At 36.2% G+C, this 144,179-nt stretch overlaps 5 protein-coding genes and 1 long non-coding RNA gene across 8 annotated transcripts; 3 read left to right on the forward strand and 3 right to left on the reverse strand.

The window, feature by feature from the left end:
• Nucleotides 1-10,074: 10,074 nt before the first annotated feature.
• LOC127565726 (uncharacterized) lies at nucleotides 10,075-11,959 on the reverse strand. 2 transcript variants are annotated; one of them, XR_007955075.1, is made up of 3 exons: nucleotides 11,831-11,959; nucleotides 11,047-11,217; nucleotides 10,075-10,295 (listed from the first exon to the last, which is right to left on the reverse strand). It is a non-coding gene; the product is annotated as an uncharacterized LOC127565726 (long non-coding RNA). The 2 variants fall into 2 exon arrangements; XR_007955076.1 differs by lacking the exon at nucleotides 10,075-10,295 and adding an exon at nucleotides 10,948-10,970 and having other exon boundaries at nucleotides 11,831-11,958.
• A 68-nt stretch (nucleotides 11,960-12,027) lies between these two features.
• Nucleotides 12,028-79,371, reverse strand: LOC117578017 (uncharacterized). The gene is made up of 10 exons (XM_052005739.1): nucleotides 79,005-79,371; nucleotides 70,082-70,103; nucleotides 45,665-45,748; nucleotides 40,396-40,444; nucleotides 14,216-14,726; nucleotides 13,939-14,154; nucleotides 13,625-13,813; nucleotides 13,218-13,559; nucleotides 12,966-13,148; nucleotides 12,028-12,893 (listed from the first exon to the last, which is right to left on the reverse strand). The coding sequence occupies exons 5-10, from the start codon at nucleotides 14,577-14,579 to the stop codon at nucleotides 12,178-12,180; spliced, it is 2,010 nt and encodes a 669-aa protein (XP_051861699.1). The 5' UTR covers nucleotides 14,580-14,726; nucleotides 40,396-40,444; nucleotides 45,665-45,748; nucleotides 70,082-70,103; nucleotides 79,005-79,371; the 3' UTR covers nucleotides 12,028-12,177.
• Nucleotides 79,372-100,867: 21,496 nt separating this feature from the next.
• On the forward strand, nucleotides 100,868-101,732 carry LOC117572733 (uncharacterized). The gene is made up of 2 exons (XM_034255810.2): nucleotides 100,868-101,341; nucleotides 101,401-101,732. Exons 1-2 carry the CDS (start codon nucleotides 100,931-100,933, stop codon nucleotides 101,683-101,685), a joined length of 696 nt encoding a protein of 231 aa, XP_034111701.1. The 5' UTR covers nucleotides 100,868-100,930; the 3' UTR covers nucleotides 101,686-101,732.
• Nucleotides 101,733-107,798: 6,066 nt separating this feature from the next.
• Nucleotides 107,799-110,147, forward strand: LOC117570608 (uncharacterized). Of its 2 annotated transcripts, XM_034252376.2 has the most exons (4): nucleotides 107,799-107,991; nucleotides 108,050-108,319; nucleotides 108,744-109,019; nucleotides 109,080-110,147. In XM_034252376.2, the coding sequence occupies exons 1-4, from the start codon at nucleotides 107,842-107,844 to the stop codon at nucleotides 110,124-110,126; spliced, it is 1,743 nt and encodes a 580-aa protein (XP_034108267.1). In that variant the 5' UTR covers nucleotides 107,799-107,841; the 3' UTR covers nucleotides 110,127-110,147. The 2 variants fall into 2 exon arrangements, with proteins under 2 accessions (XP_034108267.1, XP_034108258.1); XM_034252367.2 differs by having other exon boundaries at nucleotides 108,744-110,147.
• A 727-nt stretch (nucleotides 110,148-110,874) lies between these two features.
• On the reverse strand, nucleotides 110,875-111,663 carry LOC117577722 (probable ATP-dependent RNA helicase DDX47). The gene has a single exon (XM_034262626.2). It carries the CDS (start codon nucleotides 111,661-111,663, stop codon nucleotides 110,875-110,877), a length of 789 nt encoding a protein of 262 aa, XP_034118517.1.
• A 13,456-nt stretch (nucleotides 111,664-125,119) lies between these two features.
• Nucleotides 125,120-127,232, forward strand: LOC117577763 (uncharacterized). The gene has a single exon (XM_034262674.2). The coding sequence runs from the start codon at nucleotides 125,317-125,319 to the stop codon at nucleotides 127,093-127,095; it is 1,779 nt and encodes a 592-aa protein (XP_034118565.1). The 5' UTR covers nucleotides 125,120-125,316; the 3' UTR covers nucleotides 127,096-127,232.
• The last annotated feature ends 16,947 nt before the right edge of the window (nucleotides 127,233-144,179 follow it).

Genomic DNA, 144,179 nt, shown 5'->3' on the forward strand with positions numbered 1-144,179 from the left:
ATTTAGTATTATATGCAAACGGTATTCTTATATGTTGAGCTGTCTAAAAGAAGTCATTTTTATTTTCAAGACCTTATAAAAAGCATAATGAATACATTAAGCTGATTAGGTTTATCAGCAAGTAAAAGTCGAATAATGTTTTATTAAAAGATACAAATTATCCTCTCGAATTTACTTTTATTTTAAATTCAACAACTGCAACTATTAGTTTAGATATAAAGTTTTAACTGACTCTATTTTTATTTAATTATAGTTTTCATTATCTAACTTCCAACGCTTATCTCAAACACTTATCTTTGAAATTGTGAGAAGAGATATATTTTATATGTTATTTAGCTGTTCAAATCCCAATAAAGAGCAGCATGAATATGTGAAGCTATTTAAATTTATCAGAAAAAAAAACCATTTCAAGAAGTCCAATAATATTTTATTTTATCTCGTTTTTAGTTTTATTTTAAATTACCCGACATAAATATAAAGTTTTATGTTACTCCATTTTGATTAAGATAGTGTAACTGCTGATCTGATCTCATATATTGAATATTATTTAGTATTATATGTTGAGCTGTTCAAATGAAATCGCTTCTTCTTTAAATACTGTATGAAAACTCGCTATCAAACGCATAATAAAAATATTTTACTTATTAAACTTATCAGAAACAAAAACCATTTGAAAGTCAAAGTTGAATAATATTTTATTTACAGATCCAAAAATATCATATCGTATTTACTTTTATTTGTATTGATTGATTGTATTTGTGCTGATCTGATCTCATATATTATATATTATTTAGGATTATATACAAAAGAAATCTCCCCTAATTCCCAGTATTATATAAAAAATAATAGGCAAAAAAGTATCATAATGTTTATTGGCTGGATCAGCAGAAATAAGGTGTGCACAAAGTAACCAACTAAAAAAAGAGCGTATTAAATGTTATGGGGGCGGCGACTAACTGACAGACAGACTGACTGACTGACTGACTGACTGACGTATGCAACATGCCACACACAACACAACAAAACACAACAGTGCTGAGCTGAGGAGTCAGTCGATGGGGGAAGCAATAACAAGGGCAGATAACATTTAAGCGAAATCGCTTTAAAATCAATTAACCGTAAAATCACTTGGCTATTTGCAACAACAATTGAGTCGAGTCGCGATTGTCCTGCCTCGCGGACATCAATGCTCCACGTCTGTGGCAGCAACAACAGCCGCGGCAGCTGTGGCCAAACAATCAAATGTGGTGGCAATAACATTAGCTGCCCCACTGCGTGCATGTGTGTGTGTGGGTGTGCAACATGCAGACGGACAAACAATCCAGCAGGCATATCCTTAACACCCCCTCCTCCCATCCATACAGGATGTGGCAGCAGCCCTTTGCTGCTGCTGCTGCTGCTGCTGCACTTGACCGCGTCTCGCGCCTCATCGCAATTGTGAACGTGCTGCCAGGTATTAACCTCCATTTAATGTTCAACAAAGCCGCGTTACATGTGCAAGGGAACAGGGAAAAAAACAGCATGAACGGGGGCTATGCCACGCCCACGCCCAGGCCCACGCCAAACATTTCGATTAACATACGCAAACACACTCGCCTGAGAAAGCAATGGGTGTGGCTGCAAAAAATACAACAAAATGAATGGAAAAAATGATGAGAACATAACGTGCATGGCAGCAAAGCAGCAAATTGAATTGCTGGCAAACAAGGCAGGTTGCCAACAACGACCTGCAGGAAGTGCCACACAAAAAATGGCATCGCTGTGACGAGAGGGCATGCGGCATGGGGGAAGGGGCAACTCGAGTGCTCTGCTAGGGGTAGAGATTGGAGCTCGACTCGCAGTAGAGGTCAGCTTCATCATCATCATCATCATCATCGTCGTCGTCGTCGTCGTCGTCGTCGTCATCAAAATCATTTTAAACAAAACGGACTAATTAAGCGCACGTTGGCCGCGTCGGTTCCTGCCCCTCTCCCCTTCCACAGGTTGCAAGTATCAGTGTCATTTGCTGGGTGTGAACAGGACTGATTGCGCCACATTTCGTTGAAAACTCTGCGCCACAACTGCAACTCCAAAATTTTTCAAAGGTCACAAAGGAAAAGCATTACTTACCTGTGTATGTAACAAAGGTGGAGGTTAGTCGATAGACCTTATAGGTATCGATAGGCAGTAAACTATCAATATCATAAGTCGTCAGAAGCAATGCTGCCGTGAAAGAAACAAGTAAGAAAGCTACAGTCGAGAGTGCTCGACTGTGAGATACCCGCTACCCATTTGAGTAAAAGCCAAATATTGCGGTATTATCCTCAAAATAAACCAAAACAATATACCACAAATAACTAAAAAACATGTCGAGTTGCATATTTGGTATATTGATGTGGTACATTCAAGATATACTATAGAGTGCAAAATATACAAGATTGTCAGTCAAAGCATAAACATAGACAATTTTTATCTGATCGCAATTATTATAGTTATTATTGTATATACAAAATTCGACTCTAGCTCTAAAATTACGCTTGTTATTCCACTTTTGTTGATTTGCTAGGGCGGAAGTGGGCGTGGCTAAAATTTGAAACAAACTTTATCTGCGTGCAAACATAACAAATGCTGTCAACAAAAAATTATAGCTCTATCTTTTATAGTCTCTAAGATATACATAGGTGTTCATACGGACGGACGGACAGACGGACATGGCTAGATCGTCTCGGCTGTTGACGCTGATCAAGAATATATGTATATACTTTATAGGGTCGGAGATGTCTCCTACACTCTGTAACATACATTTCCTGTCAGCACAAAGTTATAATACCCTTCTACCCTATGGGTAGCAGGTATAAAAATAGGCTTATTCAATCAAATTTTGCAATCTAAAGAAAAACAAAGTTATATTAATTCTATTATAAACTGCATGCAAATTTATCTTCTTTTTTTGGAATAATTGAAATTTAACTTTTTTTCTAAAGTAAAGCCTAAATATAAATCAGACACAAATCCAAATCCCTTTTAATATATTGGCATTACAATAAAGTGGTCATACTTTGGAATTTTGGCAATTAATCGCAACTAATACAACTGAAAGCAATCCGATTGGATTTCCATTTCCATTTCGCGTTTGAAAACTTTGGTTTTTGGCATTTCGAAACATAAATCACAACTTGAATTACACAAGGTAAACAGTGATTAAACACTCTCAAATTGTTTACATAATCAACCCAAAGATTAAAATATGTAACTATAATGTACAGTGTACATACATCGATATTCTTGTTAACTGTTATTAATCGGGATTAGCTCAATTGGTAGCTCATAAATGTTCAAAATTCTAAATGCTATGCTAAATAAAACTAAAAAATCATCTAAAATTTCTAATAAAAATATTCAAAATTGGTAGATTTGGGGCTGACGGCAATAAAAAAAAGAACAAAATTGCACACTTTTAAAAAAGTTACTGGAGATAGTAACTAAATTGCTAAAGTGGCAGCTCTGCTCAGAAATAAACCAACAGCCTTGCAAAGTAGATCATCAGTCGTAAAATGTAGAATACTAACAGCAGCAGAAGTCATTTGTTACGAAGTCAGTCGTCAGCAGAAAGCAGTTAAATCACACAAAATTACACATATCAAATATCCCACATATTAAAAAAACAAAGGTTATCTATATATCCATCATTACATGTATACTAAAGAAAATAAAATAAAATAGCGACTATTGAACACGATGTCAATAATAGAGTATAGTATAGTTGTTAAACTGTCTTATCATATTTATATACATATAATTTCTATAGTTAATATAGAAATAAATATATATTTATTTTAATAATATTATAATAAATATTCTAAAAACTAGTTTGTTGTACATAATTTAGTAATTTCGTAATGTAATAGAAGTTAAATTGTTATGTTAGACGGCTTTTTTTTTAGTTTTTGTTAGTGGAAGAATTGTTGAATGGGTTTTATTAAGAGTTAAGCAGGTGTACTTACTTAGAATTATATTTGTATATATCTAATTTATACAATTATATTAATAAAGATCTAAGCATATTCTAATCCGCAGACAGTAATTCGGTTCGGTTCAACCTGCATACGGAGGAGGGAGATGAGCACAAAAAATCGCTTTTTGAGTAGTCCGTCACATCGGTCGGGGAGTTAAGGCGCTTTGATGTATGTGAGTCAGTTGCCCACACCACCACACCACCACACCACAGCACACCCACCACACACACACACACTTTTAGAGGAGAGTTTCGGTGTATCGTCGCGTAAATCCGTCTTTGAATAATGATGCCGTTGATAGCTGGGATTATAACCCAGGCGCAGGCATCGCAATCGTTTCTCATATGTAACTCTCGCTCTCTGTCTGTGTGTGTGTGTGTGTGTGTGTGTTTGAGCCAGGCCATTTATTTATTATGCCACAATATTCAATGACCCTTAATGGCATTTCGTAATAAAAATATTGGATTAGTTTGTTAGTTTTTGCCGGCATACGAGCTCGAGTTCGAGTTCGGTCTGAGTTTGGTGTATCAACCACCGAATTCCACCGAAGAGCCACCCATCGACCCACTGGGCACTTTATCAACTGGACTCTAGCATTACGTATTCCATTAAACGCCTAATGAGCCCATTGTGCGAGCCTGGTGTCATCAGGGGCCGATGCCGAGCGGCCAAGCGGAATTGGGCGTGGTCTGTTCGCCAGGTACTTAGACTTAGTTAGTGATCAAAGAGCAACAGACACACAGCCAACATATTGCCACACCCCTACCCCAAAACCCAACCCCACCCCCACCCACGCGCCCTTAGACATTAGGTATTGCATATGGCATGCTTCATATTTATTACAATTATCATTTCGCTGCGAGTAATAGATCAAACATTCGATTCGTCGACGACTTGGCCAATGTCCTGCCTCAAGGATGTGTTAGTATAGCCACTTGCACTCGTATGTCATTTACCAATGCAAACTCTATCTACTTACTAGCTCCGTCTTTTTAGCAGTTAAATCCAAAGGATTATTGGAATTCAGTCATAGAAATAGTTAGCATAAAATGTAGATGAAAATAAGAGATTTTCAAATATATTTTGGTTTGAAATTAATGATTCATGTTTGAAAGTAGTTGAATGCTACCTAACTTAAAAATGTTTTGTTATTAAAAATATTGATTTTAGAAAGTGGAAAATGCAAATAGATGAAATTAAAGAAGTACACAAAAAAAAGTACATTGGAGTGTACTTGACTGTGAGATAAAAGCAATAAGGAATGGTAATGCATCTTTGTGAAATATACCAAATAATACTAAATTATACCGAAAGCTATATTTGATTATACTACATTAATATATTTAAAAAAAAATACTGCATTGTACCGAAAACAATATTTGGTATATTTTTATGTCTGAAATATACGAGATTCTTATGTCAAAAATACTAAATTACGTTTTATGTTACGTTTGAAATATACCGAATTTATATACTAGAATATTAAATTATACCAAAAAGTATATATGGTATATATATATTTATGGTTTCTTAATATATTTCACGTTTTAATTATATTGGGTTAATATACCAAAAAAATACTTGATTTTATTGTAAACTGTGTTTGGTATGCAAATAATAATAAATTATATCAACAACTATATTCTATATATTGATATTTACATTAAAAATATACCAAATTAATATACCAAAATGCAAAATAATGCCGAAAAAAATTATTTAGTATATTGACATAATTTTACTCTCGAAATATTCCAAATTTGTGTTCCAAAATATTAAAAAAAATAATCCGCAATATATATGATATATTTTACGTTTTAAATATGTATACCAGCTTAATATAAGAAATACTAAATAATAACGAAAACTGTATTTGGTATATACAAAAATAACAAAACTATACTTGGTATATATGTAGATGCATTTCATGAGTTTCAAATATACCACGTTGCTAACCGAAGCAACGAAAGCCCGTCAGCAGCAGCCTTTATTCCATATCAAGTACAATATTTCATTAATAACTTCTACTTAGACTGCAGGTGTCAAAAATACTGTAATTATTATACTGAATGCAAGTTGATGAAAATAGGAAATTTAGATATAAGATTTCTTATTTATAGTACAACATTTAAAATGTAGAAGTAAAAACTAGTGTATTCAGTAGGTGAAAATTATAATTACTGATATATTTAAGCATTCTCTAACTGTTTTCGTTTGTTAATTTCCTTCAGTGCTTTGCGTAATAAATGAAAAATTCAATTGAATCATTATAGTTGTCAGTCGGACGTGTTGAGCGCTCTTCACTTTGATGGTGTCCAGAGAGACCTTTGGCAATTATATTTATTAGACGACAAAAGCAATACACTGTCAATACGTTGTGATGCCATAAGAGAATGACAGAATGGAATGTGCACTTAGCAAATGTGTCGATTTTGGGGCAAAGGGGCTTATTGAACAATAAATGATTATTGTAATTTATTTGCGTTGAGTTGAGTGCCAGCTCGGTCATTAGTATCATTGGCGAACTGAAAACTATTAAGGGCATGGGCACGGGCAAAGGTCCTTCTTCGATGGTAAGCTTGACTGCCATTAGTCGTGGACTACACACATATGTCACACAGCCGCCCCCGCCACCGCCACCGCACGCAAAAGGGAAAACAAACAAGGAGAAGCGAGCTGAGCCAATGGCGAAAAGAATGAGAGAAGACAATGAATGAAATGAAAATGAAAAATGATCTCATAGCCAAAGCAAAATTGCATGATGTTGGAAAGAGGTGTGGCGGCATTCATCCAATTGCCATAATTTATCTGTCACATGTCGAATGTGTGTCAACGTCAACGTATACGTATACGTGAACGTGAACGTCAACCCACCACCACCTACCACTAAGGCAATCCATCTATCCACCTCCTCTCACTCCTCTCTTGGGCTCTCTCTCTCTCTCTTCATTTGGCATACATGCCGCCCACCCACTGGGCGCGGGGATCTATGGCAATGCTGTCGGTCAGTTGTCATTAATATTTATTATGTCACATGCATGCAGTCGCAAAACATTTCGAGTTAAGGGTCCCGGAACCCGACTTCTGTATCCTGCATCCTGAATCCTCAATCCTCAATCCTGGGTCGACAGGTCCCGCCGAGCAACGACTCCAACTCCAACTCCATATCTGGTTTCAGCTTCAGCACCGGTTCCGACTACGTGCCGGGGCAGCAGGCGTTTGCTATTTTAATATGCTGCATGAATATGAAAGTAGCAAAGGATAAACATCCTCATACAGCTAAGCATGTACCTTCATCTAAAACAACAACAACAACAGAAACAACAGCAACCGGATGTTCGTTTTTAAACCAAAATCAAACTCGATCTATCACAGCTCAACCTGCTGACTGCTGCTTAACACTCGTATGCAAATGAAAATAATGCAGTTTATTCTTATTTTCTTGGTTCATAAAATTATATTGACGATTTCTCATAATTTGGTTGCGATCAGCTCAAAATTATATAAGTTATGGAAGAAAAACTTTTGTGTGGCAAAAAACGTTTGCTGCAAAGTCCCTACAATCTCTATCTCTATTCTGATAATGCATATCATTTAATTGTTTTTAAGTATTTTTATTAAACATTATTATTCATATATTCCTGTTTTTGACATATATTTAAAATCACAGGACAAGGCTTACAACGAGTACGAACTTTCTATCCATAAAATTTGAAAAGAAACTGAAAGACACAGTAAAACTTTTACCCAGTTTTATTCGAAATAAAGAAAACCCTGAGAAAAACTACAAAGCTATAATAAGACAAGCAACAAAAAAATTAAAAATGGAAAAAAAACAAGTACACAGCGTGATAAGAAAAGCTAGTTATATAATTATTATTTAATCATGGCAATTAGAAGATATTTCTAAATACTTAAGAGATGGAAATATATTTTTATGAATTTGTGGTAGTTTCTAATTTCAACATTAAGCTTGAACTCTTTCAAATTATACATAAAATTATAAAAAAGTTTACAATTTCATTACTACATATTTATTGAATTGAAATGAATTAACAGATAAGTTCAAACAAAAGTACTTTATATATATTTAATTTGTATGATTTAAAATGAATGCGAAATTTTTTTCAAATTGTTATTTTCGTAATATACCAAAAAATACTACAATATACCATAAACAATATTTGATATATTTTCACGTTTTGAAATATACTAAAAAATACTAAGTTTGTATTGATATATTTTTAAGCTTTAAATATACCAAGTTAAGATACCAAAAACTATTGGTATATTGATGCATTCAGTATTATTTTGAGGGCTGTGGCAACCGTTTGATTAATGCGCATTCCCCAATATGCGATGACTGGGCAAATCTTATCACCAGGTAGCAACGGGATTGATTCAATTTCTTTATTTATTTATGGAGGTTGCCGTGTTGCTATTGCTGTTGCTGTTGATGCCTTTAAGTTGGACGCAGCGCATTGAAAGGCAGGATTACTGAAGAGACAACAACAAGCTTAAAGTCAAGCCGAAAACCGTATTCAAAAGAATGAAAGAAGCCAAACAAACAAACAAGGAATAAACCAACAAACGATAGCAACAACAACAACAAGTCTGCCCCCTGACCATGCCCCTGCCCCTGCCCCCAAATGCGGTGGTCGTTGTGGTAAGGGTGGAGGCATTAATACACGCGCGTATATAAAGGAATCAAAAATCTAGATTTTGATTTCAGATACTCTTCGGACTGGCAGTTTTCTCTGGGGTCGGAGGAGCTGGAGGTCAAATATTCGAGTGGTGGGTGAAAATACAAATACAATTTTGTTTTTCTTCTTTTTTTTCGTAGCCAATTGGTTGCCCCCAGCTCCCAGCTGCCAGCGTGGATGGATCTCTATCTTTGGTGAGCTGTAAGCGAGTCGAGGGCCGTAAGTCAAGTGGCGCTTAGTTTATTGCACGCGTTTCGCTCGCGACTAAAACCGCTCGAATTTCCAGACGCGTTTTTGCCTGTTGTTGTTGTTGTTGGTTTTTTCGTTATTCTTGATTCTTGTGTGCTATGGATTCCACTTCAATGAATTGAAAAATTGCCTTGAACAAATTTGACGTCGCGCTGCTGCTTTGCATTTTCTTGTCGCTTGTTTTGTTTTCTGTTTTTTTTTTTTCGGTTTGCAGAGGGTTCCGTTGGAGACGTGATGAGGAGTGGAGAGAGGAGGGGGAAGAGGGAGTGCTCCAACAGCATTTTCCTAAACATGACATTTGACATTTGATAATGTCATTTGCCGCGTAATTGTTTTTTGATTTGATGCTCCGCTTTTGCCATTGCCGCATATCAATCTTGTCATTGTTGTTTTTTATCTGCCACTTTGGCATTTCCCTTGGCGGTGGCATCTCCCTCCCTCCACCTAAATTGATTTGACTTGCAATGCGATGCGATGCGTCAAGTAAACGTCTTTGCAATTTAATTGGTAAATTGGTGAATGCGAATATTCCACACAGTTGTCCTCAGTTTCTCGATTCTAGATGAGCTTCCCATCGAAAAACTATTCATTTATTTAGTTATTTATACTCTATACAACACTAAACTGTGAGGCACTAATCAACATTTGGAAAATAGAAGAGCTTTAAAATCAATTATGAAGCGTCTTCAATTTGTCGTTTCTGGCTGTACTTCTAATCCAAAGTTCTTATGGAATACTCCAAGCAACGTTGCTTCATTTCAAATGTTAATATTTATACACTACACAACACTTAATCCTGATGCACTACTCAACACTTAAGAAATTAAAATATAGATAAAAAAAGGGACTAGAAATCGATTATAAAGCGTACTCAATTTGTCATTTCTAGATGATATTCTAATTGAAAAACTATTAATTTATAGTTGCTTCAATTATTATACGATAATATTTATAGTCTACACAACACTTAATCATGACGTACTATCAACACTTCAGAAATATAAATATCGTTAAAAATGGGGTTCCATAATCGATTATAAGGAGCCACTTAAAATAGGAGCATTGATTAAACTGTAACACATTGTGAAACATGGAAATCAAATAAATTCTCATATTCAGCAACTTAAAATTTTAATTTTATTAACATACAAGGTTATGATGAGGTTTTTTTTCTGCATTTTTCATTTCATTCATACAATGCTTTTTTAAAGAGTTACATAAGAGTTAATGTTTGTATATGACTTAATTAATAGAATGATTTTTAATAGAAAATATAAAGAAATGCTGCAAATTTTGATTTCCTTAAAATGTATGGGGAATTTCCGTCTATCCCTTATCTAACGATAGTCTGAAAGAAAAAGAGTGTAAGGGGTTATTAAATGAAGTATAGAAATTTGCAGATTTATAGAATCACTTAATGACCTTAACTAACTTATTTTCAAAATGCTGCTTTTAAACTTAACTTTAATCTATTTTAATTATTTTTTATTCAATGCTAAACAAAATACAGTACAAAATAATAATATAGCATTTATAATACAACAATATTTTCAGACTAAGCTTATTTAATTATTTTTTGTAATCAATGAATATCTAAAATACCTCAATCACTAGAAGTATAAGTTAACATGAACTGAGAATTCAAAAATTAGAAAAGACACTTCAAGTAAATAGTAATAAATATCAATATAATATTCCATTGGAGATATACCATAAATAACAAAACAATTAAGAAACAATTGAGAAAGACCCGATATCCATTTTGAATAAATAAATAATAATAAAAAATTCTTTTCATATAAACTTATTTCTTAAATACCATGTACATTTTTTATCTGAACGGAACAAATGGTAAATTGTAATCGAATTCAAAAGATTATATAATTTCATTGCGAGTAACTTAATAAGATAAGACTATTTATAAATGAAAAACACAATTTAAATTACACTCACTTGAAGATCCAACAACTGAGAAGTCATCGAACAAATTAAACTGAATGAATATGATGAGATGGTGATGTGTCTGCATATTGGCAAAGTTTAGTTTATGAATTTAGTAGACTATAGATTGATTAGTGAACTATTGATTGAATACTTACCAACCAAATGCTTTAATAATGGCAGCGAAAAAACAATCAAAATCCCTTAAACTAGTCAAAATAACTTTGACGATGTAACCATTATACTATCAAAATATATAGAAGTGCTGCAAATGTTGTTTGTATTAAAATGTATGGGGAATTTTCATCGATCCCTTATCTAACGATAGTCTGAAAGAAAAAGAGTGTATATATTATTAAATGAATTATAGGAACTGCAGATTTATCGAATCACTTAATGTCCTTGACTGACTTATTTGCAAAATGCCGTCTCTAAATTTTTATTCATGCATACTTCAAATGCTCAACAAAATACAGTACAAAATAATATATAATTTATAATACAACAATATTTTCAGACTAAGCTAATTAAATTATTTTTTTTGTTGTAATCAATGTATGTAATCAAGTATGAATTAACATGAACTGAGAATTCAAAAATCAACTAAAAATCATAAAAATCAAAACAAGTAAGAAATATACCCGATACCCATTTTGAGAAAAAAGGAAAACAGTGCGGTATTATTCTAAACTATACCGAATATGCCACAAAAATGCTCAAATATACCGAAACCGTTATTTGGTATATCGATATACTACATTAAAAATATACCATACAGTACATAATAAATCATTTGTTCTTTTTGCATAAACTTTTTCTTAAATAACTTCTACAATTTAAAATTCGTAAATTGTAACTGAATTAACAAGACTATATAATTTCATAGCTTAATAAAATAAGACAATTTATAAATAATAAAACACAAATTGAAATTACACTCACTTGAAGATCCAACAACTGAGAAGTCATCGAACAAATTAAACTGAATGTTCTTTTCAGGCGAACAGGCGACAAATGATTCAGCGAATTGTCATTGGGAAAATAGTTGATCAAAGTAAGATGAGATATTGATGTGTCTGCATATTGGAAAAGTTTAGTTTGTGAATTTAGTGGACTATTGATTGAACACTTACCAAGTGCGTTCAAAATGACAAATACCAAAAATAAACAGAAAATATTGAAATCAAAAATATATGGATGTTGCAATGGCAGCGAGAAAACAAAAATCAAAATCCATTAAACTAGTCAAAGTTACTTTGACGATGTAACCATTATACTATCAAATTTCGTTAATCCCAATAAAAGCGACCGACTGGGTTTTTATCGAGAATCTTCTCGATAATGATATTATGCTCTGGGATGCTCGACGACAGCAAATCGAGCCTCCCATCGTCGACGACGACAGGCGGAGACAGCCAACCGCCTTGGCCTTCCTCTGGCTGCAACTTAGCGGGAGTGCGGGGAGTGCAGGGAGGTGCCTTACACTGCGGATAGCGGGGTGAGTGCTCGAATTGGGGATCGCCTTCAACTGGCTGGAACACAAAGGGAGTGCCGGGACGTGTCTCACACTGCGGATAGCCGGGTGACTGCTCGTCTTGGGGATCGCCTTCAACTGGCTGCAACTCAAAGGGAGTGCCGGGACGTGTCTCACACTGCGGATAGCCGGGTGACTGCTCGTCTTGGGGATCGCCTTCAATTGGCTGCAACTCAAAGGGAGTGCAGGGACGTGTCTCACACTGCAGATAGCCGGGTGACTGCTCGTCTTGGGGATCGCCTTCAACTGGCTGCAACTCAAAGGGAGTGCAGGGACGTGTCTCACACTGCGGATAGCCGGGTGACTGCTCGTCTTGGGGATCGCCTTCAACTGGCTGCAACTCAAAGGGAGTGCCGGGACGTGTCTCACACTGCGGATAGCCGGGTGACTGCACGACTTGGGGATCACGCTCGTCATCGATCTTAAGCGTAGGCACCGATCCGCTTTTCTTAAGGCCCAATGCATAGGCAACTGTTATAGATAGATGAAGATTAGGAATTAGGAAACTTTGACTAGTTTTGATTGTTTTTTTTTTTGACTTGCCCATAGGCAGCGCCTTCTCGCCTTGGCCTTTCTCTGGCTGCCACTTAGCGGGAGTGCGGGGAGTGCAGGGAGGTGCCTTGCACTGCGGATAGCGGGGTGACTGCTCGACTTGGGGTTCATGATCGTCATTGATCTTAAGCGTAGTCACCGATCCGCTTTTCTTAAGGCCCAATGCATAGGCAACTGTAAAAGATGAAGATTAGGAATTAGGCAACTTTAACTAGTTTTGATTGTTTTTTTTTTTTGACTTACCTATCGGCAGCGCCTTCTCGCCTTCGCCTTCAACTGGCTGCAACTCAAAGGGAGTGCAGGGACGTGTCTCACACTGCGGATAGCCGGGTGACTGCTCGTCTTGGGGATCGCCTTCAACTGGCTGCAACTCAAAGGGAGTGCAGGGACGTGTCTCACACTGCGGATAGCCGGGTGACTGCTCGTCTTGGGGATCGCCTTCAATTGGCTGCAACTCAAAGGGAGTGCCGGGACGTGTCTCACACTGCGGATAGCCGGGTGACTGCTCGTCTTGGGGATCAATATTGTCATCAATCTTGAGCGTAGTCATCGCTTCGCTTTTCTTAATGTCCAATGCATTGGCAACTGTAAAGGATGAAGATTAGGAATTTGGCAACTTTAACTAGTTTCGATTGCCCTATTTGACTTGCCCATCGGCAGCGGCTTCGCAAAGTGAAATTGGTTTGTGAACATTATTTGATTGGTCAAGCAAATGCCTGAGGGCAATGGATCCTCACGCACGGTATTTGAGCGAAACTTTTGAATGTTCTCCATGCCAAATTCACAGTCGAGATCAATTTCCGGCTCCGGCTCCTCCAAGTGTTCTTTCTTCACTTTCTCTGCAATTGGGAGGGAGTAAATTAAATATTTGTTTTCATTTTAAAATGATATTATATATTGTTGTATTTTTTTGAGTATATAATATTTGAAAGCTTTTTAGTTTCTTTCTCTCGCTGTCTCTTACTTTTCAAAGGCTGCGATGAACAGCCGTCCTGTTTGTTGATCCGCTTGACAGGTAACTCACTTCGATTGATTGTTGTTTTGGGCACAGCACCAGTTGACTTGATCGTAGTTGCCTCCTCTTTGGTAATCGACTCATTGCTCTTACGCTTCCTTGGAGGCTCCGGCAAATGATATTTATACATGCTTTCGTGGAGTAAGTCATCCAGCGTATGTGGAGCTAGCAGATTGAAAACAAAAACGTGATTGATTACCGAGAGATATTCTAGAAATGTACTTACGAGAAACTTCGGGACTCTCCGAGTCGGGTTTGGGGGGATCGGGGACGCCAAAGTCGAGGCCCGCTGCCTTTGCTGCTGGTACACAGCACATGTACCCGTCCTTCTTTAACATCTCTTGAAACTCTGGACTACAATCGCAATGATCAGGCACCAGTTTAGGTAGCAGTTTTTGAAATTTTTTACAAATTTTCTCTAACTCCATATCGTGGAGTTCGCTTTCCGAAGGTGGCTTCGGTTTAGCATCTGGATTCAACTTGGCGGCTGCCTCCTTCTGCTCCTTTTCACGTAATTCTTTTTCCCGAGCGTCCCATCGCGCTTGCATTTTCTCGATCTCCGCAAAGAGTTTAGCCTCAAAGGCATACATGATGTATAGTCCCAATGTAGTTTGCAGTATATAACCAAATTCAGTTCAGTTGAGTTCAGTTGTAGCTGCAGTTAAAGGTGTGCGTTTCGATTTGATTTCTATCTCCAGCTTTATATCCGTCTTCATGTGCCAGCTCGTCAGCTACCCCTACAAGACAAGAAATGGGGAACGCCCAATTAATTAAAGGTCACCTATTGGTTATTGGTTATTGGTTATTCGATTTCGGCTATTGGCCATCGATAGACGCCACGAGCAGGCGCAGTAGCCAAGGCAGAAAGCTTTTTCAATCAGCTCGGGCTGAGAGGGAGCTACTACAGCCAGACAGGGGCAGCAAATACCAAAAAAAAAAACCCTGAAAGAGAAGCAAATAGAGAGCGAAACGCAGATGGAGAGTAAGAGGTGCAGACAGAAAGGAAATAAGAAGTGCAAAGCGTACCATGAAATTGGCAGTCGTTGTTGGCTGCGGAAAATTGGGAAACTGCAAAAATAGGGAGAAGCGTGAAAGGGGATAATTGGGAGACTCGAGGAACATTCAGCATACAGCAAACAGCATTCAGTGTTCAGTGTTCAGTGTTCAGTCTGGTGGTCAGTCACTTCCGGGAGCTGCCCCAAAAATGAACAATGCCAACCGTAAATTGCTCTCAATTTTTATATAGTTTTCACTCTTCCACACTCTTTCCCCCAAGGGGCGGCAAAAAGTGGTGTCAATTTTGCATGGGAAAACACCGATGGGGTTGCCTAACTAATAGTTACTCTTTGTGCTCCACTTCCAAATGTTTTGATCTGTTTGGTCGAACCTTTGCATAACTTTGTTTTATTTTAAGTATTTTTGTTAATTTAAATTAGAACTTTATTTTAAGAATAATAAATAGTTTATTAATGCGTTGTTTATAAAGTTCTTGTGATATGCATACAGAATTTTTTTTACAAATATTGATGGCAACCGGGACTTTTGATTAACTAATGAGAAAAATATCGAAAATGAGCAAGAATAGATAGATTAACAAAATGGCAATAACAATTGAAATTGTAATTAAACTAAGAACTCTTAAAATATTCACATGTTTATAAAGAAATCGATGAATTAAGGAGAAGATCTTTTAAAAAAAAACAATTTCAAACACCGAAACACATTTTTGCTAGTATTAATAAATCGATGGAAAAACAAACGTTGATTTATCCATGTATTGGATTGACGCAAAAGTATATTACTTTAGGTTGGGTCTTTAAAGCGACTTAACTTAACTATCTAAGCCTCAAAATTATTCTTTTAAAGGATAGCTAATTTGTAAGAAAGTTAAGAAAGCTACATTCAAAAAATTGTGCCATATTATTCTTACAATATACTAAATTAATATAGTGAAAAAATACTAAGCTATAGCGATGGCTCTTTTGGGTAAAACAATATACTATACCATTTAAAATATACCATAGAGTACAAAACTAGCTATTCATTAAAGGACTAATATGTAAAAATAGTAAAAAAGCTGCAGTCGAATGTGATCAAAAAACATCAGTAATATTCTTGCAATATACCGATGACTTTTTGTTGGTATATCAATATACCATTACATTCAAAATATACCAAAGAATACAAAAATAATAAAAAAAAATTTATTTCTATCTTCTGAAAGTTTTCTCTGATGGAAACCAAATAAATAGACTTAAATTGCAGTTTTGTCTAGCTCTTTACATTTTTTTTTTGCTGAAATTAGTTTAAATTACTGTCGATTTCAATTGTGATTTTAGCTTTCACAATGATTGGAGTTTCCTCTGCAAACGTTTTTGCTCTTCTTCATAATGAAAGTCATTCCTTATATATTAGTTCGAAAAACCTTGATAAATTATCGAGCTGGGCTATTCTTCAGAGTTGCCGCAAATATTTAATATGGTTAGCTCTAGGGAGCAGCATTTCATTTGTAGCTTCAACTGAATTCGGTTCGGTTTAAGAGTTGAGCTAGCGTTTTTTTCCCCTCCTCCTCTGCGTGCTCACTCACCCTTGTTGCAGACCCGACTAATAACTAACTCCCTACCCAAGCGCTTTCTTTCTCCATCTCTCTCTCACGCTTATTCGCTGTCTCTATCTATGGAGCTGTTGCCCCTCTGGCTCTATCAAATTCTACAAAGTTAGTTTACGGCCAAAGTTCAGCTTGAAAAAATAGTACATAAAACTCATAAAAAATTGGCCAAAAAGCTAGTCACAAAAAAGTCACAACGTGTGAGAATCGTGAAAATGTTCTACAAAAAAAAAAAAAAACCAGACGAAAAAAATTGGTTTGTAACGCAATTTTTTTTACATATATATTTTTTACCATTCTGTTCTTTTTTTTTGTGCCGTGTGCTTCGCTTTTCATTTGGCGTTGGCAGCCATTAGAGCAAAAATCAGCAGCATCAGCGGCTAAAGTGCAGGGACACGTTAAAGGGGAGGGGGAGAGAAGGAGGACGTTGACCAGGGGCAGCTGCAGCCGCTGAGAGGTTATGTGTAGTAGTTCCTACTGTTGTTGTTGTTGTTGTTGTTGCAGTTTCAGTTGTTGCCACACATGTGGAAATTGTGCGCGTTTTGCAGTTTTTTAATTGACCAACAAATTTATTTGATTCGTTAGCGACACGGCATTTTTCGCCGTTTCGCCGCGACTTTTATTTATTTTATTTTATACTATATGCATATAGTATACCGATTTTTTTGTTAGTTCTTCAAAAACCCATCTAACACAAGAGTGCAATAAAATTATATAGAAAATAGAATTTATACAAGTTTAAAGCTAGTCAAAGTCAATTAAGTTGGCAATTCAAATTAAAAGCGTTCCCACATTAATTTATATTATTTTATACCATATTTAGTATACCGAATATACTACTATACTAAATATACGGTATAAACTATACAAGTTTTTTGTTAGTTGTTCAAAAACCTTTCTAACACATTAAAAATAAAAGAAAATTATATTATTATTATATTATTTTATACTATATTCAGTATACAAAATAATACTATACTAAATATAGTCTATAGTATTTTTTGTCAGTTATTCAAAAATCCAAATAACGTCTTACAAAAAAGAATAAAAGAAAAATATGTAAAATAGTATTTATAGAAGCTCAGAGTTAGTCCATAAAAATAAAGTTGGCAATTAAAATTTAAAGCGTTCCAACAGTTATTTATATTATATTATACTACATATAGTATATGGTATACAGATTATACTACTACTATACAGAATGTACAACTGAACTAAATGTAGTATATAGAATACTGAATACACTACTATACCAAATATACCATATATATATATATATATATATATATATATATTATTCCGATTTTTTGTAAGCTGTTTGCAAGTTCAACTGAGAACTAAAAAAAGGAAAAATATAGGAAATAGTTTTTACATAAATTTAAAACTAGTTGATATCGATTAAGTTCACAGTCGAAATTCAAAGCGATTCGAGACATATTTAAATTATTTTATACTATATATAGTATATGGTATACAGAATAGACTACTGTACTAAATATACTACATGTATTATGCCGATCTTTAGTTAGTTGTTCAAAAAACAAAGAATAATATAGAAAATAGTATTTATACAAGCTTTAAGTTAGACCAAGTCCAAGTCAATTCCCCCTTTTTTGGACTCTGTCTGACAATAAGTTGGCAATTGAAATTCAAAGCGAGCAACGCTCGGAGGGGTGCGTGGCGTAGTTGTTGTTTCGTGTCTTGTTGTTTCTAAGGATTACATATTGGTAAACAACAGCAGCAGCAGCAGCAGCAGCAACAACAACAACAACTACAACTCATTGTGCTACAAATTTGTTTGCCCAATTCCAGAAGGGAGCTCTTGCCCAGGCTCAATTTGAGAACTCTCTCAGGAGGGGGGCTGTTTGATTTGGATTGTTGACTTTATTGGTCAAGCGGCCCTTTGGTGTTTGTTGCTTCTGTTGTAATCACACTGTTGTTCTTTGAGCTTCGTCTTGCTTACCAGCTCCTTTTCCCCCTCTCCCCCTTTGTGAGTGTGTGTGTGTTGTTTTAACGATATTTAATCTATGATTAGAATCGTTTCTGTTCTCTTTTTTTTTTTTTTGGTTTGTTGTTGTGGTTTGAGACCAGTAAAATCAATTAAACGCTACACTTGACTTAATTTATTGTCGCGCTCGCTGAACACAAAAGACAAGTAGCCGCCAGTCAACTGCTAGCATACCCTGTAATTTTAACATCATTGCAAAAAAGGTATGATTAAGCAAAAGTCTTTTAGTTCCTTAACCAAACAAGTAAAAAAGCTACAGTCGAGTGTGCTCCCTAAAAGTGCAGTATTATTTCGCGAATATACCAAATTAACATACTGCAATTTACATACTGAATTATACTAAAGGCTATGCTAATGGTATATTGTTATCGTATTATTCACAATTTTACTATAGAAAGCAAATTATACTAGATGCGGTATTATTCCTAAAATTTAGACCAAATTACATTTGCCGCAAAAATACTGATATATACAAAAGACTATGTTTGTGGTATATTGATACCATTCAAAATATACCATAGAGCAAAATATACCAGGTGTTGTACTAACAACAAATTAAAATACCACAAAAATATTGAAATATTTGTATTCTTTAATCTTTTATTCTTATTATTTTGGAATTTCGATTGAGTGCCACTAAAAATATACTATTTATATATAAAATATACCAGAATGGTTTGGCCTTCAATGTGAGCTGATAATAGCTTCAAATATGTGGAACCTCTTCTTTTAAAACATTTTAATAACTCGATGATTTAATAAAAAACAAAAAATGTTTACAATGTGTGCTATTCGTGTACAAAATTATGAAATATTTGTACCAGCCCTTTACTGGGTATGTTGTAGTCGAGCACTGATTTAGTGCAAACATTCTTAGCAAAGAATTTGAGTGTGTTTGTTATCTGCATCTGTATTTCGGGTATTTGAGCAACCGAATACAAAATCCGATGCAAAATGATATCATATGAACTGAAATGGTCGTAAAATCAAATTGGCCTCTCGCCGCTCCAAGTCGAATGCCAATAAAAATCCGCCAAAAACAACAAAATCTAAATCTGAGCAGCAGCGAGAACAACAAACAGAAACAGAAACAGAATCACTTTGTCGGTGGCTCCGCTCGCTTGTTTCGTATTTATCTTTATAGCTCGATCTCTCGTTTTAGTCGTCGTTCCCTGAGCGATACCGATGACGATGACGATGACAACGACGATGCCGATGCCGATGACAGCGCAAACGGCAACGACAAATTGTTAATGGCAAATATATAATTTGAGTGCTTTAAGGGCGTAGACGACAAAAAAACATATTAGAAAAAGTTAAATTGAATAATAAAGCACTTAAGTTCTAGCAATTCCAATTTGGTCTCTGATTTTCTCAGATTATCGCTCCAACCAATTATCCGCAATTCGCTATAAACTATGCGAACTATGCACACAAACACACAACACACAAAAAAAACAAACAGGTTCAATTTGATTCGTCGAAATTTATGACAAAACAAAATGCCAACAATTTTGATGAAGGCAATTTGGCAAGCGGCAAAGCGACTTTGACCTGCGCGCTTTTGAAAAAAAAAAATAAAAAAAAAAATCAAATCAGCGCGTTTTGAAATCGATCTATGTCTCGTACTAGGCGAAACACATTTGTATGTGATGATTATTTCGCCATCAATTTTCGGAGAGGCAAATGCAAATTGAACGGATAAAAAGTGAGTGATTAAAAATTCCGTTTAATGATGCAATTGGAATTTGATGAGACTGGAGACTGGATGCAAATCTGACAATCTGACGGAGGCTGAATCTGATGCTGTCGCTGATGCTGATGATGTTGGTGATGGCACGCAATCAATGCGTTGCCACTTTTGAATATCCCAGAGTGCTGCGAAGGGCAGCCAAAAGAGCAGGCGAACGAACAGCAACAGCAGGTAAGGTAAATTGCAACCAATAATAATGAATAATTGAAAATCCAATCAAACACCAAATGAAAACGGAGGCGCACACAACGTGGCCATTGCCATTGCCATATCCATATCCCATAACACACACACACACACAGTGGGGGAAAAGACACACACACACAGACAAACATACCCCGTTAGGCAGATTTCACAAGGCCGTGTGGACAGGCAGGCTGGTGTTGATTTTGCCGGCTTTATCGAAGGACATTAGCAAACGGTCGTTGGATTCGGTGAGAATGCAATCAAAAGTGTGGGCCAACAACCAACAGACAACACAGCAGCAGCAGCAGCAACAACAACGAGAGCAAAGCGACCTGCATAGATGACACCCCAGGGACATGACCAAAGTCAATGAATGGTAATAGGTGTCGACATGGCGACAGGGCGTCAGGGCGTGGCAGTCTCATCTCACGTGTGTTGCCATTGTTGTTGTTGTTGCGGCTTTATTGGTGTTGTTCTTGCTGATTGCCACTTTCGGCCACGGATCGAATGTGCCACAGTCAACAGTCCACTTCCACTTCCATCTCCACTCTGGCCTTTGCTCTTTGCTTGGGGGCGTACGTTGGACACGGACTCAGGCTCAGACTCAGAATCAGAATCAGGTTGAGGTTCACAGCGAACATGCATTAATTGCCAGTTAAATTGACTTTGACTATGGCCAAGAGAGATGCTGCTTCTGTGCATTGATTCTATTTGATAGATGAAACAAAACACACACACACACACACACGCACACCTCTCACAGCTCACAGCTGACAAATCCTTACACATGTTATGAGCTTGTAAGTCGCAGCTCAGAAACCAATTACAGCTCACTCAATTTCACACATTTTTGCAGACAATTATGCCCAGGAAATGCACGAAACGGAGAGTAAATAAAATAAAAAAGACTTTGAAACGCAAACTAGAAATATTTATTTAACATTAAGAAAGAATTCGAATGAAATGCATTGATTTCAAGTAATAGTTACGATAATAAGATAAATAAAATTAAGACAGTGCGGTATTATTTTGACAATATACGGAACCAATAAACAAACAAAAAAAAAAGAAATACAGAAGAAAGTCACCCGCTGCCAAATTTTCAATAAAAACAAAACAGTGCGGTATTATAAAAAAATATACCAAATAAATATACCGAAAACACTTAAATGTACCAAAAAGAACTGTCAATTTTTAATGAAAGCAAAATGATGTTTCTGAAAATGTACCAAATAAATATACCGAAAATACTGAAGAAAGCTACCTGCTGTCCATTTTAATAAAATCAAAACAGTGCGGTATTATTCTGAAAATACACCAGACTATATAAACCAAACAAATACTGAAATGTAGAATTACCATTCTTCAATAAAAACAAAAGAGTGCGGTATTATTCTAATAACATTCTCTACCAATTTTATAATACTAACATATACTGAATATACTGAGTATATGTTAGTATATTTGTTGTATCATTAATATACATAATGGATTTATATAGGAAGCTCTATTGAAATTAAAGTATTTTTAAGAAAATTCATTAGAAAACATTATTTTTAGCAATTGATAGAACCAAATGATGTTGCCAACAACAAATGCTTAAACAATTTGTGTGTATTTCGCACAAAGCCACAAACCAATTTGTTGTTTGTTTAACAACTTTCGAGCCATCAATTTTGTTGATTTTGTAAATTGGCGAAATTGCGGCGAAATTGAATCGTCAATTGTTGTGGCGCGTGTTGATTCTCGTCCTTTGTTGTTTGTGTGTGTGTGTGTGTGGAAAATATGTTTCATATTTTTATGCGCAAAAACAAACACAAATATTGTGTATTGAAAGTGCCGTCGGGCGATCGACGACGACGCATCTTTTCCCCTCGCTCGTGGTAAAATGTTAGCCCTGGTATTGCAGTGCGGCAACCCTCGCAACGAGAGCCGCAAAACGCATTGCAAATTGTCGCCTGCGGGCGTGGCAAGACAAAAGTTTGTGTTTATGCCGCTGATGTGTGTGTGTGTGTGTATTAATTTTTGATATAATTACACGCAAATATGCCGCTAACGTTGAAATTGAAATTGAGTTGAGCCAGAATCAGAAACAGAGACAGAGAAACAGAGCTGCGATTCTCAGTCTCCTTTTGGGCCCGTGTGTGTCTGCCGAATGTTGTTCAATTAACGTTGCGCCGTGCGGTGGCGTGTTTTTGTTTTTGTTATCTGTTTGGTGAGTTTGCAGAACCCACAACATGAACATGAACATGAACACGAACACGTACACCGAATGCCAACGAAATGACACCGCGAGCGCTTTGCCTTGGCCCAATATTGAGTTGAGTTTTCGCTGAGTTGCATCGCGTCGCGTTGCGGCTCGAACGTGCGGCACCAACATGTTGCACAAATATAAACATAAATCAATTAACAATTTTTGCCAGCGAGCTCTCTCTCTCTCTCTCTCTCTTCAGTCGCTTGCGCTTGCCTAAGGGCCATAAATTCAAAATCGACAATTTGCGACAGCTGCTGCCGCTTGGCTGTCTGTCAAAATTGCGCGTTGCCTACTTTTAGGCGCTGCCTGAAAGTGCCAGCAAAACGCTGCATGTGTGTCTGTGTGTGTGGGTGTTTGTGTTTGTATGCAAGAGGAAGTGGAAGTGTGTGGGTGTGTTTCTCTAAAGCAGTTACATTGAAGCTGCGGCAAATTCGAATAGATTCGTAGTTGTAGCTAAAAGCGACAGGAATTCAATGCATGAATCAAAGGATTCATATTTAGTTCGAGAACATAAACGAACGAATGATAAAATACCTAGATAATCTTTTTTTAAAGAGACACCCTTTGAACTTATTATTCCACTACTTTAATTATTATTTCTTTGCGCTTTACCGCGCGACTAACCATTGCCAGAAGTGAAAGAAACAATATAAAAAGTGTGACCATGCAACATCATCTAATATTTCTTAATAAGGTTGTTATGATAATTGTGATGCATGTAATATGGAAACATCTAAAACATATCAGATAAGAGACAGACAGCAAAATGCATTTAGTATACAATATTAAATTTTCGAAGATAATGTTTGAGAGTTGCTTAGAGTGTAAGATAATGAGGTAACATACGCAATTCATATTAATGTCATAGTTAATCGATAACAACATGAATATTCTAATGTATAAATCAAATTTGTTTAATACTAATGGTCACGTTGGTACATCAATAAATATAGTTTAATACTCATAGAGGATAAGCTGGTAGCATGTTTTATAAGCGATTGACTATATATAGAATATAAGTAAATAAATAAATATTTTTAATTTATACTAGCCAATATACTGATACATTCAAAACATACTAACATTTTAGTATATTTTTCACACATCAGTATATTTCAAATATGTATATTAGTGTTTAACTAACATACTATATTAGTAGTATCGGTAGTAGTAGTAGTCGTATATTTTGTACACATTCGAATATTATTTAGTATATTTTAAATATTAAAATTTATACTGTTTTACTTTTAGTATATTTTGTATACATTAGTGATGTTTTAAATACATTTATATTTAAAATATACTAACTAATATACCAAATATACTAAAATATATACTAAACATAACTATATAAATTGTTGATAATACAATATTCATTCAAGTTGTTAGCTAAGGCAGCTGCTACTTACATATAACTGAACTCTATCTCTCTCGTTTTATCTCTATCTATCTCTCTCACGCGTGATAGGCAAAAACAGTTTGGTTTGCTTGTCAATTATTCAGTTGAATGCCATTGTGTCCCGTTCACATATTTTATGTGTGGTCTGATTCACATAACGTCAATGTACGTCGTGTCCCAGCCATTATGGCCAAAAAACAGACGCAACAATAAAAGGGGGCAGAGAAGGAGCAGGATGAGCATCACAAGAGGGAGAGAGAGAGAGATATATGGAGGGAGGTAGACAGTTGGGCGATAGAACACACATGGCCACAATGGGGCATAGCGTAACAAACTCTAACCGAACCGAACCGAACCGAACCGAACTAAACTGAACTGAAAATAGAACAGAACCGAACTCTCGAACCAAACTGTAAGCTGAACAGAACAGAAACCGAAAAACTTGTTTCATAAATTTTCTATTCAAAATGTAATTAAACCCTTTCGCTGCCGCCGCTGTTGCTGCTCATCTAATTACAACAAAAAGGCATCCTCGAGCACCCCAGGAGGACACACACACACAAACACACACAGTGACAATTTGAGTACCAGCTCGAAGCAAATGGCCACATTCGAGGGGGACAGAGGCAGAGGGCAGAGTGTGGGGCAATATACTCGATAATTGCAAACGAAATGACGCAACAACAACAACAACAACAAGAGCAGGATAATGCTGAAAATAAAGGGTAAAATGGGTAGAGCGAGGGGAGAAGGGGAAGTGGAAGGGGGAAGAGCAGTATTTCCATAAATATCTTCAAAGTCATTAAATTTCACACATGTTGGAGGCAAAACGCCGAATGCTTTTAATTTTAAAATTATTGTCATTAATTGATTTTTGATTCAGAAGAAGTCGACTCATAAATCTGCATACATGTGTGCGCCCAGAGGGGGGGATTGGGGAGGAAAGGTGGTTACGGAGTAGGCGAACTTCTTCTTCAGCTGTGAAAAAGCAACAAAAACACTTACAACTCCATGTTTGGAACTTAATGAACTACGAGTTACTCCTCTATTTTATAGAATAAACATTTACTTTTAAAAAACAAAATATTTAAACTAACAATGGAATGCAAAAATCAATAATTTATTTATCTAACGCTCATATTTAACAGTAGGAAAAAAAAGAAATGATTTACTTGAAAATAAAATACGTAATATGATTTGTTTAGCTGTTGTAATAATATAAGTTATATTTGTGATACAGATTCTTTAATTGAGTAAAATAAAATAATAATTTATATCTTTTTTAATAAGCTGTTGTTAAAAAAAAAAACTTAGGCCGACGCTGACCTCTAATTTATGTAAAATAAAATTAAAATTAATAATTAATTAACAAAAATCTTAATGCAGTTGATGCTCATATTTATTTTGATTAAAATTAAGAACAAATACATTATTTATGTGCAACGAAACAAATCAATATGATTTGTCTTATATGCTGTTATTAAAAACAAATTCTTAGTTTAATATTAGATAAAAACTAAATAAATTATTTATTTTAAAATAAAAAAATGCATTTAATTTGTTAAATAAGTTGAAATTCTCTTTCACTCAAGTGAAATAAAATAGAAATGAATAATGAATTTTGAAAACGAAAACTTGATGCTTTTTTTTGACCCCAGCATATTTGATGAATTTATGCAACATATCTTTTATCCCGAAAAAGAAATCCTCATCGAAATCGAAGTAAATGCCATTTAAAGGAATAATATGCTATTGCTAAAAAGTAACTCTTATGTTTTTTATCTTCAAATTCAATGCTGCCAGCTTCCACTTTGACTTCATTCAACCCTTCCTCTGTCAATTCCTGTTAAATAGTTACAGGGTATGCAAATAATTAGTGACTCCTCCGAAAACGAAAACGGAATCGAAAGAAAAAAAAACCAAAGGGTTAGACGCCTAGGCAATTGGTGCTTCTGTTTTGCTTGGGTTACGGGCGGATGGCCATGAAATGGAATGGGAAAGGGGAGGGGAAAGGGAAGGGGAGGTGAAAAGTGGAACTGGAACTGAAGCTGCTAGAGATTCTCAACTGAGCTATGACTCTGAGATGTGACTCGAAATAGAAAGAGTTGGGGGTTGTTGTTTGGCCTTTTGGTCTCTCTGTCTGTCTGTCTGTCTGTCTGTTGGTCGTTTCGTTTCGTTTGGTTGTCTGTGTGCTGCACTTTACGGTTTTTGTGTGATTATTGAGACCATTATTTTTGTTTAATTACGTTACGGGCGTTAATGTGCGGAGACCAGAAGCAGAAGCCGAAGTAACTCTCTCTCTCTCTGTGTATGTGTGTGTGTGTGTGTGCGGCAACTCCCCAAACTCAACCTGTTCGCATTAAATTCATTTTATATTTATATTCAACAACAACAGCAACAAGAACAGAAGGACTGCGTAAACATTTTTGTTAAAAACCATTTTTTGGAATTTTCAATATATGGTTTTATTCGAATCCCTTTGGTAGTTATGCGCTCAGGGGTGCACTGTCAGCTACCGACTAGGGGTTGACTCATAGATTTATTATCCAGAAAGCAAATGACACTTTGCTATAATATTGCTAATTCGAAATTTCATATTTCATAAGTTAGCTTTTTGTAAATATATTGAACTACAATAATATTTTAGCATTGATCACTGATCGATAAATATAAGCAAGAATAATAATAATTTAATCTAATGCAAGCTATTCAATTAAATTACATTCCAGTGATCGATAAATAAGTGAATCTTTCAAACAAAAACTTTCATTCCAATCGACTCTTTTCGAACGATCAGTGATCAAAATATAATAAAGATTTTCCAAACAATAAATTTCTACTTGCATTTGTTGTTAAATAAAATATGTCGTCATCACATCAACTCGATTAACGTACCTGCAATGAAAGGAGACAGAAATATGCAAAGATTAGTTATCGATTCTAGTCACTTACTAATTTGTGGACTTCCGACACTTGGCAACTAAGAAATATGAAAATCACTTAGTAGGCGTTTAATGCCAGACAAAATCATTCCTCAAATAACTCCTACAACAGAATATTGTTAATACAATTTTTTACTAGACTTATTTATAAACTAAACAAAACAGAAAGGGAAAAGTGATCGTGATTCTGAGATCCACGCTACTTAAGGAAAATGTATTCTTAAAATATACTAAATTTACGTATCGCAAGAATATTAAAATGTACCGAAAGAATTATTTCGTTTATAAATATAATACTACATTCCCAACATATTATAGAGCACAAAATATACCAGATTGTCAGACAAAGCAACTAAGACCCATACATGATTATTCCTAAAATATTTATCTAAGCGTAACCAAATTTTCAGTAACCATAAAGAAGGTAGTTAAGACTGTATGTACCAAAAAATCTAGCTTTATAACTTTTCTTGCTATTCTATTTTTTTTTTTTAATTTCTTCTGTTTGAAATTAACGAATTAACGTAAGAAACAAAATGATAATCTGGTAACTCTAAGTTAAGCATAAATTGATATGGTATCCTTGTCGAATTTCATCACATACATAGAATATTGCGAAATGAAGTAGTTCGCTTTGAGTCGTTAAGTAGATTAAAACACAGCAAATGAATTGACTGTCAAATAAACGTTTAATATAATTTCCACGAAATCAACTCGTGTCTTTTCACTTGTACTACTGCGATCTGATCGTTGGACCAAATTCCAACATCTTCACTAGGGATACGAGTATCGGGTATAAAAAGGATGACTGATATGGACGCAGCCTCAAAGTATGCTACAAATCTATATACTTCCACACTCTTTTCCTTAGTCCATTGACAATATTTTCTTTTGAAATTAGTCCATTTTTGAAAATGTACTTGAACTATTTGCCATTTGACTTTTTATTAATCATTACTTGAACTATTTTCCATTTCACTGCCAATGCTTTTGCTAAGATGAATAGATTGACAACACATTGTCAATCTCAAGAAATGAGCTGTGATTAAAGTTGTGTTGAAGAGTAACAAAACCAGAAAGAGATATAGATCTGGTGTAACTGTGACCTACCGCATATGGGTGGCAAATAAGTTGGAATCAAAAGCTAATCCAGGCACACACACAATACGACGAGGTCCATTTGCCTGCCTTGGCATGCGCCTGACTGGCTTAGCTTTTTTGGGGTAATCCCAAAAAGTGGGCAACATTTTTGTTTTGTTCTTTTTTTTTTTCTTCGTTTCTTTTGGCTTGTTTTATTCCAACGCAATGGCGACAAATTTGTGACACGTTTCCGCCACGTTCGCTATGTCGATTTTTCTTAAGCAAAGCGTTTGTCGTTCGCCCAGCTCATATATATTTTATAACTGTAGACAACAGGGAACAGGGAAGAGATATGAGGACAGCCGTTGTGTGTGGGGGGGGGAGGGGTACATCAAATACCTGGGACAGAGGATAGAGAGTGGTGGCAATGCTCTAGCTCCTGATCCTGGAGGTGGTTGAAAGATAACCGTCAGTTGTTGTATATGTTGACTCATACGCAAATTTTTACTCATATGCCACAGCCTGTTCCTGGCCAGAAGTACAGCTATCGTACTCATTGTTGTTGTTGCTGTTGTCGTTGCTGTTAATGGTTTGATGGGTTTAAAGTCGCTTGGAGGGTGCGTCAATGTATCGCCTCTCTCTCTACCGTTCAGTCTCTGTCTCTCCGTCTCTATCTGTCGTGCACTCATAAAGTCACATATATATATATATATTTTGCATATGGACGCACGCCTCGACAGGCTTTGACTGTCAAAGCCAACAACCCAACCACCGAAGCAGCGAAAAGAAAGAAAAAAAAAACCCAACCGCCCAACCGCTTGACTGTATCTTATGGCTTTAATAACTTTACTGCTGGTACGTGCCATTGATCCTTGATGTCAGTGTGCGAGTGTGTGTGTGTGTGTGTGTGTGCATAGGTATAGAAAGTATAATCTATACAAGAAAGTATAATCTCATTCATTCACTGATTAAACATCGACATCAGCGTAGCACAAACGTTGAACGTTCAGCAACGTCAATTTTGCAAGCAAATCATTGTGATCAACCCAATGGAAATACATCTACCATGACTATCGTTAATCATCGGGCAAATTACACTGATTACCAGTTGCTAAAATCAAGAGCATTTCAACTCAAAAGTTATATTCTCTAAATAAAATCACTTTAAGATCAAGTTATTAAAGCAAAAATCTGGGATATCAAATGCGAGGTATTAATTATAAAATATTGCGAACAATATACCGCAAAAATGACAGAAATAGACCCAAGAATTTATTTGGTATATTTATATTCTACTACATGCAAAATATACCATTGAGTACACAATATACCAGATTGTCAGCCAAAGCAAGCGACACTCGTTTAGTATTTCTTTAATAACTTCTAATATTATATTCGATCGCAACAAAATTTTCAAGAATCATAAAACTATAGTTGGTATTATCTGTAAAAACATTCGGAGATGCTTAATTCTGCCTGTTACATATAATATATTTCCTACAGGTACAAACTTGTAATACCCTTCTACCCTTTGGGTAGCGGGTATAAAAATGTCGATTTCTCAAAATAAGACATAAAATACTAGATTTAGATTAATCAAATATACAAAATTTACTGTAATATTTTATTTTTCTATAATTATAATTGAGGTCTTAAAAATATAAAAAACTATTCTTTTATTAAAAAGAATTTGGACTTATAAACTTTTAGATTTTAATGTTATTTGCGCACTTTTTAGAAGAAAATTATTGGTAATAAGAACAGACTTTTTTTGTTTGTTTAATGTAGATATTATTTATCCTAAATCTCTGAAGTTTCTTAACTGTGTCTTTCAACCTCAAATCGCACAAAACTAAACTCCTCTCAATTCAAATTTATTTAACAATTCAGTCGGTAATTCGACATTTCATTATACAATTCAGAGTCTGACATAATTATTGTTCAATTACATCCAAATTCTGAAGAGTCTTCTATTCTCAGCTATTAATTGGATGTGTGTTAAATAGCAGCTAGTATGGGACAAAAGTTTTTGCGATCTTTGAAGGCACTCGCAAAAGAAATATCAATCATAATACAGTACCAAATAGATTAATATTGATTCAATTAAGAGCATTGTGATTCAGTAGATAAGAACATATTCATCCTCTCAGAGCTTTTTCTTGATCTTAATGTCTGCTCTTAATGTCAGCAGAAGAAAAGCTAGACGATGGAAAGTCAGCCAAAGAATTGGATTTGCTTTTGATAATCACAATTAATAAAATATTCTATATAATATAATTTCAATTGTTTAAATAGTATTACAAAAGAATTGTAAAATAAACGAAGTATTATTCTTAAAATATTATATACCAACAAATTAGTTAGGTATTTAAATCATAAAAATTATTTAATCTGTCTTTAGTATTAAAAAACAATTATCAAAAATTAAGTAAAACATTAAGCTATTATTCTTAAAATACACAAAGTTTTTACCAAAAAAATACTAAAGCATGTCGAATGTATATCAAAATACTATAGTTATCACATATCCGATCAAGAATGAACGTATGTATATACGTTATGGCATCGGAAATAAAGAATTAATACTATTCTTAAAATATATAAATTGATATACTGAAAAAATATTAAAGAATACCAAAGGTATTTGGTATAACAAAGTACTAATAATCATATATGTGATTAAGAATGATCAGAGATGGAGGGTATAAAAATAATAATACTATTCTTAAAGTGAAGAAAAGTATATACCAAAAAAAATACTAAAGTATATCAAAGGTATTTGGTATATCGATATACTATACTATATCATATATCTGATCAATAATATACATACGTATATACATATATACCTTATGGGATCAAAAATAAAGAATTAATACTATTCTTAAAATATATAAATTGATATACTGAAAAAATATTAAAGTATACCAAAGGTATTTGGTATATCAAAGTACTAATAATCATGTATGTGATTAAGAATGATCAGAGATGGAGGATATAAAAATAATAATACTATTTTTAAAGTGAAGATAAGTATATACCAAAAATATACTAAAGTATATCAAAGGTATTTGGTATATAAAAATACTACAGTAACCACATATCTGATCAAGAATATAAATATGTATATACTTTATGGCATCGGAAATAAAGAATTAATACTATTCTTAAAATATATAAATTGATATACTGAAAAAATATTAGAGAATACCAAAGGTATTTGTTATATCAAAGTACTAATAATCATATATGTATGTGATTAAGAATGATCAGAGATGGAGGGTATAAAAAGAATTATACTATTCTTAAAGTGAAGAAAAGTATATACCAAAAAAATACTAAAGTATATCAAAGGTATTTGGTATATCGATATACTATACTATATCATATATCTAATCAATAATATACGTATATACATATATACTTTATGGGATCAAAAATAAAGAATTAATACTATTCTTAAAATAAATAAATTGATATACTGAAAAAATATTAAAGAATACCAAAGGTATTTGGTATATCAAAGTACTAATAATCATGTATGTGATTAAGAATGATCAGAGATGGAGGGTATAAAAATAATAATACTATTCTTAAAGTGAAGAAAAGTATATACCAAAAAAATACTAAAGTATATCAAAGGTATTTGGTATATATGTATTTACGTTATGGGATCGGAAAAAAATATAAATTGATATACTGAAAGAATATCAAAGGTATTTGGTATATCAAAGTACTAATAATCATGTATGTGATTGAGAATGATCAGAGATGGAGGGTATAAAAATAATAATACTATTCTTAAAGTTAAGAAAAGTATGTATGTATATACCAAAAGAATACTTAAGTTTACCGAAGGTATTTGGTATATCGATATACTATAATAATCATCAAGAATATATGTATATACATTATACTTTTTTCAAACTTGTATTAAAATTACTTTTGACATAGTTCTAACTAATTTTGTCGCGCTTCAATTATTTTGTTGTGCTGTTGCTGCGATCAAAACAATTTGCCAAAACAGAAGATGAAACTCTGTGTATGAATTACTTTTTTATTTTGAGGATGAAGAAATGTTCATCTCTTTGAGGAATTTTGTATTCGGCTTTGTTGTTGCTTTATCGCTTCTTTTATATTTGCGCGTTTTGATGGGCCATTCGCCTATTTGTGTTTGCTGCTTCTTTAGTCACATTTCTTGTGCTTGTTTTGGCTTTTTGGCGGCTTTATGCATAAATTTCATTTTCTACTCGACGCTTATTGTTCATTTCTTTTGCATTTTGCATTTCGTATTTTCTTTTTGCTTATTTATTTACGAGCATGCGAGTGCTACTCTCTCTCTCTCTCTTTTTGTCTCTGTCTGTGTGTTATTAATCTTCGTGGGAGTTATTGCTATTTTCTCGTTGCTCTTGGAATTATTTGTAATTTTTTCATCGCTGAAGTTGTTGTTGTTGTTGTTGTTGTGTTGTTGTCAGCATCCACCCACATCACATCACATCCCAGCATCGCACCGCAATGATTTGCGTTCATTTGTGTATGAAATTAAAATCACACCCATGAGATGCATTGGACTGTGCTTTGAGGGAGTCGAGAGAGAGAGGGGAACTCACTTTTAGACCTGGAATTGGACCTGAAGTCTGCACTTGGCAGCTGATGAATACAAATATATATATGTATATATATATAGAGAGAGAAGAGAGAGATGTATACTTTAATACATTTATATTTCTTCGTTTGTACTTTTTCATATTTTATTTGGCTGGTGTTTTTTTTTTTGTGTTGTTGCTTTTCAGAATGGTCACCCCGTGGGCAATGGAATTCCGCGTCCGCCGCAACTGTAAATTGAGTTGTTGCCCTTTCGCACCAGCAACATCAACAGCCACAGCAACAGCAACAACAACAACAACAGCAGAAGCAGACGTTTGGACCAAACTTTGGCCGACGTCTAATTCATTCATGAAAACCGTTTGGAACTGCCTCCATCTCTCCCCTTGCTGCCCCCATTCCCCCCCTCTCTCACTCTCTTCTTCTCTCTTAGTCGCTCGCTCGCTTCTCTCTTGCTGCTTAGCATACAATTGCCACATTAACTTGCCAGCCCCCAAAGATAAATCGCGCAGCTAGCTATGCTTCTCCTCCCCCTCTCACTCCCCCTCCTTCTCCTCATCATCATCTTTGTTGCTGCTGCTGCTGCAACTATTTCGCACTAAAGCCTGCAGCACAACACACACCAAAATCGAGACAAGTTTGGAGGAAATGCTTTTTTGCAAAGTGCATTTGAGGCCTCGAGCTACACAGCTCACACATACACACACACATACAATACCAACTACAAGTCGAAGGCTTTAACCAAATTGGCTTAAACCGAACCGAAGATATTCTATTCGAAGATATTCGCTATGCTTTTTATGCATATTTCAAAAAGATTTCAATTGTAGCTTGAACTTTATTTATAAATTCAAAAAATACATTTAATGATGAAACATATTTGTAAAAGTGACCAGCACATAATTGTAAATGAATTCAAAGAATTTCCACTTTAATTTTTATAAAAAATTAAAGTCCAATTCAAGAACATTTTTACTTTTAACAATTACACAACAAAATGAGTTCAAAATTAATGCATTTTTGGGTTTAATGTGCATATTAATTCCTTTTTAATCTTAAATAAATTTTCATTTTCTTTAAAGCTCAACTCACAATTAGAAATTAGTTAATTTAAGATTTAAAGAAATAAGAATATAACTAAATTCAAATTACATGTTGGCAGAAAATAAGCATTAATTTCAGTTATATTTGACTTTTAATAAATAATAATAAAGGAACAACAAATTAAGATTGAAGATACACCAAAAAAGTAGTTTGAATAAAAATGAAATGCATTTTTACCTCAATTCCTTTTTATATTTTAATAAATGTAAATAGTTTCTTTTTATCACAGGTGTAATTTCAGTCAATGAAATGAAACTTACTTATTTGTAAGATTTCGTAAATTTCGGCATTAAATAAATTGTAATAATACTATGTGATGTATAAATTAGCAAGCATAATGAATAAAAGAACAATACATTTTTAATGAAGGGCATATATTAGTAACTTTTCAATTTGAAATACATTTATATTGCTGTATTTCTTAAGGTAGCTCATCAATCCAAAAATATAAATATAGTAGTAAAATCGAGTTTTCTTAGCTGTGTCTCATAAATTTAAGGTTTTAATAGAATGTTGTATATATTTGTAACTACAAAACGTAATGTAATAATTGACAATTGAACACAATAACACATTTTTAATGAATTTAATGAATTTAAGTTTTAAATACTAAAGTCTTAGTCTTACTCTTATTTAAACGAAATTAATTAACCAATACTCGTTTTTAAGACATTTCATAAATTTAAGTTTTAAATACTAAATAAAAATTAAATAATTTAATTAAAATTTAATAATTAACATTTGCGAATAAATCGATGGAACACCTTTTAATGAATTTCATAAATTAAAAGCTTTACATACTAAAAAATACTAAAAGATTAATCATACTTCAATTCAAACGTAATTTAAAAGTGAACAATTGCGAATAAATCGACTTAACGCTCTTTACAAATTTAAGTTTTAAATTCTAAAAAAATACTAAATAAAAATTAAATAATTTAATTTAAATGTAATAATTAACAATTGCGAATGAATCGATAGAACATGTTTTTAATGCATTTCATAAATTAAAAGCTCTAAATACTAAAAAAATACTAAAAGCTTATTCATACTTCAATTCAAACATAAGGAAGAAATTAACAATTGCGAATCAATCAATTTAACGCACTTCGAAAATTTAAGTTTTAAATACTAAAAAATACTAAATAAAAATAAAATACTTTAATTTAAATGTAATAATTAACAATTGCGAATGAATCGATAGAACATGTTTTTAATGCATTTCATAAATTAAAAGCTTTAAATACTAAAAAAATGCTAAAATACTAAAAGCTTAAGCATACTTCAATTCAAACGTAAGGATGAAATTAACAATTGCGAATAAATCAATTCAACGCACTTTGCAAATTTAAGTTTTAAATACTAAAAAAATACTAAATAAAAATAAAATACTTTAATTTAAATGTAATAATTAACAATTGCGAATGAATCGATAGAACATGTTTTTAATGCATTTCATAAATTAAAAGCTTTAAATACTAAAAAAATACTAAAATACTAAAAGCTTAAGCATACTTCAATTCAAACGTAAGGATGAAATTAACAATTGCGAATAAATCGATTCAACGCACTTTGCAAATTTAAGTTTTAAATACTAAAAAAATACTAAAAGCTTAATCATACTTCAACTCAAACGTAAGGAAGAAATTAACAATTGCGAATAAATCGATTTAACGCACTTCTGCATATTTAAATTTTAAATAGTAAAAAAAATACTAAAAGCTTAGTCATACCTCAATTAAAAATAAGAGTAAAGCTAATTCGAGACTGGGAATCCATATGGATGGGGATGGATGGCTGTAGAGTAGAGAGTTGTGTGAAGTAGCGTAGTGTAGAGTACTCTAATCGAGTAACAACAATGTAAGAGGAAAGAGACATGGAGCATGGAGAAGCGAAGCATTTTTAATGTGTTTGCGCTTTAGCCAAAACTTGGCGTTGGGCCCATTTTTCTTAGGCTTGTTAGATGCGACTTGCTCTCAAGATTCGAAGCACTTTGCCAAAAGGTTCGTTCGAGTCAGAGACAGAGAGACAGAGAGAGAGAGAGAGAGAGAGAGAGAGAGAGAGAGAGAAGACAACTGGCAACACACAAATTGTTGTTGCTGTTGTTGTTTATGATACGTCAGTTGTTGCAGTTGTTTGAAGAAGTTGTAAGAAATAGGCTTGCCAGTTGCCAGTTGCTAGCGATGAGGCCAATGCAGCCCAAAGCTGAGGCTCAAGTTGAGGTTGCCGCCAAGCAGCAGACAAATGAGGCAGCCACCGCACTGAGCACTGAGCACACTCTGCACAGTGGTGCAGAGGCATGGTAAACTCGAGGGGCAAATGGAGTTTGCCACACTGTGTCTGTCTGCCAAAATGAAATAGTTAAAAATGCGCTAAAAAGTCGTAGCATCTATTACTGAAAATGCATTGACTCTGACTCGGTTCGCACATGCAAATGCAGGAAGTTGCAACGTTGCAACGTTGCAAGCAGCAAGCAGGCAGGCCCAGTGAGCCAAGTCGTTGATGAATTAGACACAGCCTCGTGGGCAACCGACAACCGACAACAGCAGACTCTGTGGACACTGGACACAGTTGGCAAGTGCAACTCTGCTCATTTTTCGCATGCAACGATGAGCGACAGAGAGAGAGAGAGAGAGAGCGAGAGGGGGGAGAGAGAGAGACAATTCATTTATTAAACTGCACTTAACATCAACACCACATCATCATTAATATTGCCAGTCGAGGTGCATGCCACACGGCCATGCCACATTGGCCTCTTCAACGCCTCAGCAGCCAATGCCACATAACAACAGACAACGGACAACATACAACATACTAACAACGCGTTTTCTGGAATTTCCCTTTAAGCCTTTGACAGACGCTTCTCTCGCTCCATTAATAATCCACATCAACTCAACTCAAGGCAGCAGAGCTTCAACTGAAATTTCCCTCAGCATTTTTGCCAATCAATTGACAATTTCTGAAGAAAGTTCTACGAAAAAGTTGGTGAGAGGTGATCAAGACATAATTCATCTTCTTGAAAATTGAAAATCTCATATCAAAATTAATTTACCTTTAATCGCCAGCTTAATTCGACGCCATCACAAATGCAATCAATTTCTATGTATTTTATTAATATCGCACTTTATTATTTTTACAATACTATGCGAGTAATTATTTGCTTATTTCAATTTATGTATTTATTTTACATCTTTTAGTTATATTGTTTCTTTATTTTATTTCTCTTAAATTTTATTTATGTATAAAATCCTTTTCATTGAATTAATGTTAGTGATTTTATTTATTGTATTTTTTTTTAATTATTTTTTATTTTGTTTATTCTGTATTTATTTATATGTATGTATATCATTTCAATATTATTCAATTTAGTTATTTCATTTATTTAAATTATGTTACTTTATTTATTTCAATTTATTCGATTGCGTTTATTTTAGTTTTATTTTGTTTTTTTTTTTTTCATTTATTTCATTCATAAATAAAATATTTATTTTACTTAGTTTTTATTAATTTATTTTAGTTATTTTATTTTTTTATTTTATTTTTTTTTTATTTTATTTTTTAATTTTATTTTTTTATTTATTTTTTTTGTACTTTTTAATATTTTATTTTTTTATATTTATTTTATTAACTTATTTATTATATTTATTTCAGTTATTTACTTTATTTATTTATATATCATTTTATTATTCTTTATTTTAGATATTTTATGTATTTCAATTATTATTATTTGTATTAATTTTATTTATTTTGAATTTATTTATATATTATTCTAATATTATATTTATATATTTAATAATGAACGTTCATCAATTCATATTTATTTTTTGAATTCGAATTAATGTATCGCATTTTTATTATAATCAACACAAAATGTTAAACCAAAAAAAAAATTTCTTTTTTTAGCGGAGAACTTATTCTCTAATTTATTAAATTTAAGTTTATTTAAATAAACGACTTAGTTGATGTTAAATTTTTGCTTAAATCAGTATTTGGTAGCTAAATTTCTGTTTCAATGTTTGTGCTTTGAATTTGAATTTAAATGAAAGCGTTAATTCTCTAAAGCGAAGTTGTCCCAAATATTTCGCAGCTTAAGTTGTTTAACTCGAGACAGCCAATTGCTGAGAAATGGATCAATGATGAGATTTTTGTGATGGGATTTGGAACAGATCAAAAAGAGAAAAATGCAAAAACTAAATGAAATGAAGTCGAAGTCGAAGATGAAGTCGAAGTCGAAGTCAATGTGGAAGTCGAAGACAGAAATGCAGAGTCGACTTTGAGTTTGAGTTCGACTCCCGCGCGCCAAATGTCAAGAACTCATGTTCAAATGTCAAACGCAACCGACAAACCGTTAATTAGCAAATCAAAGATATGCCACGCCAAAGTCGGAGATGGAGATGGAGAGTTGGAGTTGGAGTTGGAGCTGTGGCCACATCCACTGACAGGCAAGGCAGAAATCCGACAGTTGCGCACATTCGAAAAAGATCAATGAGAATTGTGAAAGAAGCTGAAGAAATACAGCAGACGACGGCGAGCAATTAAAAGCCTGCAAGCCAAAAAGAGAGAAAAGAGTGGAGAGCCAAGAGAGAAGAGAGAAGAAGCGGCCAAAACCAAAACGTTTAAAGCGCCCAAAGCACGTCAAGTTGTCAGTGCGGATGGATGTGATCGCAGCACTGGAGGATCGCGATGCGATGCGCTACGATGAGAATGCCTCATCCAGACCAGTCTCCACTCTCCATTCTTCAGTCTTCAGCCCAGTCTTCTGTCCACTCTAGAGACCAGGAAGATGCGTATGGTGGATGCAAGACAGTGCAAGGCTGCAGCTCAATTCAGCTGTTGTCAATCATAAGCTTTGGCTTTGGCTTTGGCGCTGACTCTGACTCGCCGTGTATCTTTCAGTACGTGTATCTGCATCTAAGCGCGCTTCTAACGCACTGGCGCAGCTGTCGGATTTGCATTACCGCGTCGACTTGCCTTGAAATTATGTGAAATTGATCAATTTCAACGCTCTGCAATCCACTCAGTGCATCTCTTACTCTCTTTCTATCTTTCTATCTCTCTCTGTCTCTATTTCTATACATATTCCGTATCTGCTGTTTTATTTTTGCTGCCTCTTCTGCGACGCCTCTCGAGTCGACGACGACGACGACGACGAGTACGTTTAATGTAAAATGTCAATCAAAAATTGCATTTTGCACAGCAACAGCAACAAATACGTTGAGAATTTAATTAGAATCGTGGCGATCGCGGCGCTTTTCCTGGGAAAATGCAAAATATATTTGGCTTAAAACTGATTGGTCAATTGAAGCCATGAGAACTTTTCAACTTCAACTTCATTTGATGGCACAAAACAAATCGCTAATAAAGATTATTCTTGACCGAATGCAAAAGTGTTGCAAGTCAGCAGATCATATTGAAAAGGAAGAAAAATATACCGAAGGCTATATTTGATATATCGATATACTGAATATACCAGATATATTTGACATACAAAATATACCGAGTACTGAATATACCAACAGCCGCTTTTCCCCCATACAAAGTATAACAGAAATTCTGGAATCATAAAAACTGTAAAAATTTAAAATATATATTTGTCTTAAAACTTAATCGTCAATTGAAAGCATGAGAATTTTCCAACTTCCCTTGATAACCACCAAGCCAGCCAAAAAAAAGAAAGAAGCTAATCAAGATTCTTTATGAAGGGACTACGAAAATGTAACCCAGCAGATGATAAAGTAGATGATGATGATAATAAAGTAAAAAAAGCTGAGTTCAGGGTTTCAATTAGTCAATTGTAAGATATACCGAAAGCTATCGATTTACTATTACCTTTAAAATATACCGAGTACTGAATATACCAACAGCCGCTTTTCTCCTATACAAAGTATAACAGAAATTCTGGAATCATAAAAACTGTAAAAAATTTAAAATATATATTTATCTTAAAACTTATTCGTCAATTGAAGGCATGAGAATTTTTCAACTTCCTTTGAAGTTGAAAAAAAGAAAGAAGCTAATCAAGATTATTTTTTGAATGAGTGCAAAAGTGTAAAAGTCAGCAGGTAATATTAATATAGTATAAAGAGCTGAGTTCAGTTTTTCAATTAGTTAATTGTAAGTGTATATTTTATTTATCGATATACTATTACATTCAAAATATCCGAAGTATGGAATATACCAGATATTTTTCTATGTTTCGCCGCATATAGTCTTCGGTATATTTTAGTTGCTTAGTATATTTATTCAGTATATTTTTAGTATAATACTGCATTGTGTTGTTTTTATTAAACATTGGTAGCGGTTATCTCGATCCCAGCTTTCTTACTTGTTGTATTACTCAATTGTAAGATGTAAGCGGAAACATGAGTTACATAAAATATGTATATTCTTTCAATTCATTGTTAACCAATTAAATGGAAGATTGATTAGAATATCAAAAATTAATGAAAGAAAATTCCAAGACTCACCTTTTGATTGTGGATCGATGTCGATTCAAAGATATTTCAGTTCACGTGCCTGTAAATACAAAAAATATTGCAACTGCTTGAGTTGAGTTTCAGTTGAGTGTGGAAATCCGAAATTCCCAGTTTATAAAGACATAACTCAAAACCGAAATGATTGTAATAATGTTAGTGCTGTGTCGTCGGACATGTGTGTTATTAAAGTTTTAGTGCTCGATTCGCTGGAAAGTGTAAAATAAGGTAACAACATTCAGTCACCAAAAACGAAAGAAAACGAAAGAAAAAAAAACAACGGTGAGAAAATTACTCGGACCATCAAATTATGGCGTTTCTATATTGTCGTTGCTGTTGTGCTCTCTTTTGTTGTTGTTAATTGTTACTGTTTTAGGTTTTTATAGCACTTCCAATTCCAATTCAAAGGGGTGAAGAGGAGGTGGCAAGAGGGGCAACTGCAAGCGGTTCCACATTAGAAATTCAAGTCCAGGCAAACGCAGGCGACGCGTCGGTCAACATCAAACACAACCGAAAAACCAATTGACAGTCTCACAAAACTCTGAGAGAGCGCAGTTTTGTGTATTAATTTGTCAACAATGCAAAAATACAAATACAAACACAAATACAAAATCAAACAAAACAAAACAAATCCAAAGCGAAAACGAATTTTATATACTCTTAGCGCCATAAATCTGTCAACACCGGTTTTGAAGTTTAGAATCATTTGAAGGAAATACTCGTAGAATATATTTATTTATTTTTCAGGAGCTCAATGCACTCGAATGCAGTATAGCTTTTAGAATAATTTACGAGCAATTATGTATTCTCTATATTCAACTTATAATAACGACCTCATGCCGTTTAAATAAACAATTATTTTGGCACTTTAATTTTGCTAAATCGCTTTCAGTTTTTTAATGATCAATTTAAACTGAAGTCAAAAATTGCTAGTCACGAATCTTATTTATGTATATGTATTATAAATAGAAAAAGTATTCATTAACAAAATACAACAACATATAACTTTTAAAAATGATTCTGAAAAACTATTGATTTAATTAAAAGTTTCATAAATTTTGGAATTTATTCATAGCATTTTCTAAGTTTGAACGGAAAAACAATAATAAATAGAATTATTTCGATTTCATTTCGATAGCTATAGATACAATTACAAAACAATTACAGTATTTAGATTAAAATATACATACAAAGATGCGTTAACAGTTTCATTAACTTTATATTAAATAACTTTAGTTTAAAAAGAAAAGTAAGTAAAAATATAAGAATCTTATTATTCAAATATTTGTTCTACTTATAGCAGAAATTAATAAATTTTATTGATAGAGATAAATTAAGGCGATTTATATATTCTATACGAATTAACAAACGCTTGAAGTCAAAATTGGCAAACATTTATTCATATGAAACAATGACATTTGAAAATGATTTTTGTAAAAGAAATTATTTGAATTATTGAAAATCGCAGTGAATGAATTATTTGAATGCTTTTCATTTTGATTTTGCAACTGTGTAAAATCGTTTAACTAAAACAATGACGATTGCAACTCATTTAGATAAACCTCTGCATATAAACGGGAACCATGTCAATTACTGAAAGATTTAAATTTCATTTCGATAGCTTTAGATGCAACATCAAAATAAATATATTTGCAAGTAAATTTAAATAGTTAAATATTTGAATTTTAAATTTTGGAAGATAAGGACCATCTAGGATATTAAAAAGGAAAAAAGGAAAATCATTTTAATAATGGAGAGATTTCAATATCCTTTCGATAGCTTCTGAATTCAACTACAACATATGTAAATCTACACACCTTTTCACCTACAGATCTTTTGGTATAGACAATAATATCCATGGTATTTAAGATGCCAGAGAATATGATTTCGATCGGATAAAGTACTTCAATATTTGTCAGCTAAAGCTTCTATCTGGTATAATTTAACCTCTATGGTGTATTTTGAATGTATTCAGAAATATACCCAATATGGTATTTAGTATATTCTAGTATTTTTGTGGTATATTAATTTGGTATATTTTTGAATAAGACTGTACTGTTTTGCTTATCTTTAAAATGGCTAGCGGGTATCACACGGTTGAGCACACTCGACTGTACTTTTCTTACTTGTTGTGAAAGAATTGATTTCTAATATTGAAAGATTTTCCAGAAACATTTTAGTAGATATAAAATTTGAATTACTAAAATTACTAATTTGGATAAACCTTTACGAATCTAGATCGAGATCGACAAATGCCGTGACACACTTGTAAATTTGTTTTGTTGGCTAAGAAGGTCGCAGTCGAAGTTATGTTTGTTGGCTGCGCATCAATGGACTCCCATGCTAATTTACTTACAACAGGCTTCAAATATAAAATAAGTGCGAGTGTGAATGTGAGTGTGAGTGTGAGTACTCGCATGAATGCGAGTATCTATAACATTTTTTAATATGCTTCATTTCTTTGAATTTCATAATTACACGGCTTTGACCGCTCAACGACTCTTTGTCTTCAGTTTCAGTCTTGTTAATATAATTTTTGTGTGTTTTTTTTTTTTTTCTTGGGTTTGAGTTTGGATTTGGGTTTGGGTCGTCTTCAGTTATGAGCACTCATATATGCGACGACGAGTACAGGTAAATATGTATATATTTAGTCTTGTTGTCCACCCCAACTACTCCCCTCTGTGGCAAGCTGTGCTGCCTGCTAACTGTTTTTGTCGTCATTCTCAGCTTTTTAGTGCCTGTGTGTTTTCTTGAATGAAGTGGCAACTGGTTGACTGCTTGACTGCTAGCCTCTTGCTTGGCTTAATTAATTACGAGTATTGTTGTATAATTTGTAGTTGTTTAAGCATAATTCACAAGAAGCTCATGAATGGCTCGCTTTACACATTTCCGGTGGTACAGTTGTGCCCGCCACAAAAAATAATATAGTAAAACAAGTAAAGAAGCTACATACGAGTATGCTCTGCTGTGAGATACCCGCTACCCATCGTGAATAACAGCAAAACAGTGTGATATTATTCTTGAAGTATACCAAATGAGTATACTGCAAAAATACCAAAATATACCACATCTTATATTTGGTATATTCACATAGTACATCATTCAAAATTTACTAAAGCGTACAAAAGTCGAAACTGTCTAAAAATATACCAAATCATGCACCGCCAAAATACTTTAAATATACCAGATGCTGTATATGGTATATTCATGTATTACTACACTTAAAATATTGCATAAGCTGTAAAATATATCCTATTATCTAAAAATATACCAAATGAATACATCACAATACTAAAAAAAAATACCACGTGCTAAATTGTGTATATTTAATCAGTACTACAATCAAATATAGTATGTAGGTCAAAAATACCGGATTGTCAGTCAAAGCAAAATAAAAATATACCACAAAAATAATAAAGATATACCAAATGTTATATTCGGTATGTCGATGTATTACTCCATTTAAAATATACCACAGAGGTCAAAATATACAAGATTGTTAGCCAAAGCTACTAAGAACTGTAGTGAGTAGACGTTTTTTATCATACAAAAGAATTTCATAAATAAATTCAACATTTTGTAACAGTATGTACCCAAATTCGAAAGTCTAGCTTCAAAATCAATATATCAGAGATCTAGGTGTTCATGCGAAAAGACGGACAGACAGACAAACGGACAGGGCTATATCATCTCGCTGATCAAGAATGTATATACTTTTTGAGGTCTTCCGCCTGTTACATACATTTCCTGAACGCACAAAGTTATAATACCCTTCTAGCCTATATGTAGGTAGCGGGTATAAAAATGCTGCCCAATGGGCCATGGTCCGCCCAGTTAACTGAAACTGAAACTCTGCTCGTGTTGTTGTACTTGCTCTACTACAACAACAACAATAACAACAACTACCTACATACTACGACGGCATACTTTACTTTATATAGTATGTGGCTAAGGGCTAAGAAAAGGGCGTTGTGGGCAATGTCAATCAATTGGTTGGCTGACTGGCTCTTTGGCTCTTGGCTGGTTGGCTACTCTCTGGGCCCAAAAGCAATGCGAACCTGTGGCCCAAGCAAAAAAATGGCAGCTGACTGACAGACAGATCGAAAATGTTGCCACAGCCAGCAGCAGCAGCCACAGCAACTGAAATTGTGCCGAGGACTGGTCGAGACTTGACTTGACAGGCGGTGGCATGGCACGGCCACAAGTTGCAGCCACCGCGCGGAGTGAGAGAGAGAGAGAGAGAGAGAGCGCAAATCGATTGAACTGCCTTCATTAAACACAGCTCCCTCTCGCTCTCTCTTTCTGTGCGTCTCTTTCATTCTGCGGTGCTGCTGTCTTTGTCTGGCACAAGCGCCAAGACTTTAATAACTCCTTTCCTGCCGCCGATTTGTAGCAAGCCACAGTCGAAGTCGAAGTCGAAGTTGCAGCCGCCACAAGTTTCAAATCGAGATCACGGCTGCTGCTGTTGCTGCTGCTCTTGTTGTTGTTGCAGCTTCGATCAGGCAGCAACCAAATGGACGAGAGCTCCACTAATTTCCATGTTGGCCACAATTTGACTTCTGTTCGCTGCTGCTTGGGCCACATTTTGCCACAATTTGCGCGCCGTGATTGCGGCCTCAGCTTCGGATTCAGCTTCGACTTCAGCTTCGACTGACTGCCTGGCACGCAATTTGCAAAAAACACAAAACAAAAGCAAAAAGAAAATGAAAGAAAGAAAAAATCGAGCAAGACACATCTGCAACAAATTGGAAGCCAATAATCAAATGTCAGTCAGAGTTCTTCTGACTGTCTCTCTGTCTCTCCGTCTGTCTGGCTGTCTTTTTATCTGACAGTCAGTCAGTTCAGCGTATTCGCGATCCGGCCACGTAGTAAATCAGTTTTACCCCCAGTGCCTCATTATTCAAACTTGGCTCACTGTTTCCTCCCCGTCTTTCGGTTCTTGTCTCTGTCTTCTCTTAGCATTCTCTGTTTTGTTTTCCTTCTTTTTTTGTTTTTGTGGAATTCTTGTGGCGTGTCCGATCTGCATGTCTATTCATTTAAAAGTTTTCGATTTTGATTTCATTTCATTTTGGCATTTGGCATTTTGCCTTCACGCTTTGTTGCTTCTTGACGGGCGGAGTTGAAACACACGGGTCGGGGCGGGGCGGAGACGGAACGGGATGAGATGGGACTGGGGACTGAGTTTAGTATAGAAGGTAGATCGCTTCTTTTTTTTGCTGTTAATTTTCGTATTTTCTGCTGTTGTAGATCCCCAGTGACTTACTCAGCAGCTCTGGTCTTAATTGTGCCGTCGATGTCGATCGCTTCTGTTTTCTTAGTATCGAAATAATTATCAGTGCTTGGTTGCCTAGAAAAAGAGAAGAAGAGAAGATCCATTGATGGATCAAATACATGATTAGTTGCAGCTCATTAACTTGGCAACATTCAAATTCCTAGAAAATTATTCATAAACTCTATTATATAAACTTTCAAATATTTCACAAACATTCTCCCCCATTTGAAATTAATTTGAACAAATTGCTTTCAGTTTTATTTGTAAAGCAAAAGCTTCTCAAAACACACATTTGTATAATTCAATTTGCAAATAGATACTTTAGTGTTTATAGACTTTGTCGCTATTAAGATCAAAGAGCAAACTGTGATTGCGATCCATTATCAAAGATCATTGATCCCAAATGCTTTCCCATACATAGTTGCTTGTTAGTTAAATGTGAACTGAACTTTCAAAGATCAGCAGCAGCGATCATAAACTAAGTGAATACTTTAATCACTAAGTGAGCTTAACTGTCAAGATCAATGATCTCAAAGATTGTGTATAATAAAAAGATAACAACAAACGAATAAAAACTAATTCAATAATATATGAATTGAACTTTCAATTGAAATAACTTTTGTATTGAATCATTTTCGGAAATATTTCTGAAATGATTCAATTGGAGTCTTGCTTAATTGATTTTCCGCTTTTCAAGCATCAACTAAATTTGTAATTCCACATTCAACATTCAACTCACTTCCACATGAATTAAAAACCAATGACATTTCATTATCTCTCCTCTCAGATCGATACACATGTGTTTTTTGTTGTTGTTTTTTTCATTCTTTTGTCGTATTGCTTTGCTTTGTTGTACATACAATATTATAGTATATAAATTCTGGGCCATTGGCGTGTTTCGAGCATTATTTTGATTGGTTCCACATAACGCGCGCTTCTCGAATAATTAACAATAAAAAATTTCAAACACATTTTGACACAATTTTAATAGTCAATAAAAGTTGAGGAGAGCGTTAAATGAACAGGAGCGCCGTCAAAAGTGCTCCAAGTGCTCCACCAACAACAACAACACAGCAATCGACACCAACAACAAGTTGTTGCTGTTAATGTGGCCATTGTTCGAGTTTTTTGTGGCCTGTTCTCGCTGTTATTATTGTTGTTGTTGTTGACAAATCGATAAACAGCTCAATTAGCATTTTTGATCTTAAAACGTTCCGAATGTTACGCCGCCCAACCCAAACCCAAGCCCAAGCCCATTGCTAGCCCCTGCCCCTGCCCCTTCCTCTGTCGTTCCATTCGCTTCTCTTCCCCTTTCACCGCACAAAAAGTCATTCATTTGACCGTCCAGAAGTGATGGGTGGAAAGGGGAAGGGGAGTGGGGGGGGGGGCTTAAATGGTAATCATAAATCAAAGCATAAAAAATTGAGTTCAATAATAAATTGTATGCTCTTGTTGTACGCCACACAATTATGCAAAATGAGCTGTCAAACTTGGCAATTGACAGCTCAAAGTTGGAAATCCAAAGTTTCAACTTGCCTGCAAAATTTGTGACTCTCTCGGCCAAGTTCAACGCAACGGCAAGGGTGACCCCTAAAGGGGGGGATAAAGTACGGGAAATTGTGTGAACACGACAGCCAAAGAGATGTCACATCAATTCTACTTCCCCCTCTTACTCACTCTCTTTTGTCCCTTTTTACTCTTTTTAACTAGTGCGTCTAACACAAGTTCTTCTTAAAAAACAATGAAATTCAACTTTTTATATATTGCAATTTTCAATTTTAAAATTGTGAAACTTAAAGAAACTTCGCTTTTCTGGTGAAAGTCTAGATTTTTTTTAAATAGACATATTAATAAATGAGTTGTTATAATTAGAAAGAATTAAAGCCTAGATGATAATATAATACTATATAATAATTGCTATTCCACTGTTTTTTTTTTTTCAATTTAAGGTTTTAGTTTGGCGAACAATCTGGTATATTTTGAATGAGATACTATATCCATTAAATACTTAATATAAGCTTCGGTATTTTTAATTTAGTATATTATAAGAATAATACTGTATTGTCGAGTGCAGCTTTCAATTTAAGTTCATCCAAATTTTCAACTTGAAACACTTTTAGAAATGAATCTTTTATTTTGTGGTAAATAATATAAAAGATTTTATAATAAGTATATATCAGTATTTATATACAAAAAAAAGTCCAGTAGTTAAATTTAATAATTTCAACTTCTTACAGTATAAATTATGATGATTAAGACACATTATTATCAAAAAAAAGACTTTAGTACACACAATTTATAATTACAAATTCATACAGAATAATTTTGTTTATCCGTAGATGACACTTGAATACAATAATTTGAAATAAAGTCTTTACTTGAAAAATTGCATGTTAAGACACAAAATACAAAGATTGATGCTTTGTATGTTGATTCTGTTGATTAATTAAAAAAAAAAAAACACACTTTTCTTCTTTTTAGTCAATTTTTACCACCGACTGGCGTAAAATAATGTACTATTTGGAATTGCGAGATCAGTTTTCGGGATCATCTACTTGGGCTTCATCGCTCTGCCGCTTCGACTCGGCATCACCTTTGCCCTCGTCGTTATCGTTCATGTGTCCCTGCATACACTTGTGATAGCAGACGAGACTCATCTTCTGCAGACCCTTGACTGCCTCAACCTCCGTGGTGGCCGTGTTTAGGCTGTCCAGAAATTCCTGAACTGTCGAAAAGCGCATTCCACTGCGACGCGATGTATTCTCCTCATCCGGTATTATATCTTGATCATCTTTGAAGCTGTTCTTCGATTCCCCCAAATACTGTTTTTTATCCATTTCTACAATAAATAGAGATTTACATTCTATTATGATCAACTAAATAAAACAGTTTGACATTCGGGTCAAGGGTTGCCTTTGATCATTTGCTTTCGCATCGATAAAGAGATGCAAGCAAAGTTGAGGTGCGGTGCAGTCAGGTTTGAGTTAAAGTCACTTATTTCAATTTCAATAATTCAATCACGTGTTATCGAATAATTGAATAAGTCATCGTGTCGAGCGACACAAATTTAATTTCAATACGCAGAACGTTTAACGTTTAACGAACGGGCGACAGCGTCAAAGACGATTGCCGATTGGCGCACCACAAGCCAAAGGGAGAAAGAGAGCGAACGAAAGAGAAAGAGAGCGAAGAGACGTAGACGGAACCACAACAACGCGTGAGTGATTGTCGCAAAAGCTCAAAGGCAACGACAACTCTTCGAATTGTACTGATTTTTATTTATTTTATGTTTGAACCGAAACGCGAATGGAATTCCAAATGATCTTCGACTGATGTTTTGCCTGAATCTCCTCTGATTCTCCGACTGCGCCCCGTCGTAATAGGGAGCCCCCCTCCACCCTTCTTACCGACAATGCCATATGCTGCGATATTTGAAGTACAGTGAAAACTCTCTTTGCACGAATTTTGAATTTAAGAAAAGCTGGAAAACTTACATTTTTTCCAACGCAAATTAAAAACCTTTAACGACGTTTTGTGCATACCATAAATATTAGAGTATTTAAAATAACTGAAGAAATAAATGTATAAATGACTTGGTTTGGTTGATAATCTGGTATATTTCTATATGTCATATATGGTATACCGATATGCCAAATATAGTTTTTGGTATATTTTAGTATTTTGTCTATTCATAGTTATTTGCATATTTTGATTAGTATATTTCTAATATATCATAGGTTTTGGAATATATGAGTATTTTGTCCGTTTGTTTATTTGTACATTTTAATATTTTATTGGTATATAGTTGGTTGTATATTTTTTGGTATATTTTTAATAAGTCACATATCTGTCGATATGTTATTTGCATATTTTAATATTTTTAGTTACTTGTATATTTTGGTATTTTTCCGGCAAATTTATTTGGTATATTTTAAGGATTCCGTATTATCATTAAAATATACCAACTATTTAAAAGATTCCGTATTATCTTTAAAATATGCAACATACTAAACTATACAATTAACTAACGACAAAATACGAAAATTTCGTACTCTTATGCTTTTATTAAAAATATGTAGCGTGTATCTGACAATCGATGACATTCGACTGTAATTATGTAATAAAAAAAAAGGTTTTTCAAATATTTAAATTTTTCTGAAATTATCTTAACCAGCATTGGTCTAAGACACCACACCACAAATAATATTCTTCTATATTACACCGCATCTGACATTTTCTCATGTTTTTGTTCATCCCAAGATATTGGATTCCGATTAAAGGACTTAGTTCGCATTTTGTTTGAAACAGTTCCACATAATGATAGAAAAAAAAAGCGTTTGACAAGTGAGGTATCACTGTACTACTCGCACTTACATTAGTACTTTACTCGTAGCCCAGTTATTCGGCAGTTACTTTGCCAATTGCTGTGGGAAAAAGTTGTCGAATTGGATTTGGGACCGGGCGTGTCGAATTTCCATTAACATCATGTCCAGCTGCTCCACCTCGACGGCGATAGCAAACATAGCAGACAGCATACAGCAAAGAGCAAACAGCGATTGTGATCGCGATCGCGATTGTGATTGTGACTGTGGATCGCGTCGAATCGCATTTTAAGTGTGCCCGTATTAAGGGCTACCTTGAACTTCAAATTCCGTTCAATTACTTGATGTTGCTTTCTCACTTAATCGCCATAAATAACTCAATAAATACGACCATAACACAATTTACGACCTGGCTATTTAATGCTTCCTATAAAATTGAGGGAGTGCCTCAGTCTCACTTTAAATTCACAAATATTGCCCTGGCTACAATTCTCTATGCGTTGTATAGAGTATTCGGTAGTCGATGTATGAAAGAAAAGAGTTGAAAGAACCTCAATATATTAATGTTGCTTAAGACTAATAAATCACTTTTATTTATGGAAAGAAAATGGAAGATGTCGAAATCTATAACAATGAGATTATATTTTATTAAACGCTAAGAAATAATAGTAATGAAAATGGTCATAAGATGTAGAATAAATAGTGCAAATAATTGGATTAACATTTTATTTTATTACTATTATTACAATTAATTAAATAATTAAGATGTATAAATTTATATAAATGAAGTAATGAAGTTAATGAAGATCAATGTATTATATTTCAAATGAGAAATTAACATGGATTAAGGACATTTGAAAACGTTGAAATCATTTTTAGTTTTAATTATATAATCATAAATCATAATTGAGTTGTGTTTTCTTCTATTAATTGGATATAAAAAATGTATTTTACAAATCTATTTACGCAGTTTCATCGTGTGTCAACTCACATGCCATAATTGCTAGGTACACAAAATGGAAAATGGAAAATGCAAAATGTAAAATGGAAAAGGGTAAAAATAGAATGTTGCGTGCAACGAACAACGAATCTTATTTGATTCCCATTTAAATGATACGTGAAATAAGAAAGCGAAATCAAGTTTTGTCACACGGCCAACTGGATGTCATAATTAGCATGTAGCATGAGAAAGCAAAACAAATGAAAACGAAACAACTATAATTCCATTGTGCAATTGAAGAAACAAAAACTCACAAAAACTATAATCAGCAAATGAACAGCAATCAATGTTTTATCGACTAAATGCCAAGGCATCGAAATATCCGCACGTAAACTGGGTCGATAACTGACCTACAGCAAAGGTGTGAATCAATCGTCGGCGAATCCTGCTGTCTGTCTGTCCGTATGTCCAGTTTGGTTCAGTTCAATGATCGGTTCGAAGATTCGATAGATTTTTGACATACTCAACTCAATGGTGAATTTTCTCATTCACACGCTTGAGGTCCGTGGGAGAAAAATGCGTGAGTTGTGTGTTGTAGCTCACAAAGCGTATTGTTGAATGTTTTGTGCGGCTTTTTGGGGCCAAAATTTGCGCTGATTGGGTTCGTGGCTTTGTGGCTGCGTGTGCGTGGCAACTTAAACAAATCAATACGAAAACGATGCAAATGGCAAAAGGTATGTCAACAATGCTGCCGAGTAATTGGCAGTGCTCCAAGGAGACAATCAGCAGCAAGGAGCTGAACTCCAGCGTCCAGCGGCTGATGACGTTGGCTCTGATGTTGATGATTGCGTTATGTGTGTCTGTCTCAGTCTCCGACTTCGTCTCCGATTGCGATCGCTCTCTCGCAGCTTTGCCGCCAAAGTGCAGCTAAACATCTGGAGCAGCAGCATTGAGCAACATCACTTGTCCCACTCTCCGCAAAAAGGCAGGTGATCACTGATCTTTGCCGACTCATTCGTCGCCCAGCCAAGAAGGCTTTGATCTGTCACCGCTGCTGCTGCTGCTGACCCACCGTAGTCACAGTCAGAGTCAGAGTCCGAGTTCGAGTCCGAGTCAAGCTTTTGCCAATCGAATCAGAGCCTGGCGCGCGCACCAGCAGATAAAATTATTGAAATTACATTGGCAAGACGCCAAAGACGTGAACGAAGTCGAGTTAAGTCGAGTCGAGTCGAGTCGATCAGCTGCAACAAACACAGCTGCCACAGCCACAAGTGCTGCGATTTCTTTTGAGCTTTTGCGCGCGACACGATCGCCAACACTTTGGCGCAACAGAATTAAAGATCCGGCAATAATTATCGCTTTTAGTTTCAACTTGGCCTGTCAATGTAATTCCAAATATGTCGTCAGTGTCGCGTTGTACTTGTGTAGTAGCTCATCAGGTCGCAGAGTCGCAGTCGCAGTCGCAGTCCACGTTCTTATCCCAGGCCAAAACTCCAGTTCTGTGGAGTGGAGTGGAATCTTCTTCATTTGATCGGCTGGGCTGGCTCACTGTGATTTTCATTCGATCTTAACGTAGCTTCTCTCTCCATCTCCATCTCCCTCTCCATCTCCTACTCTTTCCGTTTTTAAAATGTAATCATCATTAAAATATTTATGAGCCATCTCTCGCTCTAACCAACGCAATGCAAACAGCACCCAATCGAGGCAGTTAGTTGGACAAAACTGTGGACGGCTTGTAATGACCATACATAGCAATTGGTTCTCACGTTTCGTAAGAAACGCTGCCAATTTGGCGTCATCGTTGTCACAGTTGGACGACTTGCACTTGAACACTAACATCTCCAACTCCAGCTCCAACTTTGAGGCGAGGCGAGTTGCATTGCTTGAATCACACCAAACAGATTGAGAGTTGTCGCTGTCATTGTCATTGCCACCTGGCAGAGCAACAAAAAAGAAAACGCGTAAATATCTCAAATATTTCTTAACAAATCGATTTGTTAGACCTGAGGCAAGTAAACTTAGCAAAGCACATTTGCAGCTCTAGCGCAAATCGAATTAAAACGTTTTATTAATTGTGTTACAATTAAAATTATTGCAATAAGTAAGAAGTGACTTCAATGCAATTATGTTTTTTGTAAGATTGCCTAATATTATTTATTAAACTAAGATCTTTCGCTTTATCGAAAGCTAATTGTTCTTTACCAAATGTAGACTTTGGTATATTTTCAGTATTATTGCGGAATATCAATCTAGTATATTTTGCACCCGTTGATATGTAAAATGTATTACTATATCGAAATACCAAATATAGCATTTAGTATATTTTTAGTATTATTGTGGTATATAAATATGGTATATTTTACACCTGTTGGTATATGTAGAATGTATGAATATGTCAAAATACCAAATATGACGTTAAGTATTTTTGCAGTATATTAATGTGGTATATTTTGAAATTAATAACGCTCTGTTTTGCTTTTATTAGCAATAGAGAGCGGGTATCTCAAAGTCGAGCACACTCAGTTGTAATTTTCTTACTTGTTTAATATAAGCTGCACTGCATTTTAATATATTCTTAAGTTTTCAACTCTCGCTTAATAACAATTTTAATCTTTAGAGTAATGTAGCTCAATTAATTGAATAAAAAGAAAGCTTACTACTATTTCAATAACTTGATTATTTTGTTAATGAATAAATAAAAATAATCTTTTTAGGCGAAAGCTTTTAAAGCACATGTGAAAGGATTCATCAGCTTTTGCTGACATGATAGATAACTTTATTGGGATAAGATCTTTAGAACGAAAAAAATAACACTCCAACTTTGGCTGATTATGTAATCAAGCTATATCTATAAATCTTCATTGAATTTTATTTAGTAATCTTATTCAGAGGTTAATCAAACGCTTTACATTTTTCTTAGTTACTAAGTAAACTAGTGGCGATGTAAGTTTCTAGAATATAAAAAAAGCTTTGAAAAGCCTAGAAGCTTTACAGTTTAGTTAGAACGATTCCTTTTTGTAATTTTCTGATTATTCTCTAAAGTACAAGTTTGTGTTGTTTTATTGTAATTTATGATCTTATTACAATAAAACAACACAAACAATCCCTAGAAGAATTAGTAAACTTGGAGTTTCATTTTAACTTGAATTCCTTTTTGTAATGTTATTCTCAGATTCATCGCAAGGCGCGAGGACGTTTGTAAAGTAAGCTAGTGTCATTGAAAAAAATGTGCAAAGTGAATAAGTTATGTTAATTCTTAAGCAATCTTCATAACATTTTTCCAGAAAAAAAAGAGCATTGAAGTTGAATTATATTTTGTATGAATTTCCTTTTGTAATGTTGTTTATTGATTTACCAGCTTCAATTTTGCTCGCATTTTATAAAGTTTGACTGTATTTCGAACCAAGCTTGATAATACTCTTTTTTAGTAATGTTCATCTCAGTCTAAGCTAATGGCATTGGCAGAGAACTGAGATCTTCGACAGCTTTGACGCCACTCGCTTCAGCCTCACTTTGTTGCCGGTGCTTCGATTTGTCTGCCCATCGAGGCGTTTCACTGTCATTGCCATTGCCAATGGCTCTCGCACTTGGTCTTTGGGGTCTGGTCTTCTGATGAGGTCTGTCTGCATCGAAGTCGTTTGACTGACTTGTCATATGTGGCATATGTAGCCTTAAATGTTGTTGCTGTTGTGGCAGCTGTTGTCGTTTATCAATTATGACAAATCTTTGCGCATGCGTGGCCATCGTCGTCAGTCGAAGTCGCATTCGAAGTCGAAGTCGAAGCCATCGCAGCTATTTTTATAAAACTTTTGCCTACCCCCCCTTCCCCGCTCTCTGCCACCCTCCACCCTGTGCAGTCGGGGCCCCGCCCCTGCCTACAACCATTCGCGTTTCATTTTAATTTGTAATTATTTCTTGAGCGTTTTTGCTGTTTGTCTTCGTCTGCTCTTTTTTTTTTGTGCGTTGTATGTACTTCAGTCTGCTTCTTCATCATCGTCATCATCTTCATCAGTGTTGAGGGGTCTTCATACTTATTTTTCCTCTTCCTCCACGTCGCGTTCATTATCGTCTTGTATAATTTCAAACGATTCCGTAGTTATTGCTATTGTTGTTCCTGTTTGCATGTTTGCTTTTTTTTCGAACTTCATTTGCGCTTCGGTTCGGTGACAAATAAATTAAGTAGCCAAGCGCAAAAAAATACACCAACAACTACGAACAACAACAACTTAAAAAGTTGCCCCGCCGCTTTGGCCATCATTACAAGAACAACAACTATAACAACTAGCTGCAATTAAGAGGAGTTGTCGTCGTCGTCGTTCTACTGGAATTGTCATTGTGGTCGGGGCTCAGTGCTCAGCTCAGCTCAGCTCAGCGTTCTTCGCACTTTTGAGAACGCCCCTTTTTAAGATTTATTAAATGTTCGGTGATTGGAAGCAGTTATTGCCGCTTCCCCCTCCCTCTCCCCCTCTCTCTCTCTCTTCGCAATTTCTCACAATGGCGGCAAATGTGGACACACCTCGATAGTGCTGACTAATTGTCTCTCATGGATCAATGAATTTTGTACTCTATGGTATATTGGAAACATAATAGTATATTTCACTATTCTTGGTATATTTTAAAAATAACACTGCGTAACGGTAATGCACTAATCTGGCAACAAGTTTGCTCTTCAGTGCTGACAAATTTGGGGTCTGGGTCTCAAAAGATCGCTTACTTTGTATTGAAAGTATTGAAAATTCGTTATTTAATGCTGACCAAAATTTGTATCTAATCAATAATATCAAGTTATCTTTCATTATATGTATGTTCTAGTAAATCTAGTCTTTAATTTTTTAATTTTCTTATTTTACTTTACTTTTCAATTATACATTTCCTGTTTTAGTTGCTTTGGTTGAAGATCTGTTATATTTTTTACTCTATGGTATATTATTAATGTTTCAGTATATTTTTGTTTTTCTGGTATGTAGTAAATTTTTAATATTTTTGGTATATTTATTTGTTATATTATAGGTATAATAATACACTGTTTTACTTTGCTGTTTGCTCACAGTCGAGCATACTCGATTGTAGCTTTCTTACTTATTTACTTTTGTAACTAAAGTCTTGCGTTCTTCACTTCGGCTTTTTATTTTTTAATTTTTTGTAATACGAATTTTGGCTTCTAATCTTCTGGAAATTACTTAGTAGAAATTATATTAAAAGTACTCGTTGATGGTAATATAATAAAAACTAAATAAATAAAGTGAATGTTAGACTTGTTTACAATACGGTTATCCAATAAAATAAATTTGTAGAATTAACACATATTTTATACTCTGTGGTATATTATGAACGTAATGGTATAGTTAAGTATATTTTGGTATATTTATTTGGTATTTGATTCTTCTTTAGCTTAGTGTTCTATTTAGTTAATTTGAGTAATTGAATTTCTTCGGGAAACTAGTCTTCATAGCTTTATGACAGAATAACAGAATCTAAAATATCAAAAACATTGAAATCACTTTCTAGTATATGACGATATTTTAATGAAGTAATTCGTCTTTTATTCGATTTTTGTTACTACTTCATGTGGTTTGTGCAGAGTACTTATTGATTAACTTTGACATAACATGACGGAGTTTATCTACGGGATATACTATAATATACAAACTAAATTACCAAAACTGAACTAATATACATACATACAATTTGCAATTCCATACAATTTGCAATTAATTTAGTTCTAGATCTTCCGTCACTTTTGCCAATATTTTATGCACAATTGCAATTGCATGCTTGCAATTGATGCGAAATAATGTTCAATCTTAAGCAGAAAGACGCAAGCTGAGGATGCCACATAATGTGACCAGATGCTGCCCACACGTTGCCACAGACATCAGACATCATAAGACAGCAGACACTCAATCAGCGCTCAGTCTGCTGCCAACTTGAATCCAAATCAGCTGCTACTGTGCAGAGAGACCAAAAAATAAAAAGAAAAGCAAAGAAGAGGCAGAAGGAAGAGTTTTTTGAGGTGCAAGCGAAGTCCGAGTCCGAATCCGATTGCGAGTCGTTTATTAATTTGGCATATGACAAATTATGCGTTGGCCAGCAATTAGAACTGAAATCAGCAGACAACTGCTGGAGCTTCTCTGTGGTTCACAGTCAGAGTCAAAGTCAGAGTCAGAGTCGGAGTCAGAGAGTTCTCTCTGCTGGGCTTTTAGTACCGATTTAGCGCTGATTTAACAAAATTTTGTGCAAGACACAAAGGCTTCGTTCGATCTGGCGGCGAGGACAGCCGCCCAGAAGGCGCAGGAGGTGGATGGATGAAGCTGACTGAGAACTGAGGACGACGACGACGACGAGGTGCGTCAACAGACGACAAGTGGCACTTTGGCGCATTAAGAAAATCTCTACAAGTGTCACTTTGGCAGAGAGTCCGACTCGGAGTCGGAGTCGGAATCAGCAGCAACAGCAGCGATGGAGGAAGGGAGTGAGTCGAGTAGAATTATAACGCCAACGTTGACCAGCAAAACCAAATGCAATTTCACTGCACAACGAGGATTATAAATCTCAGCTTCAGCTTCGGCTTCAGCTTCAGCCTCGTCCCTGCAACTGCGACTGTGGCATGTTTAATCACTTTTCATTTAAGCAACAGCAGCAGCAACAGCAGCAACAGCGGCAGAAAAAGAGAATATATATTCATATGCATATGTATATACTTGTAGTATAGCTGAAAATTTGTCCAGTCATCGGCATTATTTAATGAGTTGCCAACAGGTTGCACAGGCGAAGGCGAAGAAGCCAAGCAGAAAATCGAAGCCGCTGTTGCAGGCAGCAACTCCGTCCTGCTTCAGTTTCAGCAGTTGCAATTTGCTGAGTCAGTGCCGCAAACAGAAGCCAAACAGCAGTCGCAGTCGGCGCATCAGTCAGTGCAACTTGCAACAGCTTGCAGCAAGTCCGGGTGCAACCTACGCCTGCTCAACTCGCTTCCTTGTGAGCCTCACTCTGATGCTGACTCCGACTCCGACTCTGACTCGAAATCTCTGCGGCTCAGTCTCAACCTGCGCCTGCCAGAAGTGTCATGTAAATGCAACTTGTTGGGCGCTGCCATCGCCACCGTCGACGTCGCTGCACTTGACATTGCCACTGCCGTTTTGCCACTGCCACTGCCACTGCCACTGTTGCTGCCACTGCTGCCCCCGCCATCTGTGCTGCCCCCGACGCAACGTGTAATGTCAATTTGACAGACAAACTGTCGACCGTTTGAAGCATATTCAGCTACTGTCTACTGTTGCCCATCCACCGATTATGATTTGTTTGATTATGCTACCCTACGCGCCACCAAATGTGGCATATTCGCTTTTTACTGAAGCTGAACTAAAGATGAAATCATGTGTGGGGAATATGAATAATCAATAAAGAAACATTTGGTATATAAACTTACAAGTGCAAAGATATTCTTTATATATAATAAAATTAATATACTATTAAAAAATACTAAAAGTATCATTTGGTATATCGACATACTATTACTATACATTAACAGTGTGGCATATACGACCAAATGTGCTGCTTAATGAAGCTGAGCTAAAGATGAAATTATGTGTGGGGAAAATAATTGATAATGAATAAAGAAACATTTGGAATATCGACATACTAGTGCAAAATATTCAAAATATACCAAATTGATGCAAAGTAAAAATACTGAAATATACCGAAGGTTATAACTGGTATATCAATATCTATCAAATATAGACAGGGAAAATACTGAAATATGACGAATGCCAAATACTAAATACACCACATAAATACACAAAAAAAAGTGCTTAAATATACCGAAGGTTATATCTGGTATATCGACATAATAAAACACTCAAAATATACCGAATTATTGCAGAAGAAAAATACCGACATATACAAATACCATATATCATACCATATATCGATAACATATAATATATAAAATATACCAAATAAGTACACGGGAAATACTGAACTATGCCCTAAATTTATAACTGGTATATCGATATACTACAACATTTCAAATATACCAAATTAATACACAATTAAACAATGAAATATACCGAAGGTTAGATTATAACGTTGTTATTGTTATTACTATAACAATCAAAATAAACCATTCTATAGCTATTAAATAGCTATTCTATATTCTATTCTATACCTATTACTTATTTTGTTTTTTAAATGATGCTTCTTTATTTGGAGACTTATTTCGATTGTTTTCAAATGTAAAAATCAATCCTCAGTAAGTATAAATGTGATTTTAAGGCGAAAGCTTCTCGAGTCTGGGTTTCTGATATTTCTGGCGGTAGCGCCGCAAAGTGTTATTGCTGCCGGCTCAAACTGAAGACACAGTCGATGGCATGTGGTAAAATCGGTTGCTTGTAGAGCAACCTAGAGAGAGAGAGAGAGGAGATGAAGGAGGTAGGCTGACTTTGGGTAAGGGCACCTCGACCAGTGGCTGCCACAGCTACTTCAACTTGAGGCGCAGACAAAGTGCTACTTCACATGCTTAGAGGCACGCAGATTACACTTGTACACACACACACCAGCACACACATGTGTGTGTGAGTGTGTGAGTGTGTGTGTGTGTGTGTGTGTGTGTATGACCGCCTGGCGTTGGCATCTACAGCATTCAATAAAGAATTTTTGCGATTTTTATCTCTCTGCCGCGTCACCCGAACCCGAACCCGAATCCGAATCTGAATCTGAATCCCAATACAAATACAAAATACATAAATACTCGTATGAATACTCATACTCGCACTCGTACGAATCGGAATGAATACCCGTACCCCTTTGGACAGAAGAAGTGATGTTAGTGCTCAGAGGAGAGTTTTGCCCCTTTGCTTAATACTCATAATTGATTAAAAAGAAAATTTCCATGGCATTTATGCGTACCACGCCACTCATACACACAATGTCGACTTGTTGACAGCCTCAGAGCGAAGACAGAGCGAGAGAGAGAGAGAGCGAGAGAGGGGAGACAGAGACTGAGTCTTGGTCTTGGTCTGGAGATTGTTCTTTGGAAGTAGTTGTCGAAATGTTTTTATTTGTTATCGATTAATCGCTTGAATCAACAGCCAGCAGTCAGCAGACGTACAGTGGCAGTTATCTGTCTGTCTGCTTCTCCTCTCCCTCTCCCTCTCCCTCTCCCTCTCCCTCTCCCTCTCCCTCTCACCTCTCACCACTCTCGCTGCCTTGTTGTATCTTCAAGATACGCATTCACAATCTGTGTATCTTTTGCATGCCGCTCTGCCAGTGGCACAACTTCAGATTCAGATTCAGCTTCGGCTTCGGCTTCAGCTTCTCCTTGCTTCGAAATGTTGCTGTGTAATTGTTTTGAAGTTTGACTCAAAGATTGGTAGCAAACAGCAGGCCAACTGCTTGTCAGCCAGTTCCTTCTCTCTCTCTCTCTCTCTCTCGCTCTCTCTTTACCACTCTCCCAGTCAGTCTGTCCCGCTTTTGCAGAGATTTGCGCGCCTGTCAAATTGCTGATTGATCGATTGTTTGCACACGTTTTTATGAGCTTTCTTCTCGAGCGCATTTATTGAGTATTTTATTAATTTCAACTGATCGATGGGGCTGCCTTCCCCTTCCCCTTCCCAATCCCCATCCCCCGCTACTTCCCCTCTAGCTGACCCTTTCCTTTTAATTATCAACGGACCTGCTGCATTTCGATAGCATTCGCGGGGGCGGCAAATGCTTCAAAGCCCTCAAGCTGAAAGCGTTGCAAATGCAAACGACAAGCTAAGTGCTTTTCGCTGAATGACGGATTAAGGCCGTAAAAGTTAACTTCAACTTCGATTTAATGGCAAATCGAAATTGAAGTTAACTTTATTTAAGTTGATTTTCAAGTAAAATATAACCCTTTACCTACATTTGATTGCAATAAGGAAGAGAAATTTACAATAGTTTGTTCAAAAGCTGTTAAAAGCTCCGCAGCAATTAATCAAGGAAGTTCATAAAGCTTTTTAAAGTATGATCGATTTGACATTAACTTTCAAGAACAATTCAATCTTTTATCCAAAAAGCGAAAAGGAATCTATAATACTTTTTATAAAGCTGCTAAAAGCTCTGTAGCAACTAATCAAGCAAACTTAAAAGCTGCTTAAACCGTGTACGATTTACCATTGACTTTCAAGTACAATATAACCTTTATCTACATTTAATATCAAAACGAAATCTATTAAAAGCTCTGTTCCAAGTAATCTAGCAAGCTTAAAATATACTTAGATAAGCATGATCGATTACCATTGATTTCTATAACCCTTTAAACCATATTTCATTGCAAAAAGCGGAAAGAAATCTATAATACTTTTTATAAAGCTGCTAAAAGCTCTGTAGCAACTAATCAAGCAAACTTAAAAGCTGCTTAAAGCATGTACGATTTACCATTGACTTTCAAGTAAACTAGAACCGTTTACTCACATTTAATATGAAAACGAAATCTATTAAAAAGCTGCTAAAAGCTCAGTGGCAATTAATCTAGCAAGCTTAAAAGCTATTTAAAGCATGATCGATTACCATTGATATATATAACCCACATTTCATTGCAAAAAGCAAAAAGAAATCTAGAATAATTTTTATAAAGCTGCTAAAAGCTCTGCGACCATTAATCACGCAAGCTTAAAAGCTACTTAAAGCACGTTGCCGATAATGTCGTCACTCTGTTTGTTTCTACAAACGAACTTTCAATTCTGCTAAATGCTCTCAATCTGTTTTTGTGTATCTCCAGCTAAAGTTCAGCGGAATGAAATCTTTGTAAGTATTAATCATTGTTTAATGATTCTCGACTTCCTAACTTTTTACAGCCACTTAATAGAAGGAGGAGGAGGAGGAGGGAATCTCTTTAGTATACTCATAGTTTGTTTCTTTGGGGTCTTCTGCGAACTGATTGATTTCGATTCTACGAAGTTTAGCTACCAGTCAGTTGGCACTACTATTTTGTAAGTTGAGCGAGCGAGCGACCCACTTGTCTCACGTGTCGATGGCCGCACAGATAAACTGCAGGCTCCTCTCTACAGTGGGGTTCAATATCAGGTTTACCAGAAGAACAAGAAGAAGAAGCATATTTCATTTGAATGCTGTCGTTACCACTGTAATGCGTTAGGGCGACAATGTCGCGAGAGCACCCGAAACGCTACAGAAACGCGGAAAAAACGTATTAAATACAAATTTCCTGGTAATAAAACAGAGAGACACATTGCAAGGTGAGGAGTGGGGAGCGGAGAGCGGGGAGTGGAGAGTCAACTCCAAGTGGCTGCCAAATAAAGAAATAAATCTTTACACCCAATGTGGCCAAAGGGCAGAGAAAGGTAGCCTCAACAGGGTGCGGGGGTTCTGTGAGAAAGAGAGCGAGCATCAGAGAGAGAGGGACAGAGTGAGAGAAAGAGAGAGAGGGAGATTGAGAGTGACTAACTGCTGTGGCCATCGACAACCGAAGGCACACATTGTTGCCTTTTTTTGTATTTTGTTTTTAATACACATAACATTTGTTGCTGCTGCTGCCATTTGCCTGGCTTTATTGTTATTTTTGTGTATTTCTTATATCAACCGTGTAAATCTCGCTCACACACAGATGAAATACTGAGCTCAGACTCAACTCAGACTTAACTCAAAACTCAACTTAACTCATCGCATCGCATCGCATCGCAACTCGAGAGACAGACAGAATTTTTATTGGAAATCTGTACGTAGAAGTAGTCACAATCATCATCATCATCATCATTGTCATTATTATCATCTGCAACATCATTATTGCGATCATCTTTAACAGCAGCCGCTGCGCTTGCTGTTCCTTTTTTTTTTTTTTTTTGTGCGGTTCGGTTTTTTACTCGTTTCTGTTTCAGATGCATATCTCACTGAGCGCGTTGGCAATAAAAATATATATGAGCTGTTGATGACTGCATATAAAAATAATTCGAAACAGGCATAAGACTACAAACAGCAACAGCAATAAAGAAACCCTTGACTTGCCTGATATATACAATATATATACATATATGTTATATCTTCAGCATATATGTAAGTACGATGCGATATTTTGTGCCTCTTCTGACAATGCCGCATTCAACTGCAGCGATCATCCTCATGATAACAAATATCTCGCTCTTCAATCTATAAATCGATCAATAATATTTGGGCCATTGCAATATTTTAAACAATTTTTGCAAATCGTTTTTTAATGAATACAATTCAATAACTTTTAAATGATTTAATATTCATATTGCATTAATCTTTATTTAGTGTATTACATTTTAGAATAACAAATTTAGTCAGTATTATACTGGATTAATTTATAAAATATTTGCGAAATTCCAAATTTTGAACATTTTTAAAAGATTATTTCGCAACTTTATTTATAAGCCACGAATATTACAATCTGATTTATTATAAAAACTTTATTAATCATAAATATAAAATCAACGTGTCAATGAATAGTGAATAATATTTCATTATTGCTAATCAATAGGGAATATTTTATAAGGACTTTTATAGGTCTATTCGTATTGTTTTGAAATTCTCTTTTTAGTTGTATAACTTACTTAAATGAAATGTGTAGATTAACTAAAGTACGAAGAGCAACAATGATAAGTAAGATGATATTCGAAAATAGTTAAATTGCATTGAAGTTGATTCCGTTTAAAAGCTAAAATAAGCACATCAAATGTGTGTGTGTGTGTGTGAGTGTGTAGTTAAAGATGCAGTGCTCGGGTATCATTAGCCTTAACTAAATGAAATCTATGAGAGAAGAGGGTTAACAAAAGCTGCCCACAGCAGATGTACAGAATTTAATACCATGGCCCGCAACTAAACGATCTGAGCCTTGGCTATCAATTGACAGCCATAAGCGTGAACAGAGCTAAGAGAGGGAACTGCAGAGGGGGGAGGGGGGAGAGGGGAGAGGGGAGACCAATGTAGAATGCATTTAATTGCTATAATTTTTCAATTGTAACAAAAGACATCAACAAACGGACGGCATTCAGACAATGCAACAAATCACACAAAAGGCAAATGCGAATCCGAAATCTGAATGCGAATCTGAATGTGAATGTGTGAGTGATTGTGAATGTGCTTGCGAATGCAACGAGCCATTCAGCCAGGTGAATGAGTCTCTCTCTCTCTCTCTCTCTACCTGTCTTTTCGTCCATGTGTGTAAGAGAAATTTCCTGAAATCAAATCTAGCAAATCAGACCAAACACTAAAAGACTAAAAGTCAAAAACCAAACTCCAAATTGGCTACATTTTAAATGCTCTTTTTCCTCAGTGGGAGGAGGAGGGGGTAGGGGCGTGGCACTTGTAGGCGCCAGAGCGTGCCGTCAATATGTCGACGACAAACGCAATACTTAGAAAACGATGCGCGGCATTGAACAGAAGCTCAACTAAAGCCACAAAACCGAAAACCGAAAACTAAAGATACAGATACAAATAATAGATACAGATAGAGAGATACAACGACAACGAAGACAGAGACGGAGACGGAGATGCAAAGTGGATTTTATAGTCAGTCTAGTATAAATGGGTCGGCCTTGCCTTTGCCTTTGCCTATGCTTGAATGTGGTGTACAAGGTGTACAATTACCTTAACGCATCGACAATTATACGAATGGTTGGTCGCCCCACAATGGGGCACACTCGGAGTGGCAGAGCAACGGCCATCCCCCATCCCCATCCCGCATCCCATCATCAGGTGCGATATGCGATACGCAGTTGGGCGGCTAAGACAATTGCGCCACGCTACGACTGGGCGCCCAAGAAGATTGTCAGTCAGTCAGTCAGTTTTGAGCTCGTCAATCGTTCAGCTTGTCAATGCCGCCAACGACAACAAGAGAACTACAAAAACAAAAACAAAAACAACAGCTGAAAGAGAAAAAGAAAACAGAAAGCGGCAAACGGCAAACGGCAAAATGAACGCCCCAAAAACACTTTGGCCTGCTGGGCACGGGACATGTGTAAGCGCTCTTTCCCCTCTCTCTCTCTCTTTCGTTCATTCTCCCACACATTCGCTTAGGTGGTGTGTGTGTGTGTGTATGTGTGTGTGTCATAAGCAATTTGCGGGGCGTTGTGAAGGTATTGACACCGCCAATAATGACTACAACAACGACAACAACGTTGACGACGTTGGCAACGCATCTTCTTATTGCCTTGCGGTTTTAATTGTGTGCGCACAGTGGGGCAAATTGCAGGCAGAGACTTGCCAAGTCTACACAGTAGTTGTCCTTACTTTTAATATTTATAATGCAACCAATTTCACAGAGATCTGCAAAACACATTCGTTAAAGTCGCAATTAATAAAGATCCTTAAACGATTGTTGACACATTTCTGAACCACACAAAAATTAAAACGTGTTGATAACAAACTCCAATGAAATATATGATACTAAGTCTTGAAAGTACACATTTCTTGCATAATATAAATAAATATGTTATCATTTATGGCTGATGGCTTACAATCTCTTAAAATATTGCACACTAATTATTACAATAGGCAAATAAAATAACAAATATCATTTGTAAATGTTATTAAAAGACTAACTTAATTTAACAATAATAAATTTATTGAAACTGAAATATTTTATAGAAACGTAAGTTTAAATTAACTTTTCCTTCACTCGTTGTTTGCACAAATTCCTTTATAAGGCAATCCTATGCAATCTTATATCTAGTTTTTTAATAAACACTTTTCTTTGCTTCAATTATTTTAAAATTCACTAACAACTCTTCAAACAAAATAATAAAAATGAATAGAAGTGTTTACCAATTCAAAAAATGTATGTAATTTTTTAATTAAAATAATTAATGTATTTATAAGAGTTTCTCGAATGCTAAACGAAAGCGCTTTTAATTTCAATTCAATTATCTCAAACTTGACCAACTAGTTTGCGAATATTGCTATCGATCTGCGTGATCTTTTGCTTTGACTATGCAAGAAATTTCATTTTATTTTCAATCATTCAATTATTTAGTAAAGAGTTTTTAAAATGAAAAAAGCCTATTTAAATTTCAAATGCAATCTGTGTATAAAAAAATATACAAAATTATCTTGAACTTGACAAAATATGCTTGCTGTCGATCTTAGTGATCTTCTGATTTGACTAAACAAAAAATTTTATTTAATGTTCAATCATTTTATTCTTTAGAAGAGTTAGAAACTCTTAAACCTCTTTAAATTTCAAATGCAATCTGTATATAATATATGTATGCATATACAAAATTGTCTCGAACTTCACAAAATATTATTGTCAACTGTGTGGTCTTCTGCTTTAACTATACAAGAGATTTTATTTTATGTTGGGTACCACTGTGCACCGTGCTTTTTCGCTGGCAATTGCAATGATTTGTGTGGCCTGCCAGCTAGAGTTCTTAACGGGACTTCACACTCTCTCTCTCTCTCTGTCTCTGTCTCTTCTTCGTTCGCTTGCTCTCCAAGTGATTGACATACGCGGCGCCCAGGCAACGAACGAAGCTGCTGCTCTAAATGTGAAGTTGTAAAACAGATGTGTGTATGTGTGCGTGTGTGCGTGTGTGTGTGCAGATTGGATTAAATTGTATTGAAAAGTTTTGCACGCCCAAAAAGTAGCGTTCCAGTCAATGGAATATGGAATGGGAATAATAAAGGGAAAAGAGCTGAAGCTGCGAAGCTTTGGGGGCGGATGCATGTTTGTTTTTCTTGTGCCTGCGTGTGTACGTGTGTGTGTGTTTGTGTGGCTAAGGATGCAGGCTCTATTTACTTTTTAATTGGCAAAATTAATGCAATGCAATGAAATGAAGCCCATTGAGGTCGTTGATTGCGTGGGCGGCGGAGGAGGAGGAGGAGCAGGAGGGAGTAGAAGATGGGGGAAACGCTGGTCCAAAAAGTGAAAACTGAAGCCGATGAAGAACTTTGCGGTGGTTGGCTCAACTCTCAACTCTCCAACTTCAACTGCTGCTTCCATGCCAACGACGCACTGAATTCTTCCTCCTCTGCGAGCGCTTGTTGATATTGCTCTTCGGTTTCGCAGTTGTTGTTAATATTATTGCTGTAGTTGTTTTTTGTTTTTGTAATTCTAAGAAATTCAATTTTCAACTTAAAACCGCCGCCAGCCGATGCTCTCGCTCTCTCTCTTTCTACAAGTGATTAAGCGAAAAGAACAACAACAACAACCACAAGAACAACCCCAAAGAAGCACATGCAAAAACAAAAACAAAAAAATGAACTGAGACGCAGACATTTGCTTGGCGGCTTCACGGTTTTGATCCATTCGCATAATAATGATGATCATGACGATCATGAAGAGACACAACGATGCCATTGGCATTGCGTCCCCCTACCACACACATACACACATACACACACACACACACACACACACACACACTCTCTGCTTCCCTTTTTGCTGTTGCTGCTGCCAGTCCGTCAGCCAAACTCAGTCACACATATTGAAATAATTATTATCTGCATTTTGAGATCAACACGCCAAACGAAGCCGAACCAGCGCAAGCCCAAAAGAGAGTCCAACGAAGAGAGAGAACGAAAGAGAGAGAGAGAGGAAGATGTTCGACTCCAACTGCGACTTCGACTTTGACTCCATTTCAACCCAGCTTCAAATTGAAGGCCATAAAAAATCAACGCATATTGCACACTGTCAAAGTCATCACGAAAGAGAGACGCAGAGAGAGAGAGAGAAAAACGATCCACAATGCACAGCTCATTAGCAGAGCAAAAGCAGAGCAAGCCAAGGCTCAGCTGTTGCCTCTGCTCATCCTGCCAGCCAGCAACAACAAAATATGCCAAGCGATAATCCTTTGACAAAGGCTCCTCACACACCACCACCACAATAACAACAACAACAGCAAGAACAACAACAACAAAGAAGCTGAAGAAGAAAAGACTTGAGAGATTTCGCGCATTTCGGCACACGCAATAAAGGCGAAGAAAGCAGCACATAACAACAAAGCTGACGATGATGATGATGATGACGATGACGATGATGAGGAGCCTGAACCGGCCTCTGGTTAAATGCTGAACGTAATTCCCCCAGGAGAGCACGCCCCCCCTCTCCTGCCCTTGCTGTCTAACACGCCTCTGTCACCGTGTAATGCGACGTGTTTGCCTCAATTCGAGCATATGAAAACGGTTTATTTTGCTCGATTAAGTCGCCCGCTTTTGAAATGCGAGTGCAGTGCACAAAAAATATAATAAAAAACGAAAGAAAAGAGAGCAGATGAGTGGAGAGGAGTGAAGAGGAGTCCAACCCAATGCACTGACATACAATCGCGGGGGAATCGGGTTCGGTGGAGCGAGGGGGGAACAATACAGGAACGAGGTTTGTCGCACAGGAAGCTGGCGAGCGACAGGAAGCAATAAAAATCCAAATTGGATGCCAACTATTGAAAACCGTTTGCCTGCCAATTCCTTTTGAACTGGGGATGACAATAGATTAACGATTTAAGCTCTGCCAAGGATGCAACCAAAGAAGTTGGGCTAAGTAGCTGCCCACAAGAAAAAGAAAGGAAGTAAGGACTAAGAGTTAGAGTTAAGAGCACAGCAGGTTCGACTTAATGCTCACCCTGAAATCGTGAATGGAGTAATGCATAAAGCCCATGAGGACTCGATTAATAAGAGGTGAAATGTGCAAACATAAAAACAGTATTTAAATAATCTACTAGGGATAGGATACATTTAAAAGATTCCATATAGTACTTTAAGATGAGTCAAAAAAAACAAGAAAGCTATAGTCCAGCTGCCCTAAACAGTCCGGTATTATTCTTAATATGTTCCGAAAGTATAAAATTCACTATATTATCATATATTATCAACCAAAGAAACTAAAAATCAAGTGCATCAGCCGATTTTTGCCGTACAATGAAATGATTCTATATAAAAATGCGTTAGAAGGAATTATTATTTGAAAAAGCTATCTTCAAATAAAAATATTCAACTAACTTTATTAAGTTAATAAAATATAAACCGCCTTTTTTTTAATTTTATTATATTATTTATAAAAACAAATCATAAACCAACTAAAATTATATAAGAAATCTAAATCTGGATTTTTTAAGAAGATTAATTGCGATAATGTTGTTCACCTTTTCTATCAATTGTTAAAGAACTAATCTTTTTAGTTAAAAATAAGTTTTACTTATAACCTTCGTTATATTTTGGTATTTCTTATTTATTTTGAAAGAATATTAGCTCAATGGTTCGGTTTTATTAAATAACTATTATGATATCATATTATCTTAAATAATGAGATAACTATTTTAATAATCAGAGAATAATAACAAGTCTTCTTTGAGTTAAAAATAAGATGCTTTCCTTTCGTAATAAAAATGATGGAACTTCAGGATTAACAAAACTCTTTCGGCAAATTCCTCCTCCTTAAGTTGCGACAACATATTTTGATGTCTATATTTTTATAGGATTCGATTGGTTTCCCGCGCACTTTGGATTCGGCTCTCACGCCCAAGTCAGGTGAATGAGCGATTCCGAAACTCGATAACTGGCGAAAAAGAGCCGTAAAACTTGAGGGCTTGGCTGGCATAACGAGCGTAACGACAAGTCGTAAAACTTTCACCGATAAACCGATAAACATCAATGACCGAACTGAACTGCATTTCACTGAATGGACCGGCAAATCGAAGAAGTTCACAAAATGGCAATTAAACAGCCGCCCGAACCATTCAGGTAGCACCTCTTAAGAATTCCCAACAATCGGACAGTAGCCGAAGGCCATAGTTTTACGATCGTCATAAAGCCGACGACGTAGCAAAGGTTTCAATTACACCCGGAGGCACAGAGATCCTATCTATACCCAACCAACTACAATAACTACTAGTCCAAGTCTAAAGTCTGAGTCTTATGCAACGCGGTAGCTGAAGAGTTCTTTCTGTGACAGGAAAAGCCATAAAATCCACGCGGAGGTCGGTTGGTGCTCATAAATCGACTCCGGATCTTCAAAAACAAATCTTTATGACTTTATTAGTTGTCATCCGAAAATATGGTAAGTCGAAAGTACAGGAATATTACATGCAGTTTTTGATCTGAGATAGTATTTATTTTATTGACATAAAATAATTTGTAATTATTATTATTTTATATAGCAATAAACCATGTGAACTATGTGAAATATAAAAATGATAAAGGCTTAGCTTCTCTTACCTTTCAAAAAGAGTTCCGATATCTGTGGAAATAGAGATAAAAACAATTTAATAATTATTTGCATAAAACATAAAGTAGTTGAACATAAAAAGAAAAACCATATTAAAACTAGAAAACTCAATTGTTTGTGATTAGCATCATTTATAAAATTTAGATCGTAATAATAGGAATACAATATAATAGAAATTTAGGAATAGGAAAAAATTAATATAGAAGTGAATTTCTTTTGCTAAGAATCAAACTACAATTTGTCGACTTATTGCAATTAGTTTAACTTTTATTGTTTAATTTTGAATTTATTCAGCTTTACTAAGAATAAAAGCAATTCATATATTTATTTTCATGTTTGTTTATAGTTTTGTTAAATACTATATTATAAGCTTATTGGCTAATCAACAGCTTCAAATGAAAGTAAAAAGAATAAGTTTGAAAATGCGATCACTATAAATGAATTTTATAAGCGATTAAGATGATTTTATAAATTTACAATTTTCTATATTCAAAGTTTGAAGAGAGAAATAAAAAGTTGTTGGCAAAATGCAAACATTCGCTATTTCTGGTTTAAACAATAATAACTAACATCTGGTTGCGATCACATAATAATTGTAGAAGTGATTTAACAAAATTATTTTGTATGCTGCAGTCGAAACTTAGTTGCTTTGCTTTACAATCAATCTAGTATATTTCGTACTATATAAAAATACCAAATATAGCATATTTTAATATTTTTGTGATATATTAATTTAGTTTCTTGCTTGAATTTTCCATTGGCAATTGAGAGCCACATTTAAAATCAAAAGAGAAATAAATATTTATTCCACATGCAGGAACGACTTTCGGTAGTCGGTCTTAGTATAAATTATAAATACTATGTCAATTATAGCATTTAGTATATTTTAATATTTTTGGATATATTAATTTGGTATATTGTAAGGTGATCAAGAGCTAAATTACAAGTCAAATGTTTGAGTCTTTAATAATTCAAGATCACTTAAAAGCAAGTCAGGTCTTTGCTTTGCTTAACAATCTGATATATTTTGTACTATGTTCATATACCAAAGTAAACCTTCAGTGTATTTTAGTATCTTTGGTACAGTAAAAATGAGTAGCGATGTAGCTTTCGTGTTTTAATTTTGCATTGGTGATCGAGAGTTAGATTTAAAGTGAAAAGAGAACTTTAGAAATTTTTCCACATCACATAAGATCGATTGCAAAAGACAGACTTTCGGTAGTCGGGTGTTTGCTTTGCTTAACAATCTGGTATATTTCTGCTTTATACCAAAGTTAACCTTCGGTGTATTTTAGTATCTTTCATTTAATTTGGTACAGTGATAATGAGTAGCGATGTAGCATTGTTCCATTGATGATCGAGAGTTAGATTTAAAGTGAAAAGAGAACTTTAGAAATGATTCCACATCACATAAGATCGATTGCAAAATATGCAGGCACAACTTTTGGTATTTAGCAAAACAGAAATTGCGATTCAATTTGTGGGCCTTGTAAGTTGGTGTATGCTTCGATTTTGTGGCATGCAAGTGGGCCTGCATGAAGCGTGACGCCCACACAGACAGACAGGCACAGAGGGAGAAGAGGGAGAGATAGGGAGTGGGAAACAGAAAGAGAAAGAGAATGCAAGGAACTGAGATGCGACTAACGCCCCAACCAGGCGACAATATTTATAACTCTGTGGCGCGTCTCAATTCATTTGGTTCTATATGATTATGCGACTGCAAAGGAGCGAAGCAAGACAGAGGGAAGAGAGGGGTAAGAGCGAGGGGCTGGCTGTGCAGTGTCTGCTTGGTTGCCTGCCTGAGTGTCTGCCACCTACGTAAGCGTATAATTCGTTTAGCGTCAGCAGCAGCAGCAGCAGCAGCCAGAGCAACAACAGCAACAACGAGAGTCTCGACAACAGCAACAACAACGAACAACGCAGAACGCAGAACTTAATCAGTCACTTTAACACCAAGCAGTTGGCAAAGCAAAGTTGCCACAGTTGCCACTTACGAAAAAAAAGCGATCTACAGTGAGTGCGTGAGCGTTGCGTTGCGTTGCGTTGCGCTTGTTGTGGGGCATGCAGCAAAACTGCAAAACTGGAAAAGAGCGTCGTTGATCGCCGCCTGGCGCTGCCTGTCATGGTCGATATTGCGTTGACACCAAATTTGCATTAAAATGCAATTCGCTCAGCCCCGGAGATCGTAATGCATCTTTAGTGTCTATTGAGTGGTGCATTAGTCATATACTACATGCTGCATGCTGCATGCTGCAAGCTGCAAGGCGGCAGACACAACGGTGCTGCAACATTGCTGTGTGTGTGTGTGTGTGTGTGTGCAACAACAAAAAAGAAGTATCAATTAAAGCGCAGAAAATAGAAACGAAAGCACTCAAAAAGCACTTTGATCTTGCCAACTTTACGATCACTTGCAGATCTTTCACTTTCTTCTGCTGCTGCTGCACTTGGCTCAGGTCAGACAAGACAGACAGACAGACGGACAAAAGTCTCGGGCATTCCAATTAAAAATAGTTTTGACACGTCGCGAGAGTTTGCGACAATTTCTTGATGCCGCCTGGGGCAATAAATTAATTACAAAATTGCCAACGTGGCATGCAACAGGCTGAGACAGAGACAGAGGCAGAGGCAACTGCGAACATTTTATGGCCATGGCTAAAAATCAAATGCAACAACAAGTCCTCTACATGTGGGCGTGGGCCGAGGCTAAGGCTGAGACTGAGGCTGAGGGCAAATCTCCCTCTCTTACTTTTGTCTGTGTGGGCGACTACAACGAAATTGAATTCTATGCGAAAGGGCACTTGGAGATAGTTTGCCTCTGGTCTCCCAGCCTTTCTCTCATCTCTCTCTCTCTCTCTCTCTCTCTCTGTCTCTCTTGAGCTACCTGCTGCTGTGTTGCTCTTGATCTTCGTGCGCCTCTTCAGCGCTAGACGATGCCCAGAGTCTAGTGTTTGCTTGCCTGTTGTTTGTAGACAACTTTGAGGCAGCTTCAGCTTCAGCTTCAGCCTTAACCTCAGTCTTCACAGCCTTCACCTCACGCTTAAGTCCTCGTCTTCTGCAGTCTTCAGCTTCAGGGGCTCTACGCCCCCGGGTTGCAAACTTTCAATTATTCACACTTCATCGAATGGCGCAAGGCTGAGAAGAGCTGAGTTGAGTAGAGACAGCCTCTTCTGTATCTCTTTGAGCATCTCTCTCTCTTTCTCTCTCTCTCTCTCTCTCTGAGCAGCTGTATCTGCGTATTGTTTCGTTCATGTCAAATTATTGACCCGCGCCAGGCACTTTGAAATGTTTATGCGTTTTCATGACCAAGATGAGCAATTGATAAATCCAACTCAAAATTATGAATATGCAAACGTGCCCCTCGACCAAAAACACAGCCACCAGACAACAGACAACAGACATCAGACAAGCAGGCAACGAAGCTGGCAACTGGCAACTGGCAACCGGCAGCCAAAAGAGACAACAGAGACAACCACCCGCTGTTTTGTGGGCCTGGTCAGAAGCCGTCACTAGCAACAACAACGTTCGTTTACACGTTCTCGATTTTACGATCGCTTTTACGAGCTACTTCGGCATGCCGAAACGATTTCAAAACCCTATCGATCTTCAACATCGGATCACCTTTTTAGAGTAATAAAATATGTAGAAATACTTTTGAAAGAATTATTATTTGACAAAGATATCTTCGATTAAAAATATTTAACAAAATAAATTAAGTTAGTAAGATATTTTTCCCTTTTTCTTTAATTTTATTATATTTTTTTATTAAAACAAATCTTTGAAAAATATATCTTCAAATTAAAATATTTATCTAAATTAATGAAGTTAGTAAATCCATTTTTCTTTCATTTTATTATATTTGTATAAAAACAAATCACGATTTTGTATTCTTTAAAAAAATTTAAATGATATTTAACTAAGGTAATTAGGTTTGTAAGATATTTTTCCCTTTTTCATTAATTTTATGATACTTTGTTAATAAAAATAAATCTTTGAAAAATATATATCACGATTTTTCGAAACACGCTCCAAACTAAAATGCGTTACGATCTGTTTGTCAGGAAATGTTAGATGTAAAAGGTTTTTGTTAAAAATACGTTAATTTTTGATAATGATGTTTAATAATAATAATAGAAGTTTTTGTGTGCATATCTTTTACATAATGTTACCAAATAGCGGCAGTTGTAAAGTTTTAAAGAATTTATTATTATTTATTATAATAATTAATAAAAGAAATAAACAAAAATGTAGTCTATTATCAAGCTTCTTTCATGCCAAGTTTAAAAAACTATTGCCAACTTTTTCTTCAGACAATATTGCATTTTTCACAAATATTTATACTCTCATGTGATATATGTTTATTCTATAGCAAAAGATTAGCAAGTTTATTGTTGAAGTTGGACACTAAATTGATTTCGTATATACAATTGATTGTCATTTCAAATTGAACCACATTCAAAAATTCTTCCGCTAAAAAACTGCTCCAATTAAACTATGAATGCATTATAAAATAATGGCTGATGTTTGAAATATTTTTTCCAAAAAGTATTATTTATATGATATACAAGAAAAGGTGGAATATAACAATGATTTAATCGGTATATTTGAATATACAAAAATAATACAAAGAGGGTAAATTTGAAAGCATTCATGATACTTATTACTCTGTGGTGTATTTTTAATGTATTATAATGTCGATATACCAAATATAGTCTTAGGTATAATTTAGTATTTATTTAATAATTTTGTAACACTAATAATAATTACTATAATAATAATAATAAGAATAAATAGTCTTTAGTCTACTAACTCCTATATTTATGATGTTTCTTTAGTTATAATTTGTTATACAATTGTTGTAAATTATGTTGCAAACGAATAAAGCACTTAAAAAGAAGTATAATACTATTTTATTATATATTTGCAAACTTAATACAATCCCGCTGATCGCGTTAAACACTCGGCGTGAAAACACGCGTGAAATTCATGGAGAAGACTGCAGCTCATCATCATAAAGCAGAGAGCGAAAGGTGCATGCAACATCAGTGTGTGAAGCATCCAACTGTGTGTGTTGCAGCATGCCCCGGCCATTTGTTGTTTATCAGCAACAAGCGATCAATACAGCAGCAATCAATATGGTCAATAAAGTTCGGCCCCGTTGCTGCTGCTGATGCTGCTGCTGACTCGCTATAGGGAGTCAAAGACACAGTCACAGACAGAGTTCGAGTCCAAGACAAAGTCACAAAGATGTGCACTTGGATTTGGCGACAGCGACAGATAGAGAGAGAGAGAGAGACAGAAGAAGAGAGATGAGTCTGCGTGCAGAGTCCGTGTTGCACTTGGGTTCGATACAAGGCAACGTGATGTACAGCGTTGAAACCCAAGAAGGCTGCAGAACTGAACTGAACTGAACTGAGCTGAGCTCGCTTGCAGTTCACAGCTTGCTTAACAGGGGAGCAATGGGGGAGGAAGGGGAGGAGGGGGGAGATTGGACAGCGGTCGTCACTGGCTCATGTTGTCACTGTTGTTGTCGCTTGATCGCAAATTTGCCATGGCAAGCTTGACAACTTGCAACGAAGCTTAGCTCAGCTCAGACCCGAAGCCGGCACCTTAAAATAATGTTACAAACTTTTTGGCATGTAGCCCAAGTACGGCGGGAATCCAAGATCAGGCCCTGTAAGCGTTTCAATTCGTTTCTGGCAACGCGATGCGATGCGACTTAACTCGACTCGACTGCACACACACAGACACAGACACACACACACATATATGCCACACTCCTCTCAACTTGAACAACAACAAATTGGAGATCACGGTTTTCATGTACTACATGCAAATCCATTGCTACTGTTGTTGCTACTCTCTGCTGCAACCAGTGGCAACCACTGAGCACCAACAACTCTGCTGTTTGCTGTAAACTTTTTGGTCCCTGTCTCTGTTTTCGGCTACTGTACGTATGTGTGAGTGTGTGTTTGTGTATCTGTATCTGCATCCATAACCATAAAGCCAACTAAAATAAACAATCCGAAGCAACAAACTAGCCACAGTCTGGACTTCACTGCATTGCAACTCAAGAAAACAGAATACACACACTCACACTCGCACTCGCGAATCACACTCACACTCACACTCACGAATACATTGTCAAGTCATTCACAAAAGCAGCAAACAAGCAACCAGAAATACCCTACACTAAAGATAAAGGGCATCTTCAACTGAACGATCAGCAAATTCGAACAATTCAAATTCTTTCACAAAACTGCTAATTATTAACTATAAATCAAAATTGACTTAAAGAATCGATTAAAAACATCAAACATTACTAACTCCAAATCATAATTGAATTAAAGAGTCAACAATAAATAAAATAAAGCGATTGTCAAGTGCAAATAAAATGTAATCATGAATTCAATTCATCATTGTTAACTATAAATCAAAATTAAGCTAAAGAATCAAATAAAAAGATCAAACATTATTAGTAACTCTAAATCATAATTCAATAAGAAATAAATAAAATAAAATAATCGATTGCCAAGTGCAAATAAAATGTAATTATGAAGCGCAAAGTATGAAAAAAATAAATAAAAATTTGGCTAGAGGTGCATCAAAAGTTGAACAAATAATCGAATCGATTTGAATTGCATCCCTGGAAATTTCTCAATAATGTAAATCGAAGCTGCGCAATTTGAACAGCAAATAGCTTTAAATATGACTTAAATATTTACAATACAAATTTCTTCACTTTTCTTAGTTTTGTTCTTTGACTCGTAGACAATTGGATAACCAATGGACTCGCTTCTCTTTGGCGTTTGGCATTTGACTCTCTCTTCGGTTGGGTTTTATGCAAAACAGCTCTGAACTGTTTGATCAGCTTGTCGTCCAGCTATCGAGTATTCGTCGCCTTTTTGGGTGCCCCATCCTCTGCCCCATCTTAATGCAATCCGCGGTGACCGTTTAGCAAATTGGCGACAGGAAGCCACCAACAACAACAACAACACCTTCTACCGCTTCCCTCTCTCTTTCTCTCTCACATTGCGCACGTGGCTAGCAAATGCTGACAGGAGACAAGGCACAACTACTGAGACTCAGACTGAAACTCAGACTAGGATTGCGATTGCAGTTGCAGTTGCAGTTGCAGTTGTAAGAGGAAGACTGAGATCGGACTCTGTTACACAGCACACGACGCCTTTGTAATTTGTGGCGCCATTCAGTGGGCGTTCAACTGGCCAACAAACACTCTGAGAACCCAAAACGGAAGCATAAATATTACAAAGAAAATACATATACATATATAGTATAGTATAGTATAATACATTCCTGACAGCTAAACTTGATTAGTTCTTCGTTCAAATCTCATCGATTCACATTTGTTTTTCTCACAAATAACAAATGCGACACATGGCGTCAAAACTCAACGACGGCGCACAGTGGAGCAAATGTAATGAAACTTATTGCACATTTATTTATTTCAACGAAAACACTTTGCTTTAACTTATATTCGTCCTATTTAAACTTGATTCTTCCTTCTTCAAAATCTCCATCATTACAAATCTCATCAATTGCCACTGAGTTCCTAGAAATTCTTCCACATGGCGCCAGAATGAAACGACGCCGCACCGTGTGGCAAATACTATTATACACAAACGTATTTGAACACAAACATTTTGCTTATTCAGAGTACAGTATACTGCATTCATGCTATGTAAACTTGATAATTATTTCTTTAAAATCTCTGTTTCATTAATTTATTTGACATTTTTTTGCCCAAAAAAGCATTAGACATGACGTCAGAGAATAACGACGCCGCACAGTGGTGCAAGTGGGATGAAAGTTATTGTACACAAATTTATTTTATCGAAAACACTTTACTTTACATTGTATATTCCTACTATTTAAATTTTATTGCTTATTTCTTCAAAATCAAAATCATTTCAAATCTCATCGATTCACACTTAGTTCGTAGAAAGCCATGGCGCCAGAGTGCAACGACGCACAGTGGTGCACATGTGATGATGAAATGTGATGGGTACACAAATTTATTTGAACGAAAACATTTTGCTAATTGAGAGTATAGTGTACTACATTTCTGTTAGTTAAACATGAAAGATACTTCTTTTAAGTCCCTGTATCATTGATTTACATTTTTCACATTGCTCAAAAAAAAAAAATCTTCCACATGGCGCCAGAATGTAGCGACGCCGCACTGTGGAGCAAATGTGTTGAAACTTATTGTACACAAATTTATTTTATAGAAAACACTTTACTTTATATTGTATTCCTACTATTTAAATTTGATTGCTTCTTTCTTCAAAATCAAAATCATTTCAAATCTCATCGATTCACACTTAGTTCCTAGAAAGCCTTCCACATAGCGCCAGAATGCAGCGACGCCGCACCGTGTGGCAAATACTATTGTACACAAATGTATTTTACCGAAAAGACATTGTGAATACAGTGTATTACAAATATAGTACAAATTTCCTGCTATTTAAACTTGATTGTTATTTCTTTTAAATATATGTCTCATTGTATCACATTGCTAAAAAAAAAACCTTGCACATGGCGCCAAAACGCAACGACGCCGCACAGTGGTGCATATGTGATGAACCTTGTAATACACAAACGCACTTTAATAAAAACATTTTGCTTATTGAGAGTATAGTATACTACATTCATGCTATTTAAACTTGATTGATCCTTCTGTAAATTCTCTACCATTTCAAATCTCATTGATTGTCACTTATGTAATTCCTAGAATGTCTTAATTCCCATTTGCTTTCTCAAAAAAATTTTCCACATGGCGCCAGAATGCAACTACGCCGCAGAAATTGTACACAAATTTGAACACCAACATTTTTGTTCATTGAGTTAAGATGTGAATAAGGTTTATGCGAAGATTCTTGTCATTTGACTTACCTGTCAATTTGCGTAAACAACTCGTCTTGCAATGATCTAATTTCACAATATTATTTCACAATCATTTTTTGGCGAATCAATCGCGCTGAATTGCGTCGCAACTCCACCACAGAACTATGCAAACTTATTAATGGTGGTAAAAAGATTGGGCGTCGCTTTTTTAGCCGATATTTTAATTGATATCGATGTCAAACAACTAATCGATGTTCATATTATTGCGTATGCAAATTCGGTACACACATACTTCCAATACTATTTTGGATCTTTGCAAACTCAGCGAGTGTCGCGATCGATAGCGAAATTATGGAATTAGAACACAATTTAAACAAATATAAATAAGTACACGTTATAATATTATACATTAAAAAATATATACAGATATATTTTTGCCAAACAAAAGACAAACGAACTCTTATTATTTTAAACATATAAAAAATGTGTGGTATATTAAAATTTTAAAGGAATATCTAAAACAACTTTAAAAATAATCATAAATTCGTTCATTAATTTTAGTAATATTTAAAAAAATAAACATGTGTATAATACTTTATTTTAAGAATCTTTGGAATATGCAAAAATAGTAAAATATATAGTAAGGAATACCAAAATTATTTTAGTTTAATCTGGAAAGATCAAATTTGAATTAAAGTTTATGGGTTCCATTTAAAATGAAAATTAACCAATGTTATTTAACATCCAAATAAATACAAGTTATTATAAAACAAGTTGTAAATTTGTCAAAATTTGGAATATTTTGAATAATAATTATTTCTTTTATTATTCGTGCAAATTATAAGTAAAAACAAAAAGAACTAGAGAACTAGAACTAGAGATTTGAGATTTGAGCTTTGCTGACGTCACAAAATTGCAAAGCGACAACCTCTTGAAGCGATCGTGTCCATGCTTTGTTATTGAATATCGATGAACATAATAATCAATTGGATAATTGCATATTTGTAAATAATTCTGTGTGATATGAATGAATCAAATTGAAGTGAATGGAATGGAAATCGTTGATGAGTAACCAAAGCTCGAATAAACTGTCAACGAGAGAGAGAGAGAGAGAATGAAAGAGAGAGAGACAAACAATTAGTGTGAAATGAATTTGCGTCTTGCAGGCCATAAATTCGAGTTGACCATTTGAGCAGTTGAACAGTCCCGCTTACAATGAATGAAGAAGAGCCCGAAGATCGGTCCGGAAACGCGGCTCGAGATATTTGTAACAGAAAACAGAAGAAACATTTCCTGTGGGTCGTCGCCTTGTTTCATCATCAGGTACATAGCTTTGGCTTTGGCTTTGGCTTCGGCTCACCTCTCATGAGATTGGCCTCAAAAATTATTTATTTTTGTTTTTCGGCTTTTATTATTATGATTTTTGTCGTTCGTCGTCGCTGGCATTGTTTTTGAGTTTGTTAGAAAATCAAACAATTAACCTCGAACTTGCGCCTTGTTGTTGCTGTTGCTGTGGATGTTGCTGCTTCTGTTGCTGTTGCTGCCCCGCGCTTACAACATGTTTGAGACATAAAAATTTCCAATTAATTTTTGTTTTTGGTTTTCGGTTTTAGTGGCGACGCGGCTACAAACTTCCACGGAACGCCAACAAGAGCCACAAAATACAAAATACTACAACAAGCAGCCAACAGTCAACAGCAAAAACAAAAAACAGTAGAGAGAGAAGAAAAAATTGTCACAGCCGCCGTTTACAAATAATTTTTGTTTCTTTCGGCTCTTTGGGGTTTTCAATGGAAACGAAACACATAAAACATGGCCAACAAGCCGGCCAAGCGGCCGCCACACAAAAATACAATAAAAATCCACACACACACACACACACACACACATAGAGAGAGAGACTACTAAATGTTAGCCTGGCCCATTCCCCGATAGCCGAAACCGAAACTGAAACTGAATCCTCACTTCACCCCCTCGAGACACCAGCGTTTAACTCTGACAACTTCAAACGGGAGCAATTAAAAATTGCTACGTTCATTTGTTTCTTCATTGTGGTTATTGTTGTTGCCCGATTGCCAAAGTTGTTGTCGTTGTTGTTATTGTTGTTGTTGCTGCTGCTGCTGCTGCTGATGGTGGTGAACACTTGACCAGTCAATGCTCTTAACTTGAATCTTTCTCTCTCTCTCTTGGTGTCCTTGCAGCTCCAACAGGATTAAGTCTCTCTGAACGAAGATCTCAGTCGAAGGAAGAATCAGTCACCAAGAATCGATCAAGGATAGATAATTGCCAATAATCATAATTATTAATGATTCACTTAAATTATAACACAATACTTCACATATTTACTGGGTTAATATATTGGCTCAAATTTATTAGTAGACTACTTTGTGAATTTAAGAAGAATTTCTATAACTTGTTAAATTAAATATATTTGTTGCTAATAAGCTTTTATGGTTAATATAACTAACTCAAATATAGTAAAAACACAATACTTTATATTTACTGTGCAAATCTATTCTAGCTATTCTATTCTATCAAATTTATTCTTAGCAGATTAGTTATTGATCCTAAGATTTTTACGAAATCTCAGTTAGAAATTTGATAACTTGTTTTCTATTTTTGAAATAATTTATAATCAGAATCCATCAGAGATTGATATTAATCTTTTATTATATTAATGATTGACTTAAATTATAATACCTTACTTTATATTTATTATATTTAGTTCAAATTTAAGATTATTTCGAAATCTTCAAAATTTTATGGCTTGTTTTATATTTTTGAAATAATTTATAATCAGAATCAGTCGATGATAAATTATTGTTTATTATATTAATCATGAAAAATAAATTGTTATATTCATTTTATCAACGAAACTCAATAAATGATTATTATAAGACAGTCACATTAGTAAACAAGTAAGAAAGCTACAGTCGAGTGTACTCGACTGTGAGATACCCGCTACCCATTTTGAATAAAAGCAATATATTTTGCGGTATTATTCTCAAAATATACCAAATATACTGCAAAAATACTACAAATATACCAAATGGTATATGTGGTATATCGATATAGTACCGCATTCAAAATATACCATAGACGGCACAATATACCAGATTGTCAACCATAGCAACTAAGACCCCTAGTAAGTGTGCGTTTTTGCCCATATAAAAGTATTTCTTTAATAACTTCCACAATTTTTATCTGATCGCAACCAAATTTTCAGGAATCATAACTACTATAGTAATTATTGTATATACCAAAATTCGTAACTCTAGCTTTAAAATTACGCTTGTTATTCGATTTTTTTGATTTGCAGGGGCGGAAGTGGGCGTGGCAAAAATTTGAAACAAACTTGATCTGCGTGCAAACATAACAAATGCTGTCGAAAAAAAATTATAGCTCTATCTCTTATAGTCTCTGAGATCTAGGTGTTCATACGGACAGACGGACAGACGGACATGGCTATATCGTCTCGGCTGTTGACGCTGATCAAGAATATATATACTTTATAGGGTCGGAGATGCCTCCTTCTACCTGTTACATACATTTCCTGCCGGCACAAAGTTATAATACCCTTCTACCCTATGGGTAGCGGGTATAAAAATTATATTGTGTTTACTTCGAAGAATTTGTTCACCAATGAATGTGATTTTAAGAATTTGGGAAAGTAAATGTAAAAATAGAATTGCGGTAGTGATAAAAACTTGTGAATACACTTTTTACTAATTCTAATAATTAAATATTATACTTATATATTGTATTAAAATTTATGTTACACTTATGATGTTAAGAATGATTCATTGTATTTATATGTAAATGTAAATGTCAACTCAATAGTAATGACTAATAATAATAACGATTATAAATTTATAGATAAATATGCGTTTTCAATTGTTAATGTTACAGTTGAAGGTGAGAAATGAATTTAATATTGTAATGCAATTAGAATTATTTTTTTGATTGTATAAGGTGAATAAATATTGTTGTCTTTTATTTATTGCATTTGTACATTTATTAACTGTTGTACTAAATGCGATTTCCTTGCAAAAAATTAACTTTAAATGCGAGTCTTAGATGACAACAAAATAATTCAATATTGACTATTAATTTATAGATTAAGCTTGTACTGCAATTTCAAATTTTTATTTTAATATGACAAAGACAATAATATTTATTAGAGGATAAATTTCAACATCAATTCAAAGATGCAATAATGAACTGTGTTTTCAAATATAAATTTATTTAATACTCACCTGCTTAAAATAATACAACAGCTCTTAATGTTTTGTTTCGACACTGTTAGCAAAATGAAAAACTGAAAAATAAAAATAGAGAATAAAGAACAATCTCAAAAAATCGTAAGCACAAGATGTGATATAACATTTTCGAAAAAGAGACAAATAAATATGAAGAATAACTTGGCAACAATGAACTGTTCTTTTTGTAAGTGAATTTATTAAATAGATAAAAATGTATATCTTTAAGATTAATATTAATATCTTTTAGATTAATAAACAGAATAAAGGAGATTATCTTAATAAATGGATACAATATTAAAATAAAAGTCTGTTCAAAATATGTATTTCGTTTTATATTAATAAACATAAAGGAGATAATATATTCAAATGCAACTGTGCTAACGAAAACCAAATGAATTTAGTATCAAAATCAAAAAGAAGTGGAGAATATAATTAAATGAAGATAATATTCAAATAAAATTAAGTTAAAAACATCTCTTTTAAGATAAACAGAATAAAGAAGATAAAATTTCTTCAAAATATCTGTTTTTAGAATAGATTTAGATTAATAAAAATAATAATGGAGATAATATTTTGAAATGTAACTCAGAATATAATACATATAAGAATAATTTAATGAAAACCAAATGAATTTAATATCAAAATTTTTTAGATTAATAATCAGAATGAAGGAAACAATATTTCCATTCATAGAATCAATTGAAATGTAATAATGTGATTGTAAATTTGTGGTACTCAAATGGAACATTTGAAATTAGTGAAACGTACTTTAATCGACTCGAACTACACAAAATTTGAAGCAGTTGCTAATTCAATTAGATTCGGAAATTTATGAGCAGCATAATTAATCCAGTGCGATGTGAAATTATTGAAGATGCGCTTTATTAAAAGTGCTTAGTTTCGAGAGTTCAATAATCATGTGATATAAGAGGGTCACATGTGTGTGTGTGTGTGTGTGTGTGTGTGTCCATGTTTTGCTACTTATAAGCAGCTCTCCCTCCCCCCTTCTGCTCATTCATTGCTGCCCCTTCCCCCACGTCAATGTTCGTTCTGTGTGTGTCTGGCTCATCAAGCTGATGATAAAAGTTCATTAGCGACGCTTCAGTGCGTCAAGTTCTGCAACAGCACGAAGAAGAAGAAGAAGAGCGGGAAGAACTATCAGAGGAGGGGGAGGCGAGGGTTGGTTGGTCAGTCAGTCGTTGGTCGTCGCCTGCTTGCTTTTATTGCTAATAAATATTGGATCATAAATTCATAATTAATATTTGTGGTTGATGTGCGCCAGCGTTGAGAGGCGAGGCACGAATGTATGTATGTATCTCTGTCTCTCTGCCACATGCCACAGCTGTCTCCGCAGGTTGCATGAATACATACAACACACACACACACACACACATATAATTTAGGCAAATATTTTAATTGTCTTTTTTTGGCGCAGTCAGGAAAATGTCCCATTGTCATTTTCATTCGCATTTTCATTGTGATGACATTGCCACGCCCACCTGCCCACACATGAGAGCAAAATCCTTTGGCCCATTTGGCGCTCTATGATACAATTTTATCGCTTGGAAATTTTTCAATTTTCCGAAAGCAGAAAGTGACAGAGACGGGAGCCAAGACCTGAAGAAATCTCACGCATGGATCTCCGCTGAGCCTGAAGACGATGACAACGAAGATGATGATGATGATGATGATGGTAATGATTATGAGAAGGAACACAATAATGACGATGATGATGATGATGAGTCTGAGGTGCAGTGCTGCATTCGGTTGTCGGTTGTCGCTTCTCACAAGCCAGAGCAAAGCAACAAAATGTTGATGCCCCTTATTAAGGATAACAACCCGCAACAGGACAAACAAGTTGCTGTTACCCTCGTGGTACTAAAAAGCAGCCAACGATACGAAGAACAAGAACAAGCTCGAAGTTAAGGACATGTTCCACTTGAAAAATAACAATTTCATTCAATTTTTGATCATTTGCTACCAGAAATGGCAAATCAAAAAGCTATAAAAACCGACAAACGACAAAAGCCAAGCGACCATCGAGTCAGACGGCCAACAAGGACATAAGGACCGGCAAACAGCCGACCCAGGACACTTCTTAAGCGGTTTGAGGGCGGGTTTTCTCCTTGTTTTTTTTTTTTTTTTTCTTTTTTTGTGTCGTTTTGTTGGTACTTTTGTGTCGAAAGTCCTTGTGAAAGGGCCGCTCGTTGGCTTTAAAATTGAAATGACACTCGCACCCCACACACCTCCCCCCTTCCCCTTCGCATTCTACTCCTTGCAGGACAACAAACTGTGTGTGATTGAGTTCTCTCTCTCTTTCTCTCTCTCTCTCTCTGTGGGACAGGAGTTTCTAGGCAGAATTTCCAAATCCAAATCCTGCACGCAAAATTTATGTTGCATAAAATTTTTCAATGAATTTTATACAAGGAATTTGACTTGGTTTTTACATTTGTCCGTTGCGTTGTGTGTGGCCCCCACCCTCCCCCTCTGCCCACGCTGCCCACACTCCCCCCTCTTTGCCTTGGCGATGTCTTTCAATTTTTAAATGACTTTCGTCTACGCACGTGGCATATGGAGCGTAAAGCATTCGCATTCGCATCGAGATTGAGATTGGCATTGGGATTGGGATTGAGATTGAGGCCTTGCCACATGCCGCATGCCGCATGCTACATACCACACCACACCACTAAGGAGCAACCACCGAAAGGCAGCCGCATCGAAATGTAAGCCAAACAGGTCATTCGCTATTGGGATTTAAGGTTTGAGGTTGAGGTTTCGTTTGGTTCGGTTTCTGTCTCATGAACTTTGCGTTGGGTTTGGGCTTAAGTTTCAATAACGCTGCATGTTGCAATTGCCGTTTGCCAGTTGCCACTTGCCACTTGCCACAGTGAAATTAATTCATTGCAGCTCAATAATTTTACTCTGCTGTAATTTGGCGACATTTATTTCATGTTGGTGAGGGAATAAATTCAAAATTCTTTTTCTACATTTATATTGCTTGCATTTTTAATTCAACATTTTATTGCAAATGTGTCTAATATTTTATTTTTATACCCGCTACCCATAGGGTAGAAGATTATTATAGCTTTGTGCCCCCAGGATATGCAGAAGGTAAAAGAAGGCATCTCCAAAGGCATGATATACTCATCTCCGTCTGTCTGTCTGTCTGTCCGTCCGGCTGTATGAACACATAGATTTTGGAGACTATAAGAGATGGGCATATAATTTTTTTTGAGAGCATTCATTATGTTTGCACGCAGATCAATTTTGTTTCATATTTCAATCGAACGCTTTCTTATTTGTTTTTATTTAATTTTCTTATTTATTGTAATCTTATAATTAAATACTTATTAGAAATCTCAGTTTGAAATTTAATAATATATATATATATATAAAATTTTGTTTAATGATTTACAATTTAAATTTATTGTAAATATTTTGAAATATATTCATTGCAAAGAATATTTTCTTAGAATTTTACTTATTTAAAAAAATACTTTGAACTTAAAATCTATTAGAAATTTGGGCTAAGAATAATATAAAATGTTTTTAATTTTTATATTAATTTATAACCAGAATTTATTTGAAAATGTGAAAATCTATTTTTACTTAGTTATGTTTCATAACAAAAGGTATATTAAGAATCCAAATTAAATAACTTATAATCAGAATGTATGGAAGAGCATTGTTAATCTATTCACTTCAATGATTATACTTGGTAATTTACTAATTTATTGTAGAGTTATTATTCGATATGTAGTAAAAATCTTTGAGGAGAGTTTTACAACAGATGTTATTTTTTTTTTTATAATTTATAATTAAACTATGATCAATGAAATTTACTTAGCTGGAAGTTTTGTAGATAGTTATAATTTTTGTAATATGTTTTCTATTATTTGTATAATTAATAATTCAATCTTTTTAAAATATTATCTAGTAATAATATAGCAATTTATTATTTATTGTGAAGTTATGATTGAAAATTACGTCGAAATCTTAGAATTGTATGGTAACATTTACTAGAAATTTTAGGAATTTTATAACATTCCATTTCTAGTTTTTAAACAGTTAGTAAAAGTTAGTAATATTTTGCAAAATGTTGTCTTATATTTGTCACTATTGCCAGTGTTTTGTTTTGTTTGTCTTACATCATTTATAGTTGGAATTTATTTAATAAATTTGAACTAATTGCATATTAAAAATCAATATTAATTTGACAATACTTTTGCATATAATCTTTAATTTTGAATGTATTATCAATACTAAAATACAATAAATTGTCTTATTTAAAGGATTCGCAGTTCTGAAAATAACATATTGAATTTGATTATAGTAACAATTTATTGAATCTTAATCTTATTTAATTGTGTAGAGAGCTACGAAGTCAAAAAGTAGAATAGTAAAATCTTCTTAGCAGATGTTCTGTTCATGTGAAATTATGAAAGCCGAAAATCTTTGCAGCCTGTGCTTCAAAAATACTTTAGTGTTGATTTGAATTACATATATCTAACTTTTTTAAAATAAATAAAAAAGAAAGTTGCGATTTATACATCGATAATAGTGTTGAGAAATACAATCACATTAGAATATCGATATATCGATAGAAAAGCTTTCACGTGCAGGTTATGATTTTTATAAAAGTGTATTTGTGAAATATTCATTTTGAGTATTATTAAGGTTAGGATTTATAGATTTAAAATTAATCTATGAATTGTAATTTACAGTCAGTCGTTATTCATGTCTTGTGCAGCGTATAAATATCCCCTTGCTTATCGATTCTGGACTGAGAAGTACAATAACATTAGAATGTCGATATGTTGTAATTTTCATATAAATTTTAATTGTGAAAAATTCAATTTGAGTATTATTAAGATTCAAATTTATGTATATAATACTATGAATACGTAATTTATAGTCACTCACTGCTTTTATCTTATGCGGTGCATGATTGTTGATAATAGTGCTGTGTAGTGAATTGCATTACAATATCGATTTATCGATATAAACTTCTCCATGTGCGTGCTCTTGCATTTTGCAATTGTGAAAATCTTCAAGTTGAATATTATTAAGCTTAAGATTTGTATATTCAAAATTTATAATATGAAGCTCTATCTATGCTTCTATCTTTCGCAGTGTATGATTGTCGATAATAGTGTTGAGTAGTGCCTTATCGATATAAGCTTCTTCACGTGCGAGTTGTTACATATTTCATTTGATTAATTGCAATTTAAATATTATTAAGTTGAAGATATAATATATATTTAAAATGAAACGTATAAAGCCCAGTTTACAGTCACTCACTGCTTTAATCTTTTGCAGTGTATGATTGTCCCACGCAACCGCATTTGGTGATCAGAGGAAGCTGCCACAGGATTGCTGGCTCGGACACGAGAATGTGGCATCTAAACACTTGATTGTTGTCAATACAAAACAAGCGAATCTCGACACCAGCTTCGACTGCGAATCCGCAGCTTCAGTTTCATCTGCGAGTGCATCTCCTGCTGAGGAGTGAAGAGTGAAGAGGAGGCGGAGGATTACGTACAATTATTGCATTTTGCTGTTAAACAATGCAAAGGTGTTGCAATGTGGCAAGGTAAGGTAAGCGCAATGCCGCACCGGGGGGCATGTAACGAATTTGTCGCTGTCGCTGTCGCTGTGTCGCTCTTTAGCTGCGGCCAGCGAGGTGTGAACAACGCTGCCGCCGCCGCTGCCGCTAAATTTAGACGGTGGTGGTGCAGCGTGGCAATGTGGCAGCAACAGCAAAAGGTGCATTCGGATAAAATAAATCAAAATTTGGATGCAATGTGGATGGGACCACCAGCGTCAGATAAACAACAACCAAGAAAGAGAGAAGAGTGCGCAGAGGGAGAGGGAGAGGAGGAGGGAGCGAGTGCAACTCGGAGAGCATCAACTGTGGATGCAACCTGCTGCGCATTTTGACTGCTGTGTTAAACGCCTCAAAAGCAAGTCGCAGTCGCAGAGGTTCAGTTTCAGTCCCGACTTCAAGCCAATCCATTGTAATTTGATGAGGTTAGAGCTCTTGAGCTCGTTACTCATTTGCCGAGAGAGGGCTGGCTACTACACAACACAGGCAATGTTTGTGGCATGCCACAAAACTCCTTAATGCGGCATTGTTGTGTCCTCTCTCCTCACTCTTACACTCTTGCACTCTCTCATCGATATCAAATCGATTTGCCCTCAGATTTCCCACTAATTTGTTGCTCTTGCATTGTAAATAGGACAGGTAAAGGATCTCATTAGGGAGAGAGATCGCAGACGGAGAAAAGTGAAAGTGCCGCCGCTTAGTTTACAGTTGTTTGACAGCAGCCACAAAAGAGCCTTGAAATGCCCAAGGGAAAAGGTCGAGGAAAAAAGCAGTCCCTAGACTAGTTTTTTGACTTATTACCAGCGATTTGTCAACATTGGACATGCACCTCTCTCTCTCTCTCTCTCTCTCTCTCTCTCTCTTTCTGTCTATCTATCTATCTATAGGAATTCTATGAAAATAATCTGGGAAATCTAACAACAATTCCTCTAATAAGTGGCGAACATGAGCATGAACGTGATCGAACTGCCTCCATCAGTGGAATTTTCGTAGTAGTCATTGTTTTGGGGCACGTTTTTGGAGCTTCTCTGAAATTAATCAATTGCCATTGATAATGCTATGATAATGGGGAGAAAAGTCATCAAATTAATCATACGAATGTTCACTTCAGATATGTAGAATGTACTATATATGATTTGTGGGTTAAGATATGACAAACTGTTGAGTATATATTTAAAAGGAAATATTCTAGCTCTTATACCGAAATGTATATTTGCTGTGTTGATCCAATTTCTAAACTTATATTATAACGCTACCTAAAAATTACAATTAAACCACTTGGGCAATTAAACCAAACCACTTAAATCTTGTCGAGTTAGAGACTCTTTCATTTATGGCCAGCTACTGTAGCTCGAACCTCGACTTAATGAAAGTATTTAACACTAAAAAAACGACTCGTCCAATAAAAACAAGACTTTGTACGATTTATGTATACTTTATATATGTAGCTAAAATAAAGTTAAGCTTCATATAGAGTGAGATCAACGTAAACATTGAACACGATTCTCAGTTCTGAAAAAGAAATTCTAAATTATTTGATAATTGCAACAATTTATTGAAATAAAATGAAGTAAAGCAAAATTTACAATTTAACCTGTTTTACCTAAGCGGATTCAATTAGTTTATTCTTTCATTTGTTCTCTTTAATATATATGGGTTATACTCTGTATATATAGAACTTTTTTTTACTTTTAGTAAGTATGAATCTAATAGCTCTTGATTAGGACTTTAAATAAAGTTAAGAATAATTTTGGAATTACTTTTCTGTTTTAGGATACAAATACAAAATGAAACAAATTCGTACAAAAACAAAAAAATGAACGAATTTATACGTTTTATTATAAAACAGATAGCGTTCCAAAATCAATCTTAGCTCTAATCTTACTTTTTTTACTTTACTTTACTTTGGTCATGATCATATCTGTAAATATTGGACATTTGCTTTCATTTTAAATGACAATTCAGAATAACAAATTACAAAATGAAATTTCAATAATGCTTTGCATATTCGAAGATTTTTCTCTAGTTAACCACATAACATATTCTTTTAAACTGTTCATTTTTTGTACATTTATTCCTTCATAAATCATCTAATATTTAAGCATATTTCTTACAAGATCATTTTTAATTCAAAATTTATTGTTTCAATAATGTTTTGCGAGTTTAAAGATCTTTTTCTTATTCGTACTTCTTTTTATTCCTTTTTTTTTTGTAAATTTCTTACTTCATAAGATGACTTAATACATTTCTTACAATTCAATATGTATATCTTTCGATTTTAAATATATGTATATCATATATTCGTACATGAGTTTATTATTTTTAAGCTCTTAACAACATTTTTATTTTTGGACATTTCCTTCTTCACAATTGATATAATATTTAAACATATTTCTTTTCGACTCAAAATTCATTCATTTTAAACTATTTATTTAATTTAATTTAAATCATAAATGATTTAATGTCTAAATATATTTCTTACAAGTTCATTTCAATTAGTAATACAATTCAATTTCGGTTTGCGAGTTCTTGTTCTCTTCTATTTATTCTTCTCCAACTATAAGAAATTAAGTTTCCTTTTTTTCGCTAGATTTATTTATAAACGATTTAATATTTAAACCTTTTTGTTAAAAGAGCTTTTCGATTCAACATATAATAGTTATTATCGCACTTCTTTCTATTTAAACAATTTCTTTTGTTTTTGGTGGATATCTTTCGTTCTTAAAACTGATTTTTTGAATTTGAAGCCTATATCAATAATGCATTGGATATTCGAAGTAAATGAAACTTGTTTTCAATCTGCCGCGCACTAAATTTGGCGCCTGCTGCAAACATTCATTCACATAATATATATACCATATATCTGCTGGAACATATGTATATTCGTATAGTATTACAACGGAGTTCTGTGGGTGGGGGTGGCTAAGGGGAAGGAGATATATGTATATGGGGCTTTCACTGCTGCTTACTCACTTTTATTGCCGTGGGCCAAATAAACAAATTACTTGCCGCGTTCTGTTTGATTTCTTTTGAACGGGCCCCGAATATTTACCACAGCCTCAATAAATTGTGCAGCGTTGAACGTTGAACGTTGCAACGTGCGGCATTCATTGAAACGTTGCGCGCGCTGCTTGCGTCTTGTTTAGACAACAATTTTCATTGTTGACTTTACTTGTTATGTTAATGAGAGGCCCCGCGACCAACAACATCTCTCTCTCTCTCTCCCTCTCTCTTGCTCATTGACTCTCCCGTTTCGGATCGGGATCTGGGTCTGGGTCTTGGTCTTGGCTCTGACTCTGACTCTGGATACCAATGATGATAATGCCGATTATTGCTGCGGGCGGCGATAAAGACGGAATCGAGAGACAAAGAAAGAGGGAGAGAGAGTCTGGTTGACGCGTGGCGACAACGACGACGCCTGTTGACATTCTGTTTGACATTATTGACACACGAGTCAAGCAGTCAACCAGTCATTCATGCAACCATTCATTCAACACTCTGCGACACATTGCGAGGCAATCAAGCAACTCTCTCTCTCTCTCTTGGGCTCGCTTTCAGATAGAGGCGTCATAGCAGCCAGCTTTTGATTGCATTGCCAAGCCAATTAGCCATGAATCCGACTAATTCTCATCAGCTTTTCACACGAAACTCATGCGACAACAACAACAACAGCAACATCACGATATTCAATAAGTTTATGACAACACACAAGGCAAAGTGCGATAGCAAATGAAATAAGAACTTGACCAAGTCGCTGATTGATAGACTGACTTATACCCTGTCAAACAGAAGTGACTTTTTTGATTAATAATCTTTAATTTAAATATACTATATTCAAAACTGCAGCTTATAAATTTCATAAAGTTAACCATATTTGCAACTTTAAAAGTTTTGCTTTTATACTGAATTTGACCAAAGTGTTTTTTGCGTGCGTCATAATTCAGAATTTGCACAAATAAGCGACTATGAAATACCCATTTAATGGTAATTACTGATTTTTTTGAAATATTTCAATTAATATTTGATTTGTGTGATTTTTGCAAATATTATTTTTCGTACATGGTATTTTTATTAGTTTGATCTATTTATCTTCTGCTTATTTTTAACAAGTTCACTATAAAAATTGTTCTTTCCAAAAAATTGTTTCACAGATTTTACTTTATCTCACTTTAATTTATTTAAATTAATATTTTATTTATTGTCATTTGTATATTATTTTGCATACATTGTGATCTAATTTTTCTTTATCTTTATGAAAACTTCTTTTGAGTTCCGATAAAGTGTTTCAGTATTTTTACTTTATCTCAATTTAATGTGCTTTAATTAATATTTTATTTATGGGATTTCTGTAAATGCTTTTTTCACCACCGTTTGTATATTTATGATCTATTTTTCATTATTGTTTTTTACTACGTTCACTTTGAGAATTCGACTTTTATATTTTCCAATAAAGTGTTTCAGTGTATTTATCTCACCGTACTTTTATTAATGAATGTATTCCGTTATCTTAAATTCATTTTTCTTCCACAAACTGTAGATCTATCTTCCTTAGAAATGACTCAATTGAATTCTACTATTTTTTGATATAGTTTCAACATGTCGCTTTTAAAAATTCGTTCAAATTTTCGAATTAAGTGTTTCAAATAACATCATTATAATGAAGTTTAGTTTCAGTGTATTTACTTCACTTTACTTTTATAAATAATTGCATTTCTTCAAATATGATCATCCATGCTTCCATTCAACTCTCTCTCTCTCTCTCTCTCTCTCTCTCTCTCTCTCTCTCTCTCTCTTTGAAGTTTATACAGGGTATGCATTAATTTGGCGGCTTGGGTCTCTGGAGTTGGAATTGGAGTTTGGGCCGCGAGCAGCTTATCTGCAATTTGGCGATCGTAACAGTTTTGACAAATCACACACGCACTCTCGCATGGCTGAGTGAAAGAGATGCCGCTATTGCGGAGGTGATTCGCCAGTGATTGCGAAGAGTGAGAGGGGGGAAGGGAGGAAGGGGCGACCCAGGGGTACCTGCCAGGGCTCGGTTGTCGGCGGCTTTTGAGCTTGTATTTTGATTTCAATCTAAAACACACAAATCGTTCATTCTGCCGCTGACGAGAAACTTCGACTGCGACAGCGACACCGACTGCGCACAGTGGGACAAAGCGAAAAGGACGCGCAGCCCTTGCCATTGACTGACATTTTTATGATGCTGACGCGCGTTGCTCAACACGAGCCGTGAGCGAGAAAGAGAGACAGAGAACGAGAACGAGGCAGAGCAATGACAACTGCAGCTGAGCGTGTTTCGCATGCATAAATAGTTTGTAATGTGCTGAGAAGAAGAGACGCGGATTGCGGGGGCGGAGTGAAACAAGCAGCGGAGGGATTTGCTTACCTGGTAATCAGGGAAAAGAGCGAGGAAAGAAGAGCAGCAGAAGTTGGTTGAGTTACAAAACTTTGCTGAATAATAAAAACAAAAATTGAAAATTCTTTTCTAATATTGCTGTTTTACTTTCAGACACACAATTTAATTGGCTTTAATAGATTTTGCATCAGTTCAAAGATCGAACTGCATCCAACTATGCTATGAACTATGTCTGACTCGATGGCTGGCTGACCTGGCATACAGAATTGATTTGTCACATGGATTTGGATTCGAAGTGGCCCATTGAACTGGCCACAGATTTGCCATAGTCAAATCAATCAAAGGCCATCTCTCTGAGGCTTTGGGATGAAGATGAGGATGAGGATGAGGATGAAGTGCTGCTTTTGCTGTTTGCAACGGCGCGTTAAGCCGCAGGCAAATCAAATTGCAAAGAACATAAGCAAACAGAGAACTGCGATCGTGTCACGTACGTGGAATTGGGTTGGCTTCAACAACAGACTTTGACTTCGACTTCGACTTCGACTTGGGCAAGGTGCCGTTGAAGATCGACTTGAGGTGACCGAACTGTCCGTCATCGTCATCGTCATTGGCATCGTCATCGACATTTCGACAGCTCGACGACGAACGTTTACTAGAACGAATTCGGTTAATTTTTATTGTGATTTCCTAGAACCAAACTGAGCACTCAAACAACGGCCAGGTAAGTCACGAAAAAGTGTCGGCGGACACGCGCCTCAACACAAAAAACAAAGCCAACGAAGAACGTTCCAATCGAATCGAAATGCAAATTATGCAACGCCGCAACAACGTTCCTCTTCTTCTCTGTTCGAGAGATGGAAGATGGAAGAGTTTTGCCAGCGATTCGCATTCGCATTCGGATTCGGATTCGGTTTTGCTCTTGTCTCTGTGCTGTGGCCGCAGTTAAATTTAATTTTTAACGACGCAAAATTTGTGCATTCAGGCGCTACAAATTGTTTATTGTAGGCCCCATGGCCCAAAAAAAAAAAAAAAAAAAAAAAACACCAAAACTGTTTGCACAGGTAATTCCCTTAGACTCGCCGACGACAGCGACTGCGACAGCGACTGCGACGATTCATTTCCAAATAAAATTTGCTGTGGTCAGTCCTCAGCTGAGTGAATGGAAGTGCGGGTGTGAGTGTGAGTGTGAGTGCGCGAGTACTCGTTCACTTTTGGGGCGGTCATTCAATCACGTGACAGTGACACAACTCGCATTTGTTCGGCCTTCATTCGATGCGCACTTTACAGTTACACGCTTCGACATTCTCAGCATCAGTTTCAGCTTCAGCTTCAGATGGTCAAGAGCAACACATTATGTTATATATTCCAAATACATATATTAAATAAAGACACCAATGTATTCAATTCTGTTCTTCTTAGCTTCACCTAGTCAAGAGCAACACATTATATATTTTAATCATTAAATAAAGACACCAACTTAAGAACATTCCGAAATCATTTGTGAATTCGAATTTTGTAATAAAAGTAAAAAATTTTGCAAAATGCTTATTTAACTCTTATTCAATTCCTTTTTTCTGAGTTTCACTTTCACCAAATTAATGTCTAGATATAAAGTATGTTTTAAAATTGAGAGAAATGATGTCGAATATTGCAATAAAAGGGAACAATTTTCTAAAATGCATAATTATCTCGTATTTAATTCTGTTCTTCTTAGTTTCAGCTGGTTGGTCAAAAGCAGAGCAACATAATACTCAAGGCTTATACAATTAATGTTCTGAAATCATTTATGAGGTTTATTTTTATAAAAATATTGTAATTTGTCCTAATTAAACACAAATTTTACTCTTCTCTATTTATGCATTCCCATAAGAATTCCCATTCAGAATATTCTTTGCTTGGCTTCGGCTTCAAATTCAGATGCCAACTTAAGGTTATATTCTGAGATCGTTTATAAAGTTTTTTGATAAAAATATTTTCATTTTATAAAATGCTTTAGATTGTTCCGAAATCATTTATGAGATTTTTAAATGATAAAAATTTTGTATTAGAAATAAGTGAACCATTTTATAAAATTATGATTTTTTTTTAAACTTTAATCAACTTTTTTATTTATTCTTCTCTTTATATTTCTTTCTTTTCAGAATATATGCTCCTATCTGTAGCTGGTCAAGAGCAACACATTATATTATATATAAAATATAATATATATATATATAAAGATACAAACATTAAACCGTTCTGAAATCATTTATGAGTTCGAATTTTGTAATAAAAGTGAACAATTTTGTAAAATGCTTGTTTAACTCTTATTCAATTGTGTTTTTCTTAGTTTCAGTTGATCAAGAGCAACACATTATATATATTAAATAAAGGCACCAACTTAATTCCTCTATATAAAGAATGTTCTGAAATCTAATGAAAAGAGTACAAATAAAAGTGAACAAATTTTTAAAATTTCATTCACATTTTTAAATTTAGTGTTTCAAATATCATCATCAAATATCAAAATTAATGAAGTTAGTCCATTTGTTCAAAGTAATGTAATATTGCAAAATTTGTGAACTATTATCTTTATTATTATGAGTTCTTAGTCTCGTAAATAATATTGCTAAACAAAATTTAAAATCTTAAACAGTTATCGCAGCTCTCTCAGAGAGAGCTCTCATTAAATAGTTTATACTATTCTATACATTTTATTTTTTCAACACTGTACTATCGCATACATTTTTAGCTAGCCTCTATTTTAGGTTCTTAGTCTCGAAATAAGCAAACAAGTAGGAGAACTTCTGCCCAGTGAGCTCGACCATGATCTCATGGAGCCAAACAGTGCGGTATTAATATTGAAATATACTAAATTAGTATACCACATAAATACTAAAATGTGTCAAAAGGCAGTATTTGGTATATTGATATATATCAAAATATACCACAGAGTACACAATGCACCAGATGGCCAGCAAAACTATCTAAAAATATACCAAATCAATATACAATATTTGGTATATTGATGTGGTACTACATTCAAAATATACCATAGAGTCCGAAATATTCAAAATTGTCAGCCAAACCAACTATGAACTGTAATAAATCGTGATTTTTGACCATATAAAAGTATTTCTTTAATATCTCCTACAATTTTTATCTGATTAATAATTTTCTTGGTCTCAGTTCGCTCTCAAAGTGTATTTCCTTACAAATCTCTCTATTTTTCTGATTCTCATGTTTCCTTTCTATTTCTCCTTTAATTCCTATAATATTCGTTTCAATCTCATTTTATCATGGCATTCTTTGTTTGATTATAAAGCTGTTCTCCCTAACATGTATATACATACATGTACATATACATATATATATATAATATTTGTGATGCATTATCTGACTTGTATCGCTCCTCGCAGCCTGTTTCCGTCTCCCTCTCTTAAATGAAAAATGTCTTAGATCGGAAATCGGAGATCTGAAAGCCGAGTTTACAAATAAAAGTACAGCGATTGAAGTTCCGGTTTTATATTGTTTTTTGTCCAAGGTCAATGCACTGTTTATGTCAAAAAGCGAGTTAACATAAACGAAACAAAACGAAACGAAGCGAAAAATCGAAAATTGAATAACGAGAACCTTAAACGAAAACCCGAAACTGATCAAGTTGGATCAGTTGTCACATCGCCAGAAATTTAACGAGTGTACGAATAAATAAGAAGACATTTTTGGTGGTCCAATCGTTTGGGCAATTTGTCGAAATTAATTGAGTTATCGGCTAATAAGCCGTTGGGCCCAAAAGACGCGCACGATGCCATCATTAATAATGCTCAAAGCGATTTTGTTTTTGCCACCCCAAAAATAGCCGTGGCATGCCGCATGCCACATGCACAACGTGCAACATGGGGGAGTCGCAGTCAGAGTCACAGTCACAGACGCGATCGGGATCGCATTGAACAGATCAATTATCGTCGGGGCATGCCGCGCGGTCCCAAGTGGATGCTCTTTGGCAACGGCAGCTATATAATTTGGTTTCTTTTTTGGATAAATCACGCAAAGGCAAAGACTGCGACTGAGACTGACGCAGAGGCTGAGGCTGAGACTTCGACTGAGGCAGCAATAATCTATCACCTGTCAGCACCTGTCATTCAAGCGTCGCAGTTGCGATTGGCAGCCAGAGTCCAGCAACACGATGCATGTTGAGAGAGAGTGAACGCGTGTGTGTGTGTGTGTGTGTGTGTGTGTTGCTGCCACTGGGGCACGGTTTCACGTTCGCTTCATTTCTTGGTGGCAGCCAAGCAACCAGCTAGCTAGCGAGCGAGCTGGGCAGCCATCCAGGCGTCGTTCAATGCTGCTGCCTCAAGTGTCAGTTTGACATCATTAATCATGCGATTAGTTAAGTGGGTGTTCGTTCCACACACACACACACAGAGAGAGAGACGAAGACACGCATTCGTGTTGAGTCTTCATCCCACTCTTTGCTACTTATGTAAAATCAGTTCCGAGCTGTTTCATTTGACGTTTGAACGCATGATTGCATTTTCAATTTGACAACTACACAGCACGCATGCTGCCACTTCCCGCCTCCTCCCCTCCATCACCTCCCTTCTCTGCTCACTCTTTTGGATGCTTACCTCCTGCCGTTTCGGCCGTGGCTATTGGCACTTCCGTCAGCGTTGTTGCTTCTGTTGCTGCTGCTGCTGTCAAAATAATCACACGTACAATTAGCATGACGACAAGCTCATCAATTTGTTTGGCCAGCCTTTTGAGGGACACAAAAGGCAGCGGGGGCAACAACAACAACACTTGTGTGTGTGTGTGTGTGTGTGGCAGACAGTTTGGGGCACAGGTAACGAGACAGCGCTGGAATGCCAACAAATTCTTTATGGCTATTAGTTGATCTCGGTAAACGAGGCGACAACTAATTAAATCTTGCCACAATTAGCACACAATACATGCTAAGCTATTGAAATCTCAAAATTCTAATTTTGAAATTCATATATTTATGAAGAAACGACTAAGAAAACTACAGCCGAGTGTGCTCGACTGTGAGATATCTGATATCCATTGCCAGATTCTACAAATACACCAAAAATATACCAATTTCCAATAAAACCAGATTCTACAAATATACCGCAAATATACTTAAATGTACCGAAGGATGTTTTGGGTATATTCATATAGTACTACATTCAAAATATACAGTAGAGAAAAAAATATATCAGATTGTCAGTCAAAACAACTAAAACCCGATTGTTCTCGGAATTTTTTGCTCTGCAAAAGTATTTCTTAAAAATCTTTTACAATTTTAATTCGATCGGAACAAAATTCTCAGGAATCATAAAGACTACAACTACATACTACTACGTACAATAATAACTACTATGTATTCTAGCTAAAAAATTACGCTTGCTATTCAAATGTTATCGATTTGAGGTCCCGGAATTTGGCGTGGAACATACATATTTGAAACAATTTTGATCTGTGTGTAAACATAAGAAGGGCTGTCGAAAAAGAATTGTAGTTCTATCTCTTATAGTCTTTGAGATCTAGATGTCCATTCCATCGGACGGACAGACTGACATATGTAGGTATAACGTCTCGCTAATCAAGAATAATACTCCTACGTTTCTTGTGTCCTGCTATGTGATATTTTGTAAATTGTAATTAATAATTAATTTATTTAAGAATATTTTGTAGTATGTCGTTTATTTATTTATTTGAATTATTTTATCGTATTAAATTCATATATACTATAATGAGAGTCTTGGCTGCTACGAACAATATAACATTTAATTGCATGCCTTTAGATACCGTTTTAACCTTTAGCACAACTTGCAAAATTTCATAGTAGATTATTTTACCCGATACTCATAAGGTAGAAGAGTATCATAACTTTATGGCTTCAACAAAAGTATGTTACAGGAAACGCCTTCGGAATATTTGATTATATTTAAAGAATAATACAGCACTGTTTTCGTTTGATTTAAAATGGGTATCGAGTATCTCACAGTTGAGCCTTCTTTTCTATAACTTACTTACTTGCTTTAATTTGTATGTGTGTTTATAATGTACATTATATTATCAATAAAATGAAAAATGTATATTTAACTCATTTTCAATTTATATTATATTTTTTAAAAAATTAAGTAATAAAGTGCGCATCCTTAACTTTTTGGCTTAACATTCACTAGAATTTGACCTTAGCTAGTTATTGATTTAAATTTAATAGAATATTATTATTAAATATTCTTTTTTTAAACGCATTTGTTATAAATACGATGCAAAGCAATTTTCTAAGTGAGATGAATAAAAATAGTTTATTTATTAAAAATTATTGTAGGAGGATGCAATTTTTGTGTGTTCTCTTTTTGATTGTATTTCGGCAGTTGCGACAAATTTCTTGATTAACATAGATAAATTATGTTATTCGGCTAAAAGTGATTTTCCTGTTCAGATTTTAATAAATATTAGTTTATTTACTGTTATTTAGTACACATTTAATATAAAAACAATTGTTATGTAATGTTTAAGTTCCAATCTCATTGTTCCATAAAGTTTGTTCTACGCTAGTTTTAATCGATATAAGCTCTTTCTTACGCAATGAAGCTCGAGATGGAGAACTATCGTTAGTGATTGCTATCGATACTCAACGATAGTCAATTTTGATCCATCGATTGATCTCCACCTCTAATGTAGATTCCATGTGATTGTGAAATTCATAGCGACGCTGCGAGCCGTTCGACTGTACGCTTGTTTATTTGTTGTGAGCAAAATGAGTGATGTACTGAAGACGGACAAATGGATAGTGTTCTTTAGAGTTTACGGTCGACTACCTGCTTTCTGGAAGGTCACCGATGAAGGCTACAAAAGCAAACGTGCAAAGATAGAAGGATATCAAAAACTTCTAAAGAGCTACCGGAAGATCTACCCCGGTGCGAATGTGGACAATATGCGACGCAAAATAAATCGCATACGATGTAGTTTTCATCGCGAGCTGCGTAAAGTGAAGCTCGGTGAATTATCTGCCAGGAATAAAGATGACGTCAATGAACCAAAATTGTGGTATTTCAAAGAGTTCCTGCGCAATGATATCGCGGAGGACACAAGCGACGTGGTCCGGGAGAAGGAGGCAACTGACGAAGAGAAGCCGATGGTTCATTTTGACCAGAACGATGTGATTGAAGTAAGTTATATTTTATTGTGATTAACTGCACACATTCTTTTACTTCGCTAATTTTGCAGATTGAACCCATATCAAAAGACATCAAACCGATAGCAATCAATACTGCTTGTCCAGAGCCCGTAGCACCCATAGCAACCGTAGCTCCCATAGCACCTCGAGCGGAGCAGCCGGAAGTAGTAGATCATCAGAAACTCGAAGAGGCCAAAATCTTTGCCGAGGACTGGGCAATTTCCTATTGCAAGTTGGATGCACACAACGGGATGCTGGCCAAGAAGGCGATCGAGGAGATCTTTGTGTTGGGACAGCTCAAAAAGTTGCAGTACAATTCTGTAATGATGCCATAATAAAGAATTTTAATACAAATAATATTTTTAAATTACATTTATTTGTCTGTCAACTCTTCCAGATGAAACTTAATCACACAATAGTAATAAGGGTTTTAAATTGTCGCAACGATCTTTTGGGGGTTGCTCCACAAATGAAGCGGGTAAAGTGCGCACTTGCAACGAGGGTCGCATAAACTGTTTGCATTTGGCTCATTGATTGAGTTTTGCTTGCAGCTTTAGTTGCTGTTGTTGTTGTTGTTGCACGCGCGCCCACAGTCAACAGACTTGGCAAACACGCACACATTGCAAGAGAGCAAAAGAGAGAGAGAGAGATATAGAGAGTGAGTGAGAGAAGGGAAAGAGAGCGAGACAGTGTCAATAATAAAATTGTGCCAAAATTTGTTCTCCGCTTACCACGCTTTCTGTTTCTCGGTTGCAACTGACGATAATCGATGTTTCCAGAAAACAATCGATGTTAAAAATATTTTTGGCAACATCGATAACATCGATGTTACATGGATGTTTCTTCCACCTCTATTATGAATGCAATCAAGAAAAATATGAAAATAAACAAATCTTGAGAAAAGTTTTCTATTATTTTTCAGGTAAATATTAAGAGCTTGACATAAACGCGATTGCAATTAATTTATGTTATCGCAATAGAAATGTGCCTTCAATTTATATTAATACAATGTTGTGTTAATGTTTGTTAAATTCTTGTTTCCTTCTCTCTCTTCATTGAGTAGATGGCACAAGTGTCTGGGAAATATGCAGAGTAGAGTAGAGTGGAGTCCAAGGCTGTGTTGGGTATCACACTTGCATCTGCTGTCACTTTGGTGCCGTCTCGTCATTCATTCATTGCAAGACTGTTCATCGCAGCGCATCGCACATCAATTTTGCGCATCGTCGTCTAACGTGTGGACCACCAGGCAAGTGGCAAGCGGCAGGCAGCAAGCGGCAGGCAACACCTACAACGACACCTCATAGACACAGGCAGACAGTCAGGCTAGAAGCTGTGGCAACTGTTGTGTGCAAGCGGCGGCAAGCTGTTGCGGTCTCTGGGTATCAAGTGTGTAATTAATGTTTTATTAATACAAGCGACAAGCGATCGCGGTTCGAGGATGCCCAACACACACAACCAGGATGGGAGGAGGGGAGGATGGGAAGGCAACACAGCAGGCTGCAGGCTGCAGGCTGAAGCTCAGGTAACGACAACATTCGCCTATGGAGTTCAAGATGAACAGCAGTCGAATTGCAATCGATGCAGCAACAGGAACCAGCAACGGCAGCTTCTCGACTAAGATTCATATGGACAAAGCCCATAAAATATATATATATATATGTGTCCAAGGGGCAAAGAGAGGAGGAGAGCGAGGACTTGGCTCAGTTTCGTGCGCTTAAATGAATTACCAGATTAATGGACAGCATAAATCACATTATCGCTTCGGCTTGTGGCCCCAAAACACACGCAGGCCGCATTTAGAAGCCGATGCCCGATGCCTGATGCCTGATGCTCGCTCGGTACACAGACTGTTCGCAGTCACTGTAAGGATGACGACGACGACGACGATGAGGCGGCCTTTGTGGGCGGCCGACAGAGCTCTTGTGGATGGCGGATGGTGGATTGTGGTGTCTGTGGTGCCTCGGTTAATGATGCTGCAGCATCTGGGTAGAATTTATTGAACCATTGCCTAAAAGTCGCCGAGTCTCGCAGCCGAGGCTGATTCACTCAATACCACAAAAAAAGAGAGAAAGAGAGCGAGATGCGATCGGTACAAAGACAAATCACACCTTCTGCATTTGTTGAACAAAATAAATCTCGTAATGAGTTACGATAAGACGACGATTTCGACAGCTAAACAAATCACCTGCAATTGATCTTACGTACGCAAATCGCAACGGGGCAACACAACTCGAACGCGAACTCGAACTCGAGATGAGAGAAGCAACAACAACTTCCACTTGTGTGCATAATGCGCTTTAAGAGGAATGCCTGCGATTTCGAATACTGGAGCAGTCACTTGAACAGTCTTCGAACCCGAAAGTATCGTTGCTTTTTTTTGCGTTGCTTTTGGTGGTGTGGACAATCAACAACCAAACATGACATTTATTGACTGCATTGCTTGAAAGTATAAATTACGAATGAGAGTGGATCCACTCGCTCGCTCTCGCTCTCCCTCTCGCTCTCGCTCTGGCCGGTGAGTGAGATATGGCCCCGAAAGAGTTTTGCAGCTCAGCTTCGACACCAGGCACCGCAGGACATTGGCCCACTCCAAGACCCAAGACTAGCTACGACTTCGACTTTGACTCTTGCTCTCTCTGTCTTTGAGGTCAGGACAGGTAGCGAAGGCAAAAGGGCGCGAGACCAACCACAGCGGTGGCAACTTGGATTACAGCCGAAAACGAAAAAGAAAGAGAGAGAGAGAGGGGAGAGGAGAGGAAGAGCGAGAGCGAGAGCAATACGCGTATTGTGGATTGTGATAATGATCATGACAGTCTATATAGTCGCTCGAATGCTGCCAAATGACATTTGTCTCCTCACACACACGCACACACGCAGCTAAAGCGACGACCACTTGCTGTGTTTTTATGCCTGGCAAAATCAAAACCAGTGGCTAAATTGCAATAATAAGCCACCTTTATAAATCGACCAGAGAATGACCACAACAACAACAGCAACAACAACAACAACGTTGCAATGGCTCTTTTTACGCCACATATATATGCGACTATTTGTCTATTGCAAAGCTCGCGGGCGGCCTGCGGTGTGCGATGCGGTGTCCTCCGTCTGAGTTGTTCGTTTTTCTCTTTTTTTTTTTTTTTGTTGGCTGCTATACCCGAGGAACGCCCTCAGTAGGTGGGCGATGCCAACAGCAGCAGTCGACTACCGATGGCCACACTCCGATCGAGCGATGCGACATGATGGACAACGGAGCGGAGTCGCGGGCAGCGAAAGGCGCCCAAAACGAGGGCGCTTAAGTTGGACAGAGCGAAATTGAAACATTAAAATATTCTACAGAGCACAATTCAATGATTTACTTTAAATTTAATAAAAATTCAAATAAATATAAATTTGCAAATTTCGAATTGAATTTCTCATGAGCTAAAATAAATTCCCTGGAATATTCTATAATAAAAAATGAATTTTAATCATATCAATTTGTTTTGTGAGTACAATTTAATAAAAATTCTAATAAATATAAATTTGTACATTTCAAATTGAATTTCTCATGAGCTAAAATGAATTCCATGGGATATTTTATAATGAGGAGTAGTTTTTGTTTATCCTTTAGTTTTGAAGTTATTTCTGTAATTCGACACAGTTAACAGAAAAAAAAACAAAAATGTGTCTGATTGAAGTATTTTTAATATGTTCTGTATTGTATTAAAAAAGTGAATTAATTTAATTCTAATCAACATATCCATAGAGAGCAAGTACAATTTATGTCAATTCTCTAAGCTTCAGAATTATTTGTTGTAAATATGTACTATAATTAACATAGACTGTCAATTTCTCAAACTCAAATTCACAAAAAAATATAATAGATACATAAGTATAAATTATAGAAATTAAAATAACTAAATAAATGTAAATACGATTAAAATAAGCAAAATAAATATTATTTTTAATTGAAATTGAATAATTTAAAAGAAATTAAAATTATTTAAGCCTATCTTGCTAAATGTTGTAGTACACATTGTAGAAAATAAATTGATTAAGACTAATAAAAATAAATATGTTTTTAATTTAAATATAATCATTTAAAATGAATATATGGACTCTTGCAAACATTTTGAACCTGGCGCCCATTGACCTGAACCGCTCCTGAGTGCAGCACTAGACGTTGCGCTCGCACTATAAATTTTTGACAGTTTGAAAAAATAGCGATTCATTGTGACCCCTATTGTGTGCCGTGTGGCAGCCACTGTCTGCTGATCAGCGATCATAGAGCAGAGTCGGAGTCGGAGTCGGAGACTTGGAGACTGGAGAGTGTCGCGGGGTTGTGTAACACGAGCCAAACAAACGGCGCAGCGAGCACTGATATAATGGCAGCACTTCTGGTGGGCCTCAGGGCCAACGTGCAACGTGGTTGCAAGGAACGACTTTGAGCTTGAGATCGTTGTTGTTGTTCAATAGAATTGTTTGCCAAGAATTATGCTTTATTGATGATGATAATGATGTCCTTGTGGCCAGAAGAAGAAACCACACACCACACACCATATTCTCGCGTGTAAGCCTGAAAAATTCTCGGAATGCGACAAAGCTTCGTGCCACACTGTTGTCTGTTGTCTGTTGCACAGTTGCTGCTCTCGCTGCTTGCGGCTTGCTGCTTGCAGTGTCGCCTCGCCATTGTGTATCGCATAATAAAAATGCCATAAGTCAATATCAGGAACCAGAATCCCCTTTCGATTCTCCTCTCCTCCGTCTCCTTCTCCAGCAGCTGTTGTTGGCTCGCGACACTTGCTTAATGAGTGCGAGTTGCCAGTTGTTGCAAAGTTGCAAGTTGCAAGTTGCAAGGGGTCAACTTAAACTTCAACTGACTGCAGCAGCTGTAGAGCCGCGACGATAATGTGCCAATGCGGACACTTTACATTTTGATATCATCAATTAATGCAGACCAAGATCGAGGGGGAGTTGAAATTCGACTGATCGACGCATGAATTACGACTCTGTGTGTGTTGTATTTGCTCAGCAGTTAGTTTTAATTGAATGTGACATTTCAATAAATTGATAAGCCCCGCTCTCATCTCTCTCCCTCTCTTTCTCTCTTGAATCTTCATCTGGTGTGATGATCATTAATGCCAATGGTATCTCGTGCCGAACTCCGTACTCAAACAAACTTCCATCCAGCAGCATCTCTTCTTCTCCATCTTCCATCCGCTTTGGGTGTTAATATGATCAACGGCAGCTCATCAGCATCTCAACTTTGCTTCGCTTCGTTTTCAATTATCGTTTTTGTCTTTCTCCTCCTCCTCCACCATCTCTTTTGTTTCTCTTCGTCTGTTCTTTTTTTTTTTCTTCGTTGTCGCTGTCAATGTGAATGGCGCTGATCATCGCTGATCGCATGGCAAAAGAGCGTGTGAATATGAATATGAATACGATTATGAGTTCGAATGCGAATGCCAGTGTGAGTGTTAGTGTGTGCTTCAATTGCAGACGGTCGCAACTGTTAATTGAAAGTGCTGGCGTTTTATTTTTGTCATCATTTTAATTTCCGTTACAAGTCAAGTGGATGCATGTTAAACATTTCGAATGATCATCGCTCGATCATTCGAATCGTGATGGGAATGATGATGGTGATGGACATGGAGATGGCGAGGAGGTTGATAGGTCGATACATTTTAATACCAATTTAATTGAAGAATGCGGCACATTGAACTGCAATATCTTCAGTCTACTTTAAATGTGCAATCGAATAATTGCAATGACGATGCATCACATAATTATTTATAGTATTTGGATGTATTGATTCGCATTGAATAATATGAAATATTAGAATAATGTATTATATTTGTATTAAGTCAATTTAATAAATATACAATATATTTTGGAGCTAAACACTTAAGCGCCAGTCTAAATGCATTTAGTCAGTAAGTAATTAAAGGCCTAGAATCTGATATGGTATTAAGGGAGCTGCTGGTAATCACTTAATAATCGATTGGCGTGAATGTTTCTTGCTGCTGTTATAATCTTCAGTTTGACCCGCAGCTTTGTTTGCTTTATAGTATATTTTGAATCTAATACTATATATAGAAACACCATATATTCAGTATAATTATTTTTTTCGTGGTATATTTTGGATCTAATAGTATATCGATAAACCATAAATTTCTTGTAGTATATTTGCCGCGCTCATCTTTACAGGAAGTTAGGTCAAATCAAAGTGACCAATTAGGAAATATCAAAAATATAAAATAAAAACAAACGCGATATTCGATATATCAGGGGAAAAAATATCATGATATAAATATTTATTTTTATAAAAAAAATATCGATATATTGATATTTTGATATATTATCAACAACCCTATTTACAGCACTGAAATTGAGTATTCGTTCATCTCTAGTTGATGACATAAAATTAACTTCCGACCATCTCTAATTGTCATCTTCCTTTTCTCATTTTCGAACGCCAACGTGACATTAAAGTTAAACTATATTTATCAATAACGATGCGTAAACGTGACATTATTCGCCTTTGGAATCAGGTTGTGGCCCAAACGGGCATCGACAAATACACGGACGGACAGTGGCAGGAAATTTACGAAGAATTCCTGAAATCCATGTACGATAAGAATGAACCTTATATAAGTGTTCAAAGTGTGAGTCTCTAAATTGTAATTGTGTAAATAAACGATAAAAATTGAAATATTTCTGCAGGTGGAAAAGTTAGTGGATGAGCTTGAGGAGAATATGGAAATTTCAAAAAGTTTGAATACAAGCTCCGATATAGATGATGAACCGCTGTCGGCATTAAAAAATTGTCTGAAAGATAAAATCAAAGTGGAGCCAATAATTCCGTTAAGAAGAACCACGCGACGATGTGTGGTTGACAATAATAATTTTAATCAGCAGTTGGCGGATATTAAATTTAAATCGAAGCAGCGGCAGATGCATTTGCAAACAGAGATGGCAAAACACAAGGATAATGTACGTAAATTATTGAATTATTAAGTAAAGAATATATAGAAGACCGACCTACGAGTTTCTTAGATTATCGCTAAAACATAATGAATTGAAAATCGCAGAGATATTCAAATCGACTGTGCTTATAATTCTAAAGCCTTTACTAAAACTTATGTGCTATAGAAGTTGTACTGTAATGTAAAAGTATTCCAAATACTTTAAGTAGTTATGATCTTTTTAGCCTTTTCATACTAAAAAATAATCAACTGAATATCTGAGCGATCTTTAAATCTGTTAATAGGCCTTGTGATCTTCGGTCCTTTACTAAACAAAGCGTATCAGCTGTATACCTGTAACTGTCTCTAAAATACAAACTACTGATGACTTCAAAGCTCTTCAATTTTGTTGTCATTTGTTTGTTCTTAACTAATGATTTTCCCCGTTTCAGGACGATCTGTTAATGTTAGGCACAAGCCCCAAACAGGAAAAGGCTCAAACAAAAAAATCAACAAACAATAACGCAACTAAAAAGAAGCGAATAAACTCTGAAAACTTGACAAAACAAAACAAAGCAACTGCAAAACGAATGCGCACACAAACTAAGCTCACAATTGAAAAAGGGGACCATAAGATTGATAAAAATGAGAAACGACAAGTGCCTGGCAAATCTAATTTAGACAAATTAAAGTCTAAGCCGCCTCGAATTAGGCGAGCGAAATCAAAGGCAGTATATGTTAGTGCTTCAGTTGAGTTCATAGGAAATCAGTTTTTTTTGTTACCACAGATAATGGCACCGACTGCTCACATGCCACCCTCAGCCATAAATTTGACGCGAGGGCCAACTATGAACAATACTTCAAGCACAGAAGAAGCTGTAACTCTAGAAGTTGTTGAAGCGGAAGATCTCAGTAGTCTAATGATAGTGACAGAGAGAGACAGCGAAAAAAACGAACCTGTTAATGTTTACCAAGAAAATGTTGATTTCAATCAATTGTTGACTAATGATAAATCTCTTGATGTTGATATATTCAATTCAACACAATATCTTGACAATTTGGCCATCGAATTGGATTCAATATTACACAATGATCGCAGCTTATGCGATCAGAATGCGGTGCTGCAAAATGATCCCAAATTAACAAAGGAATCCATAGATTTGCTTAAAGAAATAGCCGATCTTTCGCTTACAAATGATTTATTTATGTCTTCGGAGGCATCTACAAACAGCTTAGCAACGAACTTTAATTTATTAGAACAGAATACAATGTTAGACGATGAGCTTAACTTAACACAGGAATCTATAGAAATATTGCAGAATATCCACTCAATGGAAATAAGTCGAACGATGCTACAAAATGATCTATATTTGTCCTCGGAGACAGGATCAGAAAATGCATCGATAGAACATGATCTCAACTTGACAAACTTAGCAGATAAGATTGCTTTGGTCGAGCAAGACAATCTTAAAACGATAATACAACAGAATAAGAATAATGACAAAACTCCCTTAGAGCAGGACGCGTTATTGCAAGATGAGCTTAATTTCGAAATCGACTCGGACTCGGATGTCCTTTCATTGAGCGCTTCCTGGGATGGCGGCATGGACGACAATGATGAGCGAAATTCAATTGTGAATGAAATGGATAGGAATGAATCAGATATTGCTGCTTCAATTGTTGACTCTATGAGTCCATTGACAGCACTTACTACGACTGCTGTTAGTCCAGAAGCTACAGCTCATCCGGCAACTAATGCTGTAGAAACCAACATATCACTTAATGACTTGCGCAGCTTTCGTATTCCCAAGAAAACGAATAATCCAAAGTTGTAGCTAGCTTGAGACGCTGCAGGAACCACATCAACAGGCGTTGGTGAATGGAGAGCAGCAACAACGAGAGTCCGAGAAAGCGAGGCAACAGCCTGCTAACAACATCGAGCACAAGCAGCAACATCGAGTCGTTAATGGCAGACAGCAACAAAAAGAGTCTTGACTGTGACAACGGTTGCTCAAATCTTATACAACGATTGCGCAGATCAGCCAAATGCGCAACTGCAATTGCTGCTGCTTGCAATCCGGCGGTTTCAGCCATCTCATCAATAGCAGCATCAAATTCATTCGCAACAGCATCAATATCCCCAACAACAACAACAACAGCAACATTATTCGCCGTATTCCATTGAGCATCAACGTTTTCGTGATAATAAGCAGCAACATCAATATTTTCGAGATCGGCAACAGCGACCGCAACATTCTCGTGATCAGCAGCAGCAACACTTTAAGCGTCACCAAGAGCTTCAGCCACGCACCAAGAGCTGGGTGGACAAACCCTAAAATAAGCCTCTATAATAAGTTCAAGCTACCTGTTTTCATCAATTTAATCATCTTTTTATTTCATTACATCTTTCTTACGGCCATAAGATTTGAATTAGTTTAAGTGAGCTGTTGGACAGCACCAAAGTTTTGATTTTATCCTTCTTAATGTTAGTCCACTACTGGAGTTTCACACAAATAAAACGATATATTTCTTTCCAGAAAATTTTTGTTGTACATTTATTTAAATTACTTATATGATTACTAATTAATTGCGCTTTTTGCCACGATTCCAATTCTTTTTGGCACCGCCAGCGCCCCCCTTGTTCTTATAGTTGTTATTCCCACCCTTGCCCATGGGTTTCATGCGCTTGCGCGCACCCGTAAACTGTTCCGAATCATCGTGGTCCCCTGCAGCAGCCGAACGCTTAGTGCCACCGTCTTTGCCACCCTTGTAGCCCTTGCTATCCTCCAGATCCTTGAGCTCCAGTTTCGCTGTACGTTGTGCTTCCGCCACACGCTCCTGCAGAGCCATCACCTCATCACCATCCTCCTCGCATTTGTACAGAGGCAACTGTTTGCCCAGCAAATGTTCGATACGCTGATACAATTCAATGTCATACTGACTGACCATAGTGATGGCTTGCCCGGAACGTCCGGCACGCGCTGTGCGTCCCACACGATGTATGTAATCCTTACAGTGCGTGGGTATATCAAAGTTAACCACCACATCCACATGGGGAATGTCAAGACCACGTGAGGCAACTTCGGTGGATATCAAAATCGAACGATTTTTCGCCTTAAATTTGTTGAGCGCTGCCAAGCGTTTGTTCTGCGACATCTGTCCATGCAACGGAATCGCAGCTAAGCCCAGAGCTCGCAACATCAAGGCAGTCTTCACAGTGTTGTTGCAAGTGCTGCAGAAGATCATGAAACTGTTGTCAGCCAGCTCGTTGAGGATGTGCACCAGATAGACGTCTTTGTATTTTACAGGTATAAATAGATAATATTGCTGTAGCTGATCGACAATTTGATATTTGTTGGAGAGAAATATCATGATATAAATATGTATTTTTATATTGATATATTTATATTTATATATTTATATTGATATTTTGATATATTATCAACAACTCTAATATTTTGAATCCAATAATAAATCGATAAACCATATAATCAGTATGTTTTATTATTTATGGTATATATTGAATCTAATAGTATATCGATACACCATATATTAAATATTTTATATTATTGTATATTCGTATATTAATTTGGTTTATTTTAAAAATAATATTGCAGTGTGTTGCTAATGTTGAAGATGGGTACACACTCGATTCTGCAATTATAATATTATTCAAAATACAACAACAATTCACATCGAATAAGAAGTAGTGAGTGAGTTTCACTTACTTGAAGTGTTTACCAAGGCAATTGCACAACTCAAATTGCATTGCGAGAGCGATCGAGTCAGTTGCCGGTGTTTTCCCCAAAAATAGTACAGAAGATCCAGAGAGAGAGAGAGATGGGAATTGGGTTCGGGTGTTTGAGTTTGGGATTGCGATCGGGGCTGAAGCAGCTACAGAAATGGGAACAGTGAAGCGGGGAACGGAGAACGGAGAACGGGCAACGATCAAGGTGGTCCAAGCTGGGTACCGGGTGCATTGCGGTCGTGTCGGCTGCAATTTTTATGATTTTGTTCATTTTTATATGTATGTTTATTTGTTGGGTTCCCCCGCCCAGCGCCGTTCGAGTGAGTGAGTGAGTGAGGGAGATGGTAGCCATAGTATGCTAGATAGAGAGAGGGCTAGCCATCATTAACCCATTAAACTTCCGATTTGCCGACAGCGATAAACGATGCCCGACGGCGACGTCTTCAAGCAGTTCTTCTCGATCTTCTCTCTCTGCGTTTGTGTGTGTGTTTTTTCTTTTCGGTTTTTGTTTTTTGTGTTATTTTAATGACATATCGTAAAGATTTGTTAAAAGCCGGCGCAAAGATCTTTGAAATGCGCTACGCTTCCTGCGCGTCCATGGGCTAATTTCGTTGATGCGTGAAAATGTAACGACATGACAAAGAGAGATGGAGAGACAGACAGAGAGAGAGAGAGAGAGAGAGAGAGAGGAAGACAAAAACAGAGAAGAAAGGGAGACAATCGATGGTAATTGTAATTGAATTGAAGCCTCAGCCCACCCAACTGGTCAATGCGAATTGACCAAATCATTTCGCTATAAATTACTGGCCACAAAATGCACAAAATGCGAAAAGCCTCAAAATATTGAAACGTGTTCGACTTATTTTCTCCTTTCCATTTGTTTGTTTATTGTTGTTGTTGTTGTTGGCCCACCCCAGAGTTGCTGAAGAGTTTCCTTTAACCGCAAATAACTGAGAGAGTCAGAATGCAAACAAAGCTAATCAATTTTTTGTTATGGCCACGACTTTTGCAGCATTTTGCATCATTTTGCGGCGTTTTGCTCGCGTTTTTGATTGAAAATTGCAAATAAATTGTATAAACGTCATCTCAACTCGTAAATGCAAAATATGCGACGGTGGTCCACTCTGTCATGGTCGAGAAATCTCTTCTCAGTCGCAGTCGCAGTCGCGATCTCAGTCTCAATCCGAGTCGAGCACAATTGAGCAATTTGTGAGAGATGACGCATAATTGTGGCACGTTCGCATTTAATGTTGCATCTAAGGTGGAGCTTACGGCATTCGAGAGTCTTGTGAAGATCACTCTTCTTCTCTTCTTCTTCTTCTTTCTGAATGTTGTTTTGGGATCAGCCTCATTTCGGAAGCCGCGTGGAAAACCGCAGAACATCGTGCCACAATATTATTATGATTATTATTATATTTACTTTACTCACTCTGTGTGTGTCTTCATCTCGACAATTGTCTTTATGATTTACTTCTCTTTCCTCTCCTCTCCACATTCTCCTCCCTCCCTTTGTGTTCCCTTATTATAAGCCATAATGATCGCTACTGGTCTTGGGTGTTGCTTGGTTCGGTTCGGTTCGGCTCGGCTCGGTTCAAAGATCGTTACACTTTTCCTTCCTGGCTTTCTGGCTAAATGATTTGACTAGTTTATTCGTTGGTGGTCCAGATGTTTTCATTAGAAAACATTTGCACAAAAGGTGAAATGTTGTTGCTAACCATATTAATTGTTCAGGGAAAGCTTCGCAGCATAATGATCTTCAACTTTGCACTCAAAGTTTCTCTGGGCATAAAGATTAACCATTGGCAACTGTAACCATCAGGCAAGAGTGGCTAGAAAACAAAAAAAAGCTTACAGATGGAAACTTGAAAATGATCTTGCTGTCTTTGCTCTCTTAAACTCTTTAAAGTGTCAATTGCATTTGAAGAAAATAACTAAATTTGAATGTCAAGCTTACAAATTAAATATATGTATATGGAAGTTTCGTTGACTTAGAACTATTGTAATTATGTATCTTATTGTAGATTCTATGAAAAATAGAAACACTAAAATGATCTTGCTGGAGATTAAATTGCATTCAAGAGTATAAAATTATTTGAGTAGTATATTATTATGTAGAAAGAGTTCAAACCATTTTTAATTTATTCAAAATATTTGCTGTTATATTTTTTATAGATTTATTGATTTTTATACCTTCTACTACGTGAATGTGCCTTTGATATATTTCTAGTATTTTTTTTTACCTCTATAGTATATTTCGCATATAGTACTTTATCAATATACCAAATATGCCATTCGGTATATTTTAGTATTTCTGTGGTACATTATTCGGTATATTTTAAAGTATAATAATACTTGATTCTTTTGATTTTATTCAAAATGGATAGCGGGTATCTCAAAGTGTAGCACACTCAACTGTAACTCTCGTACTTGTTTTAACTAATCCAATTATGTGCATGATAGAATCTTTTAAGTTACTTTGTTGGTTTTTCTTGAATTCATAAAACGTGAAATTGCATTCAGGAGTAGAAAATGGCTTAAGTCAAATATATGGAAATACTTCTTCATAATTAAGCTTTTTTTCAAAAAAGTATAAAGTCTCTCTAAAGAAACGTTTACTAAATATAATACTAAAATATTTGCTGCATTTTTTATTTCTTAAATAAAATTAATATCAAGTTTCCGAGTTCAATGCTGAATTGCTGTAGAAATAAGTTCAAGTCAAGTTGAACCCTCTTTTATATGTAGTTTACTTTGGAAACCCCATTCGAAGTTGTGCATCTATAAGCTGTATAACAAGTGGCCTCTATCAGCGATCTGTTGGGCAAAAAGGCGCCATTGAGGGCAAGTTTTATGTGATTTTTTACACACAAAAGTTGTTAAGCGATTTTGCGATCTGCGATCGTTCGGTTGATCGTTTGTTGTTCGTTGTTCGTTGGGCAGCAGCAGCACCCCAAGCAAGCAAACAAAACGAACAATGGCAACGCGAAAAAGAATCAACAAAACGTGAATGAAAATTAAATTAAAATGCTTTTGAAATGCTGCAAATGGAAATGGGAAATGGAAAATGGAAAAATTGTAGCAGGGCAGGTGACGCTGTCTGACTTTGACGATGACGATGACGATCAAAATGACGATCAGAGAGTGACGATGACACAGAAGGTAGAAGGTAGAAGAACGGAGAAGGAGGAGGAGGAAGAGGGTTGAATGTTCGAAACTTGGAACTTGAAACTTGGAAGGTGGCAGCCAAAAAGGAAACCGCGTCGCATGCGAAAAACAACAACAACAAAACAAAAGACGTCGCCACGTTGAGCGATCATCATCATCAGCGACAACAACAACAAACGGTAGCTGAAGCGGGAATTTAGACATGAGCTCTACATATACATATAGAGGTCTCTAGTAGAGAGTTTGGCTGTGGAGTCAAGTGTGGTTCGGTCTTTGCAGAGCTTCAGTAGTTCCCTCATTTGATGTTGTCTATTGTGTGGGATCTGGGACCTTCCCCTATACAGCTCCGTCTCTGTCTCTCTCTCTGTCTCTGTCTCTCTTTTTGGCCTGTAGGCATTGCGTTGATAGCTCGTATGTAACAGGAGACATGCTCTACTGAACATGAGGTTCGATTAAATGTTAATGTTGGTTAACTTTGGGGTTTTTCTTTGGCTTGTTTTTATTGTCTGTCTGTCCGTCCGTCTGTCTGTCTGTGCAGTTTTCAACGTGTGAGTGTGCATCTATTTAACTACCAAAACTTGTCTACGTTCACACATAAAAATCGCATACATATCGGTGGCAAGCGGCAGGGAGAGAGACAAAAAGAGAGGGAGAGGGGGGAGTTAGGAGTTGGGGTTTGCTGCTTGGTTGGTTGACGCGCTCAAACGTAATGGACGACGCTTCTAACTTGGCTCTAAGTCGCTGTCTCTGATTTTGTTGCGTAGCCCAGACACTGCGCTTGCGACTTGCTTTGACTAATGCCATCTCTCTTCAACACCCACACACACACACACACACACACACACACACACACACACACACATGCGTGTTGCTCTTGTTTTGTTTTTTTTTTCGGCTGCGCTTGCGCTTTTGTGGGCCTAACCTCAAGCCAAAGCCCGACAACTGCTCCGGACAGGTGTTTGGGAGCTCGTCTCGTTTTTGAACTCAAAGTCAAGTCATTGTTATTGTTGTTGTTGTTGTTGTTTGTCTTTTGCACTTCACTTCACTTGAATTTTTGCATCGCTTGGATGCTTCTTCGCTTTAGCTCAGCTCAGCTCAGTCAGAGTCAGACTCGGAGTCAGGCTCAGTTCAAGTTGGTTTGCTTCGGGTTTTCTGTTTCTTTTTTTCGTTATACATTTATTTTTGGAGGGGAGACCGGGTCGTAAATTTCTTTAGGCCTCGTCTAGTTGTTGTTGTTGCTGCTGCTGCTGTTGCCTATTAAAGTGCGATTTGTTTAATGATTTTCTACAACTTGACTGTATAAATTTTCCATTTGGAAATTACCTACATGCGAGACGAAACTGAGAAACTGAGACGCAGACACGGGCTTCATTCAGTTCAGTTCATTTTTCAGTTGAGCTGAGTTTTAGGAGTTTTGGAAATGCGCATGAAAATTAAGTGTTTTATTATGCAAAAATCATTCGTTGGCAACACACACACAAAACCGAAACAAAAACAGCGAAAAAAACCAAAAAAAAAAACAAAAAAGAAGTAAATACAGCAAAATAAATAGTATGGCCAATGCGCTGATTGCGCTTTGAGACCTCAGCGTAACCACCTCCCATTCCTCCCACCTCCCTCCGCTCTCCGCTCTCCGCCCTCCGCTTTGCACCTGCTGTAACCTTCCTGTGTAACTGCCTCTCTGTCTCACAATGTCTGCGTCTCTCTCCCTTCGAATATATAACCAACTGAGTTACGCCGTTTGCTTTTGTTTGAACTTTGCTGCGCTTTGAATTCCATTTGGCGGTTGCTTTAGTTAGTTAGTTAGTTAGTTGGTAATATTAGTAGCTTTAATTAATGGTTCACTTGCCCATCTCCTACCTCTCTCTCTCTCTCACTCTCTCGCTATCGCTCTGTATCTGTCTCTATCTCTGTTGAGCAATGAACTGATTTGCATTCAGACAACTTCCAGCAGAGCCATGAGAAAACAAACGAATTGAGACAAAGAGCATTACCAATTGCTGAGAACTCTTTTCGTTTTCGTGTCTATCAAACTTTCCCCTTGGTCCAAGCGATGCCATCAAAAGCGCATTTCAGCAACTTACGAATGGTTATTAGAAGCTTTCGATTGAGGCACTTTGAAAGCTGTCCAAAGTGCATTCAAATAGCAGACGAACATGTCTCAACTTATTTATTTATAGTTTCCATTAATATAGATGTGTTAAGTCATCTGATCTATCAATATTTTAGCTCTTCTTATTAATTAAAGTTCTATTTTTAAATGGCAATATGCATTTTTTTATCAACTTTAACAGAAAGTGTTATTAGAGTACGTTAAATAAGGTTAAGAAGTAAAAAACTTGAATATTACCATTAAAATGCATAGATGAAGGGTCAATAAATACTTTAGTATTAGAACAAAAATGAAAAGATACACTTTAGAAATATTGCAATTTGAAACATGTAAGAAAGCTACTGTAGAGTGTGCTCGACTGTGAGATACCCGCTCTTTTACATTTAATGTATGCAAAACGGTGCGGTTTTATTTTCAAAATATACAAAAATATAGCAAAGGTTATAATGGATACCATACCAAATTAATGTATAGCAAAAAAATACTAAATTATACCAAAGCCTATAATTGGTATGTCGATATATATACTACGATGTACATTCAACATTTTTTATAGAGTTCAAAATATACCAAATCAACCTTTATTTGCTGTATAAAATTCTTTCTTAAATAACTTCAATAATTTTTATGTGATCGTAATTTCAGCTTCAAAAAAAAAAAAAAAAACACTTGCTGATTCGATATCATCTTTGCTATTGACGCTGATTAAGAATATATATTATATATATATTCTTTATGCCTTCTTCTGTAAGCTGTAAGTTATGATAGCCTATGGGGATCGGGTTTAAAAAAGATTATACGTAAATATATCAAGTAAGTTGTAGTTGAAAATAAATCTTGTATCTTTTGTACATATGTATATATTGAATATAATAAATACAAAGATTTATAAATGTATCTACTTAAAGTTCCCCGGTTTGTATTATAGAACAGTCTACTCTTCTTGAGTAGCTGTTGGGCAACTGATGGCATCAAACTTGCACTCCATTATTAAAGTAAACTTGTGTGCACTGATTTGATATCTTTTTATGGTTATGCGGGGTATGCGGAGCTGATCTCTTTGTTTGACAACAGAACAGCACTAAGGGAAAACTAATAATTTACCTAGGCAAACGCGAGGCGAACCTCTGAGCGTGAGTGTGAGTGTGATTGTGAGTGTGAGGGCAATCAGTCAATGCCCTAATTGAAGAGCTAATTGAGACTGGAAGACACAGGAAAACTTTGAGACTTTGTTGGCCATGTGGAGCTGTGTAGACTGCAGAGACTAAAGAGCTGAAGAGCCGAAGAGAGTTGCGCCAATTGCCGCTATTTACCACACACATTACACGATGTGAGCAAACCAAACAACGCCAATCTATAAACCCCAAAGACGACGACGACGACGACGACGATGATGACGAAGACGACAACGATATATGGCGCTTGCCACAAGAGGTGGCAAGTGTGGCAGAAGCAGCAACAGCAGCAGCGGCAATCGGCGGGCCAACAACTAATAATTCAAATTGTAACACATGCGACGCGCGCGAGTGAGATAGCGATAGCGTGGAGTGAAGGAGATAGCAACAGGGAATACTAGCTGAGGTTCAGCTTGAGGTTTGCCACAGAAGGAGAAGCACTCAGGTGGCATAATGAAGGGGAGTAGGGAGTAGGGAGAGTAGAGTAGACCACTTCTTAGACCTCAGCCAGCGGCGTTGCCTTCGCTGGCATTGCCGTCATCATTTTTCTGCTACTGATTTATGCCCAGAGCCATAATGACTGGAAGCAATGGAGTATGCATTACATACAACTTCGACTCCAGCTCCAGCTCCAGCTGCAAGGTGATGGGGATGGGGATGGGGATTGGAGACGAACTGAGAGCTTTAAGAGCCAAGAGCATAGAGCGGAGAGCGGAGAACAGCGAAGAGAATGGAGAATTGGCTATACTCAGACTGTGGAGGCCCATTCATCAAGGAAGCCGTGAACGCGAACGCGAACGGCGATTCGCGTGATAGAACAATGTAAAAATTATGAACGTGTAAAATATGGGCAAAAGTTTTCTATTTTTTTCCATTTTCCATTTTCTATTTTCCTTGCTGCCGCCCATAAATATGCATGTGCGGGCGGTGGATGGGAGGAGGAGAGGCAAGCGGAGGAGAGAGGGAAATAAAATCTATGTATAAGAAATAATTGATAAAGCGAAGCGAGCCATCGACCCATCCAATGAATTTCCAGATTCAGTTAATACCTCTCTAGTTATAGAGAAAAAGAGATAGATATGTATATATATAGATATAGATATAGATATAGATATAGATATAGATATAAATATAGATATAGATATAGATATAAATATAGATATAGATATAGATATAGATATAGATACAGATACAGATATAGATATAGATATAGATATAGATATAGATATAGATATAGATATAGATATAGATATAGATATAGATATAGATATATATATATATATAGATATAGATATAGATATAGATATAGATATAGATATAGATATAGATAGATATAGATATAGATATAGATATAGATATAGATATATAGATATAGATATAGATATAGATATAGATATAGATATAGATATAGATATAGATATAGATATAGATATAGATATAGATATAGATATAGATATAGATATAGATATAGATATAGATATAGATATAGATATAGATATAGATATAGATATAGATATAGATATAAATATAGATATAGATATAGATATAGATATAAATATAGATATAGATATAGATATAGATATAGATATAAATATAGATATAGATATAGATATAGATATAGATATAAATATAGATATAAATATAGATATAGATATAGATATAGATAAAGATATAGATATAGATATAGATATAGATATAGATATAGATATAAATATAGATATAGATATAGATATAGATATAGATATAGATATAGATATAGATATAGATATAGATATAGATATAGATTCACGTAGAAGTAGACGTATTTATAGATATATCTTAACTCTCTCTTTTCTTCACTCGCTGTCTCACAATCTTCTCTTCCAGACCCAAATCCAAATCCAAGGCATATGACAAAAGAAATTCGACCAAGCGACAACCAATGGAAAGCGACTTCCGAAACGCGGCCAGAACAATGGGTCATAGATCAAGTTTTAATGACGACTCCAACAACGCAGTACCGTACAATGAACTTTCAATACAAGTTCCTAAACCGCTCCCAGAAGCAGCAGCGACAAGAACAATAACAATAACACTAACAACAACAACAACAACAGCAACAGGCAGCAACATTTTCACAATTTTGTTAACTTTGTTCGTTATTTTATTCTTTCTTAAAGCGTTACCCAATTTTTGATATACACATTTCCATTTTGCGTCAAATGTTCAAATCGTTCCTCACCTTGTCGCTTCTACACTCATGTCTGTGTATGTGTGTGTGTGTGTGTGTGTATTTCTTTTAATAATTCCTTGTTGTTGGTGCTGTTTTTATGACAACAACACCAACAACAACAATAACAATGAAGACGGCGACGTTGACGGCGCGTCTTTTGATTGGTTCAAGTTGAGACTTTTTTTAACGAGCTCTGATTTTGGGTCGTTGTTGTTGTTGTTGCTGTTGTTGCTGTTGCTGCTGTTTATCGCGAGCGCGATCAGCGAGTGGGGCAGAGCTATATTTTTTTTATGGCTTCTATATAATAATTCACCTATACGTTGACGCGAGGCAATTAGCTTGCCTAGTTCGCCAGATAGGTTCATAGAAAGAAGCAGCCCAAAAGTCAACTTCTTATGTGCGTGGTCGTTGTTGTGTGTTTGTTGGACGCCGCCTTAAAATCGCAAAGAGTAGCAGTCAGAGAGAGAGAGAGAGAGAAAGAAAGAGAGAGACCCAAATACAACCAACCCAGAGGGAAGAACAACGACGATGACACAACGTGACTGCGATGCTTGTCTTAAGATTAGAAGCAAACGCAAGAGTTAAATTCAAAGAAAGAGACAGAGACAGACAGAGAGAGAGAGAGCTTTGAGTCTCGTATATCATCTGGGCTTTGCCACAGTCGTCAGGATGGGATCCAAAGATGGCGCATCATCTGTGCAAATCGTAATTCGTAATTCTCTAAGGATGTCTTGTGCACAGAGATCAGAGCAGCTGATACAACTGGCCACGCTAATGAAGATCTTTTGGCCCTGGGAAAAAGTTGCAAGCGAACCAAATAGAAAAACAAACACACACGAAAAGAAAAGAAAAGAAAAGAAAAGAAAAGAAAAGAAAAGATGCACATCATCATGAATATGTCGCCAACTAGACGTCGAATCTATTCTGTCAGCTTGAGCAGCTGTTTAGTATGACTTTATTTGCTAGACAAGAAGAAATAAAAACGGGAAGAACATCATTTAAATTTGAAGGGACAATCGAACGAAGGAACGAACGATCGATCGATTGACCCTCACATAACTTCCTAATTACATGACACGACCGCAGTGGCAACCAACAGGGGCAGGGGTAGGGGCAACGCTCTGTTGCTGCCGTTGCTGTGGCAGGTCAGGAACTGCAGAGAATCGCACCTGTAGCTCGCGCGCGCCTTTTACAACGTACAGCGGGGGAAGAAGCCTCTTGTGACTTGGCGACTTTCTTGGTGGTGGCAACGGCAACGGCAACGTTGGCATTTTAATTGAAATTGTTTGTGATGTCTTCGCGTTGTTGTTGTTTTTTTTTTGGGCATTTGTTGCGCTTGATTGATTTAGAGCGAGCCGATGAAGAGCGACCCGCACTAAATGCGACCCTAACAACCACCAGAACGTGCTACACGCAGTACACCTGCCTGCCCGCTGGCTGACTACTGAACTACTTGCGACTTGACTGAAGAGACTAGCCCAACTAGCTGAAAAGACTGTCTCACTGTCTCACTGTCGGACTGTCTGACTGAGTGACTCCCTGATCGCCTCAACTGACACTCGCGTAATGAAATTCCAAGCGACGTGCGGCTTGCGGCATGCAATGCGATCACTTTACCCCCTGCGCTTGACCCTCAGACTCAGACTCGGAGTCAACCCCTCAAGTTCCCAGCACAGACAGAGAAAGAGAGAGGGGGAGAGAGAGAGTTCCCCGTTGTTTGCCGATCTTGTCCGTTGATCTTTTTGGTGCATTGGCTAAGTTAATTGGTTGTAAAACAATTTTTTCGAATTAACATAAAAATGTTTCATTGGAAAAAATATTGCAGACACAATTAACATTTACATTGCACTCTGTGGTTCAGCATGTCGATATGCGGGCGACCAGCGAGAACAGTGGAGTTCCGATAACAAAAATGTGCTTATCGATATGCTTCACTTCATGAATAATTGCAATGCAAATGTGAAAAGAATGTAAAAAACTAGCTAAGATTAAAACAAAAGCAGCTCAATTAACTTGTTGCCTGCGAATCGCATTGTCAATCGTCTTCATGATTTGCTATCGATGAGAAACTGCTGCAGAATACCTATCGATATGCTTCACTTCTTGAATAATTGCAATACAAATATGGAAAAAATCTAATGAACTTGCTAGGGTTAAAACAAAAGCAGCTTCGATTAGCTTAATTAACTTGTTGACTGCGAATTGCATTATGCTTTAGTATCGATAAGAAACTACTGCAGAATACCTATCGATATGCTTCATTTCTTGAATAATTGCAATACAAATGTGAAAAGGATGTAAAGATCTTGATAAGGTTAAAACAAAAGCAGCTTTGATTAGCTCAATTAACTTGTTGCTTGTCAATCGTCATCGTGACTCTCTATCGATAAGAAGCTATTGCACAGTACTTATCGATATGCTGCATTTGGGGAATAATTTCCATACAAATATTACAAGAGTGTAAAGAGAGATAAAGCAAAAGCAGCTTCGATTAGGTCAATTAACTTGTTGTCTGTCACTCGCAATGACATTGTCAATGCTATTGTCATCGTGAATCGTGAATCGTCATCGTCATCGTCATCGAATTCGTCACATCGCTAATGTGTGAGCTGCAATGTAGCGCAACTGACAGCAACAACAAGAGGAAGAGCAAAAAAAAAAGCAGAAACAAAAGGCAAACAACACGAAATTCAACACCAAATAACCAACCAGCCGGACAATTGAATTGTTTTGCTTATGCGAGTGCGAGTGTGAGTACACTCACAATCACACTCACACTCACACCCGCACTCATTGTGGCTGCAACAGCAGCACCCGCAAGACCATTGAAGCATTGAGGCACACACACACAAACACATACACATTGACCCGAGACTGGCCAACAAAATGCAAATTGAATGAAATGCTAATGGAAATGAGTGTGAGTATGAGTGGAGTGCGAGTATGGGTACTCGTACAGGCGCGACCCGCGCAAATAAAGACAATGAAGGCAACTTTTATTGGTTCCATTCGATGATCAGCCAAACTGAGGGCCAACACACACACACACATATATACGACGTTGTGGCATGCCTCTCCAACCGCTGCGTCCGGTTGCATGCAGCAGTCTCTGTCCGTCTGTCTGTCCGTCTGTCTGTCTCCGGACTTGGCTTCGCTCTGGTTGGGTTTACGCTTTTTCGGCTCTTGTGTCTCATAGCTGTCTGTTTTGCGGCGTACTTAGTGACACCATTAACAGCAGTCTCTCTCTCTCTCTATCTCTCTCTTTGCCACTAAACACATTCACATCCGGCGTGCGCGCATGCGCAGATGTCGACAACGACAGCGAGGGCGAGGGCGAGGGCAAAGTTTTGGCGGAATCGGACGGGAGAGCGGACTCACGATCGTCTCTGCAACCGTTTGATTGATTCTGTTTCAATGTAGCGCCTTTCTCTTGCCTCAGCTCGCAGCTCGTTTTATTGTGTTGCGCACCGCGTCGGCTTTGAATTTTTATTGCAATCGGTGTGAAATTTCACACCGCAATGCTTAAATGATTCCGGCCTCCCTTCTAGCCTTTTATACACTTTTCTCACATCTTTTTTTCCCTTTTTTTTTTTTTTTGTTTTTTGGCTCGCGAACGAAGCGAGCAACAATCACCCAAAAAAACCAGAGGGAATTGCATAGACCACCGAAAATTAATAGTAATAAAAATAAAAGGACTCAAAAGAGTCTCAACTACAAAAATAGTTTACAGTAATTAATATATTTGTGAATATACTGATTAAAATACTTAAAATATACCAAAAAGTTTTCAGTGCTGAGGCAAATTTTAACAGCAACAAGAAACTTCTTAAAATACCTAAAAAATACTGACTAAAATACTCCAATATGAAATATACCAATATTAATATGAAACTTTTGAATGCTAATACAAATTCAAATATCTCAATATTAAATGTTTTCTTCATAGCTCCAGACTTGAAAGTTTCAAGTCAGTTGCATGAAAAACTTAACAGAATAATTGGTATTATAATATTCTTACAATTTACTAATTATTTAACTAAATTTTGATGAATATATTGAAATTGTTGCGAATAAAATTGAATAATTTTGTAAATATGCTCTATAGATTTTTACTAGTCTTAATCTAAAATATTTCCCTCGCACTTAAAATTTGTGTAGTTTTGGTATAAATATGTACTGTGTGTGTTTGCTATATTTAGTATAAAAAAATGTGTAGTTGACAACTTGTCAATATATCAAATAACTTTTTCATAAATGCAAATATAGATTTGCTTCGGATCTTTTAACATTGTTTAATAATAAAAGTAATTTTTGATTCCCTTTGAATCTTTTAATTTACATTGAATCTACAAAACTGTAGAAGCAAGATTTCGAAAATGCAGCAGGCATTTGCTTTAGAGTTGAATTTCGTTAAATGTGTTACTCGTGGCTGTGACTTTTGTTTTCTTTTAATTATACATATATGGAATTCATCACATCAGACTTTCAGTTACGCCAGAAATCAGATTAAAATTATTGCATGTTTCCTTAAGATTTGTTAATGCTGCTTTCCGTTTTTCCTTTTGTCTTTTGGTATAGTAGACAGTAAATCGATTGTGCAGACACAGATTGAATGACAAAATTGAATATGAACACCGAAATATGGAACTCATCGAAAATGGGCGGCACTGGCGGCGCATTGAAAGCGTTGACCAAGAATCTGGCGAATCAATTGAATCTCAATCGCACCGATATGAAGCGAGTTGTGGCCCGTGTGATATCCGAGCGACATGGACAGGGCGATGTGGGTGATTACAATGGACATATGTTCTATGTGCGGCCCGAGCGAATCGATTTGACCGAGCAGATCACACACTCGAAGGAAGCCTTCGATGAGATGATCAATCAAAAGAAAATGAAATTGAAACAGAATCAGAATCAGAATCTGAATCTGAAGAAATCGTGCAGCAACCAATTGCCCAGCTCGCGTTCGCAGTCTCGCGTGAAGAACAAGAACAACAACAACAACAACAAGAAGCTGAAGCAAAAGAAACCGGAACAACGGAGTGTCAACAATCCAGCCGAGATTGTCATGATACTATCCAAGTCGAAGTTAAAGCAGCGCCTGAGCCCCAAGCCAAAGGCAGCAGCAGCAGCAGCAGCAGCATCAGCTGCAACCAGTTCAAAGCCGGTAGCAGCAGCTCCCACTCCGGCTCGCACTCCAGTTGCAGCCACAATTGTATCAGCTGCTCCCTCAGCTGGTCAAAAGACCGGCAACAAACTGGCGACAAAGCCGAAAACAAAGCCAGAGACAAGAAGTCCTAGTCGTAGTCCTAGACGCAGACTGATGCTGGACACAACAACACAACGACAGCAACAGCAACAGCAACAGCCACAGACAGCAAAGCCAGGCAAAGTGCAGCGACTGAATGCAGGCAAAGTGATGCGGCAGGAGCAACCCAAGCTGAAGCCCAAGCTTAAGCCTTTGCCACAAGTGGCACCCCAAGCGCAGCCACAACCGCTGCCACTGCGCGACTCGAAGTCGCAGACAGCTGCGCAGCCAAAGCGAGTGCTGAAGAAGCGCAAGAGTCTGAAGCAGCTGCCACAGCAGGCGAAGGGCAGAATAATGCAGAAGAAAGTGTGGCTGGAGCCGTGGCAGAATCCCAAGCGTCTGGCACCGAAACGCCTCAAGGCGGGCGGAATTGCAACAGCCAGAGGAGGAGGAGGAGGACGAGGAGCATCAGGCAGAGCAGCGCATTGCAATGTGGCCTTGGCCTGGCGTCATCCATATCAGTTTCAAGGCGGCGCTGGCGCCACACAGCGTCACAATATCGATCACGGTGTCAAGTTGAGCGCCAGATCGAGGCTGAAGCCGCGCATCAATCGAGGCAGAAATCAAATGCGAACACGAACATCGCTCAAGGAGCAGCGCTTGAAGAATCTGCGCTCTCAGCTGCAGTTGGCCAAGCAACTGGAGGCCGAGGAGGCCATCGATGATCCGGAACGTCTTGAAGCAGGCACTATTCTGGACTACGGCCTGCCGGCAACACGAACGCGAAGCAACATCTTCGTAAAGCGTGGCAAGCAACTGCGACGCTACAAGCTGAGTCCGCGCTTGGAGCAACTCGCCCGACCCGTCATCCATGGCAAACCCAATCCACAGGCCACGACAGCTACAGCGACAACGACATCGCGACATCATTTGCCAGTGCGCAAACCGAAGAAGACGAGAACGCATCGTCGTCGTCGTCAACGACGCGTTGTCGTCGACAGCAGTCTGGGCAGCATTGCCGGACTGAAGGGATCCTCACGCTCTGGCCTGACGCCGGCCAAGCGCCATTTGACGCTGGCCTTCATGAACAAAGACGGAGGACGCAGTCCACGACGATCGCGCAGTGCCATGTGGCGATAGAACGCACTTTGTGTTCTCTCTGTTCGATCTGATTGTTCTCTTATTTCGATCAACTATCACTTGGTCTCTGAAGTTAGCAGTCGATTCCTGTACTAGAAATTCATAGGTGCTTAAATAAATTACAAAATTATAGACTATATGTGCTTCTGTTTAAGATACTAAAAGTAATTGAGCCAAAACATTAGTAACATAGTAATATACACATTCATACCTAGGAAACAAGCTACAAATAAGATATAGAGTATGATCGACTGTGACATACCCGCTACCAAGTTTTAATAAGAGCAAAACAGTGCGGGATTATTCTTAAAACAAATTAATATACTAAAAACTATATACCGAAAGGTTTTATTTGGTATATCGGTATACTAATATAAAATAAATAAAAATAATGCGGTATTATTCTTAAGAGAATCCAAATGGAATATACCAAAATATACCAAAAGAGTCTATTTGGTATATCAATATACTAATACATTTCAAATAAAAATAGTGCTGTATTATTCTTAAAAGAATCAATATTGATATACTAAAAAATATACCAAAGGATCTATTTGGTATATACCAGATTGACAATCAGATACATTTTTTTATAAAAGCAAAACAATGCGGTGACAATCCAAATTAATATACCAAAAATAAACTAAAATATACCATAAGGGTCTATATGGTATATTTTATAGTATTACATTTAAAGTTGTATGCAGAAGACACTGTTTTTCTTAAATAACTTTTACAATTTTTATCTTATAAAAATTATAGTTCAATTGTAATTTAAATACTAGAGGTACTGTATGTGTTGAAATCGCTTCTCTCTAGCCTTAAATCTACGTTTATTATTAACATAGTCGATTGTGGGGGTGGAAGTGGGCATGGCAAAATTCCGTATCAAACTTAATCTGCATGCAACGATATCGAGTGCTATTAAAAATTATAGTTCTATCTCTTAGAGTCTCGGAGATCTAGAAGTTCATACGGACAGACGGACAGATAGCCAAACGGACGTGACTATATGGTATCGGCTGTTGACATTGATCAAGTACCTTGTGAATAGACGGTATACAAATTTGATAAATAAATTTCAGGCTCTCAATGAATTAATACTTTTTCGAATTTCTTAAGACTTTAATTAAGAAGTCTCTGAATTATCAAAAATAAAAAAGTTATATATTGTAAAAACATAGTAATGAAGTATTTGCCTTTTTCCCTTTATAATAATCTGACATGTATTAAATAACTAAATTTTGTTCTGTTTTAAATTTATTAAGAAATTGAACCAGTGCAAGCAATAAAGTACCATAACAACACATCTTAGGGAAATCTCATTCAGGCCAAATCTTATACACATATAATAATAATATATAATAAGGAGATTAAATAAATACTCGTATAAAACCTTCTGAGTTGCAATTGCAACATTTTCTTGCAACTTGGAAAATATTGTTTTATTGTGAATATCCGTTTCTAAATAAAATACGCAACATTGATTTAGTTTTAAATACCATATAGTATATGATGAATCGTGATGATCGTGAATCTAACCAAAGCGAATGAACAGATAATAAGATCTTGTTGATTTCTATGCTATTTTTATCAAGGTTTACGCAGGTTTCATAATTTCGAAATATTTGTGGGAAAACATATGACAGACAATTGAGTTTAGCAGGCGAGATCGGTCAGTCGAGTTAACAAGCTGACCAAAATGGGTGAAGGAGGGAGAAGGAGAAGGAGTGAGGAGTGAGGAAAAGAGAACACAGTAGCCAATTGAGCAGTGAAAGGTTCTTTTGTTCTCTCTCCTCGTTGCAATACAAACATTATTATGTAGGTGGTATATATAGCATACATATGTACATATGTGTGTATATTGCTACTCATCCTGCCAGCAATTTGTGTGTGTGTGTGTGTGTTGTGTGCTTGCCACGGCTGCAACAATTGGCGTCACGCTTCGTTGAATGACACACAACGAATGAAGGAGGAGGATGATGACGATGTTGTTGTTGTTGTTGTTGTTATAGGGCTGATTGAAAGATTATTTTGCACTGATAACGCTAAAAATGTATGGTTGGATGGTTGACCACAAACCACCACCAAGTGCAACAGCAGCAACAACAACAACAACAAAAGTCAAATAGAGCGAAGCAAACGCGGCAAACGCTGCACAAAAATTGCAGTTCGAAAATTGTTGCGCTTTCGGTTTGCGTGTTTGCATTTTGCATTTTTGCATTTAGCATTTTATATTCATTGCTGTGTTGTTCGCTGTCCGCTGTCCGCTGTCGGTTGCCGGTTGTTGGTTGTCGGTTGTCTGCAGCATTGCCGCTGGGGTCGTCATCAATTCGCAATGCATTTCCCACATTTTCAACGGCAAGGCGACCGACCATCATCATTAATAATATTGAAAAGCCCTAATTACGCTTAAGTGGCCCAAACGAGACAGACTCGAATACACTCACACTTATACTCACATTGATATTCAAACTTTTTTTGAGTATAGTATTTCTTGTATCATTTTATTTGAAGCCATTCAAAGTATCGAACACAATTCGAGTCACATTCACCTTTGGCTAACATTTCATTGCGTAAATCATTCTTCCCACCCCTAACTATATACACTCAAACACACTCATACTCACACTCACACTCACACCTGTCTAGGTGCCACAGGTTGTGTGCAGGTTGCGCAGGTGCATGGCCAACAACTTGGCAGCCCCTGACCCAGAGAGAGCGGCGAACACGAAGACGAGCCAACCGAGCTGATGACCCTCATCGTAAGTAGTATAATGAAATCATTTATAACTTTTCTTCTTCCCTATGACCAATTCAGTTTCTTTTTGTTTTTTTTTTTTTTTGTAGTTTTCTTGCCGGGTGCTGGCTACTTGATCAACCTGCTGCATTGCCATTGCCATTGCCATTGATAAGCGAGAGAGTCGAGGACATGCCACCGCACGTGGCTGCATGCAACGCATCAACGCAGCAACGCAGCTGCGACTGCGGCAGCTGAGGCAAGCGGGAGCCTGGGTTCCACTCTGATACTTTAATGATCCCGGCCATTCGATTAATCAAGCTAGCGGCACCTGAATTCGCCTGCAACTATTATCATTGGATTTGCCTTGCCGCTGCTCAAAATGCGACTCAACTCTATCTACAAACTGAAGTGCCAATCTATTAACTAAATATGCGTTTTAATAATATTATTTTTATTGTGTTTTATATAACATAACATACAATGATACATGAACAATCGATTCTTAAATATACATGACTACTCTATCGAAATATTATATCTTACTATTTTTTGTTTACTCAAAAAGTCACAATAAAATAAATTAGTTTTTTATTTCATAATTTTCTTATCTGTCTGAAATTTTATTAATAAGACAGCAGAATTGAATCAAATTTCGGTAATATCCGTCTTCCTTTAATGAAGTCTATCTGAACGTTTTGTTCTGTCTATTTTTTTAAATAAGAAGGTTTGTTAAATACAAATACAAAATATTATGCCACAATATTTCTACATTCAAATATAAAACCATTAAAGTCGCATTTGATCAAATTGTTATATAAAAATTTGTATTTCCTTGATTGCCTATGACGTTATTAAAAAGCCAGAAACATTCAAAAATTGTATCAATTCCTAAATATACATATATTTATAATGAAATATTATATTATATAAAACTTATATTTGTATTCAATATAAATATTTGAATGCGATACTGTATTAATATACCAAACGTATGTTTTTTTTTTTAGTATTTTTGTGGTATATTAATTCGGTATATTTTTAAGTTTATTCCGCACTCTTTTACTTTTATTCAAAATGGGTAACGGTTACTTGTTCTGTTTGTCTTGAATATTATTAAAGAATATGGAATTCTATTATAAACTATAAATCAAATTTCGGTAATATCAGTTTTTATATTCAAATATTTAATTCTGAAACTTAATTTAACACCTTTTTTCAATGTCGATAATGAAAATACACTTTAGAGTCAGATGCCATATTATATTCATTTTATTATCTATGCAAAAATGTTATTAACAAAAAAGCAGCAGCATTGCATTCGAATTTATTAACTTATAAATATTATTGTTGCTCTTGATAAAATTTCCACATTAAATTGAAATAGTTTTTAGTTCAACAATTTTAATAATTGAAAACACCTATATTATTCTTTTATGTAGCACAAAAATTACGAGTTAATAATTTAATATGAAAATTCACTGTCGGTATAATGGTCTTGTTCCATATAAATACGAGTAAATCAGTAGCACAGAAAATCCGAGGCCTTAAACCCAAAACGTGGCATGTTCTTAACTTAAAGCCCTGTTAAGTTATCAATACCAATATTGTTGAGGAGGGAGCAGTTTCGTCCCTCACTTGCCTTTGGTTACACTTGTCGTCGTCGTCGTCATCGTTCTCATCCTTTTCATCCTTGACGCAATTCGAGCACAGAGAATTTTTCATGCATGCAACAAAACAACAGCGTTAAATTCCATGGGGAGTCAAAAGTCAGCCAGCAGCAGCAACAAGAAAAAATGAAAGAAAAAAAAAAAAAAATAAAGAGTAACAGAAGCAGCAGAAACAACCTCATAATTTAACTCGGTAAACTTTTGCGCCTTTTGTTCGGCTGCTTTCACTACAAGTTATTGAAAATCGCGCAAGGGTTGTCAGTTCACCTCCCCTCTCCTCCTCTCCCCGCCCCGCCTCGCTCATAAGTTGAAAGTCGAAAGGGTTCGAAATTGAAAAAGAAAGCGTTCGCTCGCGTCAGGTGGCTCCGCCATCGAAAGGGTGAAGTGCTTACTCTAGGGGGTGTGGGAAAGGGAAAAGGGGGAGGTGGAGAGGCGGGGGTGGCGTCTCATTTGTGCACTCGGGGTGTGGGTGATTTAGTGTTAAATAAAAACTTTTAAATTGCCATTTGATCGTTTGTTTAGCGACAATAATGTCGTCGTTGTCGTTGTCGTTGTCATCGCTGCCTCCTCCTCCTCCTCCTCCTCATTGTCCCCCTTCGTTCTCTCACAGTCCCTGGGAACCACTGAGGTCGACCCAGGCGGGCCAAGCTCGGCCCCTGTGACAGGTTTATAGGTCGCTCACTCCAAGACAGTCAGCCAAAGACAGTCAGACAGTCAGAGAGTCAGCGCCGTGACAATGACATTGTTTCGCCTGACAGTTGTAGCAAATTTATTGAAAAGGTGTTTGTTGTTCCTACCTCCAGTTCACTTCACTTCGGTTCGGTTCGCTTCGGTTCGGTTTCTTTCCATCTTCCATCGCCTGCCGGCTGCCGGGGGTATAAACTTACAGAAAATTGTCAAAAATTTATTGATATGTTGAAATTGCTTCTCCTTGCGCTCCAACATACAAACACTGACAGCTCAATTTTTTCCATCGAATAAGTTTATTTTTTTCTCGTTGTTTTTTTTTTTTCGTTCATCTCACTTCCTTTTGGGCCTCTCGCCCCACTCCGCCCGCTCGCTCGCTCATTGTACTAAATTTGACAGCAATTGTTTTGTTTGACAGTTTGTCGTCTCGGCAAAATGATGATGTCAATATGCAAAGCAGAGCCAGAGTCAGCGTCAGAGTCAGCGTCAGAGTTTTAAGCCAGAAACTGGGGAGCTCAGCGAGCGTGGCCAGCTGAATTTGCATTTGGTATGCGGCACATCGAAAGGGGTGAACACTTTTAGATGAGTTATTGAAGCGTTCCTCATTGTTGACAGTTGACAGGCAAATTTTCGACATGTGTCAATGCATTTGTCAGCGTGATGCATGGCATCCACTTGGCCTCCACACAAGTCATGCCCATGCACAGAGATTTGGCAGTAGCCTACTATCACAGAGTTATTTGCGTCTCTCAGGTATTTATTAATATATTTTTGAAATGTCAAACGACTTCCACATAGCATCCACACATAATGGAACAAAATCTTACAATTTTTTAACTTTTTTATAGCCAACATATAATTCCAGATAAATCTCAACTTACAATCCACATATGGTCCACATATCTCAAACATCTTCCACATGCCATCCACATAAAAACCAACATCATTTTAAAGTTCTACGCATTTTCAATGCCAACACAAATTTTCAAATATACTTTAACTTGCAATCCACATACGATCCACCATCAATTTTATGATGTATCATGTGCAAATCGTTTCCCCTTTGACTTGACATTCTTCTAACGGAGTCACTCTGTATGGCATCCACACTTGGCATCCACAACCGCAATTAAGCACGACAACGATCTGAGCTGAACTGAACTGAACTGAACCGATCGATGTGCCGCGATCGCACAGAACATGCAACATAATTGGAATTAGATCTAGAAGAGGCAGCAGCAGAAGTCATGCGGCAGCTGATCACGCAATGCCAAACACATGCAATCCACAAGCGCAATTTGCCATTGAACTTTGCAATACATAGCAAGAGTTACACATGTATACACACACACCAGTAACCAGGTAACTTCAATTTGCTTTCAAGATCTGGGCCCAAAGACTAACGACAACGCAATAACAGCCACCATTTTTATTTTGTTGCGTTGCCTTTTTAATTTTTATGTATGTGCTGAGCTGAGCTTTGATTGTTATCCAAGCAAGCAAATACAAATACCAATTCAAAATACAAATACAAATACACAGAAGCAGAGCAGAGCAGAGCTGAGCTCTGAGCTAGAGACAGGCGCTGAGCCACAGCGATATTTTTTATGAGACTGTTTCGTTTTTCGCTTAATCGCACTAGAAAATCTCTAGAAATGGTAGAAGGAAGCAGCAACAAAATAACACAAACAACAACAGAAAAAAAATTGCCGAGCGTTCAACTTGAAAATATGCCAAAAGACAATTGGTTGTCGGTTGTTGTTGTTGTTGTTGCTGGTTGTCGGTCGCCACGTTAAGGGCATGGCCCAGACCCAGGCCTATTTACTACACATTCAGTCAGAGTCTCAGTCTCAGTCTCAGTCTCAATCCCACTCTCAGACTTAGTGTTAGTTCTAGTTTCAGTTAAAGCCGCGCGCAGTTGCAAGAAGAGTCTTTAAGTTTTCTTCAATGTTTAGCGAAGCGTGAATATTATTAGAGAGCGGAGCGACTGCAGAGGGGAGAGCAGCAGCAACAACAGCAGCAGCATTTATTAATAATTACCACACAGAGCTCTGACGAGGGGTTGGGGAAAACCAAGAGTACTACTACTATATATAGTAGTAATACTCGTAAGAAATTTATTTGTTATTTATCTTTTTGGCATTATGCATGAATAACAATAAAAATATAAGTGAATGCTATTGTTGTTGTTGTTGCTGCTGTTGTTGCTGTTGCTGTTGCTGCTGGCATAAATAGTTAGCCAGAAATGCTGCAGCAAAAAGCGTCATAAAAATTATAACAAGCCATTCGCTTGTTGCCAGGTTCTCAGGTGGCAGCGACTCCATCTCCATCTCCAACTTTGACTTCCCAACTCCTCTAGGCAAGGCTTGGCTTCACTTTGCTTGGCTAGGCGAAGATTCTCTGGGAGTTCAGTCAATAGATTTAGATCACTTTTGGCTAGAAGCGCTGGGCACAAAGAGCCATAAAAATAATGAGCCAAGCACGACGATGGCGACAATCATGAGTAAATACGGCAACAGGGCAAAAAACACAGAGACTGAGACAGCAATAGGCTAAATAAGTTGGTAGCAAAAAGCAAACAGATAAATAAAGACTGAGATGTGTTTTAAAGAGGCAAATGCTAAGTAATACTTAACTGGAAGAACTACCAATGTGACTGCAGATAAAGATACAAATACACAGACACTATGATGCAGATACAGATATACGGCAAAAGTTATAGATACAGATACTGATGAGACGTCAGGTAGGAAGCGCTAAGAGAACAAATAGCTACCAGTTTTATAGTTGTAAAAATACTATGAATACTCTTAGATACAGATAGTTATTCAGGCTAGATACATATGGCAGGTATTCACAAGATAGTTGCAGCAATTGACATCTATAGATACATTTTAGGTGGTACAACTGAACATACTTTTTACCATAGTCATATGTAGTATTAGATATATATCATTTATACATAGCAACAACTTCAATTGGAGAAAGTAAGATAGTGTCAGTCGGGTATGCTTGCTACCAATTTTCAACACAAGCAGAACAGTAAAATATACCAAAATATGATACTATAATACTCAAATATACCGAATAGTATATTTAGTGTGCACGGGTGTGAAATACCAGCCACCCTCTTAATATACTAAAATATACCAAAAAGTATATTTAGTATATTGATATATTACTGGTCATGTAATGTCGTTAAAGTATTCCAAATTAAAATACTAAAATATACCGACGAGTATATTTGGTATATCAATATACTACTAGTCTTGTAGTATTCTTGAAATATACCAAATCAATATACTTAAATATACCGACGAGTATATTTGATATATCAATACATATATTACTAGTCTTGTAGTATTCTTGAAATATACCAAATTAATATACTAAAATATACCGAAGAGTATATCTGGTATATCAATGTACTACTAGTCTTGTAATATTATTGAACTATACCAAATTAATATACTAACATATACCGAAGAGTATATCTGATATATCAATATACTACTAGTCTTGTAGTATTAATACACTAAAATATACCGAAGAGTATATCTGGTATATCAATGTACTACTAGTCTTGTAATATTCTTAAAATATACCAAATTAATATACTAACATATACCGAAGAGTATATCTGATATATGAATATACTACTAGTCTTGTAGTGTTAATATACTAAAATATACCGAAGAGTATATCTGGTATATCAATGTACTACTAGTCTTGTAACATTCTTAAAATATACCAAATTAATATACTAACATATACCGAAGAGTATATCTGATATATCAATATACTACTAGTCTTGTAGTAAACTTATATTGGAATAAGTCTCCTAATTACTATTCATTCTACTGAATGGCTGGCATCGCAGATTCGCTTCGTCAAAATTATTATCTTGCAGGTAAAGAAGTGAATAAATATCTAGCGACAGTATTTGTATCAACTGCACTTGCTACACATTCAGACAGCTAATTAAATTTGTAGATACAATTCGTTATAGACGATGCTGATGCTGTTGCAGTTGCTGTCGCTGTTGCTGTTGCCTCTCTCTGGCCGCACAATCTTATTGACTTAATGGTACATGGCTTTCGTTGGGCTCGACGTTTGACGGGGCAGTTATCAGCGTGCAAACAATGAGGAGGTTTTCTTTTTGAATATCATTTGACTGCGATTGCAGTTACGTACAAGATATTTGTTATTTGTTGGACCAACTAACCCCAGCGAGTATTTAAACGAAATCAGAATGTATTCTTAGAAATCGGGCTCATTACTTTGGCATGCAGTGTCACACCAGCCACTGACACTGACACTGACTCCCAATCTGTGTCTATGTGTTTGAGCCTCTTTCTCTGCACAATACTATCTTATCGTCATACACACACACACACACACACACACACACACACACACACACTCGCACACATCAGCCCACATCAAAGGCAGAAATCTTTAACAAAACAACATAAAATACACACACCGCCTGCGCTTGCGCCCCTGTCTCAGTCTCTGTCTCTGCCTTTGTTGCTGCCTTCTTTCTATGCACGCAAACTCTGCCTGATAAAGTTCAAGCAAATGATTCGAGAAACAAAACAACAACAACAACAACAAAAATAGACGAGTACAACAAAAAACGTGAAAAAGTGGAAACAAAATACAGACGCTCGCTTATCAAAGTGAACATGTGTACTTGTGTCTAACTGAGAGTGTGGATTTTGTAAGGGATCTTATTGTTCAACGTTGAACTATTTGATATTTGCACAAGATCAACAGGTGCCTCTCTACCTCCCCCCCCCTGTTTGAAACTTTGAGCAATGTGACAACATCAGCATCCACATTCACATCAGCATCTAAAAGCGTCAGCAATTGCGCAATGCTGCGAGGAATGCACACAGCGAGTGCCGAGTATAGATCATTTTTTTATTATATGTAGTTTATCATAGTACTCACACACACACACACACACATATACACAATCACACTCATAATCGCACTCATACACAACTAATAAATGCCCATTGTGCCTGCCATAGCCACATGCCGAATTTGGACTTGAGCTACTTACAAACACAATGGAATTTTTATACTACCTTTACTTACTCATACTCTCAACACAGTGTGACACATTTATCTTTTAGTTATTTGCATAATATTTAACTTGTATACGACACGAGTTCCACATTTGCGTTTTGCCACAAACTGTACTAATTATCCAATGGATAAGTTTCATTGGATATTACACAGATTACAGATTTAACTTTGCCAGAAACTGTACCAATTATCCAATACAAATGCCAATACTTTACTTTAAGTTTAACTGTTGTTTTTCAATGAATTCCACTTAGCATCCACAAGCAACTCGAACTCCACATTCGCCTTTTGCCACAAACTGTACTAATTACCCAATGAATAGGTTTGATTTGATATTACACAACTGTTTGTTGTCTTTCCAAAATTACGTTCCACTTAGCATCCACAGAAACTGCATCAATTATCAAATGGAAATATCTATACTCTACTTTAAGTTTGATTTGATATTACACAAAGAATTAATTCAAAGAATTCCGCTTACGTTCCACTTAGCATCCACAAGTGAATCGGATTCCACACTTGCGTTTGCCTGAAATTGCAGCAGTTATGCAATGCAAATACCGAGGTTCTACTATAAGTTAGGTTGTATATTTTTGAGAACATAATCTCGCTTACGTTCCACATAGAATCCATAAACGAAAAGAGTGTTTCAGTAAATACTTGGTAAGCATTTGACATTTTTAATACGTTTCACACAAAAATTACTTGAAACGCACACACATATACATACATATTAATAGACAATCCACATGCAATCCACTGGTTAATAAATCATGTAAGGAAGTTAATTTTCGTACAGCACCGTTGCATTTCAGAAATTTCAATAATTGCCGCTCATTAAAAATACTCGGTAATAGCAGAAATACCAAAAAAAAAAAAAACAAAAAGCCAAGTATGTGTATGAACAGAGATGGAGACAAACGAAGTAACACTTCCGATTATGAAATTTCGTTTGACAAAATGCCAGAAAAGTGTCGTTAGTGGGAAACAACAAAAACAACAAAAACATGAAGAAGACGAAGCAACTGGCAAACGGTAATCATAACATGGAAATACGTACACTCATATCTATAATGTAATTACTGGCAGATCGAGGTGACTGCGGTAAAATTAACTGAACATCGCAGTCGTCATAGTCGTCAACTTGACGTCGTTGTTATTGTTGTTGTTGTTGTTGCTGGAAAAATCAGGTAAAAATCCAAAACGATCGCAGCGCCAGCAGTCGAAGAAGTCGACGCGATGAAGATGGCGATGGCGACGACTCATTAAAACAATTTTAAAAAATAATACAAAATAATTACAATAAATTATGATTACGCTTGACAGTGACAGTGGCCACGAATGCTGATGGCTCTTTGGCTTCTCTCTCTCTGTGTCTCTCTCTCTCTGTCTCTGTCTCACTTTGGCTCGGTTGCAAGTGGATGGAAGTGAAGTTGGGCATGGCAAGCAACAGCCACAACTTGGGAAAAGATACTTAGGCGACGTTGACGTCGACTTCGTCTCGTCATCGCCATCGCCATCGCCACCGTCGTCATTGTGGTGCAGGTGCAAGTGAGTTGCCGCGGCGTCACTGACTAGTGACGATGAGCACAAAACACAGTAACAACAACAACAACAACAACAACAACAACAACACCGCAGCAACAATGGGAGCAATAAGACATTGCCGCGACAGCTAAAGCGACAGCGACAACGACACCCAAGAATCGCTCAACTGTGGCCAAAAAGTTCGTTGCTTTGGCTTCTCTTCTCTACTCTACTCTATGTGTATTTCCTCCCAACTTTTCTGTTGCTTCGTCTTCGTCGTCGTCGTCGTCTTCTTCTTCTTCATCGTGTACTTAACATCCACAATTTAATTCAATTCAATTTGGCCACAAAAATAATTACGACCTGTCCATGCTGACGCGCAGCGTGTGAGCGACGTTGCAGCGCCACCCAGCGGCGCTGACATGTACTAAACCACACTCGTTCCCCCCTCTCACTCGCACACATTTCACATTTCAGTGATGAACTTGTGGGCGTTTGCATTGACGAACTGGCATTAAAAATGCTATCGAATCGGTAAAGAAAATTAAAGCAAAAAGCCAGAAGAGAATTTATCAAAAGGCCATCAAAATCAAATTGAGTCAACAGACGACAAACAAGACAAATTAATATTATACAGACGTGTGGAATGGATCATCTGGGCAATACATCAGCAGCAGTCCCAATCCCAATCCCAACAGCAGCAGACAGACATTCGCTCAGTCAGTCAGTCCATCAGTTCATCAGTCCATCAGTCAGTCCATCAGGTTGTGTCGCCCTGTCGAATCTTGTCAAATGCATGACATAAAATTCTTCTCGAATCGTTAAAAATGCATCATCATCAATTTTTGATGCATATTTAATGTAAGTGGCGCATCGCACTGGACACAGTTCCCCCTCTCCCTCTCTCTCTTTGCCCCATGAAGTGCTCTTGGCGCTCCACATTAACTGCAAAGTGCGACATAAAAATTGATTTAGTCGCATCGCATCGCTTGGCTTCGGGATTGGGATCGGGGTCGGAGTCGGAGTCGGGTTCGGCAAATGCCAAAGTAATGCAGCGTCGCGTTCTCGTTTCTTCTTCATCTTCTTCATCTTGATTTGTAGCAGCGCATTATGGCTCAATTAGAGGCGTTAAGATGCTCTCTCTCTCTCTCTCTCGCTATAGCGGGGGTGAACATCTTTTTGAAGTTGAGCAATGCACCTCAACACAGACATACACTGAAAGACCAAGTTATAAAATCAAGAGAATTCGTCTAGAAAAATTCTGTTCTTTAAATAAGAACAAATTCTTAAAACTAAGAACAATATGACAAATTTTCAATACAAGTCCAAAAATTCTAGACTTAGATTACAAAATTCTGTAATCCATCGAAATTCCTATAAAGTTTTTATCTAGACTTGAGTATTTTCGTTCTTAGCTCAGTTAGTTGAGCTGCCACAAACCATTCTCAAGTGCAGTCTAATAAGAGAGGAGGTCCTCGATAATAAATATTTCGTAAGTAAAGTTATCAACATAAATCTGAATAACTGAATGCGCTAATTATAGAGTAATCTAATAAATAAGTGGTAAAAGAAAATAATAAATACAATTTTGTATCTTAAAAATATAAGATTGTTTCTTCTTTTTAATAAGAACGTGGTTCTTCTATTAATCGTTCTTGAAATCGAAATGTATTACGATACGATTTTCATGTTCGCAGTCTTGATTTTAGAACTCTATTTTGTTCAGTGTACAAACACACTCACACATATATACACACACAGGATATCCTGCAGCGGCTGATTAGCGTCCTGGTTAGCCGCAACAACAACAGGTAACAAACAATTGAAATGGAAAACGAAAACGAAAGGCGGCAACAGGTGAGCGCGAAATTTCACATGTCAACATGAAAATTGTTATTTGCAGCTCGCGGTATTTGGGTTTGGGCAGCGAGCAGATAAGAAAATTGTCCGGAAAAGTCTTTGTCTTGTTGTTATCCTCCTCGTTGTCCTTTTGCGGCTTCCTTTTGTTTCGCCATTTGACTGGTAAACTTCACTGTTTGGATATAATTTTCTGTGTTTGTTTTTTTTTTTTTGGGGGGGGTTTCAATTGAAGTTTGATATTTGCTGAAGCGTGGCTGCGGCTCAGCGGCTGAATCTGAATTTCCGGCTGAGGTCCAATAAAAGCCAAGTCAGGCTAACTTTCATAAATTAGTCATTGAACCCGGCCAGCCTAGTCAAATGGCAACAATAATGGCTAAATGCGGACACAACAACAACAACAACAACAATAGACAGAGATTACTAATTTTTTTTTATAGTGTGAACCTCGCGCTAAAGCTTAAAACAATATACGGCATAGCTACAGGTCTATCTGCATAATCATAATAGTCTCGAATTTACGCTTTAATAACTTTAGGCATTCGCTACACTTAACCCCACAACAGGGTATATCGATGCAGTCTGTAAGCAGTCCTAATTCAAAAATACTCTTCAAAAATTCTTATAGAGTGTGAAATGTATAAAGTAAAGTTAATCTTGTATTTATTTAGTTTTTAATGTTCCTAATAAGTATGAGCAATCGAATTTATAATATCTTTATTGTGAATTCTACATTTGAAAAATCGTACACAAAAACATTTTAAATTTTCCTAATTGATTACATTATTACATTATATTTAAATTTAATATACAATAGAACCTTTTTCAATATTTGAAATTCTTTATTAATTTCATATTCGAATTTTTCAATATCTTAATATATTAAATGTTCTTAATGTTAATTTCTATATTTTACGTTTATTTAAATTTTTTATATTTTATGTTAATTATAAATAAAAACATTTTAAATTTCAATTTTGCATTTCATTGCATTTTTACATCAAATTTAAATTTAATATACAATAGAACAATTTTAATATCTGAAATTACATTTTATTAATTTATAATCAATTAATCAATTGCCTTGGTTGTTCTTGTATTTTAATTTTATTTTTAAATTCCATTAAAAATGCAAAATAGTTATATTACAACTTTTTATTTTTATTATATTAGCATTATATTATTATATTTTTATTATCTGAATATTTGATTGTAGATATTCATATTTTTTAATAATATTTTATATTTATAATTTGTTGTTAATAATTGCTTAATTAATCTGAAAAAACAACATTTAGATTTCCTTAAAGTACTTTAAAAGTATCGAAAGAATTTATTTTTGTATTCAATTATATTTTAATTTCAAACTACACTTTGATTTTTGAATCTCTGAGAATCTTAGTTATTTTAATTTCGTAACTTTATACTTTAAATTTCTAAAATGTTTTATTGTGCAGTTGCTTGATAAATCTTAAAATACAAATAAAAACATATGTTTTTAAAATTGGCTAAAAGTTTATAATTATTTATTATTTTTTTAAAGCAGCATTGAAATGGATTTCAAATAAATATCTTAAACTTTGAAATTTGTTATTAAACATTTATGCAGTTTCTCATATGATTATTTCATATTTATTACAGCATTGAAATATATATTTGAAATGTAATTAAAATTTTTAGATAAATCATTCGGCGGTTAAATTTGAAGTAACCATTTCAAAAGTCTCCCACAACTTGAGCTACTTAACTCGGCCATAACAATTTGAAGCCCTCGAAACGCATCTCTGTTGATCAACAGAAACATATTTAATTTATGCAAAAAAAAAAAGAAGCATAAAAGTAATAATAATATGAATAAGCAGCGTCGCATTATAAATGCTTGAAAAGAAATTCAGGTTATGGATCTGCGGGTGGAAGAGCATTTCCCCATGTGTTTCCCATGGGCCACGCTAATTAGCCAAATACAAAAACCATAGAAGAAACACACAAAAAAAAAAAAAAAAAAAACAAGAAAAAATGATAAAACTGCCCCCGAAAATATTACTCGCAACTATTCGTACAATCTAACAATGAGCATAACATTTCGAATTCTATTTCTATGTGTGTGTGTGTGTGTTGTTTTATGTTTATTTTTGGTTAATTCATATTAGAGGCATTCGTCCAGAAAACGAAATTCCAAAATGGCGCCGCACCCCCCGCCCCCAAAATTCAAATACTGTAATACTGAAAAAGCAGGTGGAACACTTGAGAGACAAGAGACGATAGATGAGAGAGAGAGGAGGAGGGGGAGGGGGAGGGGCAGCAACAACTACCACGACTTGTGCACCAGCAGCACCTAGATAAGACCCGAAAAACGAAAAAAGAGAAAAAAAAAAACAACGAAATACTCAAAGACTCGTGCGCGTTTAATGCGTAGCCGAGGGGAGGAACCCAGGCCCAATGGGCATTGACTGAAGACTGGAGAGAAGAGGAAGAGAGGGAGAGTGGGGAAGGGGAGACCTACGCGCTTCGCTGACTGTTTGACTGACTCAGCTTATCCGACTGTGAGCGCAACTGTACGACGAGTCTCAAAATGTCTACGGCTTCGGTTTTTGGCATATTTAAATATTAAGCCAACGCAACACGTAGCACAACTTCGACTTCGACTTTGACTCCGACTACGACTTCGAGTCTAGACTCAACTGAGCCGAACTCTGCTGTGCTGTGCTGTGCTGTGATCCATGACCAGCAGAAGAAGATGATGCCGCACTTCTCTCGTCTTCTCTTCTCTTTTTTTTTGGCGTTGGTGGCGCCATTTTTGATAGCCGCGTTTATGATTTGCCAAAAACAACAACAACAAAAACATAAACCATAAAACGAGGCATAGAAAAAACTTTCTAAAGACCGACCGACACACGGCAAGTCAAAGATCAGGTTCAAGAGCCGAACAATTTGCAAAGTCATTTGCATGCGCGGTTTCTGCTAGATCGCCCAACACAACACAACACAACACAACACAACTCGAACACAACAGAAGCCATAGATGGGGTTAAGAAAATCATATTCTACAAAGTGAAAGCTAATCTAGCTAATAAGTAATGTTGGATTAAAAATATTTGAAGATCACTTTAAGTGGATATATGTATATATATATATCAATATACAAAAAAAAAAAAGAATATCTATTGAAAATCATTTTCTGGAATTACAATAATTATACCATATGTTAACATACCCAAAAAATACAAAAATATACATGTATTGAAATCATCATTAGCATTTTACAGAATTAGAATAATAACATATTGATGTACAGGAAATCATATTTTATTAAATAAAACTTTTGCTGTATTTGAATCTATTTCACAAATGCAAAATGTATTTGCAAAACGAAATTGAATTGATGATGTTTCGAATTTATTTCAGAAATATACGTACGAGTATGTATGTATGTAGTATATCATAATAATATAATAAATTGATGTGTTGACAATCAAAATTATATTTGTTAAGGCTTTTAATATAAT

This window comes from Drosophila albomicans, chromosome X (assembly GCF_009650485.2).
Source record: "Drosophila albomicans strain 15112-1751.03 chromosome X, ASM965048v2, whole genome shotgun sequence".
NCBI classification, from domain to species: Eukaryota; Metazoa; Arthropoda; class Insecta; order Diptera; family Drosophilidae; genus Drosophila; species Drosophila albomicans.

Excerpts from the sequence above, each read along its gene's own strand:
- LOC117578017 (XM_052005739.1), bottom strand. The coding sequence starts at position 14,579 with ATGTATGCCTTTGAGGCTAAACTCTTTGCGGAGATCGAGAAAATGCAA. Across the intron at positions 13,149-13,217 it reads CGAGAAGGCGCTGCCGATAG|TTGCCTATGCATTGGGCCTT; the intron begins GTAAGTCAAAAA and ends CATCTTTTACAG. Across the intron at positions 12,894-12,965 it reads CGAGAAGGCGCTGCCTATGG|TTGCCTATGCATTGGGCCTT; the intron begins GCAAGTCAAAAA and ends TATCTATAACAG.
- LOC117572733 (XM_034255810.2), top strand. The coding sequence starts at position 100,931 with ATGAGTGATGTACTGAAGACGGACAAATGGATAGTGTTCTTTAGAGTT. Across the intron at positions 101,342-101,400 it reads ACCAGAACGATGTGATTGAA|ATTGAACCCATATCAAAAGA; the intron begins GTAAGTTATATT and ends CTAATTTTGCAG.
- LOC117570608 (XM_034252367.2), top strand. The coding sequence starts at position 107,842 with ATGCGTAAACGTGACATTATTCGCCTTTGGAATCAGGTTGTGGCCCAA. Across the intron at positions 107,992-108,049 it reads CTTATATAAGTGTTCAAAGT|GTGGAAAAGTTAGTGGATGA; the intron begins GTGAGTCTCTAA and ends ATATTTCTGCAG. Across the intron at positions 108,320-108,743 it reads TGGCAAAACACAAGGATAAT|GACGATCTGTTAATGTTAGG; the intron begins GTACGTAAATTA and ends TCCCCGTTTCAG.
- LOC117577722 (XM_034262626.2), bottom strand. The coding sequence starts at position 111,663 with ATGATATTTCTCTCCAACAAATATCAAATTGTCGATCAGCTACAGCAA.
- LOC117577763 (XM_034262674.2), top strand. The coding sequence starts at position 125,317 with ATGACAAAATTGAATATGAACACCGAAATATGGAACTCATCGAAAATG.